The sequence below is a fragment of the Thermobia domestica genome, chromosome 13 (genome assembly GCF_964235325.1).
Source record: "Thermobia domestica chromosome 13, izTheDome1.hap1.1, whole genome shotgun sequence".
NCBI classification, from domain to species: domain Eukaryota; kingdom Metazoa; phylum Arthropoda; class Insecta; order Zygentoma; family Lepismatidae; genus Thermobia; species Thermobia domestica.
Window position 1 is genome coordinate 151976774 of NC_137466.1, and position 144179 is coordinate 152120952.

A 144179-nucleotide genomic window follows, 5' to 3' on the forward strand; every position below is an offset into this window, starting at 1 on the left:
CTTTATCCTGAATTTAGGAATGAGAGGTTTGTTTCCAAATCAAAAGCACTATCTACCCCAATACAGCAAGTGAAGTTGCCATCTTTCAATTCTGTTGGTTCACAGGATGCAAAAAATGATAGGTCTAATTCTGTTACAGATATCATCCATGCGCAAAGACATGTTAATATTTGTAAGGAGAGAAGCATGTTATTGAGTGACATTTTAACTTATGACATTTTACCAGTTACAACATTGGTGGATAAAAACAGTGCAGCCATTAAACGGCAGAGATCGGATTTGCTGACTGCTTTGATAAGGAAATTATACGATTCCGAGTGCAGTTCTACTTTTGAAAAAAATCTACCGACGTGTTTGATAGGGGATGTTATGAACCAAATCCACAGGATGCCTCTAAAGAAATTTAATGCTTTCGGTGAACTTTCAGCTGCCCTCGTTAAAAACATGAGTTCAATTCATCAAGAACAATCACGAACGGAGTTTGTCTTTGATAGCTACGTAACAAACTCAATTAAGGACGGAGAAATGGAACGAAGAGCTGCGGTTCAACCAATAACTGTATCTAACATTTCAGCTTCTACTCGATTACCGGTTCAAATGAACAAATTTTGGGCGTCCATTTGGACGTATGCTTCAGAGCGCTTTGCGATATTATCTACAAGAACATTTACTTCCTTTGTAAGGAACTACTGTTCTGAGTAATGAAGTACGTGATGGAGGACCAATTCAGACTATAACAATCAAATCTGGCAAGTGCAATAAAGTTTTGGATAACAATTTAATGAGCCTATTGAAGAAGCAGATTTGAGAATAATTCCACATATATATCACACACTTAAAGAAGGCTACCAGCAAGTAATCGTAGCATCAACTGATACAGATGTACTTGCCATTCTTCTTTACTTCTTGAAGTTCTTTCAAACGAAAGGTCTTCAGGCTCTTTGGCTGCGAAAATCTTCAAACGAATGCATACCAATTCACACGTTAGCACGAAAAATTGACACATCATATGACGTTATTCTATCATTTCCTCACAGGTTTGGACGTCACTAGTAAAGTGGGGACCAAGTTTTCGGCCTTGAAAGCAAATCCTGAAAAGTACCTTCTATATTTTGGCTAGCAATTACCTGCAAATAAGGATACATTTCGACTAGCAGAAAACTATCTTGTACATGTGTTAAAGCCTGGGAGTCCCTCTGCAACGTTTGATCAGCTACGGCTCAAACTATTTTCATATCCAAAGACTACAAATCTGCTATCACTACCACTAACAAGCTTTTCATTAAAGTACACATCTTCAGCGTAGCATTTTTATGGTTAACACTTGCTCTTCTGTATTGAGTTAAAACGCGTCACTGTTATCAGAACATTAGGTTGTCAGTGGATGACAACTGTACGATAATTCCAGACTCTCATTTAAACTTCCTCCCAGAAGATCTCTTGATTACTTATGGCTGCAAAATGAAATGTACAAAACGTTGTCGCAGTATCTCCAACTTTGTGTGTTGCATAGACTTCTGCAAGTGCTGTGAAAATCGAGAGAAAAATAACTTCTAACTAACGAATTTAAGAGAGGTGGGTGATTACGTAAACAAAAATATAAAATTTTAAATACTGTATATATATATCCCTCTCGATTAATGTCTCCTTGATCCCAACAACATTATCAGTGCTGTTTATTCTAAGAATCGTGAATAATAATACAACGAAATGTTAATAATTTTCTACTTCTGTTAGAATTGCAACGTGTGTAGTGAAGCAAACACGAAACCACGGAAGTTTACGTCCCGAAAAATTTCGCGCATCTGACTATATTACATTTTTTTTTTTTGAGATAACTATTGGAAGATTTTTATCAAAAATTGCGTCCTTGCATAGAGGATTGTTGTAAGTCTTGCCCAAAAAATCGTTGTCACACGAAATATCACCGTTCGGACATTATGGAAAGAAAATAAAAACATATTTTAAAAAAAATAACCAAAATTAGACTTTGTCCCCCTCTTACCCCCTCTATTTGTACAGATACGCCAAAAATCTATACCTAGGTTTATTTCGTGGACTATTTAGAAAGAAAACAACCCTCACTCATTGTTCTGCTACAATCTCAATGGCAGCTACAATCATTTTAAGAAAAGTCGGCAACAACTCAAAAGGGGCTCAATACCCCTAGGATTACGCCCCTGTAGGAAAAAACTGCCCATAAGTCAAAAAGTCTACCCTTGTGATTTACACTTGTTTAGACATGTACTAACAGGATTTGAAGAGAACAGCCGTCAGACATGACTTTCCTACGGGTCTTATGGACAGGGACTAGACTAATAGGCGGTTTGTGTCTCAATACTAGAAACTAGTTGTCTTTCGACCTCGGTAGTCGTAAGCTTAGGAAGCAAGGACATCGGGGTTTGAGATCCAGAGGAGAAAGTATTCCGGCTCGAGCCAAAAACTTAAAAGTTATAAGGCGCCGGCTAAATAAGTTCAAAACTGCTCGGACCGGGCTTAGGCCTATCAACCGCTCAAACAGCTCGGCTCACATCTCATTCACTAACGAGCCGAACCGAACAATAAGCCGAGCTAACAGTTCACCCAACCGACCCTGCTCGAGTTCTAGACTCAATTCAACAAAACAGAGGAAATGGCTCATCCCAACCGAGCCGATGGCTCACCTCAAGTGAGCTGGCTCGAGACATCGGCTCAGTTGAGCCGAGGCGAACTAAGGTCGTTATAAAAATCGCTTGTCGTCTTGTTATCGAGACGAGACTAGAAGCGACCAGTGTCCCCTCTCGTGAGCAGCACAAAAACTATTCCACATTACTGCTTACATCTTACATGACTTTCACTTTGCAATCTCATATGGCCATCATTTCAAAACGAGTTAAAACGAGCTGAATGAGTGAGCTATTTATGAAACCCGATTCGACTCGGAACTCGAGTTCATAAATAATTAATCGGCTCAGAACTCATAGTTCGATTTGGCCCATCCCTAACATTTTTTACCCATTTTGATGTTTTGAAGATCACTGCGCTATCACGCAAGGAAAAGATTTTTTTGAAACAAAAGTTATGTTTTTTTTACATGGAGAATGGGAATCAGGAATAAAAAACGGAGTTATTATTTAACATTTGAAAGTTGACCCCCTCCCGCCCCCAGGGCTTGGGATAGGGGGTCTAGTATGGTATCATTGGATGTCCCCCTTCGAGACGAACAACTTTTATTACAACTTTTTCAAAATTCGATTTGTGGTTTTCCAGATATTCTGAAAAACAGTTTTAAATACCTCATTTTTCGTGTTTGTAAGCCATTTTGATTTTTGTCGATTACAGCGCCATCTATCACGCAACGAAAAAAATGTTCTCAACAAAAGTTACGTATTTCTTCACGTAGAATCAGAATATGCAATAAAAAATGATGGTTCCTATTTAAGATTTCAAAGTTGACCCCCTCCCGCCCCCGGGTGGTGGGGGTAGGGGTTGAGTGTGGTATCATTGGATGTCCCCCTTCGAGACGAATAACTTTTATTACAACGTTTTTAAACTCCGATTTGTGGTTTTCCAGATATTTCCAAAAACAGTTTTAAATGCCTCACCCGGTATATATATAACAATTTCTCGATAGAACAGATCCTATTATATGTTCATTGCTGGCTAGAAAAAATTTGCCGCTGTTATAGTGTATTAACCCTGACGATAACACCCTAAGCTTGTGTGACGTGTTGCGCCAATGAACTCTTCCATAAGTCAAAGGGAGGGAAGGGAGTCCCCCTCTCTACTGGTATTCCTTGCCCGTTAGATTAGATTTCTTCTAATATTTCTAAACAACTAGACTGATAATTTGCTTTCTTTATATTTTTGAAATTATATTTCGTTTGTGTAATGTCGATTCAGACTTATTATAGCAATTTCTAACAACGGAGCTGTTATTTAAAAAAAAATATTAAATGGACTCATGAAATTCGAATATGCAAATAGGTCTATGTAGAACAACAGAGAAGGAAGAAAGCAAATTATAGTTGATGCAAGTTGTAATGATCGTGAACTATTTTCAGCTGTATTCTCTCGGAATTCCTTTTTCGCCACTGGTAATAAAATTAGGTTACCCAAAAACATTTTCTTTACTTATTTAAATCATTCCGCTTTATTCTAAAATAAAGTAATTGAATTAAAAAAAATGGCTATTGGCACGAAATAGCTCTAGAGAATAACGTTGAGGGAAATGCAACATTTATAGAGAACAATTTTCGTAACACGTCTTGAAATCGTGTGGTGTACCTGAAGCGTCATTTAGTAAGATGTTATTGTCAGGATTAAAGCTTCATATAGGGTGCAACGGGTGCAAGAATGCAACGCCGTTCAACATTCAGATTTTGGTGGTGATGCGAGGAATGTTTTCTTCCGAATAAACCCGAGCAGACACGAATATAGCGAGGACGGAACAAGCCAAGAGAAGCTGTGCGTTTGATCTATTCCATCCAGTGTATTAGGCATAGTGGAATTCAGCACTTCATACAGTTAAGTTGTTTATGTAATTTTAATTACCTAAACAATAAAAGAATCTCTTCATCCTTTTGTATAACGTTGTATGTGATATTGTATAATTTTTTTATAAAAAGAAGCTGGAAGGTTTAGGTTTCCATACTGCTTGTTAAATATGTGAAAATAAGACGGCAAAGGAACAGGTGAGTGGTAGCTGTTCTAGGTTCACAAAAATGAACAAGCCAGTGCAAGTGAAATTGTGCCTCATTTTGTGCACTGGTCTTTATGATAATGTACGGGTATTTTAAATGGCAGGTCTACCTCTTACCTTACAAAATTTAAAACAAAAATAAAATTTTACACTTGGTATTTTCTAAATAGACACCATAATTCTCCGAAAGAGTTAACTGAGCGTTCATCAAGTTATGAATTATCATGTTAGTCATATTTATTTTCTTACTGAAAATGCGTTTGGAATGTCTCAAAATTCAGTGATTATTTTTATGTAAATAATGGGTGTCATGACTAGTGCCAAAACCATTTCCATCCAAGTACTGCGTAAAGGCACTCGATTACTCAAAGATCGACGGTCAAGTAGATTATCAACATTTGTATGAGATATTAAAAAATAATAATGTAAAAGCAAACTAAAAAACAATGTATGATTAATGTCAAAGTTTTAAAAGCATCTACATTGAAGTGATGAATTTGACTGTAAGATATGGTTAGAAAATTGTAAATTATTTGTTGAACGCAATTACGTTTGCTAATGCTTCTAACATAATTCAAAATTACCTAAATAGCTCTTTCACAGAAGAAATGTTCAATATAATAAGACTGAAATTTTCAGTTCTCCCTTTATCGCAATATTACTTCGAAGAGTAACAATTCTAGCAACTTTGAACAATGTTACAAAAGGAAAGATGATTTCCACGAGTCTTAGATATAACTGGAAATCTATCAGGCGTACTATAGGTCAAGCATGTGTAAAAATAAAATGAAAACTTAAACTTTCCACTATTACGTCATTTTGATCAAAGAAGACGGATGGCTACGAAATAATTCGTGGAATGATAATGTGAGAGGAAACTGTAGAACTCCGAGAAAACTCATGAAGATAATGTTTCCCACTCATGAAGATAATGTTAAATGCATGCTAATATTATCTTGTGTATGACAATGCCGAAGAGCATATTACTATCTATGACTTGTTTTCCCATCGGAAACAGCACCACACGTCACTGATGGTACCAAATTTCAACTTCCTGTGACAACTTTGAATCCGAAAACCGAAACAAAGGTCACATTTTGCAAACAGTTCTAGATATTGCAAAAAGATTATATATATGGAGGTGGAGGGGGGTGCGTGTGTGCTCTTAATGATACACTTTGTTGACTTCTGTCAATTTATATATTATACTAAATTTTAACTCCCTACGATAATATTATCCTGCTATACTTTTGCCTAAATTTGACCAAACATCAGTGGTGTGATCCAAACGAAAAAGGCAAATAACTCGCAAAGAAACTCGAATTCATAAACCGTATTTTTCCAACATAAATAAAATAGGTATGTTCCAAATTTCTACTGTCTCTTTCTTTTCTTACATGAACTTTTTTTGGACATTGATCTTAAGCTATCAATTTCGGGTTCTTTTGATGTTATGCGTTTCAACCCAGAATATTGTTACACGGACTTGTTTGACCCGGCCCCTTTGGCTCCTGATCTTTTCAATGTGGGGTCTTTTCGACCAAATTCTTTTGACTGAGCCATTTCTACACCCCTATTGGCCCGTACCCTTCTGATTCAGGGCTTTTTGACTCGCAGAGTCGTTTTTCAGTAAACAAGTCATGTCTTTCCTCCCAATACTCCTTTAACCAACAACAACATGTACCGTACTGTATGCACAACAACGGCAGATCTGCAGAACAGTAACTAATCTAAAACGTAATACACTTACTACAAAATGCATTTTCAATGCAAATCTTGTAACTATATTTTATTTGCTAAGTGCTAGTAAATTTTAAAAAGTAAACTGATATTATATCGAAGATATGAAACAGAGTTCTACACAGAAAAATATTTGTTCTCTCAAGTTCTACCCTTATGAAAAAATTACGCGAGAACACAAAACTTTCATCTCTAGGCATAATGAGAAAATTGCATGTACTAATTACTAATAATTGCATACGACAATCTTAATTACATTAGTTGTTACGGCATTTCGCACAAACACTGTACTGCAATTTCAAGTTAAGTTGAAAATTACTTCCACTTCGTTTGAATAATATGGGAAAAAGATTAGGAACTTAATTAATACTGAGAAATTTATAGCAAAACTGGAGTTAATTTTGCATGACAGTTCATTTTAATTAGTCGACTCTTGATGAGAAGGATGCATTCTCCTGCAATGAAGGAGATAATATTAAACATAGACTTTTCGCTCTATTCCGCACGTCTTGTCTCTCATTCTTTTTCTCTGTTTTCATAAATATCGCAGAAAAAAGCAACAAAGTCATATTTATTATACGCTACTCAACATATACTAGTGTTTCACTCCTCGCTTTTGATATCACTACTGTTTAACTCCAAAATTTGTGTTCTATTTGTAGAGTGGCCAGATGTCCTGTTTTTGTCCGGACAGTCTGGCGTTTGGAGGTTCTGTCCCGTGTCCGACTTAGTTGTCGAACCGGACACTCATTTGTCCTGCTTTTCAGTTGTCTGATTATAAATGTTTAACTTTCCGTTATTATGATGGCTCGATGGCTCCAGTCTCAGACATTTCAGAATTTGAAAACTATTATCAGTACATTTAAATTGTAAGTTATAAAGTAAGAAAAGTTTAGAGTTCCAAAATTTGATAGGAAAACCATTAGATTGGGAACGCTGCCCAACCATTGACATGGATGGACTTTACGAAGAATTCAAGGTGTTTCAAGACGTAACAGCATCAGATATGTTCAAGAACTGTACTGTTGAAGAAAGAAAGGCATTTAAAACTTTTCGAAAATGCAGAATAACAAGTAAAGAAGGTTTTGAGAATTTGAAAAAAGTCGGTTCGTATGTTCTTTTTCATACAAAGTAGTAATACTTACTTCGAATAGGTATTTTAATTAACGAATGCTGCTTGCACAGAAAAAAGTAACAGACTTAATATCTCCACAGTTAAGTCCGAACTGCAAGTTTGGTCAACTTTGAAGGAAAAAGTGAGAATGGAAAGTGCACGTATTTAAAGAATTCTTGCAGATCAAGCATCTACCTATATAGAAAGCCGCTCGAGAAACAGAGAAATATCAATGAGGTAAGAATTTTAAAATATAAGTGTAGCTATTTGTAAATGTAGCTTTCCCATCTTTCTTGAGCGAAAGATGCCTAAAGGCAATCAATAAATTGAATTGTCATATGTGGGGAAAGGGTTTACAAATTCACAAAATTCCGACTTTCTAAGTCAATGTATCCGGCTTTTTAATCATTGAAGTCTGGACAACTTACTTATTTGACCAGAAAACCAGGTTTTACTTGGTTTTCAGGTTTTACTTCGCTATCAGGAGTTCCCAGGATCGTTTCCGGTGGACGAACATCCAAGCGGCCGTATCTAAGAGGTTTTTCATCAGTTTTACTTTACCATGAAAATGCTGGTAAAGTGCCTTAAACGTAAGCCTGTCTACTTGTATCTCATTGTCGATGCTCTTATAAATATTCACACTCTAAAAGATTGAAATCTAAATTAGCTTCGTAGAGAGTAGCTAGAAATTTATGAATCAACAAACATGATAATGTACACAAACGTTACTTGATTGAAATATCTTTTATTAGTACTGTTACTGTATTTGTATCTATAAAATTATGAGTTCTCTTTGTTTTTGTGACAGTTATAATAGTGCATACTGTTAGTCCTTTGATAGTTCGTATTTGGATACCAGCATCAAATTTTGTACAAGATATCTACTTGATCTTAATCAAAAACCATCGAGCCATGACTCGTACCTCCTCTCGGAGCAGACAGGAAGGGAGAAATAGCTATAGGCACTCGAAGTCTATATTAAAGCACACCTTTCGGACAACATAACTACCCATCTACTTAGAAGGATAATTGTGACCTAATTTTTTAATGAAGATACTAGCTAGCTAATGGTATTCATTTTATCCCCTTGAATGCTCCAAAAGTGGAGAGGACAAGATTTTCAAAATTATCCCCTTGTCCATTTTAAGGGAGAGACTTAAAAGCATAATTAGGGGCTCAAATTCTAGATAACACTGTTCAACAACGAAAATGTAAATTGAACAAAATCAGCTAATTCTTATTGTATTTGTGGTGCTGATCACGAATTTGAAAGTTATTTTCGAATATTAGCTCTACTTTTCGTTTTACAGACATGTCTAATAATAACGCTTTAAAAATAAATATATTCGCTTCGTTTGGGGTAAAATGTTACACTGATCCGGCAACACTGGAGAAACTATATGAACGCTTGGTTTCATTGTGTTCCTTATCTCAATAGTGTTCTGCTATTGTTAGAAAAGACAGGTTTAGTGCAAACGTTTAGAAAAGACAGCGTTTTGGGTGTGACGTTTATGTAGTGCAGGACATAAAAATACAACTACAAGTACGCAAAAATACTGGTATTTCGAATGTATATTTTTAAATAGTTGTCGGAACTATTTCAAGTGACATTTTGAGGATTTCAATAAACAAAAATGCCACGAAATTGTGTAAACAGTGCGGATAGCTTCTGCTACGTGTGTGGGGAATGACTTTTCCTCACAAAAGCAGACTATAACACTACTAATAAGAAAAACCTATCAATATTACTTTGATTGTAAAATTGGAGACCAAGATAAATCTTGGGCACCCCACATTGTGTGTAACACTTGTACCAGCAATCTAAGAAATTGGATTAATGAGAAGGGGCGATCAATGCCTTTTGCAGTGCCCATGATTTGGAGGGAGCCAAGCGACCACATCAGAGACTGTTGTTTTTGTAAGGTTCCTTCCGTCAAGAAGGGAATTTCCACGAAGAAGAAGCGGGCTTGATCCATCCTAACATTCCTTCTGCAATGCGCCCTGTTCCACATGGAGAAGGACTACCTGTTCCTGACCCACCTAATGAATACGATCTTTTTTCTGATGATGATCAAGAAGTTGAAGCTCCTGAATCAAGTACTTCGAAAGACCCTTTGTTTGTTGTAGAAGAACCTCCATGTGAACCTCATAGACTTATTCAAGAGGAACTAAGTGATCTAATCAGAGACTTGGACCTCTCGAAAAGCAAAGCCGAAATTTTAGCGTCACGCTTAAAGCAATGGAATTTATTGCAGGAATAAGTAAATATTTCAGTGTATCGGAATAGGGAGAAGATGTTCACTTCATTTTTTACTATGAAAGACATACTTGTGGCATGTACAGATGTAAATGGTCTCATGAGGGCACTTAAAATTAATTACAAACCTACGGAGTGGAGGCTCTTTATAGATTCGTCCAAGGTGAGTTTAAAGGCAGTGCTTTTACATATTGTAAATGAACTTCCTTCAATTCCTGTAGGTTACGCTGTTCATATGAAGGAATCTTATGAAAACTTGAAACGTTTACTTCAAGCCATTAAATATTACGATTTTCAGTGGCTCATTTGTGGTGACCTTAAAGTAATAGCACTGTTGCTAGGTATGCAGTTAGGGTGTACAAACTATTGTTGCTTTATATGTGAATGGGACAGTAGAGATCTCATTACCGCAAAAGTGATTGGAGTACCAGAGAAACTCTTCAGCCGGGAGTGAAAAATGTGCAGCATGAACCACTGGTAGATCGTAACCGAATTTTGCTTCCCCCTCTACATATTAAATTAGGTCTTATGAAAAGTTTTGTTAAGAGCATGAACCAAGAGGATGAGGCCTATAAGTACCTAAGAGGACAATTCCCTCGATTAAGTGATGCCAAAGTTAAAGAGGGTGTTTTCATAGGACCACAGATTAGGCAACTATTCAGAGATCACAAGTTCGACGAAATTCTCCAAGGTGAGGAGAAATCTGCGTGGAAAAGCTTGAAGAGTGTTTGTTCACAGTTCTTGGGAAGACACCGAGCAACAAATTACAAACAACTGATAGCAAAGTTGTTATTGTGCTACGAAAATCTTGGTTGCAATATGTCTCTGAAACTCCACTTTCTTCATTCACATCTAGACTTCTTTCCCGAAGATTGTGGAGCAGTAAGTGACGAACATGGTGAGCGTTTCCATCACGATATTGCAGCCATGGAGAAGAGATATGAGGGAAAGTGGAGTTCCAACATATTGGCCGACTACTGTTGGACTATTGCAAGGGATGCTCCAGATGTAACCTACAAAAGGCAAGCCAAGCGAAGATGCTCAAAATAAAATAAACATAATCCTGTACAAGGGATCACTTGAAACTTTTGTCTACATTGCAGTGTAGTTCTTGCACAGAAAGGTATTTGTACATATTTTTCATGTTTTGATGCTAATACTGATTATTATTACGGAATTGTTAATGTTTAACTTGACCACGGTTACTTTATTTTCTGTATCGATGTGAAACTGGTATTTGCGCAATTTTGAAAAAGGAAATACAAGGTATAGAAAGCTATAGGTTAGGGTACATCTTAACTCTCCAGCTTATCACATCACAGTGAAATAGATAAAAAAAAAGTGAAATGTAGGTTTTTACAAGGATGTTGCTTTAATGTTGTATAAATATTAATACATTTGTATATATGCAGCTACTGTTGTACAAGGGCGTTTTTTTCACAACCTGAGCTAAGAAAATTCTTCTATTATCATTTCCTTTGATATTATGCTTAAATGAATGTAAAAATCGCAATTTCAAAGAATTTACATACTTTCGATCAAAATTTGTTGAACAGTGTAATCAGTGAAACAACCCATATTGCAATTATCTTAGCACTCCCGCCAGTTTAGGAGGGAAGGGCAACATTTAATTCTCAATGCATGTCCGTCAACGCCACAATTGAGAAAAATATTTTTGACCTAATTTTGTTAATGTTGAAGATTTCACAGATTTTTATGGAATGTCAATTATTTTGAAAAAAATATGCATTTGCAGTGCACTGTTCTCTATTCATAATTTGTAATGAAAATTACTGACAGCAAATAGACAACATAAAAATATGTTTTAACATTTTTCCGTTACAAAGTTTAGAGAACAGATTTACTGTAACTTAAAATATAAAAAAATAGTCATGCTTGCTTATCTCCGCTTCAGAGATTTCAAATGTTCTTAGATTCACTAACATTCGTTCCAGATATATACTTTTCTTATGGTATGCTCTATTTTTCTTTTTAACTTATCATATTATGCCGATGTTTTATCACTAAATATACTTGGATAATTTAAAAATAAAAGATTTAAAAGCAAACGCAAAATAAAACTATCTAATCATTTTACATACTGGAAAAAGGTTATTGTTGCTTCTTCCATCAGAGCATACCATTAACAATTTAAGATAATATTTTATCCCCCTGCCTCAAAAAAATACACTGACGGTATCATTTACAGTTATCACTGCTAGCTATAGAAACATTTCAAACAGTAAACCGAACTGTTTTGAGTATATGAGTTTTATTCAGTGCATTGTTCATCGCAATCATATAGTGAAGTGCAAGGACGCTTGTTTCTCTTGCACCTACAGTTTCTACACACATTACTTTGCAATGACAGCAAATTACAACAGGCTTCCGAAACCTCTAAGGTCGTTGTCCAAAATGGTTCATATCGACTAAAAGAATTCCTTTTCCATCCAAAAGAAGTAAATAGTGAAATTTCCATTTCGCGTTGAAGATAATATTGCCAAATCATTGTCTATAGAATCGCATGTTTCACATGTAGTTTGAATGCATCTGCTGTTGATGGGAAATTTTCGATAGATTTGTTTCTCTTCGTGGACAAAATTCTACGGCATTCATTGACACTTTTAGTGGTGCTTGTGTTGTGATATATAAAGACTGTAAAGGAATCGATCATTTGGAAATCTTCATTCTGTATTTCCATAGAATTTGACAAGTTATTGAAGACTTGGGTCATATCTGTCATTTTCAACCAAACATTCCAAGCCCTGCCCTTTCCAATTCCATAAAATGCGGACACAGTCTCACACCGTGTAAACACATGGAAAAATGGCAAAGCATTACGGATGTAATCTTCTGAAAGATTTTCCAAGAAAATGTTCACTGAGAAAATTTTCCTGTTCTTGCCACTGCCAAACTCAAACCAGAGATCCTGAAAGCCTTGTGACTAATTGCAGAAGAGCAACGGCAGCAATAACTATTACATCGGAATCAACTGTAACAAGTATGATATTCTTGTGGCCTAACTGGACACAATTTTACATGCAAATGATGTCTACTATCAGATTCTTCATGATTGCATGGAGCAACACTTGAATGTTCTAGCGGAGCAAGCAACTCGATATTCAGCACTTCCTACTAGTATTTTTTGTTCTGTTTCAAATTTGGAAATTCCTTTGGCAAGAAGATGAAAAGTTGCGTTTTGTTATCATCAAGAAGAAATTTATGGTTCATCTTTGAAAAAGATGTAGGTTTCACAAGCATTTTCTACCAACTACCTCTTTTTGGCTGGTGTCTGTTTAGAACTATCTTTCAAGTATCGATCGAAAATAATTGAAGTCTTTCAAAATTCTGAAGTCGATCCTTTACTGCTGGAAGGAAAATCTTGTCCATGAATTCTGCAAATGTCCTCTATGTACCAGGATGCAACCAATGCACAAAAGTTGTTCCGTTTACAACACAACCTGTAAAATATGTCAGGCAATCACATTAATGTCAACAAATCCAGATTTGGTGCCATTCAAAATGTCATATATATTGGACGGTTTACAAAACTTCCCAAACTCACTAATTGATAGTAGGCAGAACCCGTTTTCATGTGGAAATAGTGCAGCAACATCACCATCCCGTCGTTGAGTAGCTACATACAGTTTGCAAAATAAATTTGCATATTTTCGTAAGTCCTTCACTTGAAGCGTTTTCGCTGATTTGGTTGTTAAACTTTTCACTTTAAACAATACTATATTGCAAATTTTTATTACAGAATGCACAGATAACTTCCCTTCAATAAGTCTTTCCTTTACATACATATCAAAAATGTTAACTTTATCTTCGGCATCCCCAACTGACTTCTCTGCTTCTTCTGAACGTCTGATTTTTTCACAGCTGTGAACAGCACATTTTCTTCAAAATGATTGCCATTTGTTCATATGAATTTACAAAATCACTTACATTCTTCTGGAACTCTTTCTCAAAGGAGTTTGTGTTTTCTCTGTACCTGTTATCCAGTTCATTTGCATTTCCATGCTGTGAGTACAGGTCTTCAAATTGTTTTATTGTATGGTTTAAGTTGGTCCTGCAACATACACTTTAAAATTGCAGATAGAGATTCAAGAATATTTACTGCACCTCCTCCCTTTATTTCTTTGTTATTTTGCTCATGTAGTTGGTCATCAGATAGTGAAGAAAATTTCTGCTTTTTTCTTTGACTTACAAACTTTAATTTCATGAATTCAGCATGAATGGTTGATGGCGACTTTCTAACTCGTTCAATGCTTTTACAAAAACTTGTAGCCATCTTGCATAGTTCAAATTGTTTCCCAAGAATTGCTATGTAATTAACAAAATTTTCCTCACGTATACTTTGTAGAAGACAGTAGAACATACGACAATGGTGCTAACTATTGTCATTAAGAGCTTATTGAAGAAGAAAAAGAGTATTCAAAAGTCCAAAAATAATCATCCAAAAAGTGTGTAAAGGAAACAAGACATCTAACAAATTCACATTAGATATTTATATACTAATTACCACTGGTAAATGAAAAATACCTCACTGGAAAGACAATCGTAGAATAAGGGTGCGATGTAAAATGTGCGAATATAAGGACATTTTACAGTGGTAATGAAGTGCACATACGAGGAAATTAACATTGGAAAATTCACAACTGAGGGTGAAATCAGTACTACCAGTTGCGAGACTTAAGCGTAGATAGGAGAGACAGCGTCAACCCGTTAGAATTTCACGTGCATTAAGTTTAGTCTTTTTCAAACCTAAAATATCCTATAATTTATTTTCCTTTTTTCAAGTTGAAACTAGATCCTTATACACAGAGGAAGGATCTCGCGGAACCGTGAACATTATTCCTGCGTTAGATCTCTATTCCTTCCATCAACCTATAGAAGCGTAGGAGTACGAATTGTGCGCGATTAAAGGGCCAAAAATTCTTCCAACTCCCAATTCTCCACCGGGGAAATTTCTCACTATTGGTGAAGGTTTAGGGCAATATTATTCTTTTCATGAACCGCGCACAATACATCATGTAATCGGGTAACTTCTGTTTCTAGTTGCGGAAATTGCGGGGTCACTTTCGGCAATGCTGGAAACGCTGTCCCCGGCAAAAATGACAACTATGTAAAATCACTTTCACCTCTTGTACTAAGATCCAAAGGTTTCGGTAAATCCATGTTGTAAAACCAATCTATAAAAACATCGTTATATTTCAACAGCAAACGACACACCAAAATAAATTTTATTCTCCAGTGTTTCTATTGATTATAAGTTTCCATTTGCTTCACGACCTAGAAAAGAAAAAAAACAAAAAATGCAATTAGTTACCATATTACGAATTTTCAAATTACAAAAGCAAAAAATATAATATTCAAAATAGCACTAACGTGCCCAACCATATATGTAACGCATTAGTTTTCAATGTGAGAGACATTCGATTCCTGTCGCGGATTCTGCTAACTACCTATACAATATAAGTTTGTTCTTACATAGTAACGTTTATACCATTTATTAATAAATATAACTGAAAAGTTCGCACTGCAAGCCAGAAAGGTTTAGCGTACGGATTTCCATGTGGGAGAGTCTTAGTTTGATTCCCGGTGAGTACTGACTCCCAGTTCAATATGTTTTTCTTACACAGTAAAGTTTATACCATTTATAATTACATATAAGTAAGAAGTTCTCACTGCAAGCAAAAGGTTTAGCATACGGTTTTCCAAGTGGGAGAATTCTGGTTGGAGTCCCGGTGCAACCAACAATCTAGATTCCCCGTAGCCTCTATATTACATTACACTATACCATAGTTAATTTATAATATTATATAAGAACACCGAATAATATGGTTTTCAACGTCGGAACATCTGTACTCGATCCCAGTAAAAACAAACACTTCCTTTCCCATACACTCCCGAGAATAACCAGTGTTTTACAAGTATTTCGTTTACAATGTCACTTCCCATATAAACAAATGATAAAGTTTTACACAAGAAGACTAAAGATAGTATTTACCAATCCTCAAGTATCCGCTACTAATAAAACAATCTATTCTTCGTAAAGTTCGTACTTGCTCTTAATAAATTTTTCGTAAGTACAGATCATCCAAGTGAATCGATATTTATATAATTCTACTAACCTTGGGAGCAACCTTGATAATTCCAGCATCTTCTTTCAACTTAATCTCTCCTTCTAGCGACCAACATCCGCTGCCATGCTGAGAAATACACATGTGAAATATTATAAATGTAAATTCAATAAAAATATATTAACTTCTCACACGTGTGTAGTCTGCATATTTCATTTCTAAAGGCAATTTATATTCTGTTTGTCAAATTAGCATTTCTTAAACATTCTAACAGCGGAAATCTTTCATTCTACGTCAAACACATTATTCATTTTGCACAAAGCAGCATCCATCCTTCTTAATATATGCAAAGAACCTACACAGAAAAGTAATTATGAACTATCAATATAATTCATTATCAAACAGAGCGCTTCTTTTGTTTCTATTCTAATATCATAATTCAACGTGTTGAACAACCTATTGTGTTATGTCTAAATAACACGTGAAACGGGTGTATAACTCATTCATATGCAACAAAATGCACAAAAGTAAATATATAATTGAAAGCTTATCAATCAGTGTCAAGTTTGATTTTAAAATGCAAAAAAGTAAAGCAGCTTTCTTGGTGTAAAGCATACATAGTTAGGAACTTAGTTTATTATTGTTCCCGCAACTGCAAACATACACAACACTACACCTGTTAAGAAGACCATAACTACTTAAGCCATTAGATATACTCATTGGATGTTGGAAAACAGTTATAAATTTAGTCACTTTACGTGAAACAATATTGTGCGCGCGTTTAAATGTTCACTACCGTGTTACTGAGGCCATAAATGAAGCGAGGTTATGCTCCTGACTTACCTGGAGAGCCCGCCGCTGCAGAAATGTGCACCGAAGGCGCTTTGAAAGTTCTGAAGCACGGAGAGCGACGCCTCATGCAATTTTCTTTGCGTGTTCCACCTGAAGACACTTTCTTTCCCCAACGGTACGACTGTTTTCTGGACGTTACTTTCTTGTAGTGCCGCATAACGGACGTTATGACAAACTCTTTCGTTTTTCATTCTTCCATACTTCAACTGCGTTCCTCTTGTATTCTAAGTCCAGATTCAACCACTCATAACGCCGCAGGTCCCCGATGTTTTTCTTCGCACATATAAGCCGGTTAAAGCACAATTGGTGAAACTCCATTTTCCATTGGGAATGTTTTTGTTTGTTCTTGTTTTCTCATTACGTGTCCTAAACATTGCTGTGTTTCGTGTGTTTTCGGGGTGTTACTAACAGATATACTGTTTGTTACGAATGATAGCATTACATAGTATTTATGTTGGTAACGCCCCGATAACACATGAAACACTGCAATGTTTAGGTCACGTAATGAGAAAACAAGAGCAATCAAAACATTCCTAATGGAAAAATGGAGTTACACCAATTGTACTTTAACCGGCTTATATTACTCGTAGGTTTCATCCATCTTTCGGTGATATCATTTGGTTCCATTACATCCTCATCCAAATCTAAGTGTACACGAACATATTCGTTGTATATGGACATGGCTCTATCTACAGCGTCATTGATTAATTCCCGAAGGTAGTTTGCAAGGTGTATCTCTGCCCAGTTTGTAGGTGGTTCTGGAATGTCTACAATAGCAAAATAAACTGCAAGTAAACGAATGACATTTAATGTGTTTACACCCATTTTGGATAGGGCCCTATAGCTTTGAATTAATACGGCCTAATAAATCTCATGATAAGGATGCCTCATTTTACATACTATATATATATATATATATATATATATATATATATATATATATATATATATATATATATATATATAAATATACCGTCCAACGAACGTCATCAATGATATATAGTATTCAAGGCAAAACATTGACCATTGACCATTCAAGGTTAACACATTGACCATTGTTCACTGATAACTTATAGGCACATTTGTATATATTGTTCTGATAACCGCTTTATCTGGCATAATTTGTCTTTTTATCAATACGATATAACATTTCAGTTGTAACACGCTCATCAAGGATAAAACGAATTAAATCAAGTGTCCAATTTTGTTTTGAATGTTTCGCTATTATAATTTAATTTCTAGTAATCATGCTCTAAACAATCAACATGCTGCTTAATAAAGCAGGTACAAACAACAATTCAAACTGTAGTAACGAATTCGTAACCTACCTCTCAACTTGGCCAGTATTTACAAGAGATCAATCTATTGTTTTTCTTAAATTTCTCCATACCAGCAGGAATTCATAGCACTTCTCACATTGCATGCAGATGATGACAATATTCGTAATTGATCCGCCAGAGGCCAGATGTATCGAATACTATGACAATGTTTTCCTCTTATTGTTTCTTCCTCTACGAATTTTAAAAGCATGAAGCGAATGGAAAGAGTACGTTTTTCGTTGTGGCCTTGCTAAAATGTATCATATTGCCCTATGTTCGCACATGACGGTGTGTTTACCACCCATACCGTAAACATCGCCAACACCTAGTGGCCCACTTGCGGGTAAATGTCGATCGTCCATTTAGCGACGCGTCGAAGGATTGCCGCTTGAGTCCCACTGGCGGCATGGTTTCATCGAGTCGAAACAGATATCTCGAGTCGGTGTGCTGAAACTACCACCGCGTATAACAGCGAGAGACTTCGTTTTCGTCCGCGCTCCTTCGATTCGTTGCAGAGAATCGCAAAGGTACCAACACGAACTAACACCAGTCATGTACATTAGGCTATTATTATATATTATTTTTTCCTAAAGTGAGCTCCGGGGGCGAAGAAACCTCTACCTAACATCATGAAGTGAAAAATCTTCAGATAAGTGCGATAATTGTATGAATTTTGATGGCAACTATCATCGATCATTAGAAAGTGAGTATGGGAGAACTATGAAATAAAGTAAATAGACACGCCTCATTTTGTTCCAAAATTACAAGGCGAACGCATTTTATCTTACCCCAAACAGTTATCGTCGAATATACACGGTTAAAGGAGCACTCTAATTGATCAAATTAAAAAGATCTCAACGATTTACACGCGATGTTTCACGTATGGCAAGATAGCTCTACCACTTTAGAAAATTGGAACAATGACTAGGCCATTCGTTTGTACTACGTTTGTACCATCTGTGCCGAAAATATTTTCGTTTGTACCAGTGGCGGCGGTTGGACATTAAAAGTGGGGGGGGGCAAGACATGAGCTGAATATTTGTATCAATGTTAGTTTTCCTGGTTGTATCTAACACTTTGACACAAGATTGTATAACAATTAGGATACTGCCTTTTTTCAGTTAAAATACCGTATATCGTGTTTCATATATTGACAAGAGCAACCGAAGTAGATACTACCTCTTGTACTCTTAAACACCGAAGGTGTAAGAAGAGGTTTGATTCCTTGCTCATGAACATCTTAAAATTCTGTCTGGAAAATTGTTATAAGATTAGGGGTCTATTTAATAACAAATTTGCATAACAAATAAATAGAAAAGATAATATTAATCAAATAATCATAGTATTGAATAATGAGGGGTGTTTTGCAAAAGTTATATTGAAACTGGGAATTAATGGACAACTTACATTTTTAATTCCACGCATGCTATTATATATGTTATTACTCTTAGAAAGACAGTAAATACAACAATGATGTGCTACGACATTTAAAGAAATACTTTTGCAGCTTCCCGAATCATGCCACTAGGTACAGTTTTCACTTTCTTGGTATATATCAAAGCTCTACAATACTTAGAATAACTCCAGTTACACAAAATAATCCTAAAACCTAGAATTATGTTGAATTCACTAAAATTAATTGTATATACAAAATTATATATGTAGACCTACACTCGTAAACTCGTATATTACGCTGCAAAATAATGGAAAAGGTAGACTCTTATTACTCTCTCTCTAATTAATATTCCTTACTGAGCTCCTTCGTGGCTAAGCAGTTAGGATACGCCCCTTTGACGTAGGAGACCCGGGTTTGATTCCCGGCGGGAGTACATGTGGGTCGGATTCCACGTTAATCATTAGGTCAACGTCTCATATAGCCTCACTGCCGAACCGGATGTTAAACTCAAAAAAATCAAATTAAAATGTTCCTTGCTATTAGATAGAAAAAGGGACATTTTAGGAACTGTGGATTTTTGTGCAATTAAAGAATACATTGTGAAGGACATCTTTTCTTACAAAATGTTATCTCAATTAGTTCTAAAGTGGCTGACTAACGTATCGAACCCTTGTAAGAAGAAATGAAAGTACGCTCGAATTGTGGCGCTCCAATAGGTTAATTTTTGGGCAATTTTTCGTGGCAATAAAATTCAATTCCTGTAGCTTTCTTTACTATACGGGAAGACAATCAATACCTACTCACGGAACAGCAAGTATTTTATGGCACAATTTTTATTCTATGAACCATTAATGGATACAAAAACTTTATATTTCAAAATAAAACTATATACATTAATGGGTCATTTCAAAAAAGTGGGGGGCAACTGCCCCCCTTTGCCCCCCCTAATCGCCGCCCATGGTTTGTACCATTTTCCTTATAGGGTTACTTGAGGTACAAACGGTACAAACGATTTGCTTTCGAATGGTGTATTTCAATGTTTTGTACTGTGATACGGGGGCTATCTTGGCGCCAAGATAGCCCCTCAAATGTTATCTCCTCTTAGTCGAAAATTATCAGGGTACAAATAAAACTTTTTTCGGTACAAACGGTACAAATGATTTGCTTTCGAATGGTGTATTTCAATTTTTTGTGCTGTGATACGGATGGGGTTATCTTGATGTCCCAGTTGACTTTTCAAGTAACCCTATAAGGAAAATGGTACAAACGAAAATATTTTCGGTAGAAACGGTACAAACGAAAGACCTAGTTATTGTTTCTATTTTCTAAAGTGGGGGCTATCTTGCCATACGTGACGTTTCCTCCGTGGTGAAGTCGGAAGAACACCCGGCTAGTAATCATAAGGTTGGTGGTTCGAGCCCTCTTCTGGATACTTTGTTATGATACCTTTTTTAGTGTTTTTCACACTCACCTTAAAGTAAATAAATCTCACATATAGGCGATTTAACATATTTTGTGGTTCATTGGCGTTTTGTCGTGTCTCTGCCGCTGGTGGGCTCCTCAAAACGGAAGAGCGGCCACCGCGGATCGTCGTTGCGAGACTGCCAATTTTTGGCGAGATGTCGCTAGTTGCCCATTGGTGGTCCACCGACGCATGGGACCTCTTCATCCCCACGTTGCCGATATAAAAAAAACACATATTTCCTACTTTTGATTTCTTTATTCACTCCAGGATTTTCAAGAAAATTTCCATTGTGCGTTGCTCGTTATGCCCTTGCTTAAATGTGTCATATTGCCCTATTATCACGTTAGTGAGGGTGTTTACCTTTCACTCCCACGTTGCCGATATAAAAGTACACGTATGTTCTACCTTTGATTGCTTTATTCACTGTAGTAGTTTCAAGCAAATTCCCATTGTGTGTTGCAAGTTATGGCCTTAATAAAGTGTCATACTGCCCTATGTTTGCACTTTATTAGGGGGATATTTAGCCTTTTCATCCCCCACGTTGACCAATATAGAAAAGGTCCTACTTTTGATTCCTTCATTCACTTCATATTTGGATACCAGCTTGAAAAACCTGGCTTGTAAGAACAAGTTATAGGTATCTTTGCAAACTTTCATGCTGGTATCCAAATATGAACTACCGTAAACCTTCTAACAGAATGCACTGTAAGAGGATGTTATGGTAACAAAACATCTTGAGCATTCTCTCCAAATCATCACTAAATTTCACGTAAGAGGGATCTATTTTAAAACATACCTTTCCTAAAACGTTTATTCTAGTTTTTACCGTACTTTTCTTTGTTTATGGTTTTATTTATCTATAAATTGGTAGTGTGCGAGAAAAAAGACTGTTAAATGCATCAAAGGTAATATTTGAAAAATCAATAAGTATTATCGCCAATATCTTGCGAAATCTTTCTTTGGCAGTTCGTTTATATTTAAAACGGAAATTGTTTTATGTATATGGAGAAATTACCTTCATTCGTTTTGAAATTTCGGTCTACAGTAGAAAGTCGAAAATCCGAAGTAATTGGGACCACAGGTTGTTCGCAAAATTGTTTTATGTATATGGAGAAATTACCTTCATTCGTTTTGAAATTTCGGTCTACAGTAGAAAGTCGAAAATCCGAAGTAATTGGGACCACAGGTTGTTCGCAAAATGCCATTTAGGCTTAAATTAGCTATACGGTATGCTCTTAATCGGCACAGTGGTTATACAGTATATACAGTAATTACAATACCGTACGTAACGCTACTTACATTTAATGTTTGTGAAGAATCATCACGTACACTAAATTACACTGTTCTTGTAACTCACACTTAAAACTTAACTTGTATAGTCCTAAGGAAAAATAAAAATATGTATGACAAACTATTACACATGAATGAGCTTTTGTAAAAACACTGATTTCACACAAAGAAAATTGAATTAGTGTACTATCACTAGCTTCTAGTGACCGCGTTCGGATTTTTGACGTTCAGATTATGGATGTCCTACTGTATTTCGTTTTGTAACTAGGAAAAACTGTCTCAACGATGTTCATAATATTATACAACAATGCTGTTTTGTTGTAGGTTAGTTTTGAATGAAGAAGATATCAAGAGTTTCAAAAAATGTACTTTTAATGCAAAATTACGAAATATGAAATATAAAAGTATCTCCTAATAAAAATGTGTGTTAATATTATAATTATTTAAGCAACTGGCTAATGAAAAAATTCTTACATATCTATCCAGGCGTGTGTCTGAAGAGAAAGGCCGTTTTGTTTTAACATGAACACTGAAGATTCTGTATGCGCGGGGAAGCATTCTCAAGTGCAATATTCTGTGCCTGCAACAGATTTATAATTATCTATATGGATTTGCATACCTGCGAATAGAAGTAAGCTGAAGTTACAGCCATCATAACAAATCCCAGCAAACGAGAATTGACGTCTGAGATCCAATTTTTTCAACTCAAAATAACAGAGAGAAGTTCGTATCACAGCAGATGTGTGTTGTTAAATGTTTCATTATCTGCGACGTGCCATTCAAAACCACCTAATATAAGAGAAATGTCACGGTATCGAATTCTTCTGATTCATGACAGGTACTGTTGAGACAATTCGAACTTTCTGTCGGGAACATTTTAGTCATTTCTCCTACAGTTATTTTGTTCCTATAATGTTGTTTGTTTGTTAGTTTATTTGTTCTGTTTCTTCACCCGATAAGATGGTTTGCTTCACAAGTTTCATGACAATGGAATTCGCAAAATATCAGTTCCAGAATAGCTCAACCAAGATTTTTCTAAACAAAGAGTTCAGAATAGATACCGCCACGTATTTGAAATCGCTTGTAACTTCATGGTGACTGTGTAGAAGGTATGACTTGTAAAGAATCAACATAATTTTTCTTCTTCTCGTTCCTACTTTCCAATAACCAAAAGGTCTTTTTCTAGATTAACGTCTTTCAGCTAAAAAAGAGCTCGCTTTCTCCCAACATTAATTAGAATAAAGCTTAAAATATAAAGAATGTCAAATATTTAGAAAGTTGTGCAGTTAGTTTTGCAAATTATTTATAACTGTTAACAAACCTTTATGCTTTCTAGGTTAGAAATCTGGGTGAGCATTTTAAGACGCAATACAGAAGGTCGATCCGCGTATATGTGTCCAATTTTGAAATAGCACTAATGTTATGAAAATCCATGGGACCACCATCGGTTGGCCTCAATGTGATGGCCATGTGTGCTGGCAATAGCCCTGCACCGTAACTTCCACTGTAGAAGACTACGACGAAGTACAGGAAGTGGAATCTTCTCCCATTCCTCCCGGCAGGCTTTCCACAGGCCCCCGAAAGTAGTGACACAACGAGAAGAAAGTGCCCTTTTCAGTAGACCAAACCCGCAGAAATCCATGGGACTGGCATCTGGTGATTTCACTGGTATATCATGAAATAGAATAGCACAAATACCGGTGTCTGTCTCCATCTGCTTCAGAAAGTTCTGGGTAGAACGAGATGTATGTGAGGAGGCCTTATCCATATGCACAGACACTTGCTTTATGGCATGCCCATACATACGAGGCAGATCTTCTGTATACGTTGGGGTCAGTATATGTTGCTGAAAGAATGCAGAGTTGATTTAGAGCTTTTAGGGACCTGAAGAATTGTTAATTTGCCCAGTGATAAGAGTAACCGGCGACAACCATAAATCCTTTCGAGAAAGTTGCTTTGCAATGACGGATGAACGCAGGACGGCTTTTTGCATCTCGCAAAGTGTGAGTTATCGAGCAAATTTTGCCACAATCTGATAGATACACCCATGCTTCATCTAGTGTGGCCACAAACTTCCACTTTTCCCCAGATAGTTGGCGTTCAAAGAGGCGCCTGTTGTTGGTCTTTCTCTCACGGCGATGGGCCGCACTTAGATAATGTCCATGACTTTTAAAGACTCTCCGGAGGTTTAATTTCCCACTCAGGGCGCGGTTAACTCAGGGCGCTCTCTTTCTGGGATAAAAATGCCAAAAATGTAAAATTAGGAGGTTTTTCACCTATTTCAAACTTTTTCATTAGGATTTATTAGCTTGTATGGTCACATGAATGTGAACAGGGGTCAATTCTCTTTCATACGGAATGAGTATATTTGTGAATGCTTCTTAGATTTTTAATTAGATCACATCTTAAATTTAAGAACTGTCAGAAATCAATAATTGATAAATGCTTTCTAGGACCCTAATATATACCACAATAAATTTGGGTCGTCCATATCCTTCCCTTTCATAGGTATAAAGTTGACAAAATTTACTTCGGAAGTTTGTGATCTAATTTATTCCCTTCTATAAAGGGTTATCAGTTTATATGATCATATAGTTAATCAGAGATATTTTTCCTTCTTCATAGGACTTAGATACAAAGGAGCACCAGATCAAAATTTGGAATGGGAACATTGGCTCATCTCTTAAATTTGGAAATTGCCAAGGGTAATCCTACATATTCCCTTCTGTAAGTAAAAAAGTGTCAAATATTAATATGACCGTGTGGTCGGTTATTGTCCTAATGTATATCTTTGATGAGCTTCTAACACGTTATGAGTTACAAGGTTGAGTACAGAGTTTCGTTCTCCATAAGATACGAGTACATTGATGCTCTTTTCTCGAAATTAGGGAGGAGTGCGTTGGTTCATCCTTTAAATTTGGGAATTGTCAAAAAGAAAATTTGGTAACGTTCTCTTGAAACCACTGTAAATTTGATTGGTCTTGCTTATCCCCTTCTATTTATAAAAATTGTCAAAAATATAAACGTAAGCAATATATTGTACCTCGTGATAGGTTATTGACCTAACTTTACTCAAATTTTACTGCCTTATATGTATTGTAGAGTATAGGAATCAATTCTCTTTCATAAAACATTGGTTCATTGATACACACCTTTTACATTTTTTGGGAGGCATATCTCTTAAAATTGGGTATTGTGATTTTTTAAAAAACAAGTGGTAAATATTCTGTAGGAATCGACGGAGTGGCGGGCTCCGTTTTAAATAGTTCGCTTGCCTACTGTTTGAGTTGTGAAAATATTGGAAGTCTTATCACTGAACCTTGTATAAGACCTTCCATAGGTATACATGGTAAAATTTGGAAATCTGATATTCGTAGAAAATTCATTAAAGATTGAATCAGATAATATGCCTTACCATATGTTAATATTAGACTTTATTTTGATATGTGCTGTACACTTGACAATTATATATTTCTAGATTTACCATAAAGAACAGGAAATGATTCGATTGCTCTGAAACGGTGGTATACCAATTTAAAATATAGAACATTTTCATCATATTACTTTCTTATCTTGTATCCTTGCCATTACAACTAAAAAGTAACGTAAAGTTAAGTTATAGTTCTATTAGGGAAGTCTTGAGCTTTTTAAGAACGTTTCTTTCTGTCATATTTTAACTTAAATTATCTCTGTCTTCCGACAAAGACTCAAAATACTTTTTTAAAACGTTTTTTTTTTAAAGTACGATAGAATTTCTTTCATCATACTGATATTTTATTTAACAACATTTTTCCGTTTGAAGGACTCTATACTTTGTGTATAAAAATTCTAGAAATATGTACATACATATGTACATTTTTTTTTATTTTCATATGTATAAAATTGTTGCCAAGGAAACAAGCAAAGCCAAGCTCTTTCTTTTTTTTTTTTTTATTTTCTACTGCTGAAGAAATATTTTGTATGTTTGAGTGTTTACAAGGATACATTCTTTTTTTTTTATAGCCATAAGTCTTGCTTTCAGGGTCGAAGGTTTCTTTGACATTATTTGCAACTATTCGTTTGATCATTTGGCTGAGTGATCTAATATAGTCTCCTACAGAAGTTTATGAGGAAAATAAAATATGAGGAAAATAATGCAGATACTCACTAAACCATTTAAATATAAACAACAAAGATATTGATATAGTATCTTACATGAAAGCATTACATTAACTTTCAGAAAGGTAAAAAATATATTTAATTTAAATAGTAATGAATAAGAGTATTTTAATTAATATTTAATTTGAGAATGTTCTTGATTGATTATTGTCAATATTAAAACTGAAATGAACCCACTAAAGTTTTTTTTTTTTATTTCATCAAATTTATTTTAAACGCTATGCTGTACGTCAAGTGATTGAATTGTTTGGGTATTCCTTGATATAGGATATTCGGGGAAGAACACCAACATTTTGGAGAAATAAACCCTTACACGAAAATATTAAGAAAACTTATGGGTCAACATCGGTGCATTAATGCTTCATGTCAGCTTTATAGCCCATCGAAAATTGGTCGAAACGGTAACATAAAGAGTTGTAAATTAGGACGAAATTCGGATGGAGGTCGAGTAAAAGAACATAGTGCGTATTTTGAGTCTAGATTCCATTCATGCACCAGTGGATTGCAATATACAGACGACAACAGAGTTAACCTCGAAGCGTAGAGAGAGATTCATTAGGTATTGTAGGAATGAAACTACAACTGGCACTTTAATTGAATCTCTAAACACAAAACAATTTAATAAGTTATTTCAACCGACCTTTATCCAATATTTTGTTCCAGAGTTAATTTCCTTTTCTACATCGTTTTGGGGCTTATGGGCCAACTTTTAGGGCTTATAACTCTAAATGATGTATTAATGTTAGGTTAATACATTTTTAACAATTTTTTCATATCTTTGTGTGAGGATTCATCTTTTTTCTTTCTTTCTTGTTTTGTTTCCACACACTTTGTATGAATTACATACAATGAATCTAGATGATTCTGAACTAAAATTCGCATACAAAAGCAAATGTGATATTATAACTCTTCATTAGAACAATATGCACACATTGCAGGTCGTTTAGAAAATCAATATCAACAAGAAGCATTCTGATTGATCCTGAATTTGTTAGTTGTGCAGAGAAAGGAAGAACAGTAGAATCATTAGTGTTCTGCGACTGATTACACACACTTGTTGGACGGAATGCAGTCACAGTGCCCCTAATATTGAACCGATGCCTCTTGAAAACCAATAGGTAACGATGTACAAGATCCGAACGGTGAGTCGTACCGTGGACCAAGAGGACGATTCCATGTCAGAAGGGCCCGGACAAAAGGGCGAGGACAGAAAGGCCCGAGTCAAAACGGCCCCGCGTCAAAAGGGCCCGGGTCAAAAGGGCCCTGCGTCAAAAGGGCCCCGGTCAAAAGAGCCCCGCGTCAAAAGGGCCCGGGTCAAAAGGGCCCGGTTCAAAAGGGCCCCGCGTCAAAAGGGCCCCGGTCAAAAAGGCCCCGCGTCAAAAGGGCCCGGGTCAAAAGGGCCCTGCGTCAAAAGGGCCCGGGTCAAAAGGGCCCCGCGTCAAAAGGGCCCCGGTCAAAAAGGCCCCGCGTCAAAAGGGCCCGGGTCAAAAGGGCCCCGCGTCAAAAGGGCCCCGGTCAAAAAGGCCCCGCGTCAAAAGGGCCCCGCGTCAAAAGGGCCCGGGTCAAAAGGGCCCCGCGTCAAAAGGGCCCCGGTCAAAAGGGCCCGGATCAAAAGGGCACCGCAACAAAAGGGCCTGAGTCTAAAGGGCCTCTCCCTCAAAACGGCCCCGCGAGAAAAGGGCCCGAGTCAAAAAAGCCTCATGTCAAAAGGGTCCCGCGAAAAAGGGCTTGAGTGGAAAGAGCCCGGGTAGAAATAGTCCCACGGCCAGAAAGCCTGAAATCAAAACAGAAGTGGAAATCAAAGATGCACGAGTGTATAGTGCCACTTTAGTAAGCAGAAGTGATTGTCTAATAGAAGGAAGAATATCAGTGGTTATTAGAGACAAAAAGGAAACTTGAATGGTGATCTTAATTTTGTTTGGTTGCTGTTTGTTCTGCAACAATCCCTATCGCTTAAGTCGTTTCTCGATGAAAGTTTGCTTTCAACCGCGTCTCTCTGAGTTTGTAGACGTGGAAGACCCGGGTTCGATTCCCGGCGGGATCTCATGTGGTTCGAATTCCACGTTAATCAGCAGGTCCACATCTCATAGAGCCTCGCTGCTGAAAGGGATGCTAAAGTGAAAATCATATCATAGTTTGTATTCTCGAGAACTAGCCCAATCAGACTATCTATTAATGACTGTTCCCTTAGTTCTAAAATTCAATTTCTGCCTCTGAATCAAAGTAGAAAAATACGTATTATATGAATAATATTATCTTGAAAACGTTTCTTTAATTTTGGTGCAAGAACATACATGTGGATCTCCATACAGGGTTAGTCAAAAGTATTGGGACAGAACAATAATAACGACACGCGTGGACGGGGGAAAATCAAAAATTGCAATTGGTGTTATTGCAAAAACTGCATTGGCTTGGAGTGTGGTCACCGTGGAGGCCATTTTGAATTACACTATATTGCGGATCGTACATTTTTTAATGGAAAAGGCTATGATCTTACATTTCAGTTTAGGCTTTATATTTCCACAAATGTGAAGGTGAACTCATTTTTGACACATTACCATTTGTTTATGAGACAGGGTGTTTGACATATGTATCTAATAGAAAAAAAGTATCATGACAGGGCAGTAACAAAGAGACAAATGGACAAAGGAAAAGTAAATGTTACAGGTTGGTATTTGTGTTAAAACTGCGTTAAATGATCATGTCATCCAACTTGAATTCCGCATATTATATACCATAAAATATTTTCAAATAGACAAAGGTACTTGTGTCACATAAATTTAGGCTAGAATCTTGCTACAAACGATAATCTGAATTAGGGATGCGCACGAGACAAGATTTAAGGCTGTCTCGTCTCAAAAATGTACTGTAAATGTGATGTCTCGACTCGAAAAATGTGCATTTTTCTATTGGAAGAGCTGTCTCGACTCGGATATTCTCAGGAAAATTCTGTCTCGACTCGTCTCGTGCGCATCCCTTACTGAGTCGACTTTTGACCGATCTCTATTCATTTACGCGATAGTGTGTGCTAAGTTTGACATTTGTTTCTAGTAGAAGAAAGTATTTAGACAGGTAACTAATAAATAGTACTTCATTGTGTTCTTAACGTTTCTGTTCGTTTGCTTACGTTTGTAAAATATTAAGAAGTTACCACGTATGTATAACATATTTTAATAGTAAGTATATTTGTGATTAATTGTTACTTTACGATTATAAAGCAATAGAATGCTTTTAATGTGCAGTTTCGAATATTTGGTAGAGCTCAACAACGTCGTTCAAATAGTAGTGGGTGATAACGATGTTTCTTCTGGTCATTGCATTGTACCATGTAGAGTTAATACGGGAAGGATATAATGGTAGAATTGCTAGAAAGAAACCATGTATTACCCAAATTAAGAAATATAAGATACTTAAATTTTCTAGGGCTTTTGAAAATAAACTCAAAAACTGGTGGGAATGTTTTTATCGACGAATTTAAGTTAAACCTGCATGAATATGATGGTAGAATAATAGTGTTTCGACAAGTAAATACAGAAATAAATGTCAAGAACTTCCAGCCTGCTTTAAAATACAGAAGAAATATATCTTAACGTTCTTAGAAGGACTTCTAATTTTATCAAGATATTGATCCCAAACAAAGTATATGTTGTAAAGAAAAGATTGCTTTAAAACTGCCCAAAAGTTCGCTAAAGACTGCAAAACTGCCCACCACACAGTACCGGCTTTAATCCCATAGAGAATCTTTGGAGCGAATTGCAACGTAAGGTCAATATATACGAGTTACGGTGAAAGAAGGTTTGAGAAAAGCATTACATACAGATTGGAACAATATTTCCCCACACTACACCAGGAAAATTGTAACAACGATGCCGAAATGCTTAAAGAAAGTTATAAATCATTGTGTGTTTGCTATTAAATACTAACTGTATTAACTTGGAGGAATAAAATAATTTTAGAGGACATTTTATAGTAGTTTTTTTAATAATATCTGAATATTTATGTGATCAACAGTGTCCACATCCCCATTCAATGTAGTTTTTGCAACAACACACACTTGCAACATTTGCTTTTCCTCCGCCACATTATTATTTTATTTTCCTGATACTTTTGTCTACTACACACTAATGTCAAACATAGCACACGTTCCTCGTAAAAGAATGAGGATTGGTAAAGAATGAATCATATTCTCGGTTTGTAGGAAAATTCAATCCTAAATTGATGTGCTAAACATACTCCTTTCCATTTAAAAATATTATGTGATATCCAATATGGCGAATCTAGGATGGCTGTCATTATGTCCACGCCCTCACTCAGTGTAGTTTTCGCATCAACCTGCAACCTTTTACTTTTCTACGTCTACGTGTCTCTTTGCCTGTCCAGATACTTTGGTCTACTAGATACAATTGTCATACGTAGCACCCTATCTCGCAAATGAATGAAGATAGGTTTTAAAAAATGAGTTCTTCTTTTCATCTGTGGGAACATTCTAGCCTAAATTGATGTGTCAAACCCACCTCTTTCCATTCAAAAGATATTGTGTGATATCAAATATCGCAGAATCCATCATCTGCAATATTTACTTTACCTCCGTCCACGCGTATCGTTATTACTGGTCTGTCGTAACATTTTTACTAACCCTATATTTTTTCCACATGTATGTTCTTTCAACACAAATAAACAGGTATGTCCACGTAACATTTTTCATCTAATAAGTATTTTTATACTTCTGAAGTTTTGCAGGCTATATCTCAAATTTCTTGACATGGGGCCTTTTTGTTACGGGGCCCTTTTGACCGGGGCCCTTCTGACCAGGGTCCTTTTGACTCAGGCCCTTATGACTGGAGCCCTTTTGACTAAGGCCTTCCTGTCCTCGCCCTTTTGTTCGGGCCCTTCTGACGTGACACCGGTTATAGGATAGGAAGAGATCATATACAGAGGTACAACAGTTATTTAATGCTACATTTTCCGACCATACCCCAATTTCGAAGTCAACTGCCTAAGAGACAATTGAATGTTTTGCAGAAAGGTACCGCATGCGATCAGGAAGGCCGAAACAATGTAGCAATTTGGCAGTTTCTTTTAATTTACAATCTTTTGTGGAAATTCCGCATTCATTGATAACCAGAGTTGCTAACCAGCTAGGTGTTTCCCAGAGTTCAGCGCAATGAATTTTTGTACACTATGCTCTTTATGTAAAGTCATTCTGAAGTATGATTAGTACCATACTAAAGAGTTCGATTAACATATGTTAATTGCAGTAGTCAAACCTTTAGTATGACGCTAATCATACGTCAAAACGACTCTGCATAAGGCGGTATAAATTGAAACCCTAGGAGAATGCGTTTAGTGCATGAAATAACGGAAGACGACTTTGATCACCGCATTGAGTTTTGCGAAGTAATGATATGAAATATCGATGACAGCAATATTGTCGTAAATGACATGGTATTCTCTGGTAACTTTCAGACTGTCAGTTTAACGTCCCACATTATGCCCTTTAGGATGACGATGATTAAAACAAGTGAATGATGATAAAAGAACGGGTGAAATCAAAAGGAAACGAGGGTACCCCGGGAAAACTCACCTATACAATATTGTCCACCACAACCTTACTTGGTCGGGAATCGAACCAGTAGTCCTACACACCAGAGCTAAGCGTTCTACCACTGAACCACCGTGCCCCACCCTCCGGTATTCTTTGATGAAGTGATATTTACCTTATATGGTCTGGTGAACCGAAAAAATTATCACTATTGGAGCGATGAAAACCCACATTGATGGGATGCTATTTCGAAGAACAGAAGTGCAGAAGCTACTGACAGAAATAAACTACATTCTTAATTAGAAATATTACGAATGATATAAGAGATATGTTAAATTAAAAGTAGGAATGCAAAATATTTTTTGAATACGAACTGTGGTTTAATTAGGAATACAGTTGGTAAATAATAATATTGGACTACAAAGGTATTCAGAAGTCTTGCTAGAGGAAATATAAATATATTGAGATTATTATTATTATTATTATTATTATTATTATTATTATTATTATTATTATTATCGAATTGAAAATTCAATGGTGTATCTAAAATCAGGTAAAAGATCAGAAAAAGTACGTGTAGCCAACAAGCGGTAAGAAATGTGTGAAGTATTAAGGGCTTGCATTGAGGGTGCCAGGTAAACATGATTGGGAGCCACTGATATACGATATTGCATTGAGGACGACCCCTTCTGTACACGTCGTTCTTTGTCTAGGCCTTACTGACATGGAATCAAATAAAAAATAATGAAACAAGAAGTATATTATAAACAAAAAACTATTATATATATTTTCTCCACTAAATCTCATCAAATTATATATATAGATATATATATAATATTAACAACTTGACTTCGGTGAACATTCTTATTATATATTAACGGTGCTAACCTAACACGAAGCCTTATAATAAGGATTTAAAAACAGCTGAAAGACAAATGACAAACATTACAAACAAATAGCATTTGTTTGTATTTTCTGTTGCATCTGATCAGATTTTATACGTATATAATTATTTTACATTACATTATATTTTTTGAACAACTTGACTTTGATTAACATTACACTATGATCATTATATTTTAGAAGTACCAATCTTGCATAAAGCCTTATAGTAAGATAAAAAGAGTGAGACATTACTAACAAAAAGTATTTTTGAGATAAACATATTACATTTATTATATTTGAAAAGTACTTACTTAACATGAATCCTTAGAAAAAAATCTTCATATCTTGTCGATTAAATTGGGTCTAAAAGGGCCAGTGTCACTTGTTGGCAAAAAAAATGAGATGTTCGTCAAATTTTAACGCCTATAAATGGATATTTTCTTTTGCAAGAAAAGCAAATGTTAATATGAATAGTATATATACTCCAAACTACTTCGTGTTGACATTAGCCCTTTTAGTCCCAAGTCGCAGATATATAAAGTATGTGAACTTACATTGAAAAATTCTGGTTACTTTAATCTGTTTTGAAATTCTTCCAACTTATATTGGACATAAGTTTATTATCATTTTTGCTTAACTTTCCAAATGCCAAATACGATTGACATTTGTCTCAAACTGCTTGCGTGGATTGCAAATTAAAATTGTGAACCAAGCCACGAAGATAGTTCTCTAAAGGTCTTTGAGTATACTCCTGTACAATAGTACGTACTCGACTTGCAGTTACTCTGTATTTTTTCTGCCGGTGGTCAATACTTAATTTGATCAACAGAGTGCTCCTTTAACCGTATATATTGGACGATAACCGTTTACGATAAGATAAAATTCGTTGCGCCATATAATTTTATGATAAAATTACGCGCATCTCTTTACTTTATTTCATAGTTCTACCATATTCACTTTTTAATATTCGGCGACAGTTGCCATTGAAATTCATACAGTTATACGCAAAATAATAATAATAATAATAATAATAATAATAATAATAATAATAATAATAATAATAATAATAATAATAATAATAATAACAGAATTACAATATCAATTACATAAACAATACCTTCGAATAAAGAAAAATAACTGTCACGCTGGGATTCGAACCCGAGTCACTGAAATGGCAGTTCTCTGCTTTCACACTTGATACAAAGATAAGAAAATAAACTAGTAGCTATGTTACATAAACATAGCACACACTATTTCTACACGTGTTGATGCAATTCAAAGAATGCGAAAATAATGTCTGCCGGCTTTTCTTCTTTAGAAATTAGAAGTCACAGTGAGGAAGAATTGCAGTAATATAAATCGGGACCAGTTAAAAACAATGAGGTAGCCTCATCTTGAAGAACGCTTCGCGATATTTTCCTCATTGACGAAGGTCTATATCACTTGTTTTTGAGTTAAAGAAGGAAACCTTGAGTAAGTCATTGTGACACTCATAAGGAACATCTCCTTATACGGGTATTTTGTGTATAGTCTTACATGCAATGCTTTTAACTAGCTAATAGTTTAGGCGGAAGATGAAGTGACGAGGTGGGTAAGTTTTTAGCGCATTGAACTTATATTCGGCGGACCCGCGTTCAAATCCCGGTCATTTTCTTACTTTTTCAAATGTTTCAATTTCAATTTCAATACATAGTGTGACAACCAAGATTTTCTCTCCTCCAGAAAGAAAAAATATTGGAATGAGGAGAATTGGAGGTCTCTCAATGAAGGCAATCATTTACTAACTTATTTCCAGCAGTTGTTCTAGATTTGATATTTTCGTCTACTTTCAAGCAGTTTCTGATTTATGTGTGATCAGTGTTTTTATTTCTTTGAATATACAGTATATAGTGAAATAATACATTACATACACAACAATATTGAGATTAACATATGATGTTCATTGGACAACACGCTCTAAAACAGAGAAGTTCATCTCAGAATGGAGAAATGTTTCGTGCGTCATCTACTCACAATTTTACTTGCATAAAGACTGGATTCAGTGCTACCAACTGTTGTCAGTGCCGAGAAAAGTTACGTGTAAATTGGGTTGCATCTGTCCAGGCGTTCTCACAACTGCAAATTACCTGGACCCCAAGTTATGGAATTAGAGCACTTAGGGTGGAGAGACTTTTGTTGTTGGGTGTACATAGATTTTCCTAACACGAGTAACACTATCTGCTATTGATCTAAAATATTCCAAGTAAGTTTTCCTCTTTCTCTTTCTTTCCTTCTTTCCTTTTATTTCTTACTCCCGAATTTTTCGCCACCTTACTTCGGCAGCCAGGGTCGTTGCCCCGCTCACCCGCACCATGACACGGCACTGATCAATACCTACCTGCAACACTTTTCTCTGTTCACATGAATCGTAACTGGGCTGTCGTAATAACTTTGACTAACACTGTATACAGATCCACATGTACGTTCTTTCAACACAAAGCAGGTGGTGTCCACTGAATACTTTTAATCTAATAAGCAATTTTATATTCCTCATGTCTTTCACGCTATATCTCAGGCTTTTTTGATGTGAGGCCCTTTGATCGCGGGGTCCTTTTGACTCGGGGCCCCTTTTGGCTCAGGGCCTTTTTGACTCGCGCAATTTTGCCGGGGACCCTTTTGAACCGGCATCTTTGGACGCAGGGCCCTTTTGACTCGGGCCCTTATGACAGGGGCCCTTTCGACGCGGGGCCCTTTTCACCCGGGCCCTTTTGACGTAGGGCAATTTTGACTCGGGCCCTTATGACCGGGGCCCTTTTGACTCGGGCCCTTATGACCGGGGCCCTTTTGACGCGGGGCCCTTTTGACGTGGGGCCCTTTTGACTCGGGCCCTTATGACCGGGGCCCTTTTGACGCGGGGCCCTTTTGACCCGGGCCCTATTGACGCGGGGCCCTTTTGACTCGGGCCCTTATGACCGGGGCCCTTTTGACGCGGGGCCCTTATGACCGGGGCCCTTTTGACGCGGGGCCCTTTTGACCCGGGCCCTTTTGACGCGGGGCCTTTTTGACGTGGGGCCCTTTTGACTCGGGCCCTTATGACCGGGGCCCTTTTGACGCGGGGCCGTTTTGACTCGGGCCTTTTTGTCCTCGCCCTTTTGTCCGGGCCCTTCTGACGTGACACCAAGAGGACAAACTTCTTCTTCGAATGACTACTGTGGATCCTACTTCTATCAAATCAAGCCATTTCCAATTCAACGCTAATGACCCCACAAACAATTCGACGTTGTCTAGTAGTTCAAAGAACATTGGCTCTCTGATCATTGGTTTGTCTTGCTTTGACTGCTTCGCATAAGTATGTGGCGCTGTAATGATTCCGCGAACGTTGTGCATCGAGAGCTAAATGACATGGCATTCTTTTCTAAGGGGAATCTTATATTGTGGTCATATTCGTGTCTGGCCTTATCGTAACAACATACTGGGTGACACCTTTATCTGGATCGACAAATCGGCCCGGTACCGGACGTTATGGTGTAAGGTGCCATTGCATTCCGTGCTCTCACGTATCTAACACGCGATCACTAAGGCCCATTACAGTTAGTGAGGAACATCCCGAACACAAGACCCACCTGGTCACCTAAAATATTCACATAGTTATCGTAATAATTTCGCGTTATGAGAATAAAAGACTAATGAAATATCGTGAAGTTGGACAAGACAAATTCAATATTAAATTAGGCAATATTGGAAAATGTATTATGACGTACGCGAAAGATGGATGAGGTGAAATCTCTTAATATGTAAAACGTCAAACGGAAATTTAGAACGTAATACAGTAGGAGGTACAAAGAATTAAAAGTATCATAATATGGGCTAAACAGAACAACATATGTATGATATGAATATACAAAACAGCCATAATTGACTGCTAATATTTCTGCCCTTGAGCAAATATCTGCGGTGCCTGGAGCTGTTGAAACGCTGAAACTTAGAACACCAGGGTAACTACTGTAATGGATACGACTGTTTCATAAGCATATCATACTAATTCTAATACCATTGCGTTTTAGGCGATCGATGGTTTCTTGATAGGAGTTAGAACTCTGCGAGTCAATGTTAATATTTTTGGAAATGTACGTATGTAATCAGCTAACTTTTGACTGTATCTTCGGGCTTCTTATTTCTGGGGTCTCATCTTTAATTATTACACAAAAGAATAATTTTATGTGACACAGAAGGGTACAATATTGTGGTATTGTCATGGAACTTTCGATTATCTAAAAGGGCCTCTGACACATCCATAAGTTGTCTGCGTCACAACAACCGATTTTGATGAAACTTGGTAGACTAATAGGATACCTTGCAAAACTAATGTAACTAGCAGGAATTTGACGACAAAGCTGTAGTTTCTGATATACAGTCGATTCATTAAAGATGGATTTGTCGTGATATCTCCAGAACGGATCCACCGAGATCAAGCAAACTTTGCAAGCCATAGTAGATACATGATAGCTTTAAAACGAAATTAAAACGAATTGTCTGCAAGGGCATATCTCGAAAACATGGAGAATCCGACATATTTTTCTCTTGCTTAGTTTGAACTACATGACGAGTATAACATAATGCTAGAAAAAAAGCTAGACTCAAAGGGGAGCGTTTCAAGCAATTGAGGTGAGAATATGTTGGGGTGGTCTGCCCCCGGACACCGGCCTCTAGTTACGCACTCTGTCTGGCTTCTCAGTCATACATTTCCATTACACCTGTGTAGAAGTCATATAGTTAACGTTAAAAGTCGCCATATTCGGGTCGTAGAGATATCAACTACTGTAAGTCATCAATGTTGCACAACGGTAACATAGTATTAAGAGAGCATAAGGATAAACTATCAGGCCTATTGGAACACGTCAGTGTAATGCAAGAATCTATGCTTCAAAGAAACTTGCAAAATCATAGGCAATAGAGTTACCTATATATAGTTGGTGTGGCCATGAGACGAGACCTTTGGGGTTGTCTCATCTCGTCGCGTGAAACAGTCTCGTCACAAAAAGTATAGTCTGGTTCCATTAAGGGATGGGTAAAACCGGTTTTTATAAAAACCGGAAACCGGTTTCTAGGAAAACCGAAATCCGAAAAACCGACAATTAGGTTTTCTCCAAAACAGGTCCATTTTTCACTGAAACCGGTTTCATTTCCTCCAAAACCGGTTCGTTTTTCCACCGAAAGTGGATTTGTTTTCTCCAACACCGGTTCGGTTTTTCACCGAAACCGGTTTCGGTTTTCTCCAAAAACCCGTTCGGTTTCTCACCAGAACTGATTTCTATGAAAACTTTTGGAAAACATAAAACTATTTCTGTGGAAACGGAATCGATTTCCGGAGAGCAACGGATGTTATTCTGGTCAGAAATAAAACCAATTTTGAAACAAACGGAATGGGTTTGAAGAAAACAGAAACCGCATCCGGTGAAACACCGAACCTCCTTTGTAGAAAACGGATAACTGGTTTCGGTGAAAACAGAAACGATTTCGGTGAAAAATCGGGTTTTTGAAAGTTTTCAAAGCCTGGTTTCGGTTTTCTTAAAAATCGAAAACCGGAAAACCTGTTTTTGTGCCTACTACTAGTTTCAATAGATCGCGACTATAGGCGTCATAATTTATTCTTACGCTCTCTTAACACTGTGTTATTGTTGTGCAACATTGATGACTTACAGTAGTTGATATCACTACGACCCGAATATGGCGACTATTAACGTTAACTATATGACTTCTACACAGGTGTAATGGAAATGTATGACTGAGAAGGCAAACAGAGTGCGTAGCTAGATGCGGGTGTCCGGGGGGAAACCACCCCAACATATTCTCACCTCAATTGCTTGAAAACGCTCACCTTTCAGTCTAGTTTTTTTCTTGCATTATGTTATACTCATCATATAGTTAAAAACTAAGCAAGAGAAAAATACATATCGCAGTCTTCAAGTTTTCAATTATTTGTGCATTCTGCGCAGTTCTGCGCAGGTACAGACAATTCGTTTTAATTTCGTTTTAAAGCTATCATGTATCTACTATGGCTTGCAAAGTTTGCTTGATCTCGGTGGATCCGTTCTGGAGATATCACGACATACGTCATTTTTAATGAATCGACTGTATCTCAGAAACTACAGCTTTTTCGACAAAATTCCTTCTAATTACATTAGTTTTGCAAGATGTCCTATTAGTCTACCAAGTTTCATTAAAATCGGTTGTTGTGGCCCAGACACATAGATGTGTCACAGGCAATTTAGAAACTTGAAACTTAAAGATAACACAATCTTTTATCATTTCAGAAATTTATGTTCTGCTTAAGTATTTTGTCAGTTAAAAATATAATTTGTATGCCTTTTATTAATAAATGAAATAATTTCTAACAATGAATTATAGGCCTATACATACATTTTTGACATTCCTTCTAAAACAAGGCATAATTTCATAATACGAAATATGTTAATTACAAAAACACATGAATATTAATTATAATAAGTTAACACTGATAAAATCATTAAAGTTTACAAACGCCAAACGTTATCTTCCATAGTAACGATATAAAGTTTGTAATGATAGTTTATAAATAAGTTTCGGATATATAGCGTATAGTATGTAGTATTTAGAAACAATGGATAACAATATAATATATATGTAAAATTTCTCTGAAGTTGATATATTATTTTTATTATTCTATTGTTCGCTTGTTTCTGTTGTGCTAGAGAAGAAACACCTCCTCCAGTTCCATTCCAGGCGGCAACGTACCAAGAACTGACGAAACGTTGCCACGTTGGACCGCAATGGATATACGTTGGAATAAGAAGGATGCTGAACGAACATCTCCAGAAACGATAGATATGCGTCTGCCTATCTCTCTGATAAAATCAAGGCTTCTAGAACCCCATGCTTCACTGGTCTCGATAGCTATTGGAGCAAATATAAATTTATCGAGGAGATTATTGTATGTCCTTTCCTTTTCTGCCTCTACGTCTAGCAACTTCCCCAGCATTCACAACGGTCAATGGCAGGCTTGAATGGGCGAATGTGTCCGAACATGTAAAATCCCATACTAGAGATTTGCCTCTCATCCAAGGTATAAATGTCATGCCATCAGGTCGTTTACCATCGGAACGACAACAGCCTGACGGTTCACGAATCGAAGGAATTCCTGCCGTCGTGAGGGCTCGCAAAATGATGTCATTAACAGATGAATGTCTGGTGTTTCTACCTATGCTCTTCATGCATGAGAGGCCATGCAGGCCGCGTTGGGTAACTTGATCCCCGAAAGCTGGACAGCGATGTGGCTCACAAACAGCTGAACCTAGTCTTAGGGCTACTGCGATTCGAAAGGTTTCATTAGACATGTGAAGACCTAATTGGGGAGAAGTTAACGCATTTAACCATGCACCAGCATGGGGAGATGACGCAGCAAGAAGTCTAGCTTTATCCTCTGGAACAACAACGGATTGTAAAAGAAGTTTATGGAAATGTACTGCTATTGGTGTGTACCAAGAAGCCTGAGAACCTCTTTTGCTGATTTCTGGAAGGTCCATATCTGTTATATTTATCCATTTGGTATAGCCTTCTTCAACTATCCCATCTGGGTCCAGGTGGTAGCCTTGAGGAAGGAGAGCCTCGATTAAACGAAGGGATCCGTGGTAGGACGGTAAAAAGGTAGCATTTGTATGCTGTTACAATATTTGGTGTTGAAATCCGTCAATACGAAATAGTATTGTTTTGGAAAGTCAATGATGAAAAATTAAGCAGTTTTATCTATGTTAATTTTTTTTTTCTGGTACTGATGTAATGTACCTTGCAATTGAATCGGCGTCACCACTTCTTCTCAGCAGCAGAATATCCTTTTGGCAGATATATAATTTTCGAATGTGTTTGATTAGTGACGACGATTCTGAATACATTTGCAGGTGTCCATATGAATTAGAGGTGTTTCGTTGTTACATATCCGAATACAGATCCAATCAAGGATATCCAGATCCTATGGACTCTAAACAAATTTTGACGCCTAATCCTCTTTACATTCAAGTTCTTTAACAAAATTATTGCAAAGACTTCTAAATTGAACGCAAATCAACATCCTTCGACTAAATATTGTTTGTATCAAAACTACAAGTGTTTACAACAGTTCTAATTTTTAAAGGTTATTGAATCTGCTTACCTATTTTCTAATCAATTTGATTAAATACTTTTTGAGGTGCAATAGTAACGTATAAACCCCCAAAAAAAATTTTTAATCAACGGCAACGATAACTTGGGGAAGTTATGAAATATATTACGCTCATGTAGATTGCTTCTCTTGAAATAAACTATGTATATTACCCTTTCTGAGAAAAGTCAAGTTTCTGTACTTCATAAATGAGTTTGTTTGAACGAAAAGAAAACACGGTATAATATTTCCAACACGCTGCGGTAACAAAAAACATCACAAGATTGTTACTTTCAATTTCCTCAACTGACGATGCGATGTGACATCTTTCCAAAACAGGACATAGCAAGCAACTTTAAAAAACCCAGTCACGCTCTCCATATAAGGTTTACGGCGTCTTTTCTTTAGTGATAGCTGACGATTAAATTTCTTGCGTCTGACTTGGAAGTCATTCTTCTTGCAACAAGAGTCTAAAAATTATTAAAAACAATTGAATTAAAGTAGTAGACAGATATTAGTAGACATTATATCATTGTTTTCTTCATGTATTGTGCAATATCATCAATTATTATAAAAGCTCAGTTCAGGAGCAGATCCAAGGGGGGTCGCCCCCCTAGAAGAACAAACTTTCTTCTTTTATATATAAAAATAAAACCCATTCCAGATTTTGCAGCTTTTAAAGGTAGCTCTAAGTAGCAGTATTCAACCCACCGCCCCTCCCCCTAGAAATCCGTCCTGGATCCGCCCCTGGCTCAGGTAATAAATTTTTCATTGTTTGCTGTACGGTTTACAACACCGGGTTTACATAAGACATAAGTTTGAAATTTGAAGCTTCGAACAGTGTCTGTTGACGCCGGAGATCGCAGCTGAATCCCAAACGTACATGGATTACATACGAGTAGTGTTGCAAACAAGTTTCTAGAAAGTTCTGGCCTTTACACCGTAGTTTCATTTTAGATGTTGCTGGGGAGGATAAGGTTCTCCATTAACGTAAGAGCTTCAAGTTTTTATTTGTATATTGGTATACAATTGTTAAAAATATAGACCCTATGTATATTTCAAACTCAAGTGTGCAATTACATCTGCTCTCCCCCAGATGACACCATTGATTTTACCAAGGCAAAACAAAAACTTCAAATTTAGGGTGAAAAACAAATAATATTAGCTTATCGATTTTTTGAAACAGTTCTTTGTTACACAGTCGTTGTAAAAATACATTTGAGTAGCAAAGTTTATGCAACGTCGTCTTCTTATAATTGGGAATCTTCACTTATTCCTGCCAGGGGTTTATTTCACTCACAGCCCCCATTCCTATTTGATTATACACACAAGCTACAATAATCGAGGAAAAGAGGAGTTTATTCTGGAAAGCAAATATATTAATTACCTGAGGGATTAAATATTTAAAGCTTAGATCCTGATTATTTCCTTTTCATATCAAGAACTCCGCCCTGGGTAAGCTGTTAATGTACACGCCTAACCCGGGCGTAAAACACCCGGGTTCCAATCCCGCAGGAGCACATGGAATTCGGATTCCACGCTAAGCTGTAGGTTCACGTCACATAAAGCCTTACTGCTGAACGGGACGTTAAACTCAAATCAAATCCCGCCGTGTGGACTTTGAGCTGGACAAACACTGTGCTCGTATTTTTTCTGGTGTTCTCCCGTTTCCTCCCACTTTCTTCATTCCACCATTTCATTCATTTCTCATCATCACTATCACCTTTAGCCTAATTGGCATAAGCATGGGACGTAAAGCTTAAAGATTTCATTTCATTCAAATCAAATCCCAAAGAAAAAAAATCTAAACTTTCAACTTTCACCTTTAACTCCCAACATATGTTCTTAAGGTATTTGGAATGTAGTAGGCTTATTTAAATGTGCTCCTGATATAATTTAATTTTCTTTCAAATGTTTTTCTTAATTAATATCATTAAAAATAACAGAGCTACAGCGTTTACCGCAAACCTTTGTAAATTGCAAAATAGTGTGTTTAGACAACAAAATGTGTGGTCTAAAGAAAACTGAATATCTAAAAAAGAATGAATGAATGCCACTTGTTTTCGATTTCCTAAATCAGGTACAACTTTGTATACATCTTTTTTTTTTTTTTTTTTTAATATAAACGTTATCAGAAACCTATTATTATTTTGCCTTCATATAAAATTCAAATAACTTCAGATTACTTTCTTCTGTATGCTTCCATATGTTCATAATATCCGTTGCTTTTCATTAGAATAACTTATTAGCATTTCAACCAGAGACGGATCTAGAAGATACAAACGTAAGGGGGGGGGAGGACAACCCGAACCCAAACTATTATAGGTACCTCATGAGTTTACTATTAACTGTCAAAAATATATAAATAGTAGCATCAATTATTTTTGTCACTCAAAATACTGGTGGGCTTAGACTCCCCGGACCCAAGCTATATCCGCCACTGTATTCTATTAATCCTCAATTGGAAAGCATGTGACTTGCTAAGTAAAACAGTAGCTGGCTGTGTTCTACGTTCAACAGTAGAATCCTGTCTCATATATAGTCTCCCTGGTGCAGAGGTGGATCTAGCTCGGAGCCAGCGGGGGGGGGGGGGAGGGCTAGGCCCCAATTTTTTTTGAGTGACAAAAATAATTAAAGCTGTTAAATATATATATATATATTGAAAGTTTATAGTAAACTCATGATACACCTATCATAGTCTGTGTTCTAGTTCCCCTCCAGTTTTTAGCTTCTAAATTCGCCTCTGCACTGGTGTAAAATTATCAACATAAATGTTTCAACATTAAAAGCTAACATGAAAATAGAGTCGACAGTGGCGTATTTAGGGTGGTGGCTTCCGGGCTTAAGCCCTGCCCCCCCCCGAAATCTTACTTAGTATAGTAAAGTAAATGAAATATCTTGCAGAATTTTCACATTTCCAGGCAAAGCCCCCCCCCCCAGAAAGTTGGCAAAGCCCCGCTCGAAACAAAATCGTAAATACGCCACTGAGAGTCGATAACATTCCCACTGTGGCCAGGAACAGTAGCGTACGCAGAATTTCATCAAGGTGGCGGGAGGAGTTCCTAAAGTCATATCGTTCCATGCTTATGCTAAATAACAATTATGTACGAACATCGCACAGAACTTTATTAATTATAATAAATATACTATAGCATGGTACTCGTATTTGATATAAATTTGTTGATGCGCTCAAGTCTTCGGCCTTCTGTACACAATAGGCAATAATCGTGCACTGAAAAAAAATGTATGTGGAGTACGTAGAATCGTATATTACATTTGAAATTCCTGTAGTTTTTGGACTTAACGTACAGGTAACGTATAACTGAAAACGCATGTTTTATAATGTTTTCTGTATAAGTGTTCCATCTGTACGTACTTTCCTTTGAAATAGTATAGGCGGTCAGGATCTCACATACAAATGAGCGTATATAACATATAGCTGACGAAGGTAACATACATATTTGTATGTAATATAAGGAAGACTGTTAGATATCAGACATCCTGCAACGGCATGATGTAACATCTAAGGGCAGTGCCTATGTAGCATATGGATAGCGTATGCTCCGTAATGATTTCTGTAGTAAGCAAGAGGATTCCGTATATTTGTACAGTACAATATACCACTGCCCGGAGAACGGATTTTTATCAGTGTGCTTAATTAAAACTTCTAATAATAAATAGCAAAGAATGCTCATGATCAAATATCATCACCATTCATTTTGCAAAACAATACAATTTAATTTGCAATTAAATTGTGACAATATGGAACTATATGAAATGAAATCTTCCACTTTAATCTCCCACGATTATGCCCTTTAAGTAAAGAAAGACAATGGTTAGGGCAAGGGTATAATGGTGGAAGAATTGATGGTGTTAGAACGTGAGAGAAAATGGGAGTACTACGAGAAACCTCACAAGCACGATGTTGCCCACCATAAACTTACTTGGTCGGGGATAGAACCGAGGACCACACACGCCAGGTCTAAGCCCAGTGCCATACCGTGGGGAGGGCGAGCAGAGTCGAAATAAGGGGGCGCAAAATTCGGGAGGAAAAAAGAAAAGAAAAGAAGGAAAGAAAAGAGAGGAAAAGTTACTTGGAGTAATTTAGAACAACAGTAGTATTTTTCAATCTAATACTTAATTTGACCAGGGTCAGAAAATACATGTGCGCATATATAAAATGGAAGGAAAAAAGTAATAAAAAGTGCTCAAAATCAAGGAAAACCTACAACGGTATGTTGTATATTTTTACTTGTAACGATTACTAACTTGTAATTTTGGGCCGTAAGGTATTTTAAATATGTACTAGGCTGATTCTACTATTAGAAAAAGAGAAAGAAAAAGAAATGAGTTAGCTATAATGCCAATATAAAAAGATATCCAAATGTTTTAAAATAATAGGATTTGGAATGTCGTTGTCAGGACAACCAAAAATAAATAATTTTTATTGAGTGATACGTCTTCATTATATTTATTAAAGATAAGTACATAAAGGATACATTGATATATGATGTATTTTAATAGGCTCAACAATTAATTTGATAAACGAATCGTTCTAAAAATTGGTGCCGGAACCTCGGGAAAGTGAAAAAAGAAGTGCATCGTTAGAAGTATAGTAAAACGAGCACCATTGAGCCCAACGTCAATCTCACTATTTTAAGAAGTGAGAAAATAATAAATCGGAAGATGATTAGTACTGATAACCAAACTCTTCAGACGGAAAGGAATTATCCAGAGAACCTAATGGATGTCTTAAGAGGGATATCACACCAAATTAAGGACCAAGCTTAACAAATTGAGAAGTTAGACCAAAAAGTGAATCTACAAGCACAGAAGTTAGACCAGAAAATGGATTTACAAGCACAGAAGTTAGACCAAAAAATGGATCTACAAGCACAGAAGATAGACCAAAAAATGGAACATCTTAATGAAAAGCTAGAGCAATTACAGCAACGCAACGACGGCAAATGGGACCAAATACAAAAACAACTAAATCAGATTACAGAGATGCACCGAAGTTCAGGACTCTGTAGATATCATAGAAACTGCGGTAAATGAACATGTCAATCAAATTAAGCAGTTACAAGATGAAGTGAACTTCATTAAAGAAAAGTGTATTCACGAAAGTACAGTGCAAGATGGTGGGCACATGAATGCTGTACATCCCACATCTATCGGTTGGGAATCTACATGTCATCCCAGAACAACTCTTGAAGATAATCAATCCTCGAGCTGTAATGAAGATAATGAGAAAGAAGAGTGAGGCGATCATCCCATCAGAAGCGAAACCGCTACAGGTATTTAAAGGCTAATACAGGTAAATCATTACGTTTTAGTGAAGTGAAATCACTTACAAAATTTAGTGGTGTACCGGAAGACATACCGGCGAGGGGGTTCCTCGAAAATTTTGAGGACGAATGCGAACTAATGGGCGTAGACGAATCTCAATATTTAAAGTTACTACCACATATATTATTTCTATCGTGTCTAACTTGGTTCAAAGACATTAGGAATAATCTCCGTACTTATTTCGACTTTAAAAACGCCTTGCTATCCAATTACGAGAATGATTTTATGATATCGAATAGGGATGCTTTACTGAGAACGAAACCATTTAGTACCAAGTTACATAGAAGTATTACTGAATTTGTGATTTCTACCTATAACGAGTTGAGAGCCTTAAACCCAAGTCATCCAGAATCCCGAATCATTGCTTCCATCAGAATTGTTACCTTTTAGGCAGGGGCGTCGTTTCAAACTTCGCTTGGAGGGGGCAAGAGCACCACAGACATAGGACTTACACGTTTTGTACTAGTATATTAGTAAACAATCTATTAATGTTTATGTATTCCTCAAAGTCTTGGGGGGGGCAATTGTCCCCTCCTGCCCTCCCTAAATGACGCCCCTGCTTTCAGGTTATAACAGTTATTAATGTCCACAGTGTATCAACTTTAATAATTTGATTATGCTTATTCAAAATTATGAAAGTCAATCTGTGATGCAAAATGGTAATAGAGGGCAGGACAGAGGTCAAGGTAATTCTGGTCGTAATCATATACAATATGCTCCAGTTCGCAACTTGAATATACAACCAGAAAATACTTTCAATTCGTATTGTTTTAATAGCAGAGCAAATGGTCACAATGTAACCGGTAATCAGACGCAACCTAATCGCAGAAATGGAAACAGGAATTTTAGAAATAGTAATCGCAATTTCAACAGGAACAGTAATCATCGCATGTTTACACAAAATCGATTTACAGATGGCAGAAATTACATTAATAGAAATCCGAATGCCGTAACAGTGCATAATCGCCAAGAAAGTACTCAAGATTGTGGAATACAATGTAATTTAACTGAAGCTATGAGTCAACGTAATTTCACTTAAAAGAGGAAACTTAGTCTTCAAAAGAGAAAAACGAAAGTATTTTATGGATATGAAATTAGGTTTAAGATATTTTACTTTATGCTATTTAATCTTTGAGTTGATATCTATAACAGTAAATACTCAATTTATGTCAACATATGCCTTAATGTTATGTGTTTCATTAGTACTGATAACCAAACTCTTCAGACGGAAAGGAATTATCCAGAGAACCTAATGGATGTCTTAAGAGGGATATCACACCAAATTAAGGACCAAGCTTAACAAATTGAGAAGTTAGACCAAAAAGTGAATCTACAAGCACAGAAGTTAGACCAGAAAATGGATTTACAAGCACAGAAGTTAGACCAAAAAATGGATCTACAAGCACAGAAGATAGACCAAAAAATGGAACATCTTAATGAAAAGCTAGAGCAATTACAGCAACGCAACGACGGCAAATGGGACCAAATACAAAAACAACTAAATCAGATTACAGAGATGCACCGAAGTTCAGGACTCGATATTTGTATTTTATACTATTCATGTGATTTCCTCTGATCGCAAAACGCAACATTAATCGCATTATTCATGTTTCATATTATAAAGTATATTTGAAAGCATTTTTGTAATGCTAGAATATATTGAAGTTAGTAGTTTTTGTTTTTTTATAAGGAATTTGTATTTAAACAATTCTTACTTTTGTGTTCTTCTTACATTCGAATTATATGCTAATAATATAAATGTTAAAGAATAAAAGATGATATTTTTAATGTAAACGTATGAAAGTAATGACCATTATGTAAAATTGATGTTATGTATTTCATGGAAAGAAGTATGAGTAATGAAAACAAAATGTATACGTTTTTCAAAGAACTTCGAAATTAAATGTTATTACGGATTCAGTTTTGATTTGCCTAGAATAAATGTATATCAACATATTTAGTTATTGGCCGAAAGTCAAAGATTTAAATTTGTTAACAATTAACCTTTTTATGGCCCATAACGGACTTAAATTAAGTGACCGTAATTTTTTGTGTGTGCCTTGTAATCAACGATTATAATGAAATATAATTAATAATAATGTTTTTAATGTAAAAATCAGAAAATGCATATGTATTATGATATGGTATATTTTGTATGTACGAGGGGCACTTAAAAAGTATGTTAAGGGTAACGGTCCAGAGCTATTTTCCTTTTATTAAATAAAATAAATAAAAGAAAAGTCCGTCGAGCGCCATAATATACAACGGTGTGTTGTATATTTTTACTTGTAACGATTATTAACTTGTAATTTTGGGCCGTAAGGTATTTTAAACATGTACTAGGCTGATTTTACTATTAGAAAAAGAGAAAGAAAAGAAATGAGTTAGGTATAATGTCAATATAAAAAGATATTCAAATGTTTTTTAAATAATAGGATTTTGGAATGTCGTTGTCAGGACAACCAAAAACAAATAATTTTTATTGAGTGAGTTAAGCAGAAATTTTAGAAAGTTGTGGAAAAGTTATATGTATACGTCTTCATTATATTTATTAAAGATAAGTACATAAAGGATACATTGATATATGATGTATTTTAATGGGCTCAACAATTAATTTGATAAACGAACCTTTCTAAACAAGGTTTATATTTAAAAAATTTCTTCGCTTCGTTCTAACCATGGTAGCGTTTCGCAGCTAGTCTTTCAACTTCATTCATCTCTACGGGGCGTCGTCGTATGCTTTCGCCTTGGGCGCTGATTTTCCATGGCACGGCATTGGCTAAGTCACCGTTCTCCCTATATTACCCATTGACCAACCCAGTTTTGCACCGAAGTAAATCACAAATGTTACCATTTATGATAGGTTTACATGTCATTCATGCATAACGGAACCTTTTTGTCACTCTACAGAATATGGCGACATGCTTACTTCAGAGCCCACACGAATATATCTCGTTTCTGTTGAGCGACTTTGGGATCACCCTATATGTTAAACTACTTAATCTTATATATAAAAGAGAACGTACAAAATCCTTTGTTCCCTCATCACGCTAATACGGCTGAACCAATTTCTTTTATTTTTGGGGGGTTATTAGGATTTGGACCCTAGATGGTTTTTATCATATCACTTTAATTTTTAATTACCAGTGTCTTGAGATAATTGACCATTCAAGTGTCCATAACGTACAAATCCTTTGTTATTAGTTCATCATAGGTAAAAATAAACGTATTTATATGCAACCCGCATGACCGTGTCACTCGGCGGGTTAACATAAATGACAGGCGATATACAGCGGAAAATAGCTTGAATCTTCTGTTTAAAATTTTTAAATTGATTTGCTTATTTTTACAGACACTTTTACAATATGCCAGCACCGGGATGACCGCAGCGAAGCGGGGCGGGTTAACATAAATGACAGGCGATATAATGTTAAGATTTACTGCAATCTTCTATGGTTTTTATCATATCACTTGAAAGCGAAAAAGTAAAAATTATCTAAGTAACAAAGTTTATTGCGTTCCGGGGTGACCGCAGCGAAGCGGGGTGAACGCTGCTAGTGGTATATAAAAGGAAAAAGAAATTAAAACAGTCTATTTGTGAAATTCTCTATGTGTATTTGTTATTAAGTCCGTGCTATCATTTAATATACAATTCAGATCTGCTCAAACGTAAAAGAAAAAATACATTAAAATGTTCAGAACTATAAGAACATGAATCGATTGTTAAAGAAGAGTATTTTGGAGAAAATCTGTCTTTGACAGTGATCCTATGTCCCATGGGGACATCATCCGACATTCTGAACGGAAAGTTGTGAAATTGGAGTCACACTGATACCTTCTCCCTGAGGGAACAAGTATTACAAAGGGAAACAGGGAGAGGAGGACACTTCCAAAGAACATGGTTCATCTATCAGTACAATGTACTTCTATATAATACGACTAGACTGCAATTCTCTTTTTGCCTTCTTGTATGGACTACTTCATTCGTGTGTGGACTATTTCAACAATAGGGAAAGAGAAAACTGAATAGACATTCGAAACTTATCAAGTTCCACAGTGACAGAAGAAATTATATGATATTTCCAATAGACGACTATTGTTACAACCCTGATATTTTTTCTGGTAATGGTATTAGTTATAGTTTCTAAAGTTCACTAATCCATTACTTTAATTAATTATAAAACAGTCACGGCGATAGTTTGCAAATTAAGACAATTAATAGCAAATAATTTTAGCAAAATTATTTTCTTAATCATCCCCCAAGTTAAAGTACACTGTAAATAATTGTGTTATTTCAACGACATACCTATGTGTTAACCCTTTCGTACCTAGGTCATTTTTAGCGTTTTCCAATATTTTCAGTTAGTGACTCATTGCTCAGAAACTATTTACTCGATTGATATGGTTAAGATCTTGGTTTTTTAGAAGAGGAATATGGCTATCTTTTGATGTAAGTTACATTGCAGTTTTGAAAAGGGAGGGAAATGTGGGGGTGGAAATTTACAAAAATTCCTTAATCGTATTTCAAGATTTTTTTGTAGCTGAAATCACTATTGCTACATCGTTCAATTTACCTAAAACATTCTTTGATGCTTTGACAAGCAGGCTTGTAGCCAGCACAAAAATTTAGGGGGGATCCAATCATACTATAATTCATCACCATATTATAGTTCATTTGCAAACCCACCGTGAAAATTTTACAGAGGCCAGTAAAAATTTAGGGGAGCCGGTCCTCGCGGATACGGGCCTGTTGACAAGCTACAATGAAAACCTGAAGTCGCTGGCTGCTATACAAAGACAGAAACAAAAACTTCTGTCATCATACATATGAAATTTTGACACTTTTTACGCCTCAGAAACAAAAATAAAGATGTATGCCGGGGCTATAGCTTCCCTAATTATCTTATTGAAACTTTTTATGCTGCACTCTGTAGGCCAAAGAGAAGGCTTTCAGATAGTGGTACGTTTGTTCCAATGTAACTAGCAAGAGGGAAATAATAAAGGGCAGAAACGGAAAATTTCCGAATTTTTCAACTAAAATCGGGAATTAAACTTTTCAAATTTTCCAAATTTTTCACCTAAAATAGGAAATTAATTTCTTGGCTGGAAATACTGCCACCAGAAGGAAGCACTCTATCTGAAAATAAACCTTGGTACACCACTAATACATCCTATAAGTATCATGCCGATATCTAACAAAGTAAGCATAAAATTTTAAAAATATCCCATTCTACCTCAGAAATTCACCATTTTCTTACCATTTATAGAACATGGTTTATTATAAACCTCAACTTTACTTCCCCTAATTATCCTACTGAAACGTTTTATAGTACGTTATGTAGGCTAAAGAAGCGACTTTCATGCGCTGGTATGTTTGTTCCAATGTAGCCAGCAAAAGGGAAATAATAGAGGGCAAAACGGAAAATTTCCGAATTTTTCAACTAAAATCGGGAATTAAACTTTTCTGTAGCTGGCAACACTGCTACCATACAGATGCAAACTCTTTTAAAATAAACATGGGTACACGACTAATATATCCCAGAAGCATAATGACGATATTTAAGAAACAAAGCTTCTAACTACAAAAAATAGATTACGGTAAATGGAAAAGCAGGGAAAAACTTAAAAAATCAAGGGTTTAAACCTAAATACGAATTTTTCGTGCGTCCCTACTTACGCCATTGTAACGATCTCTACCCGCTTTTATTCACTAAGGACCAATGTTCGGCTGGCGTAAGTTGACTTGCGCTCGGACATATAGGTACAGATTTATAAACAAAAATTTGAAAATTTCGATTTTTTCGCCCACATTTAGGGAAATTTTAATATCCCTAGTTGGCAACACTTTGCGCTGGCCGGTGCAATTAATAACAATTATGTATCCATCTGAGGTATCTACCTGACAAGTCTTAAGGAGATCTCTCTAGAACGAAGGAACTAGAAGGAAAAAAGAAAATTTGAAATTCTAAAATTCTGGAATTTTTGTCTTTGGGATGAAATTTGAGAAGGGAATTCGACACTCAGAAAGAAACGAAACTAATATGATAAAATATCGTGCAACCATATTTGTCCAAAAAATATCCCGGTATCTTAATTCGTTCACACAGGAGCTGATTAAAAAAAGTGAAACATCCGTGTGTACTACTTTGGTCAGCTGAAATGAGACACTGTGTGTTGAATTAAAGTGGATCACCACCCGAAAGTTAGTACATACGTATTTAGTTCGTTCCCTTAACTACTGTGCAATGAAACGTTACATATTATAGATATTGTATTATAAGATAGAGTTATGTTTCAGCTATAACACAAGATTCGATTCCTTTGGTTGTGTATTGTGATACCGAAAAAGGTATTACAGAAAGAAAATATAATAGAAGAATATATTTGATTCGTTTTACAATGAGCACACAAGATGGCACTTACTGTAAGATCTTACTATTACTTACCTGACCAGGATATTAGTGCGGTTTTTTGTGGGGGGAGCTAGTGTTGTGTTTAGATCAGTTTCTTGGTAAGCGCGGTGGGACAGGGGAACGGAGAGCGTCACTCTGCAGTGTATCCAACGATTTTCAAAAGTTGAAGTTTACATGTTATAAGTAGCCTAATCTGTTTCGCTTAATAAAGAACTCCATAAGTTATATAGTTGTTATTGAATGCAGTAATGGTTATTCCTGCAGTAATGCAGATGTATTGTGGATAATGGCATATGCATGAAAATTAACAATTTAAGAACAAGTGAATTTCTACCGTGTATTAAGCAGATTATATATAAAAAAGATTACGTTTTATTTGATTTCATTATAAAACCGTAGAAACCTGTAAAACTCAGTAATAAGATGATAATGACTAAAAGATTAATTATGGGTTGGTAGCTTAGATACGTAGGTTTATTTCTTTTAAATAAATTTTTCAAAATATGGTATAAATACTGGATTTTTAAATTACCAAACCATGTTAAATAATGGAAGGTTAGATATCAGAAAAAGTTATCTTTATCTACCATCTTAATTAGGGGCGGATCCAAATCTCCTTCGGAGGCGGTTAGATTATCAGTTTCTCTCTCACCAGTCTTTTCATCCAAAAATGATCTCAATGCAAATTTGTTCTGAAGGTACTGTCAATCGATCGATCACATGGTCCAAATTGGTAGCAATTTCGAAGACGCCTTATCTCAAAACTACACAGAACTTGCTTTAAACAATGAAAGCGCAGTTGCTAAAGTATAACTTTGATTCACAAAGATGAACTTCGAGGTTTTGTTAGAAGATGAAGTAGGAATTCCTTACACTCTAATGCTACGAAGTTCTCAGTGTTCCTTTGTACAACACTGAGGTTAGTTTATTCGCAAGTTATTGCCAAATTAATATGGAGGGTGTATGCACTTTTTTTTTTTTTTTTTTTTTTTGCAGTCCCTGAAAATGTTCTGAAAATAACTTCCATAACTTTTCAAATTGTGTTTGTCTTGACTAGAACATATGCGTGAAGTGGTTTATTATGAACAGGGCAAAAACAACTGTGATAGATTAATTACAAGTAATCCGGTTGGAAACACTGTTGTTTGTATTTTAGTTCCAAAATCGGCCGCCCGCACTCGTTCGCTGGTCAGGTAATAGAATTGCTGAGTTTTATGAAATGTTTATTTGTATATGTAAAGCAGTGTTGCCACACTTGGTACAATTGTACCAAATACAGTCCTTTTGTCACTCATCGGCCCATTGGTACCACGCTGGTATTTTCAACCCCTTTTGTGAAAAAGTTGGTACAATTCTACCCAATTCAGCCCCATTTAATAAATACTTTTCAAAGTGTCAGTAAGACTTTTCTTACATACCACGTTACTCATACTGTGTGTTGGCCTCTTAATAATAAAAAATCTGTTGAACATTCATTCTGTGGCATTACACTCCATAACTCTACGAACTTTGTGTGGATAATTCGTAATTCGAACTATGTCAAGAAACAAATTACGCTAGATAGGCATATCCGCGCCGCACATGAAGGAGACGAGGAAGAAGCAGTGTGGTGGAAATTTTAGCTTGAAATCTTGAAAACAAAAAGTAGCACAATATTCTTCTTACAGTTATTATCCTCCTTCGGTTGTGAAATAAGCGAGAATAAAATGCAATAATTTATATTTTAATATTTTATTTTAATGTACTGTTTACTGGAATATGATTGATTTGTTGCACATTTTGATTTATTGGTCACTTTGAAATAGACAATCTTTTGGTTTCCTTACAACGTCGGTGAAGGGACCAAGTGGCGTATCTTGATTTTTACGATTTTTTCAGGAGAACGATTTAAAGTTTTTTGTTGAACATAATACCTTCGTGTTCATTTGATTTTTATTATATAAATTTCAAATTTTGTACAATAAGAGTATGCTTATTGTTACATCTAAGGAAAAAGTTACGTGCTAAAAATGGTTTAATTTCAACTGGAAAATTCTGCTGGAATGTGCTGGAATCACTTACGCCCTTTCGTCTTTTCAATTTAAAGATCAAGATTAAAGTTACGCCCCACAAATAAATGTAAAAAATAAGATTGGTCTGGTATGTAGAAATACTTTTTCTAAAATTTCTCCGTTAATAAGAAGCATTTAATAATTATTATAATATATTTTTACTAGTATTATAACTTTTTTTTTATAATTGTTATTGTAATAACTATTATAATAATTGTAGGGTCTATTAAATTCACACATTTATTTATTAGCGATTCATACAATCATATCTATTACCAGTGCTGCTGAACATAGTATTTGAAATAAATGAATAAACTACAGAAATGAATAATGGATAACGAAATTCAAGATATAGTAACACTAGTACAATTGTAACATACTAGTACACTAGTACAATTGAAAACTGAGAAAAACTATATTACTGTAAAGTCTGTTACAATAGCAAATTTTAAAGTTTTTTTATTTTTTCATTTTTTATTTTATTTTATTTATTTTATTTTATTTTTTTTTGAAAATAACTTTTAATGTGGAAGATTTTTTTAGAAAGACGCAAACTCGGGGTCTCTCACTAGAGACGTATCTCCTTCATAAAGACATTAAATTCGTATACTTCTGTGGTGGAGTCTTGGGGGGATATGAGTGAAGACACTTCGGAGTTTTGGTGAATATATCGTTCCTTGGTAGCGAGATGCTTCGATAAATCTTGTCTGGTTGATCCTTGTTCACCATTAGTTTTCGTATGTCTGTCCAGTCAATTCCTTCACCATTATCATCCTTCCTTACAGATAGGATCCTCAGATTAGAAGCGACATCTCGGAAATCCAAGAAATCCAAGAGAATGCACAGTATATGGTTTAGCAGATCGTGCAAGTCTAAAAATTGGTAGTAGCTGTGTTAGATTGAAGACATTTCCAGCTGTTTTTAGTGCCGTCGAAATGGTTGAATGAACAGTCTCTCCTTCATTCTATCCGTGATACGATTCAAAGAAATTTAGATTTATTACTCTGATATGCTGCTCCGTAGTAACAGTGTAGGGCATCATGGCTGCAACTATTGAGTTTTTGTTCTGCCCTGTACAACCATCAGCAAACAAATAAACTTCTTCAACTTGTATTTCATCCAATTCACGAAGAAAATTGTGTAGGCAAGTGGAGATTTCGCATGCACGTCTGTGGCTTGCTCCTTCGTACCAAACAAAACATCTTCAGATCATACACAGTCAAATTGTATGTTGATAGTCGTGTTTTATAAAATAGTTTGCTTTCCTTTGAAATTGGAAGATAAATGACTTGTTGCAAATCAAACGCTGCAGCAACAGTCTTGCATTGGAAGTCCGGTGAATATTTAGCTTCCATTTTCTTCCTTCTTACTGCATCCTTCTCGGCGATATGTTTTTGATATTTGTCAGCTAGGTCACTTTTCTTCTGTTCATCCCCTTCCAGAAAGTATCTACATAGACTACATGTATCCTTTTTCGGTCAATGAAAAGAAAGGTTCATGCTTTTGAAGATTTTTCTGTATGTCTGGTAAGTTGGCAAAGGAGTGATTTCATCTTTATGATCCTGAATGAACATTCTATACATTTTACTTTTTGTCAAATCTGAATGCAGATACTGTCTTTCGTATCTTTCCTGCAGTAGTGATATTCGACTATTGGAAATCTCTTTATTTGTTCTGTTATCATTTTCTCTATTAGTTTATCCCTTTCCAGTTGGCTCCGACGTCTCCCTCCTCTCTTTTCTTTCTCAATGATACCTGAGTCTCTTCTTTTAGCTAGAGCAATTCGCAGTTTTCTCTGATACTGAAATTGTGTTTAAAAACATGGTTTTACACACGGATACTTCTTCTTCCTTCTTTGGTAAAAAGTAATAATTTGTTTTTGATCTTCGAGATTCTTCATTTTGCGTAGTTTTGTGTTTAACGTCAGATTCTTTACATATCTGTTGATAAATTCTCGCTGAAGTTGAGGGTCCCCACTCGCATAAAAGTCCTGAAAATTTTTTTGTCTTTCCGCATCTGTGATTTTAAAGCATTCTTTACCAAACTTTTCACATTTTCCATCACATCTTGCTTTCACATTTCTTCCCGGAACTAACTTTTTTGTATGGGCTAACATACGATTCACCCTTGCTTCGTAAATCCTTGGCAATACTTCTCTTTCTCTTCCGACAACCTTTTTCTTCACTCAATAAATGCTCCTCTTCTCTAGGAGATCCTTCCATTTCGTAACTTTCTGGCTGTAGATCCACATTTACATCACCTCCGCATTTCTCTCTCACTTGTGTCTTCACATTACACAAATGTTCAAAGAGTTAATGCTGATTTTCACAATTCAATGGTTTGTCGAAATGTCTCCAGCACAACAACATACTGCACAACGGACATGCACTAAACACTTCCCTTTCACAACCTCGTACTTCACACTCCGCTTTATATGTTGGATCAATGTCAGAGTCGTCCCCATCACATTATAGAATATCAGTGGGATTTAAACTTAAATTTTCGTTTACTTTCTTTCCTTGTATTAATTGTATAAGGGGAACATCATCTTCAGAATTCTCACTTTTAGTGTCACCACTTGTTGCAGTTACATTTTTCCTCATTGACACGTCGGAACACTCTGTGTCTTTCACTATTCCACAATACCACTTTCTATCCGGTAACCAATACATTTTCACACGACAACCAACAGTAATTTCCTTCCCTGAAACACACATCAATTCCTTATCTGCTACAACATTCAGTCCTCCAGTATCCCACTCTACTAGCACATCCATCTTGGTAACAACTTCCTCCAACAAAAGCCAGCTGCACAATGCTATTATTCTATATTCTAAGTTAAGAAATCTGGAATACGATCATACATCAGTGCAGAAAACTGAAGGAAACCACTACGTAAATATTCTATTGTTACTTTGATTGAATTGTTTCCGCACTTTTAAACAAAAGAAACCTTGGCGGATTGTCAACAAAGCTTGAAAAATATGTTTTTTTCTCTTTCTGTGGTGGCATTGCCGACAAAGACTTTACCAATATAAGCTTACGCCCGTACGCGGTTTTATTTCTTAACAGCTACTGAAGAAACAAAAAAATGGCGAACGGGCTTATCTTACTTACGCCCCTTCGCAGATTTTTTTTATATCGAAAATTTCAATATACCCCAAGAGCTAGGTGCTTTATCTCCGGAACGAGTGGGAATTCAGCCACGAAATTTTGACAGGTAACAGAGGTGGTTAGTCGTATATGAATGGTAGTCATAACTCAAAAACGTAATTTTTCAAGTTATGCCACTTCGCTCCTTCACCGACGACAATACATACCGCTGATGATAACTGTTTTCCCTTGTAATTTGCGGCCTCTGTTATTCTCCCTTCGTGGGAGAAAAGTTCCATCTACTTCCACGGTTGTTCGAGGTCCTCCTATTTGGATGTTTCTAAAAAGTAATTTTTAAAAGAGCACTTTCTTGATTTGGACTCAGAAGCAGGGGCGGATCCAGGGGGAGATCGGGGCAATCGCCCCCCCACCCCGAAGAGTGAACTTTCTTATTTTATATATATAAATAAAACCCATCCCAGAGTTTGGAACACTTAAAAGTAGCTCTAAGTAGCAGTATTATAACCAACCGCTCCCCCCAGAAGTCCGTCCTGGATCCGCCCCTACTCAGAAGGCGGGGTGGGGGGATGTTTCAGAACATGTTATAGAGCCTCTTTTAGTTTCATGTTACAGATCCATGTATTACACTGGTATACAATAATCATTTCAGCCCTTTTTGTTTCAATTTGGTACTATTTTTCAGCCCACTCCAGAGCCAGCACTGTGGCAACACTGATGTAATGTACTTTGAAGAAACGATCTTATTATAAACACATATGTTGTTTGACCGTTTTTCGTGTTATGTTTCACATTTTATTTGAATCTATATTTAAGGAAATCGATTTTGAGTGAGGGGAACGGGGTAAAAGTGAGGGGAAACGTGGGGGGACGCCGTCCCCTCATCTTGAAAAAAAAGCACGTCGTCCCCCAGTTCCTAAAACAATTACAATAGGCAAAGATAGGCAGGGGAACGGTGTGGCGTCATGCCGCTACCTACCGTCCCCCCACCTTTTCAGATTTACTTTTACCCCTGATTATAAGAATATAGGTAAGAGTTTCCAATGATTCTTGAACAAGATGGTGAAGATTGCAGTTTGCACCATCAAGAAATACATCACGATAATGATGGAGAGGATGACAAAACTTTTTTTTTTTTTTTTTGAAGATTTCCTAAATCAAGTGTTCTGTAGTTTACTATTCTTATTTTAAAATTAGAATTTGTTTCCTTCCTCGTCCTGTTAACATTTTTACAGGGAATTTCAAGAGAGGACGCATTCGGAAATACTTGACAAGATTGAAAACGAAATAATCTGTTGCAGTTCTTTATGTTATGTTTGTTCGTTTCGTTATTTCCGAACGCGATGAATTGGTTGTCATGTTAACTAGCTAGTATTCAAAGACGGCGAACAACCGTAAGCGTAAGCATGCATACCACAAGCTTTTCCAACACAGAAAAAGGGTTACATCAATACCGTACACGGAGTTGTTTCACCATCAAAATAGATGTTGTAGTAACACGGAAGTAGAGTCGAAACTGTGTTAGTCTGCTGGTCTGAACTTGAATTATAACATATGGAGGTATTGAATTAACACCTAAATGGTGTTACTTGTATGGTTTAATGTTACTTATACCGTGTTCTTAATTATGATACAGATGGTGTGTTGAAATAATAAGAAAATGATGTTTAAATAATACAGGGACTGTATTATATTGATACTTGACATGGGGTAACATTAACACAAAATACTTAACACGCAACATGCTGTTTTACTCGCTTCGTGTTGGTACAACACAGTCACAAAGTAACATTCAACACTTTTCCCACAGTACCGACACGGACATGGTGTCGAATCAACAACGAAAAATACTAACACATATCTGAGCTTAACACCGCTCAACACCGGTTATGTATTGAAAACCTAACACACCCCTGTGTTAAACGCCAACACAATGGGGTCTGCGTTGAATTAGCAACGCATAGTGGTAGTCATGCTGGAACCATTGCTCTATGTTAAAATTGAGTTGAATTAACACAACTATTTTTTACTGTGTGGTGTATAACATGTAAACATAACCTGACGAAATCGTACTTAAATGTAATTCCTAATTTAAACATGGATTCATTCTTTACATAAAATCTATGCTTAGTAGGATAAATATCTGCTCTTACTAAGTAGATCGATTCACATATCACACACAAACTGGAATCTCATTGCCACTGGTCCCATACCTGTCCCGGGACATTACGGATAACAGTAGAAACTTTAAGGGTAATGAGCATATCCACGTGATTTCCGTTGAACATATCGGAATGTGCTTGTCAGGGTATAAAGTTTACATATCTGAAAGACATTCCGGCAAGGTCCTGAAATGTTGCACAGGAAGTATCGGTATTCTTTCCTAAACATAAAGGAGCATCTCGATTTCCTCATGATTTCGAAGGAATGTCCACTGACAAAATTAGGACGTCGCGGTGATCATTATTGAACATCCAAATAACTGGCGTCTCTGTGCTATGCGAGAATTTACCATATCAGAGCGCACCCATGAGGACACCACCGGGTTCGGACTCCACCCTCAAAAGAACATAATTCTTCGTAAATGACATATATGTGTTTTGTCTGCACCAGGGAGTACTCACAGTGGTTCACTCTGTGCAGATCACCTCCAATCTTCAGACCTTGAACTCTTTCCTCCCAACAAAATATTTTTGGGCACACACCGTTCCCTACATTTTATTCATTCTCTTTAAGATACTTCTCACTTCAGGTTCTTCCTTCCATTGAACGACTCTGACCTTTCCTCTCGATGTTTCTAGTTCTACTACTATCGCATCCATCTTTTGCTTGCAACAAATCTACCTCCATAATCTACAGAGATGGTTCTGAGCAAGAAGAATAATTCTGCCTAATAGTGCTTAATTCTGCTCTATGACTCAAGGAATATGAAGTATCATCACCTCACAAATAACCTCATCATTAGATTCTATCTAGTGGGTTCTAGGATACTATCATCTGATTACTTTTGTTCCCACTTCATCAGTAAGTGTTTCAATACAAAAATGTGGCATAATTCGTGATGGGGAAGCCTTAATTTCATCAAGCATTTACTTTACAATTAAAAATAATGGGAAAGAAATTTGTTCTCCAAGGTAATTATAGTACTGAAATGTGCACTACGCGAGAGCTAGTTAATCATTCTATGGTTTCATGTTTCCATTGATAGCTGCATACCTCAAATAGTCACGCCGTAGCTCGGCCTTCTCTTAAAAGTTTGCTTGTATTTACACACAGAAAAACCCGTTACCTGAGCAGCGGTATATTGTGCAAATATACGTAATCCTTACGTTTACTAGGGAATTCATTACGAAGCAGACGTTATCCACACGCTATATACGCACTGCTTTTTCCCCACTTAGATGTTACATCATGCCGCTTCAGGATGTATAACATCTAAGAGTCTTCCATATATTACATACATATACATATATGTTGCATACGTCAGCTATATGTTACATACGTCCATCTGTATGTGAGATCCTGACCGCCTATAATCAGTTCTTTCCTTCGTACGTAAAGTAATTTTATTCGGAACAACTATATGGAAAGTACGTATAAAATATACTTTTTCATTTATACGTTTGCTGTACGTTAAGTTCAAAAACTACAGGATTTTCACATGTAACCTACTTTTTTACATACGTACGTCTTTATTTGATTTTATGTTTTGCCCAGGAGTATTTCTTTTTTGTAACGTTTCGTGCTTAAAGGAATATTTCTTTAAAACAATCCTCCTCCCAAAACCATAGATCTGAAGGCACAGGTCTATCGCCCTGTTTGATACAGAATCGAAATGGCTCTTCCATAGTTCTATTGGTTCTTCCGGAGCGGTTAACGTCTATTCCGTTTGTCTGTTTCTCCAGTGAACGTACCCTTAAGAGAATTTGTAATTTTTGGACTATCAGTGTGTTCTCCTATAATATTTACATCACTTTGTAACTATTTTTCAAGAGTTCGACACGCTGCTCCGCATAATCACTGAGTGACTTTTCGTAGAGAATGACTCACTCTTCTCACAAAATAACCACTAGGACATATGCTTTGACTCTTAGTTAACAGTTTGTCTTCTGCATTTCATACTATTTGCATGTTCTTCACATTATTCAACTGGTTTGCGAAACGATAACAGTAAGACCACATGTCACCGATTTGCATCCAATTTTATCCATTTTACGAGACGATTGAATAACGCATACATAACTGTTTCTTGAAGCAAAAAGGTAACTACTGACAAAGGTTCATATATACACCACTAGGTGTAGTTCAAATAAAGTAGATCTATCGTCAAACAAAGCATGACGCTAGTTCTCTGTTCATTACTTATCTGTTTATTGCCAAGCAACTTTCCCAGGCCGGTACTCAGACCAGACATGTGAGAGAACAGTAGGAATTAGGGGGGCGATCCAGGCCCGTATCCACGGGGGGCTAGGGGGCCGGGCCCCCTTAAACTTTGGCTGCCCCCCTAAAAGTTTCGCGGTAGGCTTGCAAATGAACTATAATGTGGTGTTGAAGTATAATATGATTGGGTCGGGCCCCCCTAACTTCTACCGCCCCCCCCTAAATTTTTGGGCTGGCTACGGGCTTGGGGCGATCCAACCATATTATAGTTCATTTGCAAGCCTACAGTGAAAATTTTAGAGGGTGTCCGGTAAATTTAAAGGGGAGCCCGGTCCTCCAAAACCCCCCTTGGATACGGACCTGAACTTTACTCAATAAATTTGTCATGTAATCAAGCCAATGAACATCGTTGGCTTAAGTTTAGAGATGGCCCTCCAGTTTCAAGCCTACAAAAAAGCCGTTAAGGCATTAAAAATTGTTAGGTTAGGTTACCCGGTAAGACTTTAGTTAGACTAGAACAGTGACTCGACCAGGTTCTCATAGCTGCTTCAATTATCACTTAAATTCGGTAATCCGTGGTTCTCATAAATATTTAATAAATATTCTTCATTATTCTTATACAATTCTGTAAAACTGAATGCGGAAGTAAGACATTCAACGCACCGATTCGCCATCCTATACGCCTACCGTGCTGCTGAATCATCGAAACCTTCCGCGTCTTGCAAATAGTACCCACTTCTACATATCGTTTCTCGTATTAAACATAATTTTACTGCCAATTTTACATACATACCTAAACATCACATAAGAACTCCAAATCATCAGTTATTACCTCATTTCTCCTGTAAGTTTTCCTAATTTTTATTTTAAAAAAATGGATATCTCTAAAATTAACCCACAACGTTGTTTATTTTTTAAAAAAATGAGACAAATAAATAAGGTTTTGTATGACAATGTGTATTTCATTGGGAAAATTCTGAAGAAAAAAAATCAATAGTGTGCTCAGACTTTTGATAATGATTATACAACAGCTGGAATTAAGCTCCAAACTTGTAATTAGAATTACGAAAGTACGTATTTTATTTCCTCCTCCATTACGATATTATGAAAATTATCTTGAAACACATTTTTCAAATGAGAGGCCACAACATTAAAGACCTAAATTTTTCGATCATTTTTGACTGGTTTTGGTCTCGAGCACTGGGGATTGCAGGGGGGCCTCAATGAAAATATACAACATCTAATATATATATTAGATGTTGTATATTATATAATTTATATATTATATTATATATAATATATATATATTATATATATAATATATATATAATATTATATATATAATATATATATAATATATAATATATTATATATATATATATATATATATATATATATATATATATATATATATAATATATATATATATAATATATATAATATATTATATATATAATATATAATATATTATATGAACTTTCAGTCAGGGGTATGGATTACTCCATCCTTATATTATGCATTCATGTTAACTCCATGCAGTGTTAAATGATTAAGAAGCCTTGAAAAATCGCCATATTGGATCTAAGTTCAATCAATATGGAAGTACGTTTTTTAATTTCTTTTTAAAATCCCTTCCTATAACCTTCTGATATACGCCTCTTGTTTAGAGTTGCAATCCTTGGATAATAGGGACTGAAAGGAGGTAAAATTCATCTCATGCTGCAATTGTGCATACGTGCTTTAGGATATTCCTATCATCTTCGCAACTTGTAGATTTTTAAAAAAAGTCGAGAATTAGGGAGTGAATTAAAAAGCATAAATTTTACTAGAGTTCTTGGTGGAACATACAGAACGGATAGACACACAAATCATGATCAAGTAGAACGGCAGAAGCTTAAAGACATGGCGACCTTTTCAATTAACTTCCTTGGAAATATAGTGAACTAAATTATCATACCTGCTAGTGATATATCCACACTCAGAAAGAGAAAGCTTCAATTTCGAATCTAAATTTCGCTCTGGCCACTGAATTTTTCCTAGATATTATGCGTGATTGTGGATTCGGTTTCCAATGAGGTCACTGAATTCGAAATTACGGAGGAACGGGAATTAAGAAGCGAGAACTCCAGTATAGAAAGACAGATATAGTGGCTATAGACCGTTATTTTGATCACACATTATCATAATAATAATCGGTGTTTTGTTGTTATTGGTGACTCACTTGCCGCAACTCAAAACCTTCCATGCGCCACGGTCTTCAGCTAACCTGTTCGTCTTCACTTATGATTTTTCTGTTTGATAACGTCCATCAACTGTAACTTCCTTTGCCACCTACGTGTTTTTCCTGCCACAATATTCTCTAATGCATCCTTCATGATGCAGTTCCTTCTCTGTCCAGATCCCAACCAGTTTATCTTGCTCCTTTTTATTACATCTAAAATCGTACTTTTCTTCCTTACTATTTCTAACGCTACGTCATTCCGGGTTTCCCGTTCCAATCAGCCAATTCTCTCCTTCTTCTTCACGCTCACATTTCGAAGAATGTTAGCCTTTATCTCTGTTTTTACGTAATGCTTATGTTTCTGTCTCATATAGTACAATACTCCACACGAAACATTTTATGGATCTTCTAATCAATTCTTAATTCAAATCTCACAAAATATATTTTTTCTTCCTCCTAAAAGCTTCTTTCACCATTCGTATACTAGCTTTTAATTCATGTTCGCACTTACTGTCAACATTATTATCAAAATGTCGGAAACTACATTTTTTGTAGTCACTCTTTTCATCTTTTCCCCTCCTATTTCTATGTTTGACATCGACTGCTTCGTTTGAATCACCATGTTTTTTGCCTTCATAATGCTAATTTTCATTCCATATTTTTCGCAGTCCTTCCTCATGTTTCCTAGTATCTAATTAATTTTCCACAGATTCGGCAAATTGTGCTATATCATCCGTAATCGTATACACCTACTCATTCTATACCCTAACGAAATACCATCTTCACTATGTAAGCTCTTCTTCATTACCTCTTCTAGATAGATATTAAATAACTTTCCCTAAAAGCACCATCCCTCTGACAATTCCCTTCTGATTACACCCTCCTTTGTAATTCTTACCCTATCTAACTCTAATAAGTAGTCATGTATCTGGCCCTTCATAAACTGTAACATCAAGAAGTAAATTTTAAGTATAAAATTTTAATTCTTTTACCACGTTTGAACAATTAAGATTTCCATTCTTTTACCAGGTCTTCAGAGGAAATACAAAAATATTGTTGTTGTTGTTGAAGTTTATCGTCGTATTCCAGCAGCGATGCTATATGAGACGTGATCTTTCAGTTTAAGGTGAATTTCAAACCAAAGTGTAATGTGTTCAAATGTTCAATGCTCTCCCACCGGGAATCGAACCCGGAACCACGTACATCAAGGCAAGGCCGAACCAACGGAGAGGACCGAAATCATAATACATCAGCCTAAGATTCCAGATACTAGTTTATGTAAATAATGGTGTGTAAATATGTAAATAATGGTAGATTTACTACCAAGATGCTAGATTCAGCTTCATTGAGCTAGAGATCAGGTGGGAATGCATACAAATACATTCGGCGTGGAATATATATATAAATGTATGGAATAATTATGTTATTATGTATGTATGTATCACGTACAATTACCAAAGTTGTGAGAAAGGAAAACATAATTTTGTATTGTGTTCTTAAGTACATAAAAAAGTAAACACTGTTTTTTCCTCTTATAACTTACGAGTAATGTTGATATCTGAATTGTTTAAGCTCTGAAATATACTTCAAATAGAGATCTTAAAGATGAAATATGTCTAAAATGACCAAAAAAAGTGAACTTGATTTACTTGTGCACGGAAAGTGCCACTTTATCTACCAATGCACTGAGATTGTAAGTGCGACCAAAGAAGTAGTATATTGGATAATATGGAGGAAAATTCCGAGTAAATAATTAATTTCCGACTTCGTTCCGAGTAAATAATTAATTCCCTTGCTACATAACAGGATACGAACTTAGTACTTAAAAGTAGTTCATTCTGTCCATCGTTGACCCCTATTTTTGGTTTAACTCTGAAGAGTATCATGCCCACTTCAGAAAATTTATTTTTAGTTTACACTGTAATTCATCAACTAATGACTGGCCGTTGTAATAAAGTAATATTTTACTGATTGAAACAACTTTGAGAATTTATTTCGTTGTTCCATTTTTTAAAAAATTAGTCCGCATTATTTTCAGTAATTTCATATACAATTACACAAAATTCCAGTTATTAAATAATTCAATCACCTGATCAAAATTGTTTGAAAGATATATTAAAACATATTTTAAATATAGATTATGTCTCTATTTCTGCCCTCTATTTTCTCAATTGAGAGTCTGCATTATTTCTTCAATTTATTATTAATTTAGATTAGTTGTAGTCGTTATTATTCATGTTCCATCATTCTTTCGTCTTTCTCCTTCAAGCATTAGATAACTAAAAATGTGTTTTTATTTTTTCCTTTTTTTAACGTAATGTACGTACATAAGGGTAACACTGGAGTTGATTTGAGTTTTACGTCCCACGGTTATGCCAGTGAGGCTAAAGGAGACGGTGAAGATGGGAAATGAATGAAATAGTGGAATGAAGAAAATGGGAGGAAACGGAAGAACCCCGAGAAAACCCACGAGCACTGTGTTTGTCCACCACATAGTCCACACGGCAGCATTTCTAACTAAATCCCATATAGGCATAGCACGTTCAGTGCTTATGGAAATCAAGTTCGCTTTTTTGTTCAATTTGGACAAACGTGTATTTCATCTTAAAGATCTCTATTTGAAACCCCTTTCGAACAGTGCCGTATTAACGGGTCTACCGTCCTCCCTCCCCCAAACGCTGCCCTTTTTTTATATGCTTATTAGGTTTTGCGATACAGAAGTCACATGTCTTCCTCCGAATTAATGCTAGATTAATAGCGTTCCCTGCAAACAGCACAGGCTGCAAGTGTTTTCAGAGCTTAAAATATTTATTCCCAGAAAGTATAAATAACTTTCATAATGTTAAAAAAAAAACTTTAACTTTTCCATTCACGTAAGAGCAGTGGTTGATCTAGCCTGCGATCAGGGGGCCTAGGTCCCGCAGTTTTTGAGTAACAAAAATAACTGAAGCTATTATTTATATATTTTTGAAGATTTGTAATAAGCGTTGCCTTTTATTCTTTACTAGAAATTTGAAACATTAGATTTGAAACATTAGTTTCAGTTGCAGTTTTTTCTGTTGAAACATTAGACATAGTAGCCTATACCTATCATATTCTGGGTTCTGGTTACCCCCCAAGCTTTTACCTTTTAGATCCGCCATTGTTTAAGCGTACCGTATAAACCTTATGTTCCTTCTTCTCATAACCTTGGCAGGAGCGTCATTTGGAGAGTATAGAGGGCAATTGGCCCTCTGAGTTTGAAAAAGACATTTTTGATAAGGCATACTCAAAAAAGAACGTAAAATTCTTATGTCACTGGACCCTCTTGCCCCGTTCCCTTTTGACAAAATCTGAAATGACGTTACTGATTCTTGGCAATTGAACTTGATTCTCTTGTGGTCTAAACGCCTTATATGTTGATATTTCTTCATAATATATATACGTATAAGTATTGTTTTTGTGATATGTTAATAATATTTAGGTACATACGCTATTAATGATGCTGCTAGACAGGGAATCGACTGGTGCATCGGGAAACCCGACATCCCCCTCCGGCAGCGTTGCCAATGTGTGTGTAATTGCACAAAATGTGTGCAATTCTGGCCTGTTTGTGCATTTTGTGTGTAATGGCAATCTGTGTGCATTTTGTGTGTAATTTGGCACAATTAAAAATTTTGATCATTGATGATTTTTACGAAGTTCCTTTCATTCAAATATTCATTATTTCCACCATTTTTTTTTTTCTGAAAATTGCCTTCTAAGAACTACGAGCTCCAACGCCTGACTCCAGGCCAGCGCAATAAAACCACAAAGAAAATAACAAGTTATTTGTTATTATTGTTAATCTCTTGTTATTTTCTCTACAGTATGATAAAACCTATCTTGCTTCCTTGGTACCTCACTTCTTGTTTCTCAGAGGCAGGTGTTATGACATCCCCAAGCAAAGACGCTTTGTTCAAGCACGGAATGTGAATAAATGTTGACCCTCAATGTTGGCCAAAACATGAGGCGGAGGTGGTAAGAAGTCTTGTCTTCTCACCACTTGTGAAGGAAATGCCATTTTGCAAACAGATGAACGACAGAGTGGCCGATGTCCAATTAAAAACATTAAGTACGTTGAAAGCAATGGCGCAAACTTTCCAAGATTTATGTGGGTGCAATCAATGGCAGGTCATATTGGCCTATATGTTTTCAGGGAAGTCTCGATGTTTGATTGATTTACTTTTAGTTCAAATATTTTATGAACATTGTCATAAAGGCATGTACTGTGAGAAAGTAAAATATATCGGTACTATAAGGATAAATTGGGACTGCCCTAGCTCAGTCGGTAACACGACTGATTTAAACGCAAGAGAAACTGGTTCAAACCCGGGTTCAAGCTAAAAATCTTGTGGGTGCGCCGCACACATAAGATTATTTATGTGGGTGCCGGAGCCCTGGAGCACCCACGTAATCGGCGCGCATGGTTGAAAGTAAAATGAAAGTGACAATGGGCGGGAGGGTGACGGTTTTACAATAATAATAATAATAATAATAATAATAATAATAATAATAATAATAATAATAATAATAATAATAATAATAATAATAATAAATCAAACACTCATGTTCAAAATGATTGTCGCATATTTATAACGGTCGTGTTGTGCGAATATAATTGGATAATAAACTCGCAAGGCACTTCTAGTACTGTTACTATGTGTATAATCGGGACATGTATATTTGTGCTAAATTTCATAGAAAAAAATATAAATACGAAAATTAGGATGAGTACATCAAAATGTTGCTAAATAGACAAGAAAAGTTTTTTCGTTATATTGTTCTTATTTACAGATCTTTTGACATGAAATTTACCACATAAATGTCTGCCGATTATACACATAGTAAGAGTGTTAAATGTACCATGCGATATCATTATCCAAATATATTCGCTCAACAAGCCTGTTATAGATATGCGTCAATCATTTTGGACATGAGTGTACTTATAGGTATGTACGTCATTAGACATAATATACATATAGATATGTAGTTATGTATTGTTTAATGCTGTGTGCACTGTCTTACAGCTTGTGTGTAAAATTGTGCAATTTGGACGGAAGGTGTGTGTAATTTTCCTTGTCGTGTTTGGCAACACTGCCCTCCGGCATCGCCTTCAAATATATTTAATAATGAAAAGAATTTGAGTAAATTTCCCCAAAAATTTACTTTTCTAAAAAAAAAAAAAAAAAAAAAAAAAAAGGTTACATATCAAATAATTCCAGTACCTTGTGTATCTTTGCTTGGAATAGCTTTTCAAGACTAGTGTAAGGAAGGATAAGCTGTGAGGTTACAGTTATATTGCCTGAGAACTGCACCGCAGCTATCTTCGCTAATCAAACAGCCAGTGGCGTATTTAGGGGGGCTTCCGGGCTTAAGCCCCCCGAAATCTTACTTACTGTAGTAAAGTATATGAAATATCTTTCACAATTTTCACATTTTCAGGCAAATCTCCCCCGAAAGATAGCAAAGAGCTCCCCGAAGCAAAAACGTAAATACGCCACTGCAAACAGCAAACATACACAGCATTCTGCCATTTTTGAAAGTTAGGGATGTGGGTCTTATTTTTTTCTGTATGTTGGTGTTACTTCTAAGTGGTAGATGGTAGTGGTGGTTGGGTTAATACCAATGCATAGAAAAAATTAACAAGGAGCGAGGAGGTGAATGACTGCTTGGAAAAGCAGCTCACATTAAGAACACACTTGTACTCAATTTTTAAAAGTTGTACTTAATGTCGAATGCTTTGTAGGGAAGTGCTTGAGTTTTAAACACTCAGCACAAAGCTGATCTGAGTGTGAGGTGCTTTGTTAAGCAGTCTCTCTCCTTAGGGATTACCAAAACCAATATAATGAAGTAAATGAGACGGTAACTAACAAAACCAAATATCACGAACTCACGCTCAATCTTGAAGGTTACACCTAGGTATACGACAAAAAAAAAAAAAAAAAATCAGTTGTATTCAGGAAAGCATTTTCGGGAGTCACGCGGCGCTCTGTACTAAGCGAGGGACAAATAACCTATATCTGTATTGAGGAATGAATTTCATGCGTTAGTATCGTCGACAACTTAAACAATAAGATGGCCTCGTTTTCAGATGAAGTTTTTTCCTCTATCTGAAACACTTTTGGTGAACTCTTTTCATTGTGTTTTGAAATGAGTGTATGGATATGCTTTAATGAGAAATAAGAGGTTCATTTTTTTACTAATAGATAGTTAATACATTGAAATCTAATGGATGTAGGTATGTGTGCTTCCTAGTTGTAACCTTCAGACAATAATAAAAATTCCTGAACCAGAAACCTCAATAGATTTTTATGTCTTTGACCATCCCCGAAATGGAATCGTGGCTAAGTGTCTGCTCGTGGCTTGTAACATTTATAATTAAATATTGCAGTCCCAGTTCGTTTAAAATTATTTTAGTAATCACTAAAGCAACCCACATTATGCTTTATTTTTTGTTTAATTATGCTTTATTTTTCCAAATTATACTTGATTGTTAATTTCAATCGTTATTTTACATTAATCGTGTATAATGTATAATATTTACTATACATTAAATATTCTAAATATCTTGATCTATTTATTAATATTTTATGCAACCAGTTTCTTTCATATTTAATGACCCTTCTACTTAATGCACTGTAAAGAGATAATATGCTTTACTCGAGTCGTTTTTTTTTTTTTTTTAATCACTTGTGTGCGCGTCTTAGAGGTGCAAATATACAGAAAGGGAAAGTAAAAGATGCCACCAAAAAGTACAGAAAGTGCTCAAGTTCAAAAAGTACACAAAACAATATAGTCTGGAGTTCTTGTGTACTATTCGTTGTTGGCGGGCAGTTTTTTTCTTCTTTTCCTTTTTTTTCCTCCACATCAAAGGATTATTCCGAAATGTTTACAGACATAGAAATAACATTTTCATTGTTGCAAATTTTCTCAATGATTTTGCACTGTAAATACTGATTTTAAAAATATTAAATACAGTACCAATATGTTACACTTGGGGTTAAACAGAATTTTTCAAGAATTGTGCTGCATATTTTAAATTATACTTTATGCTTTATTTTCTAAGAATATACTTTATTTTGCTTTTAAAATGAGTTTTTTTTTTTTTTTTTTTTTTTTTTTTTTTTTTTTTTTTTTACCCTTAGACAACCACAATCATGTTCAAGCTACCAACCATATGTGTAAATTGCTGTTATGCTTTTTATGCTTTTGGGTTACCCTAGTAATCACCAAAACTTACCCACGATAATTATTTCAATAAATTATACTATTTTTGTTGCTTTTTTAACTTTGCATTCTCTGACTACACAACATCCATTTCGCAGAAATTAAAAATACACGTCAATCAACTATGGCTTCCCCATTTATTATACACTATGTGATCAAAAGTATCCGGACACCCGCAAAACAAACGTTTTTCATATTAGGTGCATAGTGCTGTCGCCGACTGCCAGGTACTCATTACCAGCGACCTCAGTAGTCAAAAGACATTGTGAGAAACCAGAATGGGGCGCTCTGCGGAAGTCACGGACTTCCAACGTGGTCAGGTGATTGGGTGTCACTTGTGTCAGAAGTCTGTACGCGAGATTTCCACACTCCTAAACACCCCTAGGTCCCTGTGTCTGATGTGATAGTGAAGTGGAAATGTGTAAAGACACGTAGAGCACAAAAGCGTACAGGCCGACCTCGTCTGTTGACTGGCAGACACCGCCGACAGTTGAAGAGTGTCGTAAAGTGTAATAGGCAGACATCTATCCAGACCATCACACAGGAATTCCATACTACATCAGGATCCACTCCAAGTACTATGACAGGCGTTAGGTGAGAAAACTTGAGTTTCATGGTTGATCGGCTGCTTATAAGCCATACATCACACAGGTAAATGCCAAACGACGCCTCGCTTGGTGTAAGGAGCGTAAACATTGGACGATTGAACAGTGGAAAAACGTTGTGTGGAGTGAAGAATCACGGTACACAAAGTAGCGATCCCATAGCAGGGTGTGGGTATGGCGAATGCCCGGTGAACGTCATCTGTCAGCGTGTGTAGTGCCAACAGTAAAATTCGGAGTTGGTGGTGTTATGGTGTGGTCGTGTTTCTCTTGGAGGGAACTTGCACCTCTTGTTTTGCGTGGCACTCTCACAGCGCTGGCCTACATTGATGTTTTAATCACCTTTTTGCTTCCTACTGTTGAAGTGCAATTCGGGGATGGCGATTCCATCTTTCAACACGATCGAGCACCTGTTCATACTGCACGGCCTGTGGCGGAATAGTTACACGACCATAACATCCCTGTAATGGACTGGCCTGCATATAGTCCTGACCTGAATCTTATAGAACACCTTTGGGATGTTTTGGAACGCCGACTTCGTGCCAGGCCTCACCGACCTACATCAATACATCTCCTCAGTTTAGCATTCGATGAAGAATGGGCTGCCATTCCCGATGAAACCTTCCAGCACCTGATTGAAAGTATGCCTGCTAGAGTGGAAGCTGTCATCAAGACTAAGGGTGGGCCAACACCATATTGAATTCCAGCAGTACCAAAGGAGGCGCTACGAACTTGTAAGTCATTTCAGCCAGGTGTCCGGATACTTTTGATCACATAGTGTATCTTTAACTAACAGCATAAATAAAACAAGTTTAAACAAGTCTGGCCACAAGATTTCTTCTCATAAAGCGGACTACTGTCCTATTTGCCCTATAATCAAATATCATCGCTGCGCCTCGAAGAATCACTATATGTTAAAACCACAACTTTTCAGGAGAAACAAAAAACATTTCAATCTTTTAAAATTTTGCAAAATACACGGAAACACTTGAAAAATATAATTAAATTGGTTTTGGGTGCACTGGACATTGTGGTAGTTTGCTTCAACAGTAGGCCTATTATTGCGTTTACTAATTTTGCGCCTTTATAAGCACATAGAGGATTTGTATACATTAATCAATGCGTACGTGATGCGAACCAGAAGCAAGGGCGCAGTTTTCTCTGTAAATTTGGGAGGGGGGCACTCAGACGCAGATGGTATCTATATGAGGATGTTAAGACAAATTGCATTCAAATTATGCTAAATATTGTATATTTATAATTACACTAGAGGGTCCCGGGCCCCCGGGCCCCCTCAAGATTGGCGCCCTTGACCAGAAGCCTTTAATTTTAATCTATAATGTTTCATTGTTGTGGTGAAACAATTGAATATTAACTTATACATTATAAGGGACGCTTTCTAGTTTATTTGCACAACATAACCGATTTTCGGCTAGCGGTTCTTCGAGGCGCAGCGACGATATACAAGCTTGTACATAAACGTTATCGTTGCAGACTACATGGTGCGATGTGGTATCTTAGACTGTATAGTAGGAATACACATTTCCTTTAATATTCCTTCGAGGCATTATTAGCTACAATTACAGAGAAAAAGTTATTGAATATGAGCCTTAAAATCTCAGGAATTACAGAAACAATAGCTTATAGAGAAATATAATAAACATAAGGAACTATAACAGGAAAAAAAATCTTTCTCATAATATATCGGAATACTTCATCACATTGTTGAAAAGGTATATCACCAGGTTTGGAAATTCTTTGGAAAGCATCCAAATGGCGTCCACGTTCCATGAAGTTTTTATAGCTTCCACACAGTTCTTACTCACTTACTTACTTACTTACTTAAAGAATAAAAAAGTTTAAAAGAAACGATGAAAAAAGAAAGTAGGAAATCTCTACTCTATGTCTTTCTAACTTTTTTATCTGGTCATTACTTCCAGAAGAGTTACTTTTTTTTCACTTTGCTCTGACTTTTATGGGTCTATAGATAAAAGTGTCATTTCAGCAGAATGGACATAAAAGTCACGCCATGGAAGACATTTCACAGTTTATGAAGCGTTTATAAAAAAAGCTATATGTAACCTTAAAGGATTATTAATTTAATCGCCATCTGTCCGCAAAATGGAGAATGAAGATTTTTGCTTTCAGGAAAAATAGGCATAAGATTGCTTTTCAGATTTCATCAGCGAGTTTTTCCTGTTTCTGAAGAATCTTTGAAGTTAAATTATTTTCAAAAATAGCCCAAACAAAACGCAATATTAAAATTTTGATAATATATTAGGCTCTTGTTAGGCTGTTATAAATTTTGTTAGTATATAACATACTAAGAGCTGTGAAATACAAAAGTTAAGAGTTTTTGACTTGTTAGCTCCTATTCAAGCTAAGAAATATATTGTAATTATGTTCCGATGTTAAACTATGGTTAGAGATTTTATTTATCTGCTGCATTTCTAAACTCATACCATTCTATGCAAGACTCCTAGGCAGGTGCGCACCAGATCCGGACCAGATTTTTTTTTTTCAGAAACAATGTTCCGGAGGGGCACACTTAGTATTTCGGGGGGGCACTGCTGGTACTGTTCTATTTATTATTATATTAAATAAGTATTTTTTGGTCTCCTCCGGGGGAAGGGGTGCATTCTCAGAGCTCATTGAATCAAAACGGAGAAACTTCCAAAATCTGCCGCAGAACTGACAATTCAGTTTGTGATGAGGAGCAATGTTGCCGGGTGCTTGTAAGTAAAAGTTTTATCATGATAATTTCAAAGTTTCTTTTTCATTGTTTTCAGGAATTGCATAATGTAGACAGATTCTTAACACACCTTTTGATGCATTGAAACATTAGCACTGTTGCCAATTAAGAATGTTAATTTATGAAAACCACGTTTTCCCTAGTAACCCCTCATCCGATTAGTTATGGAGGGAAATGAAAAATCAATTTTTCCATCCCATAGTTTCAAAGCTACTCCAACTACACAAACTGAAAATGAACGACAGAACATTCATACGTTCGAGTTATGAGTCAATTCACGTGACTTTAAAAAAAATATTTACATCTTCGGTTACATCTGGCAACACTGTGTGGTTTCTAGTGAACTTGAATCGTTGTTTCCTAATTTAAAAATAAATGAATGAACAAGTTTTCATTTTGGTATAATCATTATTTGTGTACCGCTTCCGGTTCAAAAATTCTACTATTCCAAACTCCGGGTTGCGTTGTATATTGGACACCCTGTAGTATTGGACCCTTTCCACAAAGCTTGGACCCCTTCAAACAAAACTTACTGAGTGCGCGCTTGCTTCAAGGGCATATCGATATCTTTTCCCACTCTATTTCTTAATTAAAACCTACATATCCAAGACTATTACCACCCTATTTCATTGTAATTTCTATGTTATAAAGCATGTCTGAAACACTTCTCACTCTATGTCTTAGAAAAATATCCGAAACTCATTTCACTCTATTTTAAAGTACTTTTTGCGATCTATGATGGTCTTTCTCAAATATTTAATGAGGCCTTCTTTTTTTATACTGTTTATGAATATTACAAAAGATAAAATGGAATTTTCGTGGTCTTTCAAGTAAATATACCCATTAAGTTGTCGATATCAGTTTCATTTTAATTAATTTATGTTAACTAAAATTGATTCATTGGACTTGAACTTATGTTTTCAGCACCGATACTATATAGAACGGGATCTACTCTTTAAAGTGTGATCTAAACCACTATTCAGTTTTGTATCCGAGCAATCCCAACGGCAATAGAGCGTAAGACTACTCTCACAATAAGCATACTTGATCGTAAGTTTAATTTTTGATTAAGGGACCAATATATGTTAGCTTATAACTTGGTTCATTTATAGTAATTTTAAAAGCCCCGAAAAATAGCAAATTTTGCTTGTAAGGTTGAAAATGTGTGACTGAAATACTATATCTAGCAACAATAACAAAGATACCTATTATCTTTCGCTTAACCTGAAATGGAATGAAATCCTTAAGTTGTACATTCCACGTTTTTAGCTTAACCTCCTATACCAATTTGTCTTCTGCTATATTTCTTCAGTGTGAAATTTCTCATCTTATTTCGAAGACGAACGAGAAGTATCAAGTATCTTTTTAATTTCGAAGAAATGAAATATTTGAGTTTTGCGTCCCCCGGTTATGCCGACTAGGCTAAAGAAGACGGCGATGATGATAACGAATAAAATTGTAGAATGTGAGAGGAAATGAGAAAACCCCGAGAAAACCCACGAGCACGGTATTTGTCCACCACAAAATTTCACTTGGCGCGAGCTGGGATCGAACCAGGGACCCCATGTACCAGAGATGAACGCTCTACCACTGAGCTACCGTGGCCTCTTTTTAATTTCGAGACAAGACGAGAAACGTTATAATTCTCGTGTTATCGAGAAGAGACGAAAAGTGTTACAATTTTTGTGTTTTCGAGACGTGACGATATCTATTGTTTTCTCGAATTTCGTGAGCAACGCAAGTTCACCGAAGTCTTAAATTTCACACAGTGTTTTCGTTTTACACGGTTCATAGTATAACAATTTACGCATTGATAAAGTGATGGCACGATCATAATGAAAATTATTTATTAACGTTTATAGATACGCATAATATAGATCAATAACTAAATATGGTCTATTTTTGTTATATCGCACGTTATAGAATTAAGACAGAAACTACAGTATGTCATACATGTTGCACATGAGTTTACAAAATTAGACCAGACGAGAGGGAGTTATTGAAAGAATCTAGACGAGACCAAACTTTTACAAAATTTACGAAAACTGGACACGAAAACTTTATTTCTCATCTCATCAGCAATACTAGATATTTCTTACTTTAGTAAATTTTAGATTTATTTTTCTTTCTTCTTTTCAAAGAAACTATTATCACTCGTCAGAATTCTAGCTTAAATTAGATTTGTTTTATGCGTATTCACAACGGTACGTTTGTATATTTTCTTGTAATTTTTGGGTAATTTTGGACAATAAGTTATTCGAAATATGTACTAGGCTGGCTGCAGAAGAAGAGAAAGAAATGTTTTAAAATATTGTCGATAATGCTAATATAAAAGAAGATATTCATATGTTATAAAATAATGAGATTGTCAATACGTGCTTGGCAGGACAACCAGATATATATAGAATATAAATAAATGGAATAAAATAGGAATGAAGTATGTGTTAATTTGATGGCTCAAATTTAGATTACGAAAAAGAACCAGTATTTATCGTTGTAAATGGTGCCAGAAACCCGGGATGGGAAGAAGAGAAAATATCGTTTTTGAAGCATTAGTATAAAGCGATCGTGATTGAGGCATACAGTTTTTTTTTTTTTTTTTTTTTTTTTTTTTTTTTTTTTTTTAGATGAATGTTACCGAAGTTTTAAAGGAAGTATCACGTCTACTCAAGGACCAAGCTGAACAGTTCACCAAAGTGAATCAGCAGTTAGAAAAACTAGATCAAAAGGAGGATCAGCAAGTCCAACATGTTGATGAGCGCCTAGAACAACTGCAACAGCATAATAATGGATTACAATTACAGCTACAACAAATGAATCAGGCGATAAACAAGATAGTACATAGATTACCTGAATCTTTAGATAATATAGAAATCAAGAAAAAAGTAAGCTGTGAATCTACATTGGTAGAATTCGCGAAGTCTTCACGGAAACACACTGCCGTGTTGATTGGAACAGATTATCCTAACTTTTCCCTTTAGGCGAGTACTATTGATTGTTTTATGGACGTAGCGTATGATGAAGATTCGGATAGGTATCAGTTTGCAGCAAGTTACGATCATCCTCATCTTGAGAACGCTATTGATTGCTTGAATTCACAATATATTGAACATGATATCAATCCTATGGTTCATCTAGGAGAAGACAAGTTGATTCCAATATTCGTCAAACGCAGAAAGAAAACATGTGTTCCTATTAATGTTCGTGTTGATTGGTCGAGTGAATTAAATCTGTTGAAATGTTCATTCAACGAAAGAACTAGAATGAGGTTAGCAAACAATTCGATGATGCTTTCACAAAGCGTGATACAGTACGTTGATTTCCATCATCCAAGTGTGATGTTGCAAAGTTTACAAAATCCTTCAATGGTTCAATACAGTACTAGTTTGCATCAAACTAACCTTCGAAATCAAGTTCAAAGTATTCATGCGAGGTTGAAGTGTGATCCCAATGAGCAAGAAGATGTTAAATTCATGTGTACCAATGATGCAACTGAACCTAACCACAGAAGAAACAAAACCCGAGGAAGGACAAAGTACCGTGAACATTGTGGAAAGAAGAGGTACAGATATGTTAAAAGTTTCGATACTTCGACAGTAGTAAAAGGGATGAGAACTAAATCTAATTCTACCGGTAAGGGGATTAAACCTAATCTTAATAACAAACGTAATAGTGATGATGTAACCAAACCTAAACCTAGTAGTGACAGTAACAGTGGTAGTTATTACGCAACCGAACCTAATTGGACCCGTAATATAAAGCCATCTAACTACAGAAGAAACAGAAATCATGGCAGGACAGACTACCGTGGATGTGATGTAAAGGATAAATACAGATCCGTTAGGAGACACAATATTTCACCACTTGTGAAACGGAGAAGAATTGAACCTGATTTGGCTGATAATATAACACCATTTAACACAGCCGAAATAATGTGATTCATGTGAAACGCTGCTCAGATGGCAGGTATCATGGTAATACATGTACGAAACTAAGAACTATAGAAATAAAAAAAAAAGCGGAAAACCGTATTCCGATTCGGAACTTTCAATGTGGCTTGAATGAACTTGTTGGTCATGTAACTTAACCTGATGTAGAGGCGTCCGAAAAGACATATCAAATTGATTCTTAATTTCACCAAATGCCTTAATGTTATGTGTTTTCTTTGATATTTGTATTATATCAATCTCATTATTCGTGTTCCATGTTATTGAAGTATATTTAAAAGCATTTTTGTAATGCTAGAGTATATATTGAATTTAATAAGTTTTTGTTTTCTATAAGGAATTTGTTGGATATGGTTGGAGTTACGGCATCTGAGGGTACCGCACTCAATTGATTTTGCTTCAAACGTCATTATGATTTCATGTGTTGTTCGTATCTTAAGTTCATGTATAGGATTGCAATTACTCAAATTATGTCTACAAATATCGTAATGTTATGTGTTTTTCTTATGATTGCCAACATATAATATCAATCTCATTATTCATGCTATGATGTTAATAAGACGTTAATTATTATGCTATGTCCTGATTATTATCGATATTTCAATCTCAATTTATATTTTGTTTAATTATATCTTATATTCGATCATGTTGTGTTCAAAGAACGACTATATGAATATCACATACATCTTTTTCAAAACCTTCTTCATGATGCCCAAGTAAATAATTATTAAATTGTAACAAAGTATGTAATGGCCCCGAAAAGGAATCAAACAACTCGTAAAAGCTTTTAATGGAAATGAAAAAGAACTTAAAAATCAAATAACTTGTAAATGTAATTTCGAATGTGCCTCATCGTCGTTGAAAGGTGTCTTCCCGTTGTGCCTACTTCCCGTTATGCCTACAGGCCCTCCAGCACTTTGTAGAAAATATTTTTAATGATCTTATCTGTAGGCAGAACGGTAATTCCTGTTGTGCCTACTTCCCGTTCTGCCTACTCTTTCGAGACAGGGAATTCTGTGCAGGGAGGGATCTTTTCTAGGGATTTTTCTTTAGTAATTCTAATAGATTCTGTAAGAAGAATAACTATTCCTTTAAATTTCATCATATATTTTAAATGTTATCTTACTTGCTCTTCTCAGAAAAAATGACTAGGTATAGTTTTGTTATTAGCAGCGTTATTCACGTCTACTTTAGTAGAGATGTGTTTTTTTAATACTTACAGAGAAATGGAAAATTAATTGATTCAGTTACAAGAAAATAAACTTATTTCGGTCTAATATCAAGTCATTTCACAACAAAATTTTATTCAGTTTTCCAGTAGTTCATCTCCAACATTCTAAGGCTCGCAGTACGTAATAGGTGCTACAGTTCACATCCTCAAAATATATTTGGCCATATATTAAACAAACAATGCAAGAAGATGCATAATTCGGTCTCTTTTCTTTTTCTAAAAAAAGCCTTTGTCTTCTACATCACAGATCTTTTTCCGGCATCACCTCTATATATGATCAGGTGCTTTGTCCTCTATACATGATTCTGTATTACACGCAATATGTCGTACTTATATTGTAAAAAAAGAAAAAAATGGGACCGCAATGGCTCAGGGGTAGAGCGTTCACCTCTGGTGCATGGGGTCCATGGTTCGATCCCAGCTCGAGCCAGGTGAGCTTTGTGGTGGACAAACACCGTGTGCGTTGGTTTTCTCGGTGTTCTACCGTTTTCTCCTACTTTCCACTATTTCATTCATTTCTCATCATCACCGTCTCCATAAGGGGGCCCTTAAGAAAGGGTCTTAGTCTCCTACATTAAAATTACTTTTTCGGCATCACCTTATCAGCTGATTTGTCTTCTATACGTGATTCTATACTATATGCCATAATATCATACATACTTCTATTTTCATATTTATATTGTCAATGTAAATAGCAGGAATACAAAATACAAATATCATAATTGAATGTTTTTGTAGAGTTTCAACTCAAATCAAAAGGTCAGATAATCGGGGAGGGAAAGGGATTTATAAGATTTTGTTTCAGTTTGGTACTCTTGAAGGTGATTGGCTACTGTGTTCACCGGTAGCCAATCAGCGTTCAGAACACCTGACGGCTTCGAAAAGTGAAAGTTCTGAGATCGAGACAGTAATCTGTATAAAATTCAATTCAAATTTTTAATCTGTCACTTTATAAGTATCAATAGGAATAGTAAGCAGCACAGAATGGCAGAATTTGTCAGTTCGAAATACGGGGGGAAAGTGCTCGCGTACGAAGGGTTCTTATACCGGATTAATAGACCGGATTAAACAGAAAACTGACAAGAGAACATCCAAATATTTTTACATTTGTACAGCTGTTGCAGCAAGAACAGAGTGAGAATGAAGCTTGTATGCTGATGTTGGAGGTAGGAAAAAAGCCGAAGGAACCAAAGCTGAAATATAAGCGAATTGAACAAAAAATAAAATCATTGAAGGCACGTCTGGAATCACATGTAATAGACTTGGTGGCTTACACAGATGCAGTTGCATACTGTTTGCATTTAGAACAGTGATGGTGAGATGTTTTAAATATATTGGCTATATTAACGATATATGGTATTAACATTGACGATATGTAGTATTTACATTGACAATATAAGTATATGTAACATTGCATGTAGTATAGAATCGTGTTAGAAGACAAATTACCTGTTAAGGTAATGCCAAAGAAGGAGCAGTGATGTAAAAGACAAAGGCTCTTTTTTTTTCAAAAGGGCCGCCTTATGCATCCTCTTGCATTGTTTGTTTAATGTATGGCCGAACATGTCTTGAGGATGTGAATTGTGGCACTTTTTAGTACTGCAAGCCTTAGTATGCTGGAGATAAACTACTGGAAAACCGATTAAAATTCGGTTGTGAAATGAATTGATATTAGCCCGAAGTAAGTCTGTTTCGTGTTCGTTTCAGATACAATGTCAAACGGGTTACTGGCAACTGAATCAATCAATTCGAGGAAAGAGATATGATGGAGACAAACACTCTTTTTAAAGGCCGCCTTATGCATCCTCTTGCGTTGTTTGTTTAATAGTTGGCCAGACATGTCTTGGGGATGTGAACTGTGGCATTTTTTAGTACTGCAAGTCTTAGCATGCTGGAGGTAAACTACTGGAAACCCAAATAAAATTTTGTTCTGAAATTGCTTGATATTATATCTTTTTTTTTTTTTTTAATGTTTGTTTCACATACAATGTCTAACATTCTTGCAGCTGAGTCAACCAATTTTCCATGTATGATGAAACTTGTAGAGGTGGTGGTTGTTTTTACAGAAGCTTTTAGAAATACTAAAGAAATATTCCCTACAAAAATTCCTCCCTGCACATAATTCCCCGTCTCGAAAGAGTAGGCACAACGGGAAGTAGGCACAACGGGAATTACCGTTCTGCCTAGAGATAAGATAATTAAAAATATTTTCTTTAAAGTGCTGGAGGGTCTGTAGGCAGAACGGGAAGTAGGCAGAACGGGAATGAACCCGTTGAAATGTATAAATATTTGAAGATGATGATAAAATTAAAATAAATAAATATGATAATAATATTGTTATAGAACTAAATATGATATATATGTATGTATAATTATATGAATTGCAATTTTTAAATATACGAGGTGCATTTGAAAACTCGAATAATTTCCATATGTACAGTATATAAACGGTCCAGAATTCTTTTCCCTTTTTGTGATAGTTAATGAATAAAAAGGGAAATTCCGTTCGGGCGTCATAATATACAACGGTACGTTTGTATATTTTCTTGTTACGTTTGTATATTTTCTTGTAATTCGAAATCTTGTAATTCGAAATGTAATTTATATTTTATAAAATAATGAGATTGTCTATACGTGGTTGGCAGGACAACCAGATATATGGAATATAAATAAATGGAATCAAATAAGAATGAAGTGTGTGTTAATTTGATGGCTCAAATTAATTTATAAAAGAACCAGAAAAACGATTATTTATCGTTGTATATTGAACAATTCGATAAGTCCTATTACTTATTTTCTTGGAATTTTGTGTTACTATTCAAAGCTAAAGTATATAAGAAACGTAACGTTTAATATGGAATTGCTCATTCTATTTATCCGTATGGATTAAACATATGCTTTCTCTCGGCAATCTAAGCATACTCACTCCAGCTGAAAGTGAAAACGCTTACTATTAAATTCACAAGGCAACTCTATGTATCCTGAAACAATAAAGAAACCAATCTAAATGTAAATTCTAGACTTCTTTTTTAACGAACTGATACATGAACAGTGAGAATATTTTTTGCATATACAATCTATTCCTTTCTTCTTTCAAGCACAACTACTGCATAATCCTTGCATTTTACTTCAAGAGCTGATTACAAATTGTCTTTGATCATTAATCCCATTTGTAGTATTTTTATCGTAGATTTTAACATCTCACGTTCACGCCTCGAGGCTAAAGGAGACGGTGATAATCATGATAATCTTTCTTTCGCCATTCCTATCCTTGTTTCTATTTCACGTTCACACTTCATGAATCACAAGACTTATGTTCTGTATGTTTAAAAATCAGTTCTGATATTTTAAAAAAATGGAAATACTATCAATATAAGTGTCATACTAATTTCTCATAATTAAAAGCCATGCTAATAGGTGCTGCTGTTGAGCCTAATGCCAATAGAGGCGCAAGAGTGTGTTGGTAATTTGTCAGTTCAATTCAATTGTGACTATTAAATTGCAACTTAAAAGCTGTACTGTTTAAATTTAATACTACACAATATCGGTGGTAGAAATAATCACTTTCTGGTTTCAATCTTTATCGCCATGGAATGGAAAATGGCAACTGACAGTGATATTTGTTTTTAATTGATTCAGCGTCTTAAGAAAATATTTATTGTTTTCTATATCTTAGAACTAGAACCGGAACCTCCATTGGACTTTAAAGTTATAGATCTCTTTCAATATGGGCTGAAGTAATATAACATCCTTCTAGTTGCTATGGTGATCGCTATTTTCTTTGCTAAACAACAGAGACAAAGGAGCTAAATGCAAAGCAAACAAAGTGCTGTTGTGTTCAGGATTGCAAACATTAGAGTGGACGAACTGCTATGCTTAGTGTTTATTTAAACAAACAAAAAAAAAAAAAAAAAAAAAAATAGATCTCTAATGAATGAAACTGAATAAAGAAAGGAAAGTAATTAGGTTAATGATAGAGTCTATGTTGAATATTATTACATATTTCCCAAGCATTGAAATTAAAATCAGCAAGTTCACATGTATTTTGAAGTGTCCCCTTTGATATCGTACATTTTGTATTTTTGTAGATATTGCGATTATATTAAGTCTTAAACGGAACTCGCTCTGGAAAGGAGCTGACTTACTGTTCATGCAGTTCCTGCCGCACTTTCTATATTTCTTCCAGACCTTCTTTAGCCTCGAGCATTAAATTTAAACAAAACTTGAACATTTTGATTCAGTAGCATTGGTATCGCATAACTAACTAACTCTATGGCCTACGTAATCCGGAGGTTCAATATCACGTTCATAAAAGCTCTCCCTTCACTTATGTCCTTATCAACTGAATCCAGTTTCTACTTTCTATTCCTATTTATGGGAGATAATTCATAATATTGTCCTTCCATCTGCGTCTAGCGCTCCCTAATGGTCGTTTCCCAATTGGATTTCCAGTTAAAACTTTAAAAGTGTTCCTACTTTCTTCCATTCTGGCTAGATCACTTTCCCACTTGAACCTACTAAACTTGATGACCCTAACAATCTTTGGTAAATGGTACAAAGTATGGAATTCCTAGTTCTGTAGTTTCCGCCATTCACAATTCCCGTTCTTCTTCCGTCCGAATATTCGTCTCCGGATTTTATTCTCAAATACTCTCAGTCTCCATTCTTCGCTCAGAGTAAGTGACTATGTTTCGCAACTATTTAACAGTTGCTTAAAATCTATGCTGAAACACTCATAATTGGAGGTGTTCTTGTTACTTTGATTTTATCTTTTAACTTTAGTTTCCCTTTCAGCAGCTATATGAGATCTACAGCTTAACATGGAATAAGAAACTATATGAAATTCGTCCAGGAAGCGAACCCGATCTCCCATGGCACGAGCGCGTACGGAAATCGCTTAGCTACGAGGGACTGTATTCCTGTTGGACATTTATTATATATTTTTTAAGTTAACGGAGAATAAAGAAAATATCTGATACATGTCTATTATATGGTCCTGAATGAAAATCCGCGGCACACATGACTAAGAGCCTAGTATTTTTTTTTTTTTTTTTTTTACTGATTATAATGGTGTACGAATATTGTAGAAAGTGAGCGTAGACATAAATGAGCCAGTATAATTAGCGTCATTGTAAAAGTAAATGATTTTTTTCATTTGCTTTTCATAGATATTGATGTTTATATTAACTAGGTGATTTTTACCTTATCACAGTACTTACAAGTGTAATAAGGTAAGAGTAAGAGTAAGAGTAAGTAGCACTGTTACGAGTTACAAACACTGTAACAGCATTAGATGTTACAAGTACCGTAAGTTTACTTGTAAATTACTAGATCTTACTTGTAAATTATCCAAATAATGGGCTTCACGTTCTTAATCTGAACGCTTTTCCACCCAACTTCATTTCATATTCAAACTTGTATAATTGCGCATAGTTTTACGGATCCAGGGGGCGTCGGGGCGATCAGCACCACCTCCAGCAGAGGAAACTTTCTTATTTTATATATATAAATATAACCCATCCCAGTGTTTGGAGCTCTCAAAAGTAGCTCAGTAGCAGTATTACAACCTACCGCCTCCCCAGAAGTAAGTCCTGCATCCTGTTTGCAGCCATTGTTCTTGTTTATACTCAACTTCCCAATGTATTTCTTGCTTCACACGGTTGTATAGAAAAAAACATGACGGTCACCATGATAATAGAAAAGAAACCATACCATTACTATTCAAGTCGCTTGAATTCGCATAGTTTGCAAGTCTACCGTAGTTTCACACCTGTGAAACGAAACTTTCTTGTTTGAAACTGAATCCTGAATATAAACGTGCTTAGCTGTTTACTAAAGGCTGTATTATTATTTAGATTTATGGGCATTGATATGTATATAACCACATGTAGGTTAGTGGAGAAGCTAAAATTTAAAAAGACAAGTTAAATTAGGCAACCAAAGCTTTTAATTAGACATGATTTTAACCTGTCTAGTACTAGGTAGAGAGCTCATCTATGGCTTGTGAAGTCAGTCATTCGATCCCAGATTCCGCCAGCCCTGTGGTGGACAAACACCATGTGACAGAATTTATTTGACTTCTCTCGTTTCTTTCCACTTTCATAATTTCACCGTAATCACTCATCTCATCATCGCTGTCTTACTTAGCCTCGAAGCAAAAACACCGAGAAAAATCCCTTATCCGGGCAGAGGTATATTGTACAGATATACGAATTCCATATGTCTACAACGGAAATCTGTTACGGGTTATACGTTATCCATGTGCTACATACGTACTGCTGCATGATGTCTCATCTAACCGCCTTCCAATCACGTATACGCATGTTACCTAAATCAGTTATATATGTTATATACGTCCATCTGTATGTGAAATCCTGAAAGCCTATATACAGTTCTCTCTTTCATACGGAAAGTACGTATAGATGGAACGTTTATACGGAAAGTATTATAAAACGTATGTTTTCAATTATACATACGTTTAATGCAAGATGTCACCTATAGCCGTAGGTTGTGTCGAAAAACTACAGGATTTACTCATGAACCCTATGTTTTGTAAGTACGCCACAAAAATAACATTTATTATTTAATTATAATAATTCTATGTTAAAACTATTTTTTTAAATTACAAACTAAATACAACTATTATTTAAAAAATAGTTACACGATTCCAAGACAGCATGAGGCGTAATCAAATGTAGTTGAATTCATTCCTCTAGTCGGTGCCTTAACATAGATTTTGAGGGAAATGTTATTCTTCCAACACTGTAATTCCTATAGACGACAACATTGAAAATTCTTCAGGTTCATATTTTCTGGTGAAGAATGACGTTATCTACGATCGTGATAAGTTACATTTCATTATCTCTTTTCACTTCCGAAAAACAAGCAAAAGAAACATGGTTAGCTTTTGCATCACTATTAGTAGTCTGCTCCCTTAAGAATATAGGAAGGAAGTGTAAACCATCCGAAGAGTATTTTCAATCTCCGAGTTAGAGAATATCTCCGCTGGGCAACTCCGTTAATTTATTACCACCTGTCACAGAGTTTCGCGTGATTACACTGTTGTAATGATACTAATTTTGTAAAACCTATCTGAATTTCACTCCATATCCTTAGTGACGGTTTCAAAAGATGTTCCAGGGACGGATCCAGGACGGATTTCTCGCGGAGCGGTGGGTTGTCAATACTTCTACTACTTAAAGCTACTTTTAAGAGCTCTAAACTCTGAGATGGGTTTTATTTAAAAATAAAATAAGAAAGTTCAACCTGGATCCGCTCCTGGGCAGGGGTAAAAGTGAATGTGAAAAGCTAGGGTGACGTATGACGTCACGCCGTCCCCGGTGCCTATCTTTGTCCATTGTAATTAGTTTAGAAATTGGAGGGACGCTATACCTAGATATTTTCTGGAAGGGGGTGACAGAGCTCCCCCCGCGTTCCTCCTCACTTTTACCGCTGCCATGAGGGATACTTTCAATTAACAAGGAATGAAAGTAATACCGCAAAAATACGTCACCGGACCGAGGTTGAGCCCAATTCGAGAATTACTCTGGGGAAATTTTACCCTCCACCGGCCGACACCTTACATTCATTAATACCCTTTAGCAATAATCAGCCGTTCAGAGACAAATAAGTCACCCAATTACTAAGTTGGCCCTTGTTTGTTTTCCGAAGCCACTCTTTTTATCTTTTTTTTTTTTTTTTTTTCATTTTATCTTTTCCGAAATGAAGACAGCTCAGCAAAGAGAGAAAAGTGAATTCGCTTTATCTGTGAGTGAAGCTCGTCTCGCTGGCCATCACGCCACGTGGCGACAATATACCAAGATGCGTTGCTAGATAGCCTACTGTTTCCTCTAGAAGAGCACAGAGTTAACTTCGTTCATTACATTAAACTGAACAATAATAGCTCATGACACATACAAGCAAGCGTATGTCTATAACATCTTGATCATCAAGCAGTGTTGTTAAGTCTTTTCAGTTATAAGCAGTGTTGCTAATTGGTACATTTTAAACTCGTTGAAGTTCTTGTATTTTTCTTAATTTGCCAACATAATTGTTATAGTTGGTACAGTGGCTTATTTAAGGGGGTCTACCAGGCTTAAGCCCCTCCTCCAAAATTTTATTTACTATTTTAAAGTAAATGATATATCTTGCAAAATGTTCATATTTCCAGGAATAAAGTTAGCAAAGCCCTCCCGAAACAAGATTCGGTCATAATAATAATATACATAAAAATATTCTGTTACAATCAGATCACAATATGTTAAGTTTCAATTTCGTGTTAATCAAGAAAGTATTCACTTCAAAATGTAAGTTGTGTAAAAACGAGAAATTTTATTGAGACGAGACTGTGTACAGTCTCGGTTTCGTCTCAGTAGACAAATAACCGTCTCGATCTCGGTTACATCTCGATAGTGTCAAAGTAAACTGTATAGAACTAAAAACGTATAAGTAGTGTCATCCAACAATCTCTTGTCAGCATTTTATTTATTTTTTTTTTATTTCAATGTTGACTGATAAATTATGTACGTCGCGGAATTCTTCGTGCTTTCTGTTTATGTGTTCGCGGCTTCAAACCTCAGTGGTTGTATTAAAACTCGAATAATAATCCTTATCTCGTTTAACCAAAAGTTATTCAAAGATGAGATGGATAAAGTAATTTTTAGCAATATATGGAATGCAATCAACTCTGCAATGATTCCATCATGTGCATATTAATATTAACATTTTCCTCATTTAGACCCCTATTTCTTGTACAAAATAATTTATTTGGAATACTGGACTAAATATACAGTAATAAATGGAACGAAGCGGACGGTGTCAAATATGAAAGTATATGGGGAGAAAATAGAGCAAGTGACTAGTTCTCTATATCTAGGTTGTATTGCTAATGATGATATGAAGTACAAACGTGAAATAAAAGCAAGGATAGGAATGACGAAAGAAGCCTTTAGGAGGAAGAAAAGTGTTTTGTGAGACCTTGAATAAAGAGTCGAGAAAAAGACTCATAAAATGCTTCGTGTGGAGTATTGTACTGTATGAGGAGAAACGTTGTCATTACGTAAAAATGATGAAAATCGATTAGAAGCTTTTGAAATGTGGGTGTGGAGAAGAATGGAGAGTATTAGCAGGGTGGAGCGGAAAATGACTGAGAGGGTGATAGAAATACTGGGGAAGAAAAAACAAATTATGTATACTATTAAGAAGAGGAAGAGAAACTGGTTGGCACATTGGCTAAGAAGGCACTGTATCATATGGTTGTGCTATAGGAGGGATACGTTTCAGTGATTCCACTTATTGCGAAATTTCAATTCTTACGTAAATAAGGAAATAACGTTGAAACAACGGAGAAAGGCTCTAGAATACCTGAATAACTAATTCTTGCTGTATTTTATAGTGAGCGTGGGCTCGTATGGGCCTTAATTTTAATGCAGTGGTTCGGAGCTAAGTTTACCTAAATCTGTAGATGTCGTCCTCAGAAACTCACAATTTCATGAGAGCCAATAATGTATATTAACTAATTAAGGATGAGAGGAGGCTGAATGTAATACCAGATAACTATATACGATACACATATAGGGTCTAGTAGAGTGTAATATGGAGTTAACATTGCGCCGAAACGAGCTTTGAGACGTGTCCTAACATGAATGACAGTTTTCCTCCTTTTTCTTTCCTTCTTTTCTTTTCTTTTTTCCTCCCGAATTTTGTTTCCCCTTACTTCTGCGCCCGCGGCCGTTGCCCCGCTAGTCCCCATCACGGTACTGTGGAGAGGGTCTTGATTAGGAGTATGGTTACTTCTCCTCTGCTTCTAATTTTTCAACATTCAGCTACTGCTTTGACAAAAACCAGACTGGTAATTTATATACTACAACAAAATACTTTGGTTTGTGTAATATTTACCTGTACCTTGGGCAGAAAGTACTCATACATATGCACTATACTTAGTAGAATGTTCATTTCATATTAACAAAAGAAGAATGTTTTTAATATATGTAAGTGATTATTATGGGATAGTTGATGATATGGACATGTTTTATGGTTACCTAGTCAGTGAGTTTGTGTACTTAACAGTTTTAAGAAAAGGATATTATAAGTTATATCAAATAATAAACCAGTTTAACACCGTTTATAGACGTTGTCAGTTTTATTAAAAAGGTGAGATTAATGGTATTTAAATATCGAAGCTAATATTTTTATGCCAAAGAATTACTACCACTTCGGATTTTTATCCCAGCAAACGAACCAGGTTTACGACTATCTTTTGATAAGTCGTTATAAAAATTTGGGGTTAAATTCCAAAGTTGGGCGTCCGTTTCTAGCGAAATTTTTAAAATTTACAGGAAATATATGGATAATTTGATCGTTTGTGTGCTTGATAATATATATGAGTCTCGAAAAATCTGTTTATTTGTTATATATAAGCGGTTATAAACATGGGACTATATGGCGAGCGGAGGGAACTACTTGGCGCAAGGTAACCGAACAGTTGAATTATGGGAAAGAAACGAGCATTTATGTTACCAACATGGCGAATGTACAAGGGCAATGAACTAGCAGTTTTAACATTTGTGAAGGAATACATTGATAACGAGCAAAATCTTTTAAAAGTTTGTGAAGAGCACGGATTAATGAACCTAATAACAAATTGCAGAAAGTGTGGAAAGGAGATAACAGTGAAAAAACTTGACGAAAGCGGACGCCCAACTTCGGAATATATGCCAAAATTTGGTTTACCTCACCCGGGACCTTGTAAATTCAATTCCCGAAGAAGAGTAAGGCTGAATTTACTTTCATATTACAGTTAATGAATACGAACTTAACTATATTGCGAAGTGGTAAAGTAATCATAAGAAAAATGGACAACGAAACAATGCAGCAGGAATCAAATACTAGTGACAGCGATGAGACTAGTGTAACACCAAGATTGGCATCGGAAGATATCTTGTTAGCTTTACAGCGACAAATAATGCAGATGTCTACCGAGATAAAGCAGACCATAGAGCAGAAGTCTGACGAAGCTAACAAGCAATATGAAGAATTAAAGCAGACCATAGAACAGAAGTTCAACGAAGCTAACAAACAAAATGAAGAATTAAAGCAGACCATGGAACAGAAATTCAACGAATCTAACAAGACCATGGAACATAAGATAGAACTGAAGTTTGACGAAGCTAACAAGCAATATGAAGAATTAAGTAGACGGATAGAACAGAAATCCGACGAAACGAAACAGACAATTGTCCAGGTGGTGAACGACATTTCCTCACAGTTCGAGGAAAAGTTAAAAAGGATATCCGATGATTGTCAAGAAAAGCACAGTCAACAAAACCAAGAAATTAGTGCTGTAAAAAAAGATTTAGAAGTAATAGAATCTTCCATTAAACAGCAAAAGATCCAGGTCAGCAACAACTCTAATAACATACGTGTAAATACACAGTTGTTAGCTACTATTCAGGAAGAGATTAGAACGTTACAGGCTAAAGACAACATTTACCGTAATAACTTGGGTAGTGATCGTTTTGAGTTGCCCCACTCATCAGAGATGAACTCGCCTTCGCCCGGATCTGATGAGGATATTATACTAGAAGAAAGTTGTCCGAAGAGCACTGATGAGCGAAACATAGATGGTGTCATGACACAGCACGTCACGGATAGGAACTATCACTCAACAAGAACAAGGAATGAGAAAAAGAGGGTAAAATTAAGTGTTAAGATGAGTGAAATTAGAGCTATGAGCAAATTCAGTGGTAAGTGTAATGAGAATGCTACTTCTTTCTTAGAGAAATTCCAAGACGAATGCAATATAATGTCTATCGATCGATCACAATATATGAAATTAATACCCCATGTATTACTCCCACCTTGTTCCTTATGGTTTAAAGCAATACGTGATCACATTAGTACCTATGAGGAATTCAAAGCGGCATTGATCGCAAATTATGAAAATGACTTTTTGCTGGCAAATAGAGATGCCACCCTTAGAAATCAACACTTCAATCCTCGATTGCACAAATCTCTTGTAGAGTTTGTTGTAAATGTCTACAACGACTTAAAGGTCGTTAATCCTTTGCAATCGGAATCGAGAATAATAGCATCGATTCGAAATTTGCTTCCATTTAAACTGCAACAGATCTTATTTTCCACACAGTGTATGAGTTTCAGCCATTTATTGATGCTTGTCCAATGCTACGAAACTCAATATCATGCCATGAACCCACAATCAGGAATGGGTAAAAATAAGAATAATTCAGATCATTTGGTGCCTGTTCGGAATTTAAATATTCGGAGTGTGAATAATACAGGACCTAACCTAAGCCGAGTATACTCTAGCAATCAAAATGCGCACAATAGGCAAGGTTATGTAGAGAATCCGCCTAACCTAATTAATAGTAGCAATTCGTATGTTAGACCATATAGTCAAAATAGATTTAAAAATCGACGTAATGTATGGCGAAATTCCAGAAATACAGCGAACTACGCGGATAGACGTAATTGGAGATCAAGAGATGGGACTTCATACCAAAGTCAGAATCACGATGAAAGACATGTACAACACAATGTAGAACCTAATCATGATAGCGCAGTACAGTGTACTTTATTAGAACCGTATGCAAGTTCGAATGTAACCTGATTACCGTTACTGAAATTAGATTAAATTCATGTTAGTTGTAGATTCTTGTAAATTTTCATTTTAAGTTTATGTGTTAATATCAATAATGAAAACGATTCTTAAAAATACTTGAAATGCTTAAATAGAGTTTTAGGTAGACTGGAAAATTAATTTTCAAATGATTTTTATTCTTTCCTGTTAATATGAGGAATTATAATTCGATTTATAATTAATTAAAAGCAAAGATTATTTATATTAGATTGATTTGTGTTGAAAACTTAATTGTCAAAGATTATGTTAAAAAGAAGCTCTATTCTATAAAATCAATTATCCAACGACTACCTTGAAAGAAATTCTTCTTTATTATAACATCTTAGTGCTACTATGTATACCTTTAAATGCAACATCCGACTTATTTGTTATTTAATGCGCCCGTAAAGATTAATATTATTTGTAACCCACGTTTGTCCTTTACATTTTTCGAAATCGCACCCGTCGACGATTAATTAAATAAGCGATGATATTTTAATAAGGAAATATATTAATAATATAGTGGATAATAATAAAATAAATATAATTAATGTAATTAAAGATAAATATTGATGAAATGAAAGAATTATTACGAATGTATTTATATATATATGTATATGTGAAATATAATGAATAGATATACAAGGTGCGATTAAAATATGATGGGCATATGTAATATAAGAACACTAATGTAAACGGACCAGTGGTTCTTGAAGATAAAAGCCAAGCCTACTCATGACTTTTATATTCAGTCCCTTTGTCGAGCGACATTTTTATACAACAAAATACTTTGGTTTGTGTAATATTTACCTGTACCTTGGGCAGAAAGTACTCATACATATGCACTATACTTAGTAGAATGTTCATTTCATATTAACAAAAGAAGAATGTTTTTAATATATGTAAGTGATTATTATGGGATAGTTGATGATATGGACATGTTTTATGGTTACCTAGTCAGTGAGTTTGTGTACTTAACAGTTTTAAGAAAAGGATATTATAAGTTATATCAAATAATAAACCAGTTTAACACCGTTTATAGACGTTGTCAGTTTTATTAAAAAGGTGAGATTAATGGTATTTAAATATCGAAGCTAATATTTTTATGCCAAAGAATTACTACCACTTCGGATTTTTATCCCAGCAAACGAACCAGGTTTACGACTATCTTTTGATAAGTCGTTATAATACAAGCTTTCAGTGGAAGTTTAATATGAAACCAGTATTTGAAATTATTTTAGGAAAATCAAATATAGGACGGTAATAGTGTTCATTGAAAACGCAAGCTAAAACCCCATATGGAAAGATTTTATCAACTATCTAAACAGATGCCAGAGACCCAGTCTGATTATTTTTAAAATGCTGAACCATAGTCGCTTAAGAGCATTGGTTATCATTTGCAAATCATGTATATAACTTCCAAACTGTATAAGTCTATACAAGAAATTATTACTACCACATACGGTAACTGCTAGCCAGAAACAGGACGCTTATTTTCGAAGAAAGAAAAAAAATTACATTTTCAGACCTGTTCGCAGTTTTCTCAGGACGTCAGACGGCTTTCTAAAATGAAAGGGACAGTCCCGTTAAAAAAAGGGGGGGGGAAGTGTGGTCATTCTACTGTATGTCCATATCTCATGGCCTCGATTTTGAGAGGGACACTACAAAGAGCCGCGGTGGCTCAGTGGTACAGCGTTCAGCTCTGGTGCATGCGGACCTTGGTTTGATCCCAGCTCGCGCCAAGTGAGCTTTGTGGTGATCAAGCATCGTATGCGTGGGCTTTCTTCGTCTTCTCACGTTTCCTTCCACTTTCTTAATTCCACCATTTCATTCATTTCTCATTATCATCGTCTCCTTTAGCCTAGCCGGCATATTCTTGGGACGTAAAACTTAAAAATGTATTTAAAGGGACACTATTATTCCAATTCAACGAACTAACCAAATAATATACAGACGTATGTATCCATATTTATGTCACCATTGGAAGAAGGCTTACTCTGTATTTTTTATATTAAGAAAGTTATAAAATGTTGTACAAATCCTAATTAAACTATGGTACAGATCTTTCTCTTTTATTCACAAAAAAAAGGAGTTCTAACAATATAAGAAAATATAACCGCAATTAATTATGGAAAAAGGCTGAGTGATGTCTACCGCAAAATGAGGCTGTTTCGTTTCGTTCTTTTTAACTTAATTTGTCATTTCTGCTGGAATGAAAACCATCGAGTCTTAGTCTTCTCTCAACACTTAAGTTTTGTAAACTCTAACGAGATTCTCTCAGAAACGGGATTACAGGAATTAAAATGGCCTAAAAGTTGCAACTCCCTCGTGACAAGGGATTTCAAATTTTGTGACGTACGAACAAATGAGGATAGTGAGAAAGTAAAGCAGCTATATGATGGACATTAATAACGTTCGTGATGAATATAGGAAAATTTCCTTATGACATTACATTTCCTCAACAAGACAGGATGCTTTTGTAGTTTAAAATTACTTTTATTTCCAAAGGTTATATTTCGTTGCAAGAACTTTCGCTACATTCTAAAGAATTTTACGTAGACTATATTTATCTTGCTCAGTCTGCTCAAAATATCAAATGTATACCTTACAATTAGATTTAATAATTTAACAATATATGTGTAGAAACATAGACTATGAGAACAATAATATTGGAAATTGACAACACCTACGGAACAATTGTTACGATATATAAAAGAATAGGCAGTTGAACATAATTACAAGAAAAACATATATAGGTTAACTTAAAATGATTAACAATTGTCGAGAAACTTTAAAACAACAGCACTTTCAAATTTTCGCTGAGATGATTACAGAAAAAAGATCTCCTCCAGTTCCTCAGCAGATGGTAGCGTTCCCAAAACTAATGGAACGTTCTCTCTTTGTACTGCCATACTGATGCGTTGCAATAGAAAAGAGGTTACTCTAACGTCTCCTGACGATAAATAGATGCGGTGTCCCACTTCTTTTATAAAGTTAAGACCTTCGGGACCCCAGGAACCACCTGATTCGATAGCTATAGTGACAAAATTATATTTGTCAAGTAAATTGCTGTACTTTTTGCGTTTTTCTCTATCACGACGAGCAGCCATGTTGCCAGCTAGTGCTGAAGAAGAATGTAGATTTGATGGGGCAAAGGTATCGGAACAAGTAAAATCCCATAAAAGTGCTTTTCCTTTCTTCCATGGTATTAGGATCTAAAGAATTTTTATTATTTCGTTTTAATACTTTATTTTTCCAATATTTTCTTAAGGTTTGCGATAGTGTCTTTTGATCAGAAAGTACGGATGCAGTTACTCGAAAAAAATATCCTAATATGATTTTTGTGTCAATTAATGAAATTACTATCACATTATAAAAACAATCCTGATTTAATCCTGTTCTCTGTTGAGTGTAAAAGTTAATGTAAAACTTACATTTGAAATAACGTAACATAAATATAAATCTGGTTATTTTGAAAAGCTAGAGACCTCTTCCTTCCTACTATGAATAATGATTTAGCAATGACTGTGCCCAGAGGCGGATCCAGAGCTTCTTAGGGGAGCAATTGAGGGTGGAGCTGTGAAAGATTATCATTTTTTCTCTCTTAGTGGGGGATTTTCCAGTACTAGTGGGTTTGCCGCTGCAGGTGGTAGAGTATTCCTTCTTTCAGCACTAGTGCGTTTGCCGCTTGGGGGGGGGGGGCAATCCTTCGCCTCCTGGATTCGCCATTACTATACCTATATGTGTTATCAAATTATGTCAGTTTGCTGAGTGCCCCCTTCCAAAAAAGAGCTTCGCTACTGCCAAAAATTCCAATAGAATGTAAAGTAACTAAGATTTTCTTTTTAAAAAAAATAATATTATAACATACTATTTCAACAGATTGGAATTAACCCACGCACTTATTCGTATATAATGAAATAGAAGTATGATCAATGCAATAAAGAGCGAGTGGCTCCAATAAGAGCTTTAATTTTGTAACATGTTCTGGAACACCTCAAATTGGGAATATATCTGGAATGCAGCGTTTGGAGAATTTTTCGTGGCTGATACCTAGAAACAATCTTACATCTTTCAAGGTTCCGGAAAAATAATTATTCTATTAATTTCCCTCATCCAATAGGTATGCCTTTTTTTAATTGATACGTTCTGCAGTTTGGAACAGAGTAGTTGCCATTAACAGATACAAATTCGGAATATGTTTGAAATAGGACGGATGGAAAAAATTTTCGTGGATGATACTTAAGCACATTCTTAGATTCTTCTACCTAGTAGGCATAACATGATCTCAAATAATCCTCTCCCACTAATTAATATTTGAATTTAAGGTAATCCTAACTGTGCAGATGTGAACTGTAATCAATGGTTTTAATTTCTCGTGGTTTTAAATAAACTTCCCTTTGAGAGAAGAACGATCATACACGTGTAAATAAGAGATGTCTCTGTAATGAATATTTATGAAGATGACAGAAAAAGAAATTATTAAGAAAATTCAAATTTGAGTTTAATATGAATATCATTTTCTTCCAAAAGTGTTACATTCAGTGATGTATTATTGATTGATTTAGATAATTATTTACAATTAAGAACTGATTAATTTTAACTTTTCTCAGTTTATTCATGTGTCCTAATAAGAGGAAAAAGTATTTACGTCAATTGAAGTACATGAATTAAGTGTCAGGTGCCAATTATAGGTAGGTAATTGATGATTTAATTCACAGAAATACTCCATTGTGGTAGAATGCAAACTATGGTTTCAATTTTTAATTAAATACCCGAGTGAGAACAGAATTACTTTCAGTGTTGCCAATTTGGGGAAAAAGTTGCTAAATCTAGTGGATTCGACTTCCAGGATAGCGACAAATAATTTTTTTTTTCGATTAGCGACTTTTTTTTTTTTTTTTTTGCTGAGTTTTGAATAACAATTTGGCGACTTACAAATCTAGCGACACCTGTGCTGCGAACGATTTGTATTGTAATCAAATACTATTAGCTCGAATCAGTTCAGATATAGATATTTATTTTTCTTTTGCTTATTTGAATCAGCGTTAAGTGATGACAAGCTGGGAAAGTACATAATAATATCTATGTCCATATTCCTGGTTTGATTGATTTTATCTCTTGCCCTCTAATGAGGACAACTCCAATCTTTAATGTCCTTTAGTTCAGGCACGTAGCCAAGGGGGGGGTCCGGGGGGTCCGGACCCCCCCCCCCTTCGAGACCAGAAATGAAAAAAAATTAAGGAAGGATAAAACAAAATGAAATGACAAAAAGAAGGATCAGCGTTAAAAATTAAAAAGAAAACTACAGGAAGCTTTTGCTTACTCTTTCTTATGAGGAGATTTGTATTACTTGCAATATGATGGCGAGGTAAGCGAGATATTCTGGAAGAGTCAGGGAATTTGAAATTTCAAGAAAAGTTATTTAATTCTCAGAATTTCCGCTACTAGTCAGGGATATTTCAAGCTTTCGAAATCATAGTGCCGTTGTGTAACAGCATGAACATTTTAAATCATACTTTTTCGTCATCGCATCCTTGCAGTATCAAATATGCTGTTTCAAGGACAATTTTCTATTGCTCCTTTAACCTGTCATTTGAAACCGACAATAGTTGACGGAATAATAAAAACAAAAAATTATGTTGAAAGAAAGTTCTGTTAGCATTTGATTCAACAGAGAAAGAAACGCATATATTGTAAAACTAGTTGAATATACACATGCTTCGCACAGGGGCTGTATTTAGAAGTCAACACCTGTGGGAGTATCACCATGGATTTCAGCGACGGCGAAAACTATGGATTTGATACTAATATCGGTCATTTTAGGCTATTTTTTACATGTCTCGGTATGCAACCCCCGCTGACTCCCGGCCCGCATACAATTGTAACTAAATTTGCAAGTCATCGCTAATGGAAGTGTCACCATTGATTTCAGCGACCGCGAAAACTATGGATTTGACACTAATATCCGTCATTTTGGATTACTTTTATATGTCTTGATATCTCACCCCCCTCTGGTGACCCCCCGGCCCGCAGCCGAATAGCGTGAATTTGGAAGTTAATGCAATCCGAGTTTCACCATTGATTTCTGCGACCGCGTAAATATGAATTCGACACTAATAGCTCAAGTGGTAGAGCGTTGGCTTCGTATTCGGGAGGTCGTGGCTTCGTATCCCGCTGCCGACCATCCTGACTGAGGTTTTCCAGGGTTTCTCTCAGTCCTACCAGGCAAATGCCGGGATGGCACCTACTAAATAGGCCCTGGCCGATACCTTCCCAAATCCTTTCCATTGTTAATGTTGTTGGATATCCAGTGTAAAATGACCTCTGAGCTGTATCTGGTGATTGTTAAATAAATAAATAAATAAATAAATAAATATCGGTCATTTTCAACTACTTTTACATGTCCCGGTAAACGCCTCCCTGAGACCCCCCTCATTCGAATTTCGACAGAAACGTTTAACTCTGGTCTGGAGCCTGGACCAAGGTATTCGTGACTAAAATTTGGTAACTCTCGGTCAATTTTTCTATTTCCCAAGCCGGTTCCGGTAAACGCCCCCCTGAGACCCCCCTGTATCGAAATTAAAAAAAAACACTTCGTCTTGATCTGGGACCTGGGCCAAGGTACCCCTGACCAAAATTTGGTAACTCTCGGTCCACTCGTCTGGTCTCCAGGCCGCACACAGACAGACAAACACACAAACAAACTTTTTATTTTATTTATATTAGAAGATAGTTTACAAGACAGTATTGAGTATGTACTTTTTATAATAATTGAGGTCATAACGAAAAAAAATTGTTATATTTGAATAAACAGGAGAAGGACGTAAATATTGTAAAATCTTTTTCAATACTATTTTTTATTATTTTGCTCGAAATTTCTTCATAGTTTGTTATTAAAATACTTGCCAACATATCTTCATTTTATTGTCCTAACAAACCAATATATGTTGATAGTAAAGTAGTTTAGATTGATCGAGCTCCTGGGCCTTCAGAATTTCATGTTACCCCCCCCCCCCCGTTACGAAATCCTGGCTAAACGAACCAATATATGTTCCAGTAAAATAGTTTAGAATGATCGAGCCCCTTTTGTGATGACCACAGTATTTCATGTCACGGACCCCCCCCTTCACGAAATCCTGGCTACGTGCCTGTTTAGTTTGCAGGGCTTCCGTTTAGATCTCAAATAATACGTTACCTGTAGAAGCGTGAATAAAAGGGGATAGGATGTAAGATTTTTTTCTGTGTGCACTTTTACTTTTGTTTGTTTTCTAAACTCATTTTTGATTTCGTTGAAGTGAAATTGATCATAAAGGAAAAGTATAAAAGTAAAATTGTAGTTAATTACGTATGATTCTTTCATTTACGTTTTTGTAGCGTAGTATTATGGCTTGAATTGATCACATACCTGATATTTATATATATAATATATCTAGTGTTTTATTTCTGGCCGTACGCAACGGTACGGAGTACCGACACCTTTTTAATGACAACGGAATATTTCCTCTACCGTCTTAAAAAGAGGTTGACGAGAAACTTCAAAAATACCAAATAGAAAATATAGAGGTGTATTGAAAATCAGAGTTTTTATTGTTGTATTTTTTTTTATTTCTAGGCAAAAAGTTGCGAATCTTTATACCTTGTTGAAGTCAGCTAACTGTGTTTAGATATTAGAAATACTTGGTCCCTTCTTTCTCTCGCGCCTCCCTTTTTTCATTTCTTTCTCGCACGGTAATATAAACCATAAAGGATCTAAACCGACTAGACTTTTTTTTCTAAAAAAAAAAATGACCTCCCACAACGAAAATGATCGCAACAAATTTGTCTGTCACTGAAGTTCGACAAAACTAAAAGCCAGTACAAAAATTTTGTTGGGTCTCCACTTTTGTACTTTCTCCACAATGGATCCTTTACTCAGTTCCCGTTTTAATGTATCCAATTAATTTGATTTTATTCATTATTAGGAAGAGAATTAAGTGAAAGCATATCTTAGATTTTTTCGCAAAGTTTATCCATTAGTTTATTAGAAGTTTGTAGAACATTTTGGTAGCATGATTAGTAATCTGAAGAATATTATGTGCACAATATGCTGTATATGTCTTGTTATTGAAATTGAGTATTTACGGAAATCTTGATGCCTTTTGAGAACAAACAATAGGAGCTTAATTTCTCCAGTTTACAGAAAGAGAAAAAGTAAAAGAAACAAACGACTAAGAAATATTGATTATCATTACGTTTATTCTATTATAAAATTAAGATGAAGAGTGAGTAATTTTTAAAGGATCTTTATATATATTCTATAAGTACGTATCACGAGACTGCAGTGATATGCTACTGGACATTATTATTATTATTATTATTATTATTATTATTATTATTATTATTATTATTATTATTATTATTATTATTATTATTATTATTATTTATTATTATTATTATTAATAATAATAATAATAATAATAAAAATATCCTGAAAAGTATACAACTTTTTATTCATTTTGAAACTGAGGTCCAGCTTACCGGCACCTTTATTTTTAGAAATAAAAACCTGTGTGAGAGAAAGAGGAAGACGGAATTTAACGACTATTTTTTTTAGAGACTTTTCACCCAAAATTGGAGTCATTTCATGTCCCATTTAGTGACTTTTTTTTTATCTTGTTGGCAACACTGATTACCTTTGACGTGCAGGTAAGACAATGCCTGATAATTCTGTACGTCGCTGGAAAATGAAGAATAAAGTTTGGAAAGTGGATATAGACCCATGATTTTTCATCATAGATAACATATTTGTAGTTATTATTATTATTATTATTATTATTTAGTTTAATTTCCTACGATTATGCCCTTTACGCTAAATGAAACGGATGTAAACGAAAGTGACTGATGATAAAGTTTTGTTTTTAATGTGCGCTTCCATCAGGAATCGAACGCGGTACCATGTACACTAAAGACACACGCGCTAGCCAGTAGAACTGCAGGAAGGTCGTATTAGTTATTACGTTAAAGTAGATAGTACTCGGTATAGAAATTTACTAGGAATTTATAATTTTTACTTTAGACCGTTTTCCTAGACATTTATAGTAATAAATAAGTGATTCCGAACACATACAGAAAGTCACTTCACGTCCATAGTAACGAAGTTTGAACTCACCTCACCTCAAGAGAAATTGTAACGCCACTAGCGATTGTAAACGTGATACACTCGTCTTGCAGCAACGGTCCCGCAGCGGAGTTTCTATTGCAGAAAAGTGCGTAGAAGAACACTTTGGTCAAATCCATCCCTTTCTCTTGACAAGTTTTCTAATTGTGCGGGGACATCTGTTTCCCAAAGCCCGTAATGAAACTACAAAAACCATGGGAGAAGCATCGGAGGATTTAACAGGGATGGCTGTAAAGGATATTGCATGAATGCCCGTTTCACATGCCATCCGATCCATGTATGCCTGCGTGGACTTTGCCTATGCCTTGTCCTGGTGGATAACAACACGAGATGTGTCGCTGCCAAAGAGAGAAGAATATCATGTCTGCAGATTGGCTTCAAAATGTTCTTCTAGTAATAGCCAGCACTGATTTCAGCCTTTTCGTCCACTCAGTGCAATGGAAAGTTGCTGTTATAGCGGTAACGACCAACAACCATGCACCCACGTGGAAAACTTAAAGCACATTCACGTATCCAGTCAGATCGGCCTCTGGAATCATGTGAACGATAGTAGATGAGTGTTTTTAGTCACATCCCGACAGATATACCCGTACTTCATCCAGTGACACTATATACTTTCACCGGCCACCAGTCAGATGGCATTTGTAGAGCTTCCAGCTGTTGGTCTTCCTCTCCTGGACATAGGAAGCACACAGCTAATAAACTTGAGCTTTGTGCTTTCCCATAAGTTGTAAATATTGGCTATGATGCGATTTACAATTGCGCGGGAATATTGTACTGCCTGTCCAATCGCTCTTTGTATTACCGAGTTTTCAGCCGCACCAGAGAGTTCAATTTCCGCACCTCAGCATAGAGATGCTTGGGGTTCCGATATGTTGAGGTCTACTTTGACTGGTTCCAGCAACAGATACGGAAAGATCTTTTCAGCGATTCAACACTGAGTTGATACCCTTCTTCGACACATGGAAGACCTTCGTCTTGTACTCTTTAATTATCTGGCTATAACTATAACCCAGGGATGCAAATAACCACTCGCCCAATCGCCCGGGGCGAGTTTTAGTAAACTTTTGTTGCTTATTTGCATCCCTGCTATAACCAATGTCGGAAAAGGTATAGATGTACCCCTCCCAGAAAACTGGGAATTTTGGTGTCGTAACCACTCACACACACAAGATCCATCGTCGTTGCAAGTCAACACACAATACTTTCGCACTAAAAGCTCTAGTAGCTCTCTGCTGTGAACACGTACTGCTTCCTGGTGTTCGAAATTGATACCATAAACGTGAAACAATTTTGTATAGTCACTATGTATTCCAACACACTGACGCAGATTGAATATTTAGTTTTAAGCCCTGGCTGCATCATCTTTCTCTTTATAAAAAGTGTTGATAACATACGATGAGTCCGCGACTTTCATTATTAGTATGTTGTAATATGTGCAGGATTACCGAAAAGTTCCGTTTGTTTGTAAAAGGATAAAAGAGGCATACGGAAATGTTCCGTTTCACTTTCGTTCCGTTCTCCCTACTAACTAAACCGTTTGTAGCTATCTTGAATGATTCATTACAATGTACTTTGATTGTTCGCTAATAGATGGCAAATTATGCATTACTTTCGTATTAGTTCCAGACGAATATAAAATGTTATGTACTGTGTATATTAATTGCTCTGTGAAATTATCTTATAAAACCCTGCCTGAACGGTTTTTAATTTTCAGAGAACGTATGAACCAATGGATTAATGTGGGGTCCGAACAACATAAACTTTCAATGGAAATCTAATATAGTGTTTATAAAGGACAGTAGTGCTAATAACTATTTGTATTAAAATCTGATGTTTTCATCAAAAATTATATCCAAAAGTAACGGTAATATTTAATCAACTTTCCGTGCAGATTAAATGTCTTCGATCCACTCCCTTCCTAGTGTGCGAAGTCATAAGAGTCGAAGTGACGGGAAACAAGAACATGAATTTAAAAGGAAAAATATCACACGCTAGTATCTTTTTATTTGTTAACTACCGTAGATTACGGTTCTGAAATATTTAAAAAAAAAAACGGACAAATGAAATGAATTTAAATGGCCACACAACTCAAGATATTTTGAGTTTCTAAGTTGGTTTATCTTAACGCACTGTAATTTCTATGCCATATGAAAAGAATTCTTTCTTTTAATGTTCCCTGTATTTATATTCAGGTCTCCCAAAGCGAATTTTTACCCGTTAATGAAACTTCCGCTTTAATAGACATTTTCGAAGACAACAAGAGTGGATATTTGATAGAATTTCTACTCAAACATGCAACAAGATAGATTTATATCGTTCACGAATTCTTTTTTACGGTTCCGAAACTCTATCCTCCATTGCAGTGAGACGGTAAGAATGAATTGTTTTAGTTATTAGTCAGTAGTGAGTAGTTTGCAACAATTGACAGTTTAAATGTTCTAATTTTGCGCAGTAATAAAATATAGATGCATATATAGGCCCCATATCTAAGGAAGAGCAAAGAAAGCACGAAAAGAAGAAATATTTCTGATTAACAGTTACACATGAAGGATGTAAATGAAACAGGAATAATTATAGGTAAACTATATTGCAATAATAGCAAATACAGTGTAAATACACTGTAATTAGTGTAATACAATGTTGAAAACAAGTTCATGTGGGTGTCATCTAGGACGTTCATCAGCGAAAGATTAGCCTGATTAGATATAGGAAGTTCAGTAATTTGAACACCTATAATTATTAAATTATGTAAGATTATAGTTAGTTGTAACTACATATTCATATGTAGTCAATCATTAACTGCATATGAATAACTCTAATTAATTTGCAAACTTCAGATCAAAATGTCACTTTATTGATCTCTCTGTAAGGTATTAGCGGGCAAATTTGCCCACAATCCTCCCACTATTTCTCACTCTGCTTTTTTTCCTCTTCTTCCAGCGGGAGCTCATGTGGTTCGGATTCCACGTTAAGTTGTAGGCCCATGTCTCATATATCCTCGCTGCTGAACGGGACGTTAACTCAAATCTATAATAAACATATCTTCTTTCTTTTCGCAGCTCGGAGATTGGCGATCATCTAGCCAATTTATAATCTTTACAGTCCTATAATATCCTCACTATTTTCTATAGCAATAGTATTTTTGTTAAAAGAGGTTATCTTTCTAAGAGATTGGTAACTTTTGTATCTGACTATAAAATATATCTTTACGCGCTTGAGATATTGTTGGTGTTTACATAAAAAAAAAGAAAAAGAAAGTGGAACTCTAGTGTCATGAAATCGAATGGAACGAATTATTTTGTTTAATGTTTCGATTGCTTTCCTCATATGGCTAGAAAGGGTAGATTGTAGAAAGGTAGTGATGAAAATGAATATAGTGATATAGCGTGTAGCGAGATGGTGAATAAATGAAATGTTTAAACTACGTTCATCTCTGTTGTTTGCAAATTTACATAACTTACAAGACAGCAAAAAATATAAAATCTAACTGAAAAGTCAATTCTTCGCAATAGCATAATAGGTTTATGAGAATTATTTGAACCAGTTTCTCTGTTAGGATACGCATTTCAATAACAGTTTAATTATAAGAACCCATAATATAATCAATTTTTGGCATAAATGTTTGAACTCGCTACCACTTATGATACGCCCTTCAATCGAAGTGATGGGGCACTGTTGCTCAGTAGTAGAGCACTTAACTCTCGTGTGTGGGGTCCGTCGTTCGATCACCTACCAAGTAAGTCTTGTCCGTGGGATTTCTTGGGGCACTCCCATATTTGCCATATTCTCATTGTACCAATACTTCCGTTATCATTCACTTTCCTGGAATTAGATTTTGGACGTAAAAGCGTTGTTTGTAAAACATTACCATTTCTTTTCTGCACCGGGACTAATTCAGATGTGCCTACAGTTTACGGTGAAGTCCAACCCACCGTTAGTGTGTTCAATGCTCTTCCATCAAGAATCGAACCCGCGACCACATGATCTAAAGGCTAACATAGTAGCAACTATTTTTAATTCGCCTCAGCTGGGAAACTTGTCTGCGTGGTCTTCTAAGTAATCTTATTTAATTGTCTATTTAATTCAGATCGACAGAATTAGCAACACAGAAACTTCGAGGATACTTTAAAAAATGCCCATGCTCTTTATAGGTCGCGAATCCCCAATAGATTGGTTTCATTTCCTCCATTGCATAATAATTTTATTAATCATAATGTAACGTAGAAATAATAAAAGGAACAAGTGAAATATGCATATTTGTAGAACAAAACTCTACATTAGTTTTAATTTATTCTGTATGAAGCTGACCTTTAAATGCTATTTGAATGGTATTCATGATGCTTTTATTTTATCTAATACTTTAGAAATTCGATTGTCCTTAACTGGGAAACCCAAAGCTGTCTAATATAAATACTTTTATATAACTCTTTAAGGTCTAACTTTTAATACAGGTCGCAACGTTTACCTAAATAGGTATTCTTGTTTGAGAAAATTTGGCGCATAATTTGACCATCCGTAACTCATGATCCGTAAGCCTGCAAAAGAAATAATATTTTACACACTTTTATAGCTGATCAAATTCTACCATCATGGCAAATTATATCCCTTGTTTTTGAAAATATAACGCAAATTTCGATCGCCCAAAACTTCGGAATATTAAGTCTTCACAAGAAAATATTCCAGACACGTACAGATGGTGATCAGAAAAATCGAAACACCTATAGTTGGCAACACGTCGATGAATGGGTTGGCAGTGGTGTCGTGGCGCCCGCAGCGCCGAACTGCTGGTGGTGGTGTGTTAGGTCGGTCTCCATACTACGTTAGGCGCAGTGGAACAGCAGTGTTCAGTGGCTGCAGCAGACGGAGGTAGTGTAAAATGGGAGACCTCTCAGATTTTCAAAGAGGGCAAATTGTTGGTGCGCGGTTATGTGGAGTAAGTGTGACGGCAGTGGCTACTGTGTTAGGTGCGTCGCGTGGGACAGTGTCGAAGGTGATGACGGTCTACACAATACACGGGAAAACCACATCGGAGAAGCGGAACAGTGGGCGGAAGAAAATCATGAGTGACAGGTCACGCCGGGTATTAAAGCACATTGTCACGCAGAACCGTCGTGCCACTGCGGAGCAAGTGACGGAGGAACTCAATCAGCACCTCCCCCACCCTGTTTAGACAATGACAGTCCACCGCGAATTACATGACATGAACTTACGGGGTCGTGTTGCACGGGCCAAACCGCTCATCAGGGACCATAACGCTTTCGCACGCCGCAAATGGTGCCGCGACCATGCAACTTGGACCGTTGAGGACTGGAAACGTGTGATATGGTCGGATGAGTCATCCTTCACCCAATTCCCAACCACGAGCCGTGTTTATGTGTGGAGAACGCCCAAAGAAGCTTATGATCTGTAGTGTCTCCGCCCAACTGTGAAACATGGCGGCGGCTCGGTGATGCTGTGGGCCGCCATATCGTGGTTTTTATTGGGTCCTGTTGTCAAAACTTAGTGGATGAATCACTGCCAACGATTATGTCGCAATTTTAGGAGACCACTTGTATCCTATGGTCCGGATGTTGTTCCCGGACAATGACGCCATCTTCCAGGATGATAATGCACCCATTCACACAGCTGGCGTTGTTGCAGCGTGGTTTGAGGAACATCGGGATGAAGTTCAACAACTTCCCTGGCCCGCCCAATCCCCAGGTCTGAACATAATTGAACATCTGTGGTCTGTCTTGGAAACACGACTCCGGCGACGATTCCCACCTCCATCCTCTCTCACAGAACTGGCCGATGCCCTGCACGAGGAATGGTATAAAATTCCACTTGCTACCATTCACGACCTCTATTTTTCCATCCCACGTCGCATCAAGGCTGTTCTGAAGCCGAAAGGTGGCCCGACACCATATTAATCTGGTAAGTTGATATTTCGTTCAGGTGTTTCCATTTTTCTGATCACCATCTGTATATAACTGGTCAAAGTTTACCATCATGGCAAATTTGAATCCGATCGGATCATTTGCATATTTATATATGCAAATGATCCGAACGCATTCAAATTTGCCATGATAGTAAACTTTGACCAGTTATATATATATATATATATATATATCAGTTTTGTTTCTGAAAATATGACGCAAAATTTGATTGTCCATAACTCGTGAACCTTAAGTCAGCACTAGGTAAGAAACATCATCTCTGAGCTATAGTCTACGTTAATCCAACTCAAACTGCGTTTTTAAGTTGAGTTCATTTTGAGTTTAATGTTCCTTTCCACAGCGAGGCTATATGAGACGGGACTTACTGATTAACATGAGATCCAAAACACACGATCTGCCGCCGGGAATCTAACCGGGTCTTCCACGCCAAAGGCGCGTGCGCGAACTGTTTAGCCACAAAGGAGATCTTCAAACAAGATTTTTATTACCAACCTTCAGATAATCCTGTTTTATATTGTTTTCCTCATTTTATCTAGCTCGGTATACCCAAAGTTTGCTTTCACATTGGATTCCAAGATTCCTATCTTCAATTTTATACAGTTCACTCCCACACTTTCCATTTCAGAGATATGTTCTGTCATCTTAGATGCCCTGATTTATATATTCACAATATTTTTCCTGATCGTGATTAACGTATTATGACGTTCCTTTTATTCTCTTTATTCGTTAGCCAATCTCTTCTCACCTTGGATTTTTTTTTTCAAAATTTCATTTTCTTTAAACCCTTCTCTATATTTACCGGCTCTATTTAAATTAAAGTCATACGCAGATATTACAACGGGTAAATGATTCCATTTATATCGTTTCATTTCTTCAGCTGTTAAGCCATTGTGACCAGTACTTCTAATCTTCACTTATTCCATTTTCTCTTATTTACAATATAATTTACGGAGACTACAAAAGGGTGCTTCATGTCTGTTGGACCAAAGGTAATTCCTTCCGAAATTTCTCCGCAGAAAGAACCGACTAGCACCAATTTGATTCATAGATGTTCATTTTACTTCGACCTCACTCACCCTCGCCCTCGCAGTAGCAGTTGGCCCTCGCCCTCGTTCACCCTCACCCTCGCGAATGGAATTGTCCATCGCCCTCGCGCACCCTCGCCCTCACCGTCGAAGCTTGTCCTCGCCCTCGCGCACCCTCGCCCTCGCGGCCAAAACTTGTCCTCACCCCCGCGCACCCTTACCCTCGCCATCGAAGCTTGTCTTCGCCCTCGCGCACCCTCGCCCTCGCCATCGAAGCTTGTCCTCGCCCTCGCACACCCTCACCCTCGCTGTCGAAGCTTCTCCTCGCCCTCGCACACCCTCGCCCTTTTCGTCGAATCTTTTCCTCGCCCTCGCGCATCCTCACCCTCGCCATCGAAGCTTGTCCTCGCCCTCGCGCACCCTCGCCCTCGCGATAGGAGTTGTCCATTATCCTCGCTCGCCCTCGCCTTCGTGCACAAAACTTTTCCTCGCCCTCGCGCACCCTCGCCCTCATATCATTGAGGGCGAAGGTAATTGAGGGTGAGGAGGCCTCGAGAGGGCCTCCTTCGTGAGGATCAGAGCATCAATTATTCAACCTATTTGTTGAATTATTTCCTTATCGTCAGTGGCGGATCCAGGGGGGCGATCGCTCCCCCCAGAAGAGGAAACTTCTTTATTGTATATATACAAATAAAACGCATCCCAGAGTTTGGAGCTCTTAAAAGTAGCTCTAAGTAGCAGTATTACGACCCACCACCCCTACCAGAAGTCCGTCCTGGATCCGCCCTTGCTTGACATACGTCCTAAAGAAAGGAAACTAAACATATCATCGTATAACTTACTGTGGAACACCTAAAATGGAACAACTGTTACAATGCAGATCTCGGTCGATAGTGACGTTTACATCATTTATCAACAGTATCCAATGCCTTTACTTCAAAATGTTCCTTGAACTACGATGCAAGCATAAGTATTCAGCCACACAAGGGCGGCTCTCATGAGGGTGAGGGTGAAATCAAGGTTTGATGAGTGGCGGTAGAGTGACTGCCGCGGACTATCTGTCAGAATTTGACAGTCAACACGTTGACCATCCCTGATGTATGTAGCGTAACTGAGGAACTTGAACAAATTCAAAGGGAAAGATCTAAAAAGTTTAATTTTGAAACTCCGTCAGCAAACAAATAAAATACTTCAGAACACTATTGTTGAATAATCACTCGGAAATATATACCCACTCTAACCTATAACATGAATGACTTCATTAATTTGAATGTGAATCTAAGTTAATTAGTATTTTAAAATATAAACTGAAATGTGTCAATGTGCTTTTAAGGTTAATTTCGATGCTCAAATATTGTTAATATTCACCACTAATAGAGATACATTTGTCCTACCTTAACAATGTTAAAATTTTTAATTTTTTTCAATAATTGCCATAAATATGAAACTTTGTCTTAAGAAACTACCCTAGGGGCCAATTTGTGCGCTTTATCACTTTGGTCTTGGTTCATTTTTGGCAGCTATCATTGTTGGAAAGTTTATTTTCAGTAATTCCCACAATTATGAAATGATATCTTTCAAACGTTGTCTCAAGGATTCCTTACACTACAAATACGTAAAGGCAAATGAAAAATGAAATCTTTAGTTTCAGATCCCACGATTATGCAAGCTAAATGCTAAAGGAGACAGAAGTGAATGATGAAAGAAATAGTTGAATGAGAATGTGGTAGGAAACTGGAGAATCCCCAGAAAACCCACGAATACGATGTCCTCCACCACGAACTTACTTGGACAGGAATCGAACATGCGACCCTTCGAACAAAGGTAATTTCTCTATCGCTGAGCCACCGTTCCTCCCTAAATGGCACGCTCAGAGCTTAGCGCCTCCAGGGGCCTTGGAAAGATTATCGAGCCTAAAATCATTTAGCACTGACTTTTATAAATCCACCAATTCAACAATTAATAATGTCGTACAAACTTTAATACGTGCAAACTTTAAGATTGTAGTAATGAAAGAAAAGATGAAATCTTTAGTTTAGCGCCCCAGAGTTATGTAACTGCTAAAGGAGATGGATGAAATTGCAAATGAATGATGATGAAAGAAATGGTGGAACGGGAAAGTAAGAGAACAAACCTTTATTTTCTTTAGCACAAATAATTAAATGTGTAGATTAATTAATTTCCAGAAATTTTATTATAATTAGTAATTAAAAACTGAAAGGGCGATCACAAACTTTTCTTGCCCAGGACCTCGCAACAATTTGTTACACGCTGCCATACATCATTAAAACAGGAGTAGAGTGACTAAATTATTTTGCTCTGTGGTTGAAAAGTAATAATGCAAAACAGACAATCATTGACTTGAAGAGATAGGATAGTTTAAAAATCCTGACTGGGGAATAAAATCTTCATTTTTACGTCCTACGATTATCGCAGTCTTGTAGCCAACCTGGAACGAAAGAGATTCAGCCCAGTGAAGATTCTTTGCGAATATCATTTCAATGTGAATTTCGAACAAAGATCTAAGCTTACCTTCATGCTTACGTTACGTCAAACAACTAACATATAAGGTGGAAATTATTCAACTTTTTTCATAAGATGTAATCCAGCTGACTAATTAAAATTTTATAAGCTTTATATGTTATATGTTGATTGATTAAATGTTGCACCTGATAATATGTAGTCGTTACTGCTTGTTACATAGTATTACTCATATAGTCTCACTGCTGAAGGGATATTCAAAAAATTCAAATGAAATATTCCTTACTATTAGAAGGAAGAAAAGACATTTCAGGAACTGTCGATTTTTGTGCAATTACAGAATAAGTTGTGAAGAATGTTTCTTCCAGACATGTTTTTTTGGGGGGTACTGCCCCCGAAGCTCTGAGAGCCTCCCCCCGAAAGAGACCAAAATAATACGTCTATAATATAATAATGAATAGAATAGTACCTGCAGTGCCCCCCCCCCCCCCCAGAACATTGTTTCTGAAAGAAACACTGCTTATAAAGGACTTCTTTTTCTGCGAAATGTTATCTCAATTAGTTCCAAACCGGCTGACTAACATATCGAGCTCTTGTAAGAAGAAATGAATATGAAAGTACACTTGGATAGGTTAATTTTTGAGCCATTTTCGTGGCAATTAAAACGCAACTCCTGTAGCTTTCTTAACTGCACGGGAAGACAACTAATACGTACTCACGGAACGGCAAATATTTTATGGCACAATTTTCATTTTATGAACCTTAATACATACAAAAACTTTATATTTCCAAATGAAACTATATAGCGACATTAATGGGTCATTTCAAAAGAGTGGGGGGGTAACTGTCCCCCTTTGCCCCCCCTAATCGCCGCCCATGCTATGATGTGTGGCACATTTGTGCGAAATTAATAATAATATGATTAAACTGTTTACCCACAACAAAATCCTGCTCGTTTTGCTGAAGTGGCTTTTCCTAAGTTTTATATGTTTCATATATCTTACAGTTTTTTTTCAGGCCATATTTTAATTTGTCCAAATTTATATTTCTCCTTTTACCACACAATCGTTCAATACTTGCACTATAATATTTACAATCAGTATATTATCCTGTGACGTATTTTATTCCTAATAAAAATCATTGAACAACACAACACACAAACCCTATCTCACTGGTTTGCACGCGAACCTTTGGTGCATGGGGTCCTGGGGACAATTCCGAGTGGGAGAACATTGAACGACAGTGGATCGATTTCCGCGTTAAACCTATAGGTCCACTTCTCATATAGCCTCGCCGACGAAAGAGGACGCTAAATGGAAATCAGTCAACAGTTGCAAATTTCGGCTGCATAAACAACTTATGTCTTGTGAAACTTATTAAATTTATTTTGTTAAAGCAGCTCTTTCAACAAAATTTCAGTATTAACGTGTCAAATATTTCTATTTAAGGACAAGAAAAAACATATTATTTATTTTGTAACTAAATGATAGCTCTACCCACGTAGATTATAAAAGCAGAAACAATGAAAATCGATACAATAGTGACTGACATTATTTTAACAAATATCGATTCAGATAATAGTTTGGGCTGTCACAAAACTATGAAAAGTTAAAAATTCCGATTAATTGTAACAACTTCATCAGTGATGGACATTGGAGGAGGATGTATGCTATTAATCAGCCCATTTCATGGGCATCCAAACTCACGAGCCCAACGCTCGCTAGCTCACCATTCGCGCTCAACCGTTCTCGGGTTCAATAATTAAGCGGTACCCCAAGCGCCAATGAAATAAGTCAGCGCGAGTTCAACTGAGGGAAGTGAGCCCGAGCACGATTCCCAAAGGAATAAATGAGCGAGAGCCCAGTTGAAAAAAATGAGCCCGAGTCCGAGAGAGTCCAGAGCAAAATGGCCATCTATGAACCAAAGTCATTCCATCAAGTCTTTTTTCATCTGATCTACTGCATTCTGATGGTTCTCTCATTGATTGTGTTTGTTCAGACATCAGCGCTCTTGTCATTTACTGCTGAATGACGTGAGTGACTGTCAGTCTGTCTACCAACATTCTTTAAACATGACAGTGTAGTAGACACTTCTTATCTAAAACGTCTCCAGCACAGGGAGGGCAACAATGAGGCACACTTACTTCTTAATGTAGCGCTATTTTTACCCGGAAACTTTCATGGGAAAAATCAAATATTATTCTTATTTGCATTATTATTTTTAATAATTATGTACGTACACACGAGAAATTGTCTACTGCAATTAATTGAAAGGAAAAATACGATTAATGTATAACCTTGCTATGACACTAACTTTTCATCTAGGGGACATGGCAGATGATATTTTAAATTTTGCCTCTCTCCAAAAGAGGTCAAACAGCAAACTCCAAAACAGTTGCTTTTAAGGAAGCTTGTCCTCCTCCCTCGCGTGCCCTCGTTCTCCTGAAGGAAGTTCTCTCTAGCCATCGTGCACCCTCGCTCCCGCAGTAACACTTGGCCCTCACCCTCGCCCTCTTCGTCGAAGCTTGTCCTCGCCCTCGCGCACCCTCACCCTCGCCATCGAAGCTTGTCCTCGCCCTCGCGCACCCTCGCCCTCGCGGCCGAAACTTGTCCTCGCCCTCGCGCACCCTCACCCTCGCCATCGAAGCTTGTCCTCGCCCTCGCGCACCCTCACCCTCGCCATCGAAGCTTGTCCTCTCCCTCGCGCACCCTCGCCCTCGCGGCCAAAACTTGTCCTCGCCCTCGCGTCACTGTGGGCAAGAGAACTTGAGGGTGAGGATGCCCTCGAGAGGGCCACCCTCGCGAGGGTGAACATCTCTGATTTGATCAGACGCGTCTATCAGCGTAGTATGTACAGTATGCTATGAGAGATTGTTTCTATTTTCTTGCTGGGCCGTAATTCTCGTCCAAACTGAAGTGCTTTCGGGAGTAGAATGTTGAATAACTTTTCCAATTGTTTGTAGTTTTTCACTGGAACTGGAGAATTATGTTGTATTCCCTCATAGACCAAAGTTTCATGTTTCAATGATCAGAAAGCAACGTAAGAGCAAAGGTTATGGCATTGGTTTGACGAAAACGTAATTGGCAAGTTATAACGCTGGACGCTAATTGACACTATTGTGGAACAACCAATTCGAGACAGGGGATACGGGAGAGCGAGAGGTCTATTTCATTAACTGCACATTAAAGCAGACAGTCTGTAATTGAGGAAGAGGATTTGATGTCTCGTTTGTAGAGGCGCACGATGAACTAAACTGCGCAATGAACACTAATTTATTACTTAGAAAGTATACAGTAAATCGGGGGAATATGAGCATCGGGGTAAAATGGGTACCTTTAAGGTTTTGTCAATCTGTCTTCATTCTTAGCCAGTGAAAAATTCCGTACAAACAGTATTTGACATAGTTGAAGCGTTGTCTATGTCAGTACAAACATGTTGTCCGTTATATCTAGTGGTGCTATTCAGCCGGTTCGCTAGAACCGGTTGTTAAAATATTTCGAGTTCGCAGAACCATTTGTTATACCCAGATATAAACACAAACATGATACATACATATGATCTAACCAAGAGTGAAGGAAAGAAGCCTAACAAATTTGTGAAAACACCTCTGTACTTTTCACGATCGCTTCCATTGTTGCAAAAAACAAGTAAGTTTGAATCGTTTCAATTCAATAGCCAGACAGAAATTTCATTGGGTGGATGCCAAGAAATATGTTTGAGGCGACAGATAAAGAGTTTCCCAGTCATGTTAATAAAAGTTCCCAGGTCTTAATTGTAAATTCTGTTGAGTGCTCCATATTTGTATTGATGAGAATAAACATCTGAAATTTTCAGATAACAAAAGACTGATTTTAGTAACGCTTTAAAGCTACATGCACTAAATCTTATCTTTCATAAGTTTTCCCTCCTTCAAGTCAGTTTTTATTGAAAGTGGCGCTACAAAATATACACTGATCACCAGTTCAATTAGAGACAGCAGGACAGTTACAGAAACCGCCCTGCGGAGGCTCCACCAGTCTATGTGAATGAAACGCAGAGAGCGTGTACTGCTGCCGTGTGCTTCCTCTTTCGGTATCCGTTACAGAGGAATGTGTGATGGGCAGGACGAAGGACCTGAGTGCATTTGAACGCAGTCAAATTGATTTCGGAAGTGCCTGCGGCACTCGGATTTTCAAAAGCAACTGTGTCAATACGGTGTATTGTGAGTACCCGGCTTCCAGTAAAACCCCACCCACAGGGGTAAACTATTGCGATCAGGGGCATGTCGACAACGGAGTAGACCCCGACAGGATCGCATCGTAATAGCCGATAGACGGGCCACAGTGCGTGAAATCGCGGAGAAATTCAATGCAGGACAACGCCATGTTAGCAGCCACAAAATCCACAACAATCTACTCGTCATGGAGTACAGAAGCCATCGGCCTACGCAAGTACCTCTTCTAACTGCACAACATAGGAAATACGTCTAGCATGGGCAAAGAAACAGCGGCACTGGATCGTGTAAATGTGGAAAAAGGTTGCCTGGACAGATGAGTCTCGTTTCACATTGGTACATGCCGATAGACGGGTACGGGAGTGTCGCTAACCGCACGAGGCAATGTTTCCATCGTGCCAGCAGGAAAATTCGCAGGACAATGGTGGTGGTATCTTCATCTGGGCATGTTTGCATGGAGTGAAATGGGTTCCATAACACGTGTGACACGGTTTCTCGTGAACCCTAAAGCGATTTTTCGTATGACCCATGTCCTGCCATTTGCTCCGATGTAACATCCCGATGGTGACCTCATCTTTCACCAGGGCAATGTGCTCTAAGATGGCAGCAGACCGGTTTGATGAGCACTCCTCTGACCTAGCAACACTTCCTTGGCCATGAAGTTCACCGAACTTCAATCCCATCGAAACAACTGCGACGCCATGGAACGACGCCTGTTGACCATCTTCCTACCAACCTGCGGGGTCTGTTGGAGACTTTGCAGCAGATATTGATCGAGATGTCACAATAATACATCAGGCGCCTCGTGGAGTCCATGCCGCGGCGGGCAGCGGCTGTTATCCGAACCAAAAGTGGTGCTACACGGTAGTAGGTAGGTGTCTCTAATTCAACTGGTGATCAGTGTAATAGAAATAGTTCTTAGTTTAAAGCCAAAATGGTAGAATTGGCGTTGCGTTCTACAACGTAATGAACTCTTGTATCTGTCTTGTATGGTTTGTTTCCTAAGAGAATTATATCCATATACCTATTAATCTACTATCATTCTCAGTTTTTATATCTATCTATATAACTATTATAAGTCTCACCTCTCTCTCTCTCTATATATATATATATATATATATATATATATATAGTGGCGGATCCAAGGGGCTATAGGGGCTATAGCCTCCCCCCTTGACGCTTAGGTATGCACTGGATAAATTGGGCTTCAATCCTGCCTTGCACTGGATGGTTTAGCCCCTCCCTTGATCATATCCTATATCCGCTACTGTATATATGTATATATATATATATATATATATATATATATATATATATATATATATATAGAGAGAGAGAGAGAGAGAGAGAGAGAACCGGTTGTTAAAAAATTAGAATAGCATCACTGGCTATATCTTGTTTTTGAAGAAGTAATCGGCTTTTCCAAGATAAGTTGTGTTTTAAAAGCTCCTCATGATTATGGATAATGTTATTTTGTATACTTAGAAAATAACGTTTACCGAAATAAGTTTAGAAATTGCACAAAAATAACATACATGGCCGTGACGCCACAGCTAAGAGTTACTCATACATGCAAGTCAACCGTTCACGTTGAATCTGTCTCGGCGGTGTTGGCAAATTCATTGGGATGTTACATTACAGGGTAATATGGGCATTTCTAATAGGGGTAAAATGGGCGCCAACAAAGAGGCGTAATTGAGAAGTTATTTTGCAATAATTTTAATAAAACAATAGTATATTTTCCTTGTGAGTGAAAGCCAAACATTTTCTATCCAAAGTAGCTAATAATTATTTGCCTCTGTCTGTTATTTTTCGTGACAAAAGCCTGAGGCTTGACTTTCAAGACCATCTTCCTCCTCAAGGTGCATATGTGAATGCAGATATATATATTTTCCTGTTTATTCAACATTTTGTCCAATTCTTCCCCGTAACGCCAGATAGTTAATGAACACGACTGACGTTCATTGTTCAAATTTACAGATGTTAAAGTTCGCTAAAAATAATAGACTTACACTTATATGTTTGCCTCCTCACACCATCCACGCTATGCAGGCAGCTGATCGCATTTCTTCAAACCCCTAAAGGAAATTTATTACAGGAATGTGTCTGCATTTGTGCGTTGTCATGGAAGGCCAAATATAACGAAACTAGAATTCTGTGACATATTTACTGAAAGTTAGAATGAATGCTCTAGAGTTGCTGTTAATGATTTTAGATGTACTGGCATCTTTCCTTTCAATCGATCAGCTCTACTGGGTTATCTATTTTCATGCGAGGAAGAACGTACTACTAACACTGGAGAACATGAAATTGAAAGTAAAACTTTGCCATTTGATTATTCAAATCCAACAGGTAGTGATATTGAATTGTCAAGCGGAGATGACCGACCGTCTTTCGGAAGTAATCCATAAGAATCTACACCTTCTTGTTCTTATTTTGTGCCCAACGCTCATAGGTGAAGCAGTTCAATGAAAAAAATAACCATGTTGCAGCATCACCAAAGAAATATTCTCGTCGAAAACTGCTACAAGAACTTGAATCTGTTACCACAATTCACAAGACAACTCAAGAATGCAAACTCGAAGATGATAAGTTACAGAGCTAACACCTACAGAACACATTCCATTGGTGAAGAAAATGAGGATTTCTACGTCTACAGAAACAACAAATCAAACAGCGCAGAAAAGGAGATGAAACTGTTACAACGAACTGTGATTGTAGATGTGAAGTTTGTGGGCATGATTTGAAATGAAATGAAATGAAATCTTTGAGTTTTATGTCCCACGGTTATGCCGGTTAGGCTAAAGGAGAGAGTGATGATGAGTAATGAATGAAATGGTGGAATGAAGAAAGTGGGAGGAAACGGGAGAACCCCGAGAAAACCCACGCATGCGGTGTTTTGGGCATGACTTCATGAAGACCATGAAGGTCAAGAGTGAATATGTTGTGAGAGTTGCCGCAAATGTTACCACACTGAATGTGTTGGAGTTAAGCCGAATGAAGTTACATTTGTTTGTGAAAAATGTGTGAAATCCATTTGAAAATACTTTGTATTTTTTAATAGTCGTGAGTTGAAGATTTTTTGTCAGAAAGAAATATTAGTAACAAATAGCTTTTGATTTGTAGTAGTCTTGTTTATTAGATTTTATTATTACTTTGTTTCGGTCGTTTACGCATTAGAGCAGGCAATACATATAGAATACATGCTCTTGTTTTATAACATAGATTGAATATACGATTTTAGTAATGCTGTATTTTGAGAGGCATTTAATACTCAGAAGTTGGGGTAATATGGGTCTTTGAATAGTTGTGTTTAGAACAGCATTACTAAAATCTAAATGTTTTGTTTTCATTCACGCGATGTGTGGTGAAAGCTAAAAGTTTAAGCTATGTATTATTGCTTTCTATTCTTTCATAAGTTAATAAATACTTGTGTTATAAGCTGTGTTTTGCTTAAGGTGCCCATTTCCCCCGATTTACTCTACTCATTGGGAGTTTATGCTATAGTCATGTGATGATATTAGGATTCACAAATAGTTTATAATTCAGTCGATTGAAGCCTTCCTGGACAACACCAAGGATACCATCAATTTTAAGTACATTTTTTACGCGAGAAGGAGAGACTCTGGAATGCTAGTGTTATAAAGAAAATATATGATATCTTTATACTGACTAGTACGATTTTCGTTATAGGTAGTCTAAATTAATATGAAACAAATATCGCAATCCAATATCGAATAAATTAATTTAGTTGGACATCAAATGAGTTATGTTAACAAAAAAGAAGAAAAGAAAAATCAATTTGAAAAGGTCACGATATTACGTCTAATCCAGAAAAAAAAAGTACTGCCTTTATATTATTGAAATAGTGATACACGATTACAGTTTATACTTATGTTATTCTACAGATAACGCTGATGTTTTGGATAAAGCATCTTGTCAACTATGCACTATGATTACATTTTTTTTTCGGGTGGCTAATAATATAAGGTCGTTCGAAACATTCATCATTGAACAAGTAAGAACAAATGCACTTTAAGCTTTCGTGGGATTGAACATTTCAAAGATAGATATTTTTTCTCCTGAATACCAGTATGTACAAAGTTATTATATCAATGCAGTAGTCCTACTGACCTTACTTCATTCTAACGTTTTCGTAAGAATTATGATATAATAAGAAGACTTACGCGGGGCTTGAAAATTAATAATGTATGATTTGTTCGCTTTTTCTTAATTCCAGGAGTAACAGGAAGGGTGTAGTGGGCCATCATAATATTCTTCAATCGAAACTTGATTTTTAACTGCGAAAACATCTTTGTAATTTTTTTGATTATGAAGCCTATTCTGCAAGGGGGCTCTCTTTCTTACTCGCGCGCGTGCCTATGTGAATAGCGTACATGCCTTTGCCGGAGAACTAGGTTCCACTCTCTACGGGAGATCATGTAATATGAATTCCACGCTACAGATGGCTTGCAGATGATCAATCCAAGAGCCAGTTTGATCAGCGCTCGTACAGTATCTATCATTTGCTGTAGACTGAGTACTAACTTCGCTTTTCTTCTTTTGAAGTGCTTCATTTACTCTTGTTACTGAACTAGATGTTACTAAAGTTTCAAAAGCTGTTTTACCCATTAAGATACACAAATACATATAGTCAGTTTCATCTATTAGCGTAGTGAATTCATGGTTGTCGTCCAGAATAGATTGCACAGGTAATTAATACAGACACCTATCTACTAGAAGATGGACCTTGAAAGCTCTTGGAACTGCTTTACTGTTTAACAGTTGCTCTACAGCATTTTCATCATACACAATTCTAAAAAGTGTCTCAGACCTGTACCTATAGTTCCAAGCAAATTCATGAGAGTGTGAAAACTGCCAAGCGTAAGTTAAAGTCCTGTGGTGCACCTTTGATTATTTCGTAATGTATTTTTGGCAAAAATTGTACTCCACTATATTAATATTTGACGTCTTTGTTATATGAATTTCCGACATTTTTTCCTATTCACACGATATGTCCACTTTACTTTTGTGTCAACGCAGCAATCATGCGCTTCACATGAAATGTTTCTTTACGTCTACTGTCATAGCATTATGACCTATATTGTCACAAACAAACAACTAGGAAGAGTCAAGTAACTCGTTATCTTCAAAAAAGAGAGTTTAGATTAACGGATGCCATCTTGAAAAATCTACCTTCAGTTTCCAGATCATGATAGACTTTTTCTATCAATCAGTACACCTGTAGAGGCGAAAAACGTATGTTTGATCGGAAATCAGTTGTTCTACGATAAAAAAATACAAATTATAGGAATTTTGTTGCAAATGTTGAGGTTATTTTCTACCATCTTGAAAAAAGCCTTCATGTTTCTACATCATGATAGATTTTTCTTCTATCAACCAGTGCACCTCCTAGAGACGACAAACATAAGTTTGTTAGAAACATAATTGTTCTACGATTAAAAATAAGAAACTTTCAAGGGTTTTTCTTCAATTTTTAGGGTTATTGGCGGTCATGTTGAAAAATGCCACTTCCGTTTTGCAGATTTTGGTGAACTTTTTTCTGTCAATCAGTGTGTGTAGTAGAGACAAAGCCATTCGTAGATCTTTTGTTGGAATTTGATTTAGGTTAACGTTTCTTTTTCGCTAAACTGGCCCTACTATAATAACACCTGCTAGTCGTGTATGGACGTGTCACATTGGGACAAACTCAGTATATGGTTACTCATATTGAATGTGGTCACAGACCATAACGTTTCTTTAATATTACAGTTCTGGCAGAAGATACAATGCTCCCATTGATGTTTAGCTTCTTAGCTTTTTGCGTGATATGCAACTTTCCGATTCTGAACTGTTAGCTCTTTCTTGTAGTTGCTGATAGAATCATAAACATGACTTACGCAATGAAGATAGTTAAACGAAAGTTATAAAGATGGAAGTTCAATACACTACTCTCAAGGCTTGATATTTATCTTAATTAGATATAAACAATTTTAACGGAATGTAGATTTCAAAGTTTATTTCATTAAAGTTTCCAATTTTATATCATATTCCGTTCTGATTGTTAACAAAAAAGAACTCTTGTGAGTAATACTAGTTCGAGTGAACTTACGTTCTAAGTCTCCTGTCATCTAACGACTTTCATATAACTCTGCAAAGTACCTGTCAATCTCGATACACACAAGATTGCGTTGCCTACATTTTTTCTGGTGGATATTACAAAACAACAGAGACCTAAATTTGATGGCATACGGTGGATCTGTATTGTATAGACATAGAACTTCGCGAAAATGCTGTATGCCAACATTTCCTCAAAATGCCCACTAGATTACAGGTTCTTTACTTTGGTGACTAGAGGATTTGAAGTAAATCAACTAACGAGTTGGATTATGTTAACGATAAAAGTTTAGGTTAGAAAAATCATATGAGAGCTATCTTGAATGTTATATAAATTTATGCGACTTATCAATCTCTTTCCTTGGGTACATACTGAAATACAGAAAATAAAATACGAAATCAGCAAAACATATATTTTTCATTATACATTGACATATTGTCAACAAAATAATATATAAATAGCTAAATTCCAACATCTTTTACTGCGTGCCAGATCCTGGTTCCATTCCTGGCGAGGACTCATGTGGTTCGAATCCCACATTACGCTGATTCGAATTCTCAACACAACGTGAAAAAAGGAAACAATCATTGAGAATGCCGAAACATCGTTCTCCTTTATATTAATTAAAGAATGATACCTATACCTTTTTACTGACTTTGGCCAGTAAAGATATTTGACATAATGCATCTTATAGTGACGAACTAATTTTAAAAATTGCAAAAATATATTTACATTTAATAAGATGCTTCGGAATACGTTTTCGTATTGCTTCTCGGCATGGATAGGCTACCCTATTGTCTATTAGCCGCCCACCTAAGGATTCAATTATCCCAGCATTCAGTTCTCCAACAAATAGGGTGAAAATACGTCTGTGGACACAAACCACCATTCGAATGCAAACACAACTTTGCATAATGGTTATGCAAGAGAATTCTCGACCGAAAATCAGATGGGAAATTGCATAAAGATGCCTTTGGAAAGTGTTAATCTCATCTTGTGAAAATGATTCAATCTTGAAAATGTTATCAAGGCTTGCGATCATCAATTTAGTGATGTCCACCGACGGGAAAGCAAACATTAACACTTGATCGACATATGGCAAACCAGAGGTGGCAGGTCACTACATTTCACAGAATATAGGTGTATCTTTAGGCTTACAGCATACCAAAAACTATCATGTAGAGAGAAAAGGCACGAAGAACTTCACAAAGTAGATGGAACATTCAATAAAAGTAACATAGATATTATTAGATAAAAACCATGCTACAAAATCAAGGATTAAATAAATAATTTATTTTATAAAATGCCCAAAGAGTATTTCCGGATGTTGCCATGTCTTCAGACGGTTAAGCCGTAAATAGTAAAACTTGAGAGGATTCTAAGTGGTCTCTTACGAGTTAAGGGAGCACATTCTGTCGACACGGATTTTTTGGAAACATTTTTGCCTTTCCGGATGTAAAGAAAACAGGTGCTTTGTTGAAGTGGATTTCTTTAGATTGGTAGGGAGTTGTCTAGGTGTTGAGGTGTAGGTACGTTTATTTTCCATTACCATTGGTGGCCTTTATAAAGGACAAAAGGCCCGAAATCTGGCCCTTTTGAGTATTGCTCTTGATTTCTTAAAAACATTTATGGAAATATATTTAATGACGGTCTATATTATTCTGAAGTTTTGCAAAATCCCATAATAGTGAAGCCGATTGTAGTTTTATTAAGCAGCCCATCTTCAGGATACCAACATTACACCAGGAATAAAATTATTCCCATTGTTCCCTTCATCTGCATGGTCAGTGTTTTAGTGAGTCGCGTTGCTCTTGGCTAATGGCGAAACATAATAGAAATTAGTTAATGCATTCCTGATTTTAAAAGTTCTGTATATAGTTTTGCATGTCGTGTGTTTAGCTTTGATATCAAAGGATCTGGTTCCGTTGAGAGAATACGTAAGTCGAAGCATATTGGTGAATATGTGAAGTTTCGTCAGAAAAGATAGTGTCACAATGAATGTATGCTCAAGTGACTTCTTCTCGAAAAGGACTGAATCGTAAAACAACTATGGATTATATAATGAGCAATACAACATCATTGGAAAAATATTTTAAAGAGGCAATTAGCCATCGTTCAGTTACTAGTTTTACACAACGTACCATTCAGAAGTCAGAGAGTAAATCTGAAAGTCGATTTTAGCGGTAATTTCTTTTACGATCAGTCAAATAAATTACTACATTCGATGCAATACGCACAACAACAAATAAGGGTATTAATTATCACTAGTTCATAAAAAAATAAACAATACGAATTTATAAAATACATAGCAAACAAAACCAACAGCTTAAGGAAAGATGTTAAAAAGCATCTTATTCTAGCTATATCACACATTTTTATATAGTTATAAGATTTTAGGGTTAAATATTTAGTTTGTAAGTTATCAGTGTTATAATGTTCCACTTCTATGGCCTTTAATAAACAATTCAATACTTTTATATGTGTTTGCTTATATAATTTACATGAAGTAAAAAAAATCATACAAGAAACTAACATTGACCAATAATATACTATATATTCCTATACTCACACGATCAAAAAGTTCATAAGTTTTTCTTGTTTCTGCACATGAAAAATCCTATTAGTAAACACATAACACAAGCTCCCATAGCTATTAACAAACAAATTATAACCAATAATCCTAAAACCACAGATTTTTTAATGAAAGAATAAAATACCTACAAAAAAAGAAAAGACAAAAGCGGCTATAGACACATTGATATATGAACAGAGTTTTATAACGAAGGGACAAGAGAACAATATCCGGACGATGTTTATCTTACTGGACGTATTAATTTGTGGAGGGAAAATTACTAATTTGTTTTCTTTTTTTCCACCATGATATTGGGAGTATAGGACAATATGAATGAGTTGTTAATTACATTTGACAGAAGCAAATAGCTGTCATATTGACATTTTCCAAAAGATATAATCGTGCATTTGTTTTAATAAAGCTATTTATATTTCACAAAGTTGTGTAATTAAAATCGTATTATTGAAGCTTTGCAATCATAGTATTTGAATAATAGCATCGTACTTCTCTATTAGGCCATTTTATGGTTTATGTTCTACGGGAAATTCAATTTAAGCTCTTTTTTTTTTTTTTTTTTTTTTTTTTTGCATTTATGTAACTATGAGTAACGTCTATTAATGTGGCGGTATAATTTAATATTACAACATTCTATTTAATACACTGGTTACTTAGGAGTCGCGGTAGTGTATTTGGTAAGACCTTTATCACCCAACTAGGTCGCATGGTTTCAATCCTCGATGGGGACGAGAACGCTGAGTGAGACGTGGATGTCGGATTAACGTGCGATACGAAGCACATAAATTTCTGCCGCAGTACCGGAGTTGTACATGACTCTCTCGCAGTTAAGGCGTGTATGCTAATCATGTAGAATTAATGAGGCTTGTAAAAGGGATACCAAAACAATATTCTTATGTACAGAAGATATTCATATGTAGGCCAATTGTAATGTTTATACATCTATCGGTTACCTCAAACCTCCCAGTCTTATATATATTCTTTTTGTATTTTTTGTACTTACAATATATCGATATTAAACTAGGTTGCCAGAAAGTCATTTACACCTGTGTTCTCATTTGAAGCGGCATTGTGCTTCTTACAATTTCTGCAGAATGCTTTCTGGTCGAGTGGCAGGGTCAATGTATCACTGACGCACTAACTTCTGCGCACGTTTCCATTCAGGTTGTCGAATGAGCAGAACAAGATGCATTCAAAACGCTTCCCAGGCAAAAAGCTTTCTTCTCCTGCATATCAACACCTGACGTCTTATTGGCTCCTTACTGACTATTGCCATTCACCAAACACGGAAAGACGACGCAATGAACTGGTAATGTACACACACACTTTCTTCTCTTCCCTCCGCGGGCAGTCAGTGGCATTTAGGCGGCAATCACGTGGTGGTTTACATGAGGAGACTTTTTGTAACATCAATGATCAGTATCAAGTTTATTTGCCTTCTGATCGAAAAAGAATCGAATTATTTTTGATTGTTTTACAAACAAATGTTCCCTCCAACAATGAGAGGATCAACAATATGGAAAATTTAGATCCTTTGGTATTGAAGTGTTCATTTTGTTTAGTTATCCAGTTTTGATTGAATTTTTTAATTGTTCGATTATTATTGCTATATTTATATAATTATATCTTTCATATAATAACATTAGTGACGATGGCGTCATCCATTGAGTTAAACATAGTTCGGCGTAAGCTCTAAACTGCGATAAACAAACCAACGTGAAACTAAATCTCGCTGATTGGCTGTTGTCCTACCGACGCTTGTACTCCCCCCGCAAAATAGTTCATGTGATTAGATTATTACTTTTACTATGAAGCTCCATATAAAACTGCTATATTATTATAAATGACAAAAATATAATACGTATTATCTAATAATACTGCAATCGAGTGTGGTTAATGAAACAATAGAAATAAACACTAAGCATGCGCAGTAATTATGGCGCCAATTCAACTATGGACGGGTGTTCTGCTTTTAAAGTCTGAAAGATGGCTGGCATGAATCCCGGCTCCGCGAGTGTTGTGGTCAAACACAAACAAGGCAAACCTTTACTCACTAAGCAACAATTGTTTACGAGCGAAATTCAAATACTTTTTCTTTAATCTTTCGAATTTTTTTCTTTCTTTTCTGCTGCTGCTGTAAGTATCTGGATAACACGAGATAGTATTGTCAAAATGCACGTGTATAATTTGTTCCTCCCCGTGGGAAATGGAAGTGATACATCACTAGCCAATCGCATTTGTGACAAGCGGAAGGATACAAATATTTTGTTTATCGGAGTTTAGAGCTTACGCTGATTGTTCTGTAGAATCAAATTATTTGAATTGAAAGCTAATGAGATACCTGAGCATGGTGTGATTTCACTACTGCGGCAATGCTCGGTTCAATCTTCGTGACGCACATTATCAAGTCATTTTCAACTGATAACTGATTTCGTATCTTACTTTAATACTTACCATGGAAGAAAAAACATTTTCACACAGATACGATGTAACAAATGGAATTATTACTTTTATAGCAACAGATACCAGACCAGGATTCTCCTCACTTAATTTTTTTATCCTACAATCCAAAATTAAGAGAGTTTTGAAGTTTTAAAATTTTCAAACGCCTTCCACTTTGAAACAGCATGGTGGATCGGATTCCATATTTGTAATATGAATGAACTGACCACATTTGGTTTTTATCTATTCGCTGTTAGGTAAGTTACTGTATCCACTATATACAAGAAATTATTTTGTCTTTTGTTAATAAGGTGCTGGCACCTAAGGAGAAATAATAGAACTAAGTCTTGCCTCGCAACAACTAATAAATTTCATCCTCTTCATGATTAATACAACCCTTAATAAGGAATACGTTTTCATAACATCTACATGGATGTCACTGAAACACGAGAGGTTAACTATTATAAATATGTGAGTAAGCAAATTAGTATCTCTTGACACGTACTTCTAAACAGTGAACAACCTTCGAAAATCTACGGGGCAACTCCTCCCTCTTTTCTCCGCTAAGGCGGCCACATAGCCAGTAAGAAGAAATATATGTTAATTTCTTAGTTAGTATGAAGAACTGTTTGCTAATTACCTAGATATGTTCTCTTTCAATGATAACTTCAGTTCGTTCACTTTCCACGTCATATTGATTTAAAGTTGGTTTTAGATGTAAAAATCCTTCTTAGGAGAATTTGAAATATTCACCTTCATGGGTTCTGGTAAGAAAGTAAACATTTGGATTCCGTTATTTACATCAACTTTAAATTTATTCACTACATTACACTTTCTCAGTCAATATTTACTTAGGAACGTTAATTATCTCTCACATCAAGGATCTGTAGCTCATGTTTCAACAAACATTTCATAGAGATCGCCTACTAATTAACACTAACGGTCTGGGATATCGTTGACATTAGTGTACATGTTTTCGATTAAATTTTGAAGTATTAAGGATCGGTTTCTTGCTTCATAAAGTTTAGTTTAGGAAATGATAATAAAACCAAGTCTAAAATATATTATTTTACAAGTATAAGTTTTCATAAAATATTATTAAATCCTTATGATATAAATTGGTAACCTTCTCAACTTATACACAAACAAAATAAAATTATACTCTGTCTCTGCAGCTTTCATCTGTAACACTAAGCACATAACTTAATCATTCCGCAAGTCCTTCAATCTATTTGTCTGTCTGTTTGTTGACAGGTAAAGGAAGAATAATTGTAAAATATTGATTTTTTGACCAGCGGCGCAAATTTGTCTTCAACATTGGGGGGGAGGAACGGGTAAGACCGGTCCAATATCTTTTTTTTTTTTTTAAGCGACGTTCAAAATATTTATAAAGTTGAAGAACAATGCTGTGCAGGATCAGAGGAGCAGAGTTGTTTTGAACATTGAGAGCCGGGCAGATTTGAGGCTTATTCTAGGGGGATATGAGACTCAGACCCGACCCGACCCGTGACCTGAATTGAATGACCCGACCCGACCCGACTGCCTCGAACCGTGATCCGACCTGATTGACTGACCACAACCCGACTCGAGCTGACCCGACTGACCCGACCCGACAACCCGACCCGGCCCGATCCGTTTGAGAGCACTATGGTCACGACACTGGGTGAACGCCAAAATGCACTCCCATTGGGAATTAAATCCGGACCACGTGTACCGAAGTCTTACACGTTAACCACTAGCTAGATCAAGCGGGGGATTTGTATATGCATCTTAATGAATATTTGGCACTTTTGAGGTTTGGTTATTTCTTTTTATAACTGATACCAATGTCCGACGTGGGAGAAATTTATTTTTTCTTGCTTTAGTTCTATGTGACGGAATTTTTCTTCAAGGTCAGTGTTCTCACCTGCTCGAACGGCAGGGGCTCTTCTCGGAAGGCAGTAGCAAGGGTCTCTTGGCGGAGACAAAAGAAAATCGTTTAACTACAACGATAAGGGTTGAGGAAACGGGAGAACATCTCTGATATTTTCCAACCCTTCAACTTTCATTCCAAAATAGGTTCTTATGATTCCGGGACCCGTGCACTTTGATTTTTCTTTCTCGGTAATTAAAACGTATTTTACAGTATATATAGTGGCACGTAAGAAGATACATAATATGAATTTTGTAATTTAAAATTTAAAAATACAGTATGATATTTAATTATAAAGTACTAATTTTATTTCATCACTTTCAGCCCAAAAAATGAAATTCAAACAATTCGCTCCCCGGGTCTTGGTCATCAATACTGCGTCTTATTCTTTGTCTTGCAGTCAAGACTTGGTCCCTGCATTTCGTAGTCTTGGTGGTCTTTCATGCTATACAAGAGCCAAGAATGCTCGCCTCACCGGTACAAATGAAGACCAAGTGTGAATTTGATTATGGTTTTTCATACAATACGGAAAGCAAGAAAATACGCTCATCGCTACTTAGTGATAACCAAAACAAGTCCAAGAGCAAGATTACTATGCACTTCGTCTTGCATATCCAATCTTTATCTTGTTCTTGTATCAATGTCCTTGGACTTGGTGAAATAAAATGAAATATTCACTTTAAGGTCCCTCGATTCTGCACCGAGGCTAAGGGATATGGTGACCATGAGAAATGAATGAAATGGTGGAATGAACAAAGTGGGAGGAAACAGGAGTACCCCGAGAAAACCCACTACACGGCGTTTCTCTACCACAAAGCCTACTTAGCACAAGCTGGGATCGAACCATGGACACCATGCACCAGAGATGAATTCTCTACCACTGAGCCACTCTCTACCACTGCTTGGGCTTGGTCGTCCATATCCAATCCAATCTTTCTTTTGGCCTTACTTAAACAACTTCTAGTTTTGTTCTAAATCCAGACTCCATACTGGCGTAGATATTAATATTACAGTCGATTGATAAAATCAATCTTCCACATTTAAAAATTAAAGTACACACAATTACAAAAATAAGCATTTACCATAAAAGCACTAGCTGCAAGTGTTTAAAATAGATTTATGGTTTCTATAAAATCAATTGAAAATTGCAATTTTTAATTAGGCAGCTAGTGAAAAACAGCACTTTTCGACTCCAGCCGAGTTTAAGCTCAACGTAAACTCAATTGACCAAAGTGAATTGACCCGACTGACCCGACCCGAGCTGACTCGAGTGACCCGACCCGATAACCCGACCCGAGCTGTCCCAATTGACCCGACCTGACAACCCGACCCGAGTAGTCTGACCCGATAACCCGACCCGTAACCCGACCCATTTGAGAGCACTATATATATTATACAGCATGGGATATCAATTTCATCTCTTTTGTGGAAGTCGGATACAAATAATCACATTTCTCCTTAAAAGAAACACACACACATTTCAAATCGGATTATTGGGAGGAACGGTCCCCCAGTTCCAAGATTGGAGGGGACATGTCCCCCTTATTCCCCCGGGATTTGCGCCAGTGTTTATGACATTGATTTAGTGACCCAAAACTATCATTTCTTCTCTCGTAACCTTCTATTGTAACTGGAAATCATTGAAATCTACCATTAGGAAGTAGCAACTATATTTCTGAGCTTTCGGCATCTATGGTCATTTTTAGTCCGTCACATATGAAGGATGACGTGCCTTGGCGATTACATCATTCAGGGAAGTAGGGAAAGAAGCAGTTATGGATTTTTATGTTAGGTTCGTAACATCCCAGAATACCCTGGTATGAAAGCGAAAAATCCAGGAGAAATAAGATGGCTGGCCTCAGAAGGCTTTACACTTTTCCGACCAAGTGTCCTCATACCAAAGGAGAGAGCGCTTGCGACTACGATAGAAATCTATCATTTCTTGTTCCAACACAAACCATATTGCAGCAAAAACTGTTAAGAGATAGCGAGAAACATTTTGTTTATATGAATTCAGAATCTGAAATATATATTCCACGTTAGTCATGGTAATGTGGTGGCAACATGTTATGACGGCATCTTGGTGAAAATTATATATTAAAACCAAATTCGACGGGTGCAACGGTGGCACTGGTGATAAATTCTTTTTATACCCTTGAAATACAAGAAACAGAATAAAAAGGAAAAACATACTGTAATTAATCACGATATCAAAAATATGATTGTAATACAGTTATGTTTTGATGATTTATTACTGAGAACATATTGATATGATATATTTGAGTCCAGAAGAATATCATGTGGAGCTACAGGGAAATTGTCGGGTAGTGTCACTGGAGCGAGAGTTTTGGATGCTTCGTCACGACTCCATCCATATTGCAGAGGATCCAGAAGGGATGGTTGTTGATCCGTTGCAGATTTCCAAATTGCACACTGTAGATGAGCTCATAGAAGGCTTCATTCGTTCGTAGCAACGATTTCAAAGCGGGAGCGCATGATGTTCTTGGTTTTGCCATTTTTGTACTCCAAACGAGAACTCGCATATCGAGGACTATATATAGCACTCTGCAATTATCTTTGTCACCTGTTTGACGATGTTCGACATTTCTGACGTTAGGTTACCTAAAGATGTAATGGTGGACCCTTGCTTCAACTTCTGAATTATTTTCTTCTTCCTGATTCCACACAAGTTCTCTACACTATCACATCCAGATAGAGCGTGTGTTGCAAGGAGGTTAGGAGAAATATCAATGCTTCGATGCTGTTGCTCCAACATCAACGGATGTCCTCCTCAGGCTGGTTGGTTCCCAGGTGATCTTGTTTGTTATTCCCCTCTCAGCATAGTAATGAAGCAGAAGAACTAGAACATCAGTCTCATCGGATATCACCTTAATGTAAGCGCTTACATTCTCCAATGCCAACAGTAATGCCTGTTGTACGGTGATAATATCTGCTTCCGTTCGATGTGCAAATATGTTCTTGGCTTTGATTCTCCTTCTGATACTTCAATGGGAACCTATTCTTTACTGGACAAAACAAGTTTGTGGGTCTCTCTGGTAGAAAGGCGCCAATCAACCAGATCGTCAGATTTTGTCCTGGCTGAAGATCTTCCCGGGCATGATGGACCTGGTTGTATGATCATTCTCGCGCATATCGTCAATGTTTTTGACTAGTTGACTGCAGATGTTCAAACTGTGGGCCCATATCTTCACCATACGCCGATTAAGCGTTTGCGCACAATGCCACTTTGACTCTTCTCATATCGTATAAATGTAGTTTCGTTGAACATATCGCTCCAAATTAAAACACTACCCCTTCTTTACTCTACTAGCTACCTACGATTGCCCAACAGTGAGAAATTTGCACCCTCCCGATTTTGTTTAGTTGCTAACTCCTTGAGAGAATTCCATGGTAAAACTTTGCGTGTAACTAATTTGCACGTCCAATGGCTCGACCACCGGACTATGGGCGTCGTTCCTGGATGCCAAGTGGGCGTCCCCTAAAAGTTTGCTCGAACCGACGAATTTCTACTAAAATCATCATTGATGTCTTTTTGTTAAATGATATCTGACAAACCTGAATAGACTTTGCAGAGTTATGCAGACATCATGTCACTAATATCCATCTTTATTATGCTATTTAAACCTAACGTGGTAGAAATCTACTAAAATGTTCGGTTTCAATATTAATTGTCATGTAGAACAAAAGTTCTGAGATATAACGAGAAACTGTTTTTGATATGGTTTCAGCTTGTTAAGAATAGGTTCCATCTCCGGTGTTATCTCTACGGAATTGCTAGATCTTCTACTTCTGATTTTCATACTAGATCTCCTACCTTCATAGATTCATAATGTGAAACAAAATTCACTTCTATATTGCCGTCAACCAGTTAAATTGATTATGGAACATATACAATTCTTGCACATTATTAAAGAGTCTGGTTTACTAGAACTACTTTTATGTTTACCCTGTATGTTCACATGTGTATGTGTGTGTGTGTGTGTGTGTGTGTGTGTGTGTGTGTGAGAGAGAGAGAGAGAGAGAGAGAGTACTTCTGTTGGGAAAGGGAAAAAAATTCAAGGACAACTTGAAGGCAACATCAATTTTTGCCAGAATATAAAGAATCAAACGTTAGGAATGGAACCCGTTGGTGAGGGCGATCCAACAACCGGAAGTGTAAAAATCAAAGTATTTGCGATTTTCTCGTTGGTCACTAAATATCAAAAACAGTAATAGATAGCAAGTAATTGTTTCCTGAAATCGATTAAGTGTCCGAAGAATACATTGCATCTCCATTTTAGCTAGGCTAGGGCGTATGTCCTTGATGAACTTGGAGCCAAGTTCTATTCCCGGTGAGAGAACAGAAAAGTTTTATTTAATTTCACAATTATTCACTTTCAATTAATCATCCCTCTTTTAGCCTAAAAATTAAATTCATGTGACCTTAAAGTAAACAGAAAAGTACAAATTCACTATAATTTGTAGTTTCCATGGAGAAAAGATAACAAGATATATCGAGAAGTGTATTTTTTTTTGGGGGGGGAGGAATTGATTTAGTGTTTCAAGAATTGTCGTCTTCTCTTTTTAATCCCCTATTCAAATCTCAAGCTGCAGGAATCAAACATTTCCGGTTTTACCGTTCACTGCTATTGATTAAAAAATGGTAATAAATAGTGAAAAATGGTTTTCTGCTATCAATTAAACGTCCTAAGAATATATAAACGTCCTAAGAAGTCGTAGCAAACTACTCCTATTTTTGATTTCAATGTTAAATGAGAAAATATCAAGTTATACAAGTCAAACTCTTCACGTGGTGTACACGTGAAACTGCTAGATGTTTTTGGTTTTATTTTCTTATTTCCATATACTTGTCTTTATGTTTTATCTAACAAGATACATTCTCGAAGTGTCCCCTCAGGATTCATGTAAAACTAATTTAAATGCAAAGTTCTCCATGGTTCAATATGTATTGTACTAATTTTAGCGGCCCATGTGGGTAATTTGCATATTTATGAGCCTTCATATACGCGGAATTCATTCATACACTACTAAACGCTCGGTCACAAAATTGCTTTTAGTTTCTTTAGATGTAGCTGAACATGAATGTGGGCATATTCAAAACAAATTGGATCAAGTACTGCTTCTTTGACCCGTGTTATCTACATCGGACGCCATCTTGGATCCGCCATATTGGATTCAACTTTCGCTTTTTCAAATGAGAAGAGGTACATGTGATACATCAAATTCATATAAAATTTTCTCGGAAATTCATTGATATAGTGAGTTTTACGGTAGCTTCTACCATTTCCGAGATAGTACATGGTAAATCCCTCTAGGCACTTCGTGAATAGACATTGTAGAGTAATATCAGATACGCTTACGTTTTTGATGTTGACAAATCAAAACAATTTCTAACTGGAAAAGTACTGTAGGTATAAACAAACTCTCTACAACATTGGTGTCATAATCTTAAGTTTCTGTGAGTGATTCTTATAACTTCCATGTTATACTATAACAAGGAATTATTGTATTACGAACAAAATGCCTAATGTAAATCTAGATATGACCAGATTTTGGTGACGATCTACCATATCCTATGTACGTCTGTGTGCCTGTATGTATGTACGTTCAGAAAACATTTCGTTAACAATAAATCACGTAAAAGATTACATATACATACGGGGCCCTGCACAACTTTTTAATGGTTGAATTTGTGAAGGGCCTTACATTTAACATGCAATATCTTGCAAATGGTACAAGCTACAGTAAAACTCACCACACCAATGAATCCGAGAAAATTTTGTATGAATTTGATGTATCACATGCACCTATTTCCATTTGAAAAATCGAAATATGAATCCAATATGGCGGATCCAAAATGGCGGCTTGTGTGGATAACACGTGTCAGAGAAGCAGTACTTGATCCAATTTGTTTTGCATATTTCCACATTCATGTTCAGTTCCATGTAAAGAAACTAAAAGGAATTTTGGGAGCAAGCATTATAGTGGTGTATGAATTCCGGACATATGAAGGCCCATAAATATGCAAATTACCCGTATGGGCCGCTAAAATTATTACAATACACTTTGGGCCGTAGAGAAGTTTGCATTTCAATCAATTTTAGACGAATCCCGAGGGGACACTTCGCGAATGTACCTTGTAAGTATTACTTTACGTAATGTATTAAAAGTCACATTTTTGGGGGGTAGACTATTAATTTACAAATACTATCTTGCCATTAAAGTAACTATATAAACACTTCACAGCGTAAAGAAAAATGTACTAAAATGACAAATTATCAAACTTTTCAGTATGAAAGAGCCCATGTAACTGCCTGCCAAAACTTGAAGGAATCCGTTTCACAATTACGTTTTGTATAACTATATTTTTCTTCTACTACTACAAAAATGTGAGAATATAAATTATTCATTAAAACTTCAATATACGTACAGGGTGAGTTTTATTTGACTTGAGACATCCATGCAACTTCTAAGCTAATAGATAAAAAGAAATATTGAATTAATATGCAAAGCAAATGTCAATAAAGGAGAAATCGTTTGACATTATGAACACCAATAGCTGGACAGTGTTTTGAAACCACCATAAAGTTATATTATTTTATACAGTACTATGTTAGTTTACGTATATCAAACCAACATGTTAAATGAACACTGACAATTATTCAGTTATGTTAACTAAGGACATTACAGTATCACAAACTTCAAAATTTTGGAAACATCTGTTCCATTAAAAGTAAGCTGTAAAAGTAGTGTCGGACGGAGAAATGTAGGTACATGCAAAACAACTTAGCTTTATAGCATGGTTGTTAACGTTACTAATATTTACCCGAAATGAATTGAGAAAGCAAATTGCATTTACCAATAGCAAATCGAATTTATAGAGATTATTTCTTTTCAACAACAATTTATTGTCTGTCGACTTTTGAAATATTTAACATAAAATAATAATAATAATACTGGTAGAAGTCACTGAGAGTTAATGGAGGAATATGATGATGATAATGAGCCCCTAAAGCATTTAATTATATTTCGGATAAAATACGATCCCGTTACGCATTTGTATACTTTTTTGGGATTGTTTATATTTTTCTAAATAATAAAAACTTAGCACATATATCAACATAAATTAATTTTAATTAATTTTAATTTAAATGTAGTTAGGAAATAGCATTTGTAATAGTTCTCGCTACACTAATAAATGCCAGATAACATACGAGTGGCTGTAACTCAATATTTGAAAGTATAATATATTCTGAAATTCATTTTACATCATTAAAGTCATATATAATGTTATAAATTTCATATATATTAGAAGTGGTAGATTTATAAAATTTCACATTTAAGAATTCTTAGTCTTTACCAAAAATTATGTTGACTCGGCGAATCAATCACGTCATAGTAAGATCGTCACTCTTGCCCTCTGTATCAACGATAGCGTTGGTCAATGAAAACTTGACCTAAGACCAGGGGCGGACTGGCCCACCCTGCTACCCTGCAAATGCAGGGTGGGCCCCCCAAACAGGTGGGCCCCCTCCACCAATTTTAAAAAGATGTGCTCAATTAAACCTACCAGCATAAAAAATATGGCAGGGTAACTCCCGAAAACTTGTGTTTTGCATAAAAAAGACGTAAAGTTAAACTTTCATGAAAAGACCTTATTCTTCTTCATGTTTATCGACTTGAAAAGTCTGTCTATGAGACAATCAGGCCTAAAACATTGTGGGGTTTGTGATACAGCAGCTGTTAAAAACTAGCACGTTAACTACTACTTCGGGTCGAGAGGGTCGGGACGAATTGACTCATGACCCGAAGTAGAGTGGGGACACTTGGCGCTGTTTTTTTCCTACTGCGCATGCGCAAACCCTGGACGCTGATTGGCTGGCGCAGGTCACGTGACCCCGCCACGCCCCTTGACGCTGATTGGCTGGCCACGCCCCTTGACGCTGATTGGTCGGTGCAGGCCACGCCCCCGGCCACGCCCCTTGACGCTGATTGGCTGGCCACGCCCCCTTGACGCTGATTGGTCGGTGCAGGCCACGCCCCCGTCACGCTCTTTTACGACCTCCTATCTACTGCGCTGACTGGCTGGCGGCGGACCCCACCGATTGGCTGGCACCGGACCCCGCCCCCTTAACGCTGATTGGTCACGCTCTTTTATGGCCGCCATTTTAGGAGTACCGCCCTGATTGGTCGGCACCGGGCCCCACCCACCGCACATGCCACATTGCAGTAGAGAATACGAACACATAACGCAGCACATATTACACAGAGACTCGTTCCCTTTTATGAGCACTCTCTTAAACAGCAAAGACTCGTTCCCTTTTATGAGCACTTTACAACCACATAGCAGAGCTAATAAAAGAGTATGGCATATTTTCGAACCCCAATTTAAACATAGCAGAGTATGGCTTATTTTCCAGCCCCCTATAATAAGGGAGTGTATTCATTCAACATGAGAACAGAAAGTGGTGGAACCCTTGAAAACTTGTTCTTTAAGTCGTGTTAAAAATCGCGATTTTCGAAAAAAAAGTTGAAAGTTGGGTGATGTTTACCAAACGTGGGCGGATGATCCTAAATCGAATGCCGTTAAAATTTTATTTCTATCTCTCACCGTTTTCCAGATATAACGATTCGAATTTTTCAAAATTTCGACCCATTTGATTTCCGAGTTTTTGAAACTCTGTATATGTGCACTCCACTGGAAAGACCGGTCAAAAATGTGGCTCTTTCTCTTACCGCTTTCGAGATATGACGGTCTAGAGGCAAAAAATTTCGATTTTCGAAAAAGTTGAAAGTTGGGCGATGTTTGTTTACCAAACTTGGGTAGATTATACATTTGATGATCCTAAATCGAATGCCGTTAAAAGTTTATTTCTATCTCTCACCGTTCTCGAGATATGACGATCCGAAGTTTTTTTTGGCAACTTGGCCCACCCTTGTCGTACAAGTTTGAAACATGGTTCCATGGGTTCTTCATGTGTAAAATCGGCAATGGGATTTATAAAGGGGAGATTTTTTCGATTATTTTTTTGATATTTTTGACCGTTTTCGAGATATGGCCCATTTTATGATTTTTGGACACCAAGTTTTTTTCGGGCCACCGTGGCCCCCCTCTTGTCGTACAAGATTGAAACATGGTTCCACGGGTTCTTCATGTCTAAAAACGACAAGGGGTGAGGTACGGGGGGATTTTTTCGATTATCTTTTTGATATTTTTGACCGTTTTCGAGATATGGTCCATTTTATGAATTTTGGATACCCAAAAATGGACTTAGAAAATATTTACCATGAAAGACGAGAAACAGCACTTCAATGTGTTATGGCTGCTCTACATCTTACAGTTTTCAAGAGAAGTTTTTTTCGGGGCCACCGTGGCCCCCCACTCTTGTCGTACAAGATTGAAACATGGTTCCACGGGTTCTTCATGTCTAAAAACGGCAAGGGGTTTGGTACGGGGGGATTTTTTCGATTATTTTTTTGATATTTTTGACCGTTTTCGAGATATGGGCCATTTTATGAATTTTGGATACCCAGAAATGGACTTAGAAAATATTTACCATGAAAGACGAGAAACAGCACTTCAATGTGTTATGGCTGCTCTACCTCTTACAGTTTTCAAGAGAAGTTTTTTTCGGGGCCACTGTGGCCCCCCACTCTTGTCGTACAAGATTGAAACATGGTTCCACGGGTTCTTCATGTCTAAAAACGGCAAGGGGTGAGGTACGGGGGGATTTTTTCGATTATTTTTTTGATATTTTTGACCGTTTTCGAGATATGGGCCATTTTATGATTTTTGGACATCAAAAATGGACGTAGAAAATATTTAGCACATATCTTAGCCGTTTTTGTTTGGAGCCAATAGTAAATAGTTTTATTTTAGCCAATGAGATACTTGACTTGTAGATTTTGCTCCAATGAAAAAAAGTTTTATTTTACCCAATCAGAGGAAAGCAGAACACTATATAAGGGGTGAGGTTCGAAGCAGTTCTCAGTCAGTTATTCGTCGGATTGCAAAAAAAGATAACATCGTGTGTAGTGTGTGAGAACAGTGAAGTGAATTTTGTGTGAATTAATGGTAAGTATTTTTTGAACTTTGTCAAAATTTTCGGTGGTGGATTTCAAGTGTTCCTCATAACCTCACCCAAGATAGATTATTTTTTGAAGAATACGTTGTGTTGAATACGATCGTGAAAACCCGGTGTCACAGCGGCAAAAAATAAGCCGAATATAGATTTTTTTTAAATAAGCATTTTTTGAACTGTCAAAATTTTCGGTGGTGGATTTTAAGTGTTCCTCATAACCTCACCCAAGATAGATTATTTTTTGAAGAATACGTTGTGTTGAATACGATCGTGAAAACCACGCGTCACAGCGGCAAAAAATAAGCCGAATATAGATTTTTTAAAATAAGCATTTTTTGAACTGTCAATTTTCGGTGGTGGATTTTATGTGTTCCTCATAACCTCACCCCGGATCGATTATTTTTTGAAGAATACGTTGTGTTGAATACGATCGTGAAAACCCGGTGTCACAGCGGCAAAAAATAAGCCGAATATAGATTTTTTTTAAAATAAGCATTTTTTGAACTTTGTCAAAATTTTCGGTGGTGGATTTTAAGTGTTCCTCATAACCTCACCCAAGATAGATTATTTTTTGAAGAATACGTTGTGTTGAATACGATCGTGAAAACCCGTTGTCACAGCGGCCAAAAATAAGTCGAATATAGATTTTTTTTAAAAAATAAGCATTTTTTAACTCAAAATTTTCGGTGGTGGATTTTAAGTGTTCCTCATAACCTCACCCAAGATAGATTATTTTTTGAAGAATACGTTGTGTTGAATACGATCATGAAAACCCGGTGTCACAGTGGCAAAAAATAAGTCGAATATAGATTTTTTTAAAATAAGCATTTTTTGAACTTTGTCAAAATTTTCGGTGGTGGATTTTAAGTGTTCCTCATAACCTCACCCGTGATAGATTATTTTTTGAAGAATACGTTGTGTTGAATACGATCGTGAAAACCACGCGTCACAGCGGCCAGAAATAGGCCGAATATAGATTTTTTTTAAATAAGCATTTTTTGAACTTTGTCAAAATTTTCGGTGGTGGTTTTGCAAAGTAAAATTCCGTTTTTTTCTATTTACAGGTTTAGAAAGAATACGTTATTGGGAAAAACCCTAATTGGTGTTCTATAGTTGGAACAGCCCCGATTACTTTTTTCTTGCAAACACTTGATTTTTCCGAGAAGAATTTTGCAAAAAATATATATATAAGCATTGCTTTCAATATAGCATTACAGTGAATAATTGTTGATCGTTAAGAATAATAGGTTATTTGGAAAAACACTAATTGGTGTTCTATAGTTGGAACAGCCCCAATTACTTTTTTCTTGCAAACACTTGATTTTTCCGAGAAGAATTTTGCAAAAAAAATATTGCTTTACAGTGAATAATTGTTGAACGTTAAGAATAATAGGTTATTAGAAAAAACACTAATTGGTGTTCTATAGTTGGAAGATATCAATTAAGATAAAACAGCAAGCATTAACGATTTTATAATATTCTAAAAGTTAGATAAACAGCAAAAAATGGAGCGATTTAATGTAATATCCGAATCTCAGCAATATTATAGACAGTTTAAAGATAATGGGAATTTACTGACAATTGAATTAACTCCTCCCCCAGAGGGAGAAAACCCCCTTGAATGGGTAGAAAATGGTATTAATGATTTGGTACGGTATGTAATGAGAGGTGTGCTCCCTCATCATCGTGTAGGGTTGACTTTTATAAACCAAAATCACCCAGATAAACCATTCTATTTGTCTTTTCGAACTGCTAATAATATGACTGCTGAAAATGTGTGGGGTGCGTTAGAAAAAGTAATTCAATCCAATACTTCATTCTTATATCAAGATCGCTTTATTCTCTATTTTCACCATGTCGAATTACCTATTGGTATGGGACGGGTGAAACAGAATTTTTCTGACATAAATGAGTACATAAAACATAACAGAGGTATTTTGGTCATTAAGAACCCTGAATACTATTGTTTGGGTCAAGCTCTGGTGGTGGCTATAGGGCTTATTGAACATAAAAACGATAAAAAAGAAAGAGATAGATATTGCCATCAATACGCAAAACATATGTTTCAAAAGGTATCCGAACTAAGTGAAAAGGCTGGTGTTAGCCTAGAGAATGGCGGGGGGATACCGGAATTAAAAAAATTTCAGGCATATTTAGCGGATTATAAAATCACAGTGTATGATGGGTTATCGGGAGAAAAAATATTTTTTGAGGGCCACGGCCACGGCAAACAGATTAATTTGTTATATATTAACAACCATTATAACGTGATAACTAGTCTGACAGCAGCCTTTTCATGCGGATACTTCTGCGAAGAATGCCACAAAAAATTTCAGACTAAAGACAGGCACGTGGGGAAGTGTAAAGCTTTATGCAATAAATGCCAGAACAGACCACCATGCACAATTACGAAAAGTGTAGTATACTGCCGGGAATGCAATAGATGTTTTTACGGGCCTCAGTGTCTCAAAAACCATAAGGCTTCATTGTGCGATATTCTGAAAGTGTGCCCTCAATGTCGTAAAGCCTACGTGGTGAAGAAAGGGCGGAATCCACATGTCTGTGGGGAGGTATTCTGCACAGGGTGTAATAATATGATGCCGTCAGCGCATTTATGTTATATACAACCATGCCGAATGCGTACCCCACAGAAATGGCTATTAGTGTTTTACGATATTGAGTGCCGCCAAGATAAAGAAGTAGCCGGTGGTATTTTTGAGCATGAGCCCAACCTGTTAGTCAGCCAACAAGTTTGCTACTGTTGTAAAAACAGTGAGACTGAACGGTGTGGTGTATGCGGCGATAGAACACATGTATTTTACGGGGACAAATGCATTGGCGAATTTTTAGACTATTTAGCACAAAGACGTTCTGAAATAAATAAAATAGTCGTTGTAGCTCATAACGCAAAGGGCTACGACGCCCATTTTATTTTACGTGCAATGATGCTTCATAAAGAGTGGACGCCGCGAATAATTATGCGGGGGTGCAAAATTTTATCGATGGAGTATTTATATTTAAAATTTATCGATAGTCTAAATTTCTTGCCGATGCCTTTGGCCAAATTAGGCGACGCGTTCGATTTGCCCGTCTCGAAGGGTCATTTCCCTCATTTGTTCAATGCAAAAGCTAATCAGGAGTATAGGGGTGCTTTACCGGGTATCGAGTATTACGATGTGGGGGGTTTGAAAAAGAAACAGAAAGAGAAGTTTTTGCGTTGGTACAATGAGGAAAAGGAAACACTTGGAGAGACGGGTTTCATTTTAAAAGAACAACTTATAAAATACTGTATGAACGATGTGGACGTGCTGCGCAATGCTTGCGTAAAATTTCTGAACGAGTTTGAGGCTATATCGGGCGTCAACCCGTTCCTCGAGAGTATAAGCATTGCCAGCGCGTGCAACTTAATGTATCGAAAAAAGTTCCTGCGACCAGACACCATTGGTATTATCCCACATAGTGGGTACAGGTGGCGTGATAACCAATCTGTCGGCGCCGTTCAGTGGCTCGTGTACGAGGCTGACAGATTGGAAACACGAATCCAGCATTCTGGTAACGGGCGAGAGGTTGTGGTGAGAGGAGGGTATAAAGTGGATGGATATGCACACTATAACGGAGAAGAACACGTTTGGGAGTACCAAGGGTGTCTATTTCACGGGTTCCGGGAGTGTTACCCCACAGGCCGTGACAATCCCATATATAATGACGCGTACACTACTTTCAATATGCGTTATGAAAGTAGTGTAAACAAAATTATTCGATTAAAAGAGCTGGGGTATATAGTTCATGAAATGTGGGAATGCCGGTGGCGCGAGTTTTTAAAAGAACACCCACCGGTGAGTATATTTGTAAAAAACCACATCACGACTAAAAAAGCCCCAATTCACCCGCGGGATGCCCTGTATGGTGGTAGAGTCGACAACGTGAAACTCTACAGAAAGACGAAAGAGGGAGAACGTATCATGTATACCGATATAATCTCCCTCTATCCTTACTGTTGTAAGGTAAAAAATATCCTGTGGGTCATCCGAAAGTTTATGTGGGTGATGACGAGTGTCCCGATATTTCAGCGTTTGAGGGAATAATAAAGTGTTCGGTTTTACCACCTGCCGATCTCTACCACCCGGTGCTGCCCTATCGGAGTGGTGGGAAATTATTATTCCCCTTATGCCGAACCTGCGCGGACACTCTGAATGAAGAAGAAGAATGCACGCATTCAGAAGGGGAAAGAGCTTTGACTGGAGTGTGGGTTGTAGACGAAGTGCGGGTAGCTGTCGAGAAAGGATATAGAGTGCTAGAAAAACACGAGGTATGGAGCTATGAGGTTGTAATGTATGACGCTGAAAAGAAAGAGGGCGGTCTTTTCACGGAATACATTAACCTGTTTATGAAGATCAAGACTGAGTGTAACGGTTGCCCTGCAGGATGCGTCACCGAACAACAAAAAGACCAGTTCATACAGGAGTATTATGAGAAAGAGGGTATTCGATTAGACCGGGAAAAGATTATGCGCAACAAACCTAAGAAACGAATTTCAAAGCTAGGAGTAAACAGCCTGTGGGGTAAGTTCGCACAGAGAGAAAACATGGAGCAAATCGCTATCATTAAAACTCCCGAGGAGTATTTCGATAAATTAACAAATCCAAATATTGAGGTTAATTCGTGTATTCCAATCGGCGACAAATTCCGTGTGCTCAACTGGAGTGTTAATGAGAGCGTTATTGCTCCTGCTAAAAACATTAACGTGATAATCGCAGCATACACCACAACACATGCTCGCCTCGAGTTATTTCGTTATTTGGATTTACTTGGCGAGCGTGTGTTATATTATGATACCGATAGTATTATTTACACTCAATCGCCTGGTGAGCCACAGTTAAAAATAGGAGTGCATTTAGGGGAATGGAAGAATGAGTTGGCAGAATATGGTCCGGATGCATATATCGAAGAATTTTGTGCTGGTGGTCCCAAATGTTACGGCTATTCCGTTGTTAACACTCTTAATGGTAAAACAAAGACAGTATGTAAAATCAAGGGAATCACGCTGAATAATAAAACATTAAAATATGTAAACTTTGAACAAATGAAAGATATGATTTTAAATAATTCACCTTCTATTAGCGTTCCTCTCGGTCGACAAATTGTACGTACTAAAGATTATAAATTGATTACTAAGCCGGAGGCGCATAAAATCTATCAGGTTACTGCTAGTAAAAGGAAACAAATAGAAAATTTTGATACACTTCCCTACGGGTATAAAAGAAATCGAATAGGGTAAATACAGTATTAGTAGAAACGATAGTTTTTTAATTAAGTAGAG